General features: G+C 34.9%; 12 protein-coding genes across 20 annotated transcripts in view; 6 read left to right on the top strand and 6 right to left on the bottom strand.

Moving 5' to 3' along the window:
* The window catches only part of LOC100261059 (pentatricopeptide repeat-containing protein At1g77405), a 4107-nt gene extending 1350 nt beyond the window's left edge, over positions 1 to 2757 (bottom strand). Inside the window, exons 1-2 of one of the 3 annotated variants that reach the window (XM_002279132.4) lie at positions 1230 to 2757; positions 32 to 156 (exon numbers count right to left, since the gene is read on the bottom strand). In XM_002279132.4, the coding sequence (XP_002279168.1) occupies positions 1386 to 2684 (1299 nt within the window). In that variant the 5' untranslated portion in view covers positions 2685 to 2757 and the 3' untranslated portion in view covers positions 32 to 156; positions 1230 to 1385. Of the gene's footprint in view, positions 1 to 31 lie in introns of all 3 variants that reach the window. The other 2 variants (XM_010665412.3, XM_010665411.3) reach the window with 2 other exon arrangements.
* A 6661-nt stretch (positions 2758 to 9418) lies between these two features.
* On the top strand, positions 9419 to 52765 carry LOC100259538 (probable serine/threonine protein kinase IREH1). Of its 6 annotated transcripts, none has more exons than XM_010665409.3 (18): positions 9419 to 10439; positions 13724 to 13794; positions 13897 to 14079; positions 14195 to 15577; positions 27196 to 27368; positions 27614 to 27863; positions 28513 to 28605; positions 28688 to 28828; positions 28912 to 29004; positions 33367 to 33571; positions 35045 to 35130; positions 37152 to 37240; positions 51117 to 51168; positions 51275 to 51331; positions 51423 to 51590; positions 51714 to 51791; positions 52261 to 52452; positions 52543 to 52765. In XM_010665409.3, the coding sequence occupies exons 1-17, from the start codon at positions 9725 to 9727 to the stop codon at positions 52342 to 52344; spliced, it is 3921 nt and encodes a 1306-aa protein (XP_010663711.1). In that variant the 5' UTR covers positions 9419 to 9724; the 3' UTR covers positions 52345 to 52452; positions 52543 to 52765. The 6 variants fall into 6 exon arrangements, with proteins under 6 accessions (XP_010663711.1, XP_019082073.1, XP_019082072.1 ...); XM_003634163.4 differs by having other exon boundaries at positions 9435 to 10439; positions 13724 to 13788; XM_010665410.3 differs by having other exon boundaries at positions 9435 to 10418.
* A 3303-nt stretch (positions 52766 to 56068) lies between these two features.
* On the bottom strand, positions 56069 to 59213 carry LOC100243943 (probable inactive receptor kinase At1g48480). The gene is made up of 2 exons (XM_002279091.5): positions 57635 to 59213; positions 56069 to 57025 (listed from the first exon to the last, which is right to left on the bottom strand). The coding sequence occupies exons 1-2, from the start codon at positions 59022 to 59024 to the stop codon at positions 56397 to 56399; spliced, it is 2019 nt and encodes a 672-aa protein (XP_002279127.2). The 5' UTR covers positions 59025 to 59213; the 3' UTR covers positions 56069 to 56396.
* A 9122-nt stretch (positions 59214 to 68335) lies between these two features.
* Positions 68336 to 69190, top strand: LOC100264712 (uncharacterized). The gene has a single exon (XM_002282936.4). It carries the CDS (start codon positions 68576 to 68578, stop codon positions 68969 to 68971), a length of 396 nt encoding a protein of 131 aa, XP_002282972.1. The 5' UTR covers positions 68336 to 68575; the 3' UTR covers positions 68972 to 69190.
* Positions 69191 to 69845: 655 nt separating this feature from the next.
* Positions 69846 to 82154, bottom strand: LOC100249102 (uncharacterized). Its single transcript, XM_010665408.3, has 11 exons — positions 81870 to 82154; positions 79700 to 79768; positions 79452 to 79547; positions 79145 to 79269; positions 78357 to 78552; positions 77515 to 77690; positions 76679 to 76808; positions 75576 to 75736; positions 73421 to 73497; positions 73163 to 73250; positions 69846 to 70414 (listed from the first exon to the last, which is right to left on the bottom strand). The coding sequence occupies exons 1-11, from the start codon at positions 82071 to 82073 to the stop codon at positions 70183 to 70185; spliced, it is 1554 nt and encodes a 517-aa protein (XP_010663710.1). The 5' UTR covers positions 82074 to 82154; the 3' UTR covers positions 69846 to 70182.
* A 2483-nt stretch (positions 82155 to 84637) lies between these two features.
* LOC100254209 (uncharacterized) lies at positions 84638 to 89255 on the bottom strand. Its single transcript, XM_002279042.5, has 8 exons — positions 88883 to 89255; positions 88531 to 88774; positions 88102 to 88282; positions 85573 to 85643; positions 85410 to 85487; positions 85163 to 85250; positions 84992 to 85047; positions 84638 to 84880 (listed from the first exon to the last, which is right to left on the bottom strand). The coding sequence occupies exons 1-8, from the start codon at positions 88946 to 88948 to the stop codon at positions 84804 to 84806; spliced, it is 861 nt and encodes a 286-aa protein (XP_002279078.1). The 5' UTR covers positions 88949 to 89255; the 3' UTR covers positions 84638 to 84803.
* A 2254-nt stretch (positions 89256 to 91509) lies between these two features.
* LOC100242429 (nudix hydrolase 18, mitochondrial) lies at positions 91510 to 93368 on the bottom strand. Its single transcript, XM_002282905.5, has 5 exons — positions 93075 to 93368; positions 92538 to 92649; positions 92363 to 92446; positions 92043 to 92171; positions 91510 to 91931 (listed from the first exon to the last, which is right to left on the bottom strand). The coding sequence occupies exons 1-5, from the start codon at positions 93263 to 93265 to the stop codon at positions 91806 to 91808; spliced, it is 642 nt and encodes a 213-aa protein (XP_002282941.1). The 5' UTR covers positions 93266 to 93368; the 3' UTR covers positions 91510 to 91805.
* Positions 93369 to 105015: 11647 nt separating this feature from the next.
* LOC100247561 (deoxyhypusine synthase) lies at positions 105016 to 111039 on the top strand. The gene is made up of 7 exons (XM_002282885.5): positions 105016 to 105315; positions 105447 to 105614; positions 106919 to 107137; positions 107804 to 107890; positions 109944 to 110049; positions 110136 to 110371; positions 110545 to 111039. Exons 1-7 carry the CDS (start codon positions 105121 to 105123, stop codon positions 110620 to 110622), a joined length of 1089 nt encoding a protein of 362 aa, XP_002282921.1. The 5' UTR covers positions 105016 to 105120; the 3' UTR covers positions 110623 to 111039.
* Positions 111040 to 127926: 16887 nt separating this feature from the next.
* Positions 127927 to 131459, top strand: LOC100252663 (wall-associated receptor kinase 2). The gene is made up of 3 exons (XM_010665406.3): positions 127927 to 129082; positions 129174 to 129353; positions 130149 to 131459. Exons 1-3 carry the CDS (start codon positions 128239 to 128241, stop codon positions 131342 to 131344), a joined length of 2220 nt encoding a protein of 739 aa, XP_010663708.1. The 5' UTR covers positions 127927 to 128238; the 3' UTR covers positions 131345 to 131459.
* Positions 131460 to 132966: 1507 nt separating this feature from the next.
* On the top strand, positions 132967 to 135434 carry LOC100252465 (wall-associated receptor kinase 2). Of its 2 annotated transcripts, XR_002032254.2 has the most exons (3): positions 132967 to 134072; positions 134164 to 134348; positions 134876 to 135434. XR_002032254.2 is itself a non-coding variant. In XM_019226344.1 (2 exons), exon 1 carries the CDS (start codon positions 133229 to 133231, stop codon positions 133658 to 133660), a length of 432 nt encoding a protein of 143 aa, XP_019081889.1. In that variant the 5' UTR covers positions 132967 to 133228; the 3' UTR covers positions 133661 to 134072; positions 134164 to 134750. The 2 variants fall into 2 exon arrangements, 1 of the variants encoding a protein (XP_019081889.1); XM_019226344.1 differs by lacking the exon at positions 134876 to 135434 and having other exon boundaries at positions 134164 to 134750.
* Positions 135435 to 139173: 3739 nt separating this feature from the next.
* LOC100257591 (uncharacterized) lies at positions 139174 to 140354 on the top strand. Its single transcript, XM_010665405.3, has one exon. The coding sequence runs from the start codon at positions 139616 to 139618 to the stop codon at positions 140117 to 140119; it is 504 nt and encodes a 167-aa protein (XP_010663707.1). The 5' UTR covers positions 139174 to 139615; the 3' UTR covers positions 140120 to 140354.
* A 2086-nt stretch (positions 140355 to 142440) lies between these two features.
* On the bottom strand, positions 142441 to 143456 carry LOC100257806 (uncharacterized protein At3g17950). Its single transcript, XM_002282812.4, has 2 exons — positions 143199 to 143456; positions 142441 to 143039 (listed from the first exon to the last, which is right to left on the bottom strand). Exons 1-2 carry the CDS (start codon positions 143277 to 143279, stop codon positions 142557 to 142559), a joined length of 564 nt encoding a protein of 187 aa, XP_002282848.1. The 5' UTR covers positions 143280 to 143456; the 3' UTR covers positions 142441 to 142556.
* Between the last annotated feature and the right edge of the window lie 209 nt (positions 143457 to 143665).

The following is a 143665-nucleotide window of genomic DNA, read 5'->3' on the forward strand; positions in this document are numbered from 1 at the left end:
GTTGAAAGAGAAATAGCTGAGAACTACATACCATTGCCGAGCAGTCATGAACTGCCTTCAAGATGGTAAGACATTCTAAGCAACTCACAAGCTGAGCCTATCTCCTCACCCAAAATATAATGATATGAGAGATGTAAGGTGTGGTATTGCCCTCATCTTAGATGTCAAAAAGAGAAGGAGAAAAATAAAAAAAAGGTATCAGGAAACCACAAACGGAAAACTGAAAATCAGGAAATGATATAATTTCTAATATTTATATATTTATCAATAATGCCAAGAATTTGAGCAGAGGCCCCTGATGATAAATAAAATACTGGTGCTATTTACATAAGGAAGTGAGAAAAAAATCATATGTTGATAATTAATCCAATTTGTTAGTAACAATACGCAAATGGATATTACATCAGCCGTAACATCAATCTATTCTGAGTTAGCAACAAAGATTCACGCTTAATTCAATACATTTCATTTCCGCAGCATAGATATAGTTACATGTGAATCTTGTGAAAATAAAATTTGTTTACCAGGACAGAAAGGGATCCAAAGCTCCCAATGAACATTGTAAGTACAGAGTTTGAGAGGTAAGGCATAGATCTAATTCTCCCCAGCATAAGAAATATCGTGTTCATGAAAGCAGAGAACCAGAAACATGTTAAAGTAAATGAAAGAGCAATTACGAGTAGGCAAGGAGTAGGCCTATTAGGATCACCAATATCAATACATCTGAATTAAAATTCACGACTTCGTCAAACAATGAAAAACCAGGAAAACAGCACGATTTTGAAACTTCATAAAGTTCAAGCTTTCCCAAAATGCAAGAAAACAAAAGAAGAAATAATAGAGAAAGAGGGACTCGGAGACACTATGATCAGTTTGCAATATGGGGCTGCAAGTGCATATGACTAGAATAAGCAGCATAACTAGTGAAGAGAGATATTTACCTTCTAGTAAAAAAATGATCTACTTCCTTGTCTATTTTATTAGGGAAAGAGAGTAGATGATGATATTTTTATTTCCTTTCTTCAAGTAAGGACAAATTATTAACACAATTTATGGCATGTAAGAAGAAAAAAACACTACATACACACAGACAGATCAATAAAATGCATAAAAAAAAGAACCAAGAAAAAGTATTAAACAGAAAACATTCTCCTGCAGTAGAAATAAATATGCAATAATTTCACTTCAAAGAACCAAAAGAAAGGTATAATCCATGTCTTAATTCTCACCGCAGAACCAAAAGTACACTGAAAGGCTTTTCATCATGTAAAGTTCTTTGAATGGTTGAGTATCATAAATTCCCCCAGAAAACCCACCACCCTACAATGAAATTCTGTGCATCATGATGGTTGAGTATCATAAATTCCCACAGAAATCCCTCCACGCTATAAGGAAATTCTGTGTGTCATAATTAGTTTCACCTTCATTACTTGCTTGTATCTATTCTCTATGCCATTTTCAATTCTTCCACGCAACTCATCGCCTAGCATGTTAGCCTCTCCTGCTGATCTCAGAGAATCACAAACTACTTTATAAGTGTACTCCCTGGGAACTGAGCCCCCATCAACCAACTCAATAAGAAAATCCCTGGCCTCTAGTATCCTTCCTGTTTCACAAAGAGCATGGATAATTGGAGTATAAGAGCTTGTAGTGGGTATCCCATGATTCATCTCTTTCATCTTGCACAACATATCAACAGCTTTATCAATCTCGTTAACTGCACTATAGTACCTGATAAAAGAATTGTAAGTCACCCGATTCGGGACACAGCCCCTTTTATTCATATCATCAAACAGCTCCAATGCCCTCTCAATTCGATAAGTTTTGCAACAACCATCAATCAAACAGTTATAAGTCACAACATCAGGAACAAAACCCTTAAACAGCATAATACGAAATAAATGATTTGCCTCCCACAACCTCCTCCTAACTGCCTTCCTGCACCCAGTTTGCAGACTATACTTACAATAAGAACCAATCAAGATAGTGTAGGTGAACGAATCGGGCGGGCATCTAAAGCCCGGTAGCTCCATTTGCTCTAACAAAAACCTTGCCTTCCTAAAGTTTCCAACTCTACAAAGCGCATAAATAATCGTATTATATGCATAGACATCCGGTTTACAGTGGAACTGTTTCATCCTATAGAATGCAGCCAATGCCTGATTAGCCAGCCCCTCTTCTCCCAGAACTTTCATCAAACAGGTAATGGTTGCAGTAGTCACAACCCCATTTCCCCCTTTTCTTGCCATTTCATGGAGAAACTCCCAAAGCACCTTCAATCTATTCCCTCTAGCCAAAACACAACCCATCTCTCTACATGTCATCTCATTGTGGGAAAACCCGAACTGGGTCTCGACCCAACTGTAGAACTCCATTGCCTTCTCCACTCCTAATTTCACCTTGTGGGGGTCCCTATATCTGTGAAATTTATTGGGTTCTTGATAAAGGTTTCTTTGCTTGAGAGGTGAGCGATGGCGGAAGCCTTTTTGGCGGCCAATGGATCGGGGTGACTGGAAGAAGAGTCTGGGTATGGATCGGAGTACCTCGGAAACAGAGTCAGTTGTCCATGGCTGGTTGCAACTCTTGTTGGGTGAGGCATCCAATGGGCAGTTCTGGACCATTGCAGCTAGTACTTGCTTTACAAGAGATGAGCGGTGATGATATCTAGGCTTTGATGCTATCATCTTCTACCTCAAGCACCCAGTATTAGAATTAGGTATTCATAGTTTCTGGTGTGTATATATATATAATGCAATATTTTTTTTTTAAGAAAAGGTGTGACATGTCGACTCATAAATTTCATACTATAAAACGACTAATAACAAAAATAAAAAAAAATGATACAAAATTATTTATTTTTCATTAAAACTCTATTTTCATCGCTGACATCGTTTTATTTCTCCACAAATTTCACTATATTAATAAAAGTTTTATGCTATAGAAATTGCCTCTCTTTGAGTGCTCTCTCTCCTTTTGTTTCTTTGTCTGTTCTTCATCCTTAACCCTTTTCCCTCCCATCACATCACTCTTCATCTTTTACTTATTATATTAATTTCTGTTCTAATTCATTCTCTTTTCCTTCTGCATCTTTACCTATTTTATTATTTCCTGTCTAAGTTTTACCCTTTTTCCCTTTTTCTGCTTTTTCCTTTGTTCTCCTATTTTTTGCATGCATGGCATCCTCGTCCAATAACAACACAAATGTGGAGAACATCACAAATAAGGTGGCGACAGTGGCGTTGGATGACGAAGAAATCGAAGTGGAAGATACGGATTTTCACGAGGAACAGTCAGTGACGAAGTACGACCTACGATTCGCTTTGGTTGGGCGTTTCCTTATAGAGCGTTTTATCAGGTTAAATGAAATGAGCCAGTCATGGCTGCTAACTGGAGGCCAGGTATGGGTATTTCAATACAGGAGATCTATCCGCAGCGTTTTCTTTTTCAATTCAGCCATGAAGCAGACATCCGGAGAATTCAAGAGAGTGGTCCATGGGCTTATGACAACTACCCACTTATCTTTGAGCGTGTAGCGCAGGGGGATAATTTGGATAAGGTTGATCTTAATGAACTGGCTATGTGGATTCAATTGCATGATTTACCTGCAGGGTGGTGGTCGGATTCTATTGCGCAAAATATTGGAAGCTGCTTGGGTGAGTTTCTGGAGTCAGACCCAAATAACTACTTGGGTGCCAAAAAGGATTATATGCGGATCCGTATCAAGTTTGATGTACTGAAACCCCTCAAGAAGATGATAAACCTGAAGAAACCAAAGGGAGAGGGTATGATACAGGTGACAATTCGGTATGAAAGGCTCCCCACATATTGTTTTCAATGCGGTATGTTAGGCCATGGAGAAAAATTCTGCCGTCTGAATTATGCCACGGAAAAGGGTGTTAGTGTTCGTAACTATGGTCCTGAATTGCGGGCTCTTCCGCGACGTGCAGCTCAGTTACGGATTGGGGAGAAATGGCTTAAGGCAGCTCCGGTGATGCTTACGATTGAAGATGGAAAGGCAAAGATTTCGCCACCTTCTGGGGATGACATGGATTGCGGCGGGAATAAAGAGAATTCAAATGTGGGTAGTGATGGAGAACAGAAAGGGGCAATTACCATACGTGGACCACATGAGGATGGTAATGGCAAGAAAGTGGAGCCACCATCTGCGCCTCAAACCACGAAGTTTACAGCTGGCCAGATTGTGAATAAATTACCTGAATCAGTATTTTTTGAAGAGGTGGATGTGACAGGGGTTGAACCAAAGCACAAGAGAGTGGGCCTTACCCAAGAAGCCCATTCAACTAATGATCCAATGGAGGGAGATTTTTCTACTACTGATGATCATCATCCAAAAAACTTGGAATTGGCGGGCTCTACTGGTCAGGCCCGCCGAAAGCAATGAGTTGCCTTAGTTGGAACTGTCGTGGGCTAGGCGGCCCAGAGACGGTTCGGTTGTTAATGGACTTGGTCCGTGAAAAAAAGCCCGAAGTTATTTTCTTAATTGAAACTTTTTGTACTTCTGCTAGAATTTCTGAAATTGCCAATAAATTGAATTACGAAGGTTCTTATGGTGTGAACTGTCGGGGTCATAGTGCTGGGTTGGGCCTGATTTGGAGATGTAAAGATAAAGTTACTATTCTGGGCTCTCATGACCGATACATTGATGCTACTGTTACTCTTGAAAACCAGCGCATGTTTAGACTAACAGGCTTCTATGGTCTGGCAAATAGATCGTAGCGCTCTTCCTCCTGGGAAATTCTCCGAAATCTCCATGCTGCTCATTCTCTTCCTTGGTGTGTTATAGGTGATTTCAACGAGTTGATGCATCGGTCTAAAAAACGTGGAAATCATCCTCACCCTGGTTCTTTGATTGAAGCTTTTCGCCAAGCAGTTACGGATTGTGGTCTTTCTGATTTGGGGTATGTGGGTTATGCGTATACTTGGGAAAGAGGTAGGGGAACTACTCGGTGGGTGGAGGAGAGGTTGGATAGGGCTTTAGTCTCTGCGGATTGGAAACACTTGTTTAACCAGTCACGTCTTATTCATCTCTCTGTTTCTACATTCGACCATCTCCCTGTTCTTTTGGAATTAAGGAAGTTTGTGCCTCGTCAAAGCTTGAGATGTTTTAAGTATGAAAATTCTTGGTCCCTGGAGCCGCATTGTGCTGAGGTTGTTAGGCAGTCTTGGGGCTCTAATGGAGATTCGGATGTGATGTCCAAATTGGTTCGGTGTAGCAAGGATTTAGAAGATTGGGGTAAGAGACTACGATTGAAGTGGAAATCCAGGATTAAGGAGTTGAAAAATCAGATTGAGGTTCTCAAATGGGCAGGGGCTTCTGGGGATGTCGCACTGCTTAACCATGATGAATATGAATTAAATATAGTTCTTCGGCAAGAAGAGGAATATTGGAAACAAAGGGCCAAATTGTTTTGGTTGAAGCCTGGGGATTCCAATAGTAGAGCCTTCCATTTAGCCGCATCAAAACGTCGAAGTCGGAATGCTATTGCAAATTTAAGAGGCGAGGATAGTCAGATGTATGGTATGGATAATAGTGCTAAACAGATTGTGGTTGATTATTTCGAGCAGCTTTTTAGAAGTGGGGGTTGTGATATATCTGATGTTCAATCTCTTATTACTCCTGTTATTTCTGTGGAACAAAATGAGTCTTTGACTAGGCCTTTTGCTGTTGAGGAAGTGAAGGATGCTCTTTTCACCATGCATTCGGATAAGTCTCCGGGTGATGATGGATTTAGTCCGGGTTTTTACCAACGACACTGGGAGATTGTAGGCGAGAATGTCGTGAATGCTTGTATCGAGTGGCTGAATGATGGTATGTTCCCAGATTCTCTAAACCGTACTAATATCGTTCTTATACCTAAAAAATCAGAGGTTATTAGTATGACTGATCTTCGGCCTATATCATTGTGTAACGTGGTTTTTAAGATTGCTTCTAAGCTTCTGGCAAACAGATTGAAGAAAGTTTTAGATGGCGTTGTCTCGGAGGCACAAAACGCCTTTGTTCCTGGGCGTTCGATTACAGACAGTATCCTTATTGCTCATGAAGTTTTGCATTTCTTGAAGCGTAAACGGGAAGGGCGAATTGGATATGCTGCTCTTAAAATCGATATATCCAAGGCGTATGACAAACTGGAATGGAATTATTTGTTTGCTGTTTTGGAAGCGATGGGGTTTAGTTTGAAATGGCTGGAATGGATGAGAATGTGTGTATGTACTGTTTCTTACAAAGTTGTTTTTGGTGGTGAATTACTGGGTCCTATCTACCCAACGAGAGGATTACGCCAAGGAGACCCTTTGTCTCCATATCTTTTTATTTTGGCGGCTGAAGGGTTGTCGCTCTTTTGAAACAAGGTGAGCGTTGTGGTGTTCTTCATGGTTGTAGTGTGGCGAGAGGAGCCTCAACGGTTTCACATTTATTTTTCGCCGACGATTCGTACCTGTTTTTTAAAGCAACCGAAAGTGAAAGTTGGAGCTTGAAGCAGATTTTGTTGCGATATCAGAATTTATCAGGTCAAGAGATTAATCTGAATAAGTCTGCCCTTACTTTTAGTCGCAACACTGATGATGTTGTTAAACGTGGTATCTGTTCGATACTGCAAGTTGAGGAACAAGCTGATCCCGGTATTTATTTGGGTATGCCAACTGTGGTGGGGAAAAATAAGCGGCAGCTTTTTGAATTTGTAAGGCGTAAAGTGTGGAACAGAATACAGAATTGGAATGGCAGCCGTTTGTCGAGAGCTGGAAAGGAAATTTGCTTGAAAACGGTAGCTCAATCTATTCCGACTTATGTTATCCAATTGCTTTTACTTCCTAAAGACCTCTGTCGGGATATTGAGTCTGATGAATGGCTTCTTTTGGGATTCTAATCCTCAGCGTAGAAGTATCAGATGGATGTCCTGGGGTAAGATGTGTAAGCAGAAAAAAGATGGGGGTTTGGGTTTTCGCAAGTTAGAGGATTTTAACCTTGCTCTACTTGCCAAACAAGGTTGGCGTTTCTTACGAAATCCGGATAGTCTTGTTACCAGAATTTTTCAAGCCCGATATTTTAGAAATTCGAGCTTTCTTAATGCCGAGCTGGGTAGTAATCCCTCATACATGTGGTGGTGCAGTATCTTAGCAGCTCAAGATTTACTCAAAATGGGCTGTTACTGGTCTATTGCATCAGGGACAAAGGTGCAGGTCTAGGGCGATTCTTGGTTGCCTGACAGTTCAAATCGGCATATCATTACTCCTCCTGTTGCTGGTTTCGACTGAATTAAAGTGGACGAGTTAATTACTGAAGGGTTGTGGCGTGAGGATTTCATAAGGGACAAGTTTATGGCTAGAGATGCCGACCTCATATTGTCTATTCCACTTCCTATGTCAAGTCGTGAAGATCAAATCTCCTGGAGTTTTGATGCTAGAGGTGAATATACTGCCAGAAGCGGCTATGGTGCTTTGAGATGTTTTAGACAATCTGCAGCTCTTGTGGCTAGTGATGTCGATTCTAATTTTGTTTGGGCTCAGTTATGGAAGGTTACAACACCTCCCAAATTTCTAAATTTTGCTTGGAGGGCGGCAAGGAATTGCTTACCTACAAGATTTGCTTTGACTATTCGCCATGTTGACACTCCAATGTGTTGTCCCATCTGCAGATCAGAACCAGAAACTACCCTTCACGCTCTTATAGAATGTGTAGCTGCTCGTGATGTTTGGGATGAATCTGGTCTTGCTATGCTACAAGGTAATTTTGGAAGTTTTGTGGATTGGTTAGCTACGATGTTTGCATATTGTGACTCTGTTGTATTTGCTAAATATCTTGCTGTTTGTTGGGGATTATGGTGGCGTAGAAATGATATTGTTTGGAATGGTAAAATTCGGCATTCGCAGCAGGTTGTTAATGGTTGTTTCACAATGTTGGAAAGTTGGTTTCATGCAAATGAGACGTTGGCTACTGCAGTGATTGTTCCTTCATATAGTTCCAAATGGCAGAAACCAGATTATGGCTGGATTAAGATTAATGTGGATGGGGCTGTATTTCCGGATAAAGGCGCAATAGGTGCTATCTTCCGAGATCATCAGGGACGCTTTATGGGTGATTTTGCCAAGCCTTTTCCACATCAAACCCTTCCTGAAGTTGTAGAGGCTTTGGGTGTTCACGAAGTTTTAAGTTGGATTCATGAGCGATCAAGAAGCAAGATTGTAGTGGAGACCGATTGTCTGCGTGTTGTTCAAGCTATTCAACACAAATCTTGCCCAAATACGAGCTTTGGTTTCATTATTGCAGACTGTTTAGATGTGTTACAACACTTGGTTGATGTCCAAGTTGTTTATGCCCGTAGATCAGCGAATTCTGCTGCCCATTGCTTAGCCAAGGGTGTAGGTTCTTTTACTAGTCTACACATTTGGGGTTATACACCCCCGCAATGTATTCTTTCTTGCCTTCATTATGATGTTTAATGAAATTTCCGTATGTTTACTTAAAAAAAAATAAAAATAAAAAATAAAAGTTTTATTGTTTTATATTTTTAAGGTTGTAAAATCGTTGAAATTTTTGATTTTGAGCTAATAACATACTTCGTCGATTTTCAATGCCTTATTCATAGTTATTTTTATGGTTTCTTTCTTTATTTTCAATTTTTTCTTTTAAAAGTGTCATTAAACAACACAAATATAATCAAATTTGATCATTACTTGGATCATTACATTCAAATCATTTAAATAAACAAAATCGATATTTTTGGGAATGACGGATTCTACCGTTATGCAATTAAAAATATTGTTTTTTTTTTCTTTTTTTGAATCTTGACCATGAGTAAATATAAAACCTAATAAATACATAAATTTTAGTAGATAAATGCTTAAAACAATTTAGTCAACAAAATTAATTAATCTAACTCATAACATTTAAAAGCACACCCAAATAAAGATGATCACATCATTAAAAAAGTTCTATTAATTTATACCTTACATATGATTTCATTTATTCCTACCTAAATTCAATTTATTTCTATATTAATTTTAACTTTAATTTTTTTACCCTTATTTAGTAATTAAATTTAATTATATAATTGAGTTACAATCCATTTAGCAATGATAATAGAAAACACTTTTTTTATTTAAAAAGTAATTTTGAAAAAAATAATAAATATTTTGATAAAATTTAAAAAACGTTTTTAAAATTTTGAATATTATTGGTAGAAATGTATAATTGGTTGACTATTCTAAAAACATTTTTAAATAAATATATTTTAATTAAAATTATTTTGGATGAAAATACTATCAAATGTAGCGTGGGATAGCGAATGGGAGATATTCTAGAGTCGAAGTAAGGGGAGGAGATTTTACTAGTACCAAGTATAATATCATAATTCGGTGCATAAGAATTAAGAGAGTGGTTTTTCAACTTTTTTGGTTTTTAAAAATGATTTAGTATTACAAAGTTGTCATTAAAGGCGGTATGTCCACGTTTCCACTGCAGTCAGATTCTCTTCTCCGTTGCTTCAACCCTCATCGCGCCCTCTCTTCTCTCTCTCTTCCCTGTCAACATTTCCCTCTCTTGGGTCCAAACTTTGAACGCACGCCCTGCTTGTATTGCTAACTCAGTCTGATCACTGCAGAAAACTAAGACTACTTTTTTATGCCAATGGCACAGTCTGCCGCCCTGCATATCTGGTAGGGGCGGCGGTAGCACCAACCATTTGGAAACCCTAGTCCTTGTAAAATAATGGTGTTCAAGGGTAGATTCTTCTCTTCCAAGAAGTCCGATTCTTCAAGTCCTGACGGATCGAATAGTCCTCGATCGTTCGGCTCCAACTCTCCAAGCAGATCCGAGAAGAAGAAGGTCAAATCGCCCAAAGACGGCAACCAGATCGGTACCTCCGGGTTCGCCACGCCGTGCGGTAAAACTCAGGTGAAGGAGAGTGGGAAGCAGCAGAAGAAGGATGTGAAGGGGAAGGAGACTCAGGCTCCGGCACCGGCGAAGCCCAACACTTCGAGTTCCAAGTTGCGGGCGGCACCGGATGTGAAGGAGGCGGCGCCTTCGTCCTCGGCGGCGGCGGTGTCGCCGATTCTGGCGTCGTCGCTGGGGTTGCATCGGATTAAGACTACGAGATCGGGGCCATTGCCGCAGGAGAGTTTTTTCGGGTTTCGGGGAGATAAGGGTTCGGCTCTTGGTGCTAGTAATCTTTCGAGGCCCAGTGGTGGCGTTGGTGGTGATGGCTGCTTGAGTTCAGGTTCGGGGTCGAAGAGCAGTGTGAAAAAGAAGGAAGGGGTTAATCAGAGTAGGATAGGTTCTCAGGAGCAGGTTTTGTTAGGGAATTGGGCTGATACTGGAAATAATTCGGATGGCATGTCGAGTGAGAGTGCTCCATCTAGAGACCAGAGTCCTCATGTGCAAGTGCGGTCGCGGCTGCCAAACGGTGAATCCTCCTCTGAAGTGGGTATGACCTACTTACAGTCATTTCTCCCCCCTATAATTGCCTATTATGTGCATGTGATTTGGATATGTTTCTAATTGAAGTAGTTGTCGATGCAAATGGATGTCAAAAGCTTTGGAGGACGTTGTTTATAATTATTATGTCATTGCCATTGTTGTTTTGTAATTCATTTGTTGTTTGTAAGTTTTCTCTATGCTAATAGTGCAATTTAACACTTGAGAGCAGGTATAATCTGTGTGTTACCTTTAACCAAGACAAAATAGTTTGCTTTCTTATTAAACTTTCTCTATTGACATCCTACACATAATCAAAACATACTCTGTAGGAGGTATTGGACAAGGTTCATGATGGGCTGCTCTCTTGGCACCATCTCTTCCTGCATTTGGAATCAATTCATAGGGTTGACATCAAGTTGATTTCAACCTTGTTGGTTCATGTATCGATCCATATCGATGCCTGAATGGTTGGATGGGCCTTGTTCTGGTTTAGAAACCCATCCCTCTTATTTTCTTTCCAGGTTAATTGAGAAAAGATTTTGATTTCCATTGTCCAGTCCAACAGCACAACATTTATTGTAAAATAATCACATAAATAATCAAAGAGATATTGAACATTTGAAAGATAAAGAACCTTGCGATCAAACCCACCTTATTTCAAAAGAAGTATTTATAGGACTTTCTAGTAATGAGATTTAATCTTATATGTTGAGATGAATTAAAACAATATTGACAATTAAAGTCCTTATAGACCCTTAATAACAAAAATAAAGGATAAGATTGAAATTTTATAGAGGTTGGGGGTGCAACTTGGGTAGCCTGGTTGAAATTGGGTTTTGACTTAGGTTGGAGAAGAATGTATGTGTTGGACTCGGGTTGGTCAAGTGGACTAGATTGCACCCAAAAAAAAAAAAAGTGTGTAACATATTAGCATGTCAAAAAATTTGTAAATAAATAAAAGTGTATGGAAATAGTCAACAAAAGATACATTTTTTTTTTTTGAGATAAGAAACAAAGTGTATTAGAATTGGGTTAAGCAAGTACATAAGAAGGATGAGGAATACTCCCCATATTTACAAAAAATTGATTAAAAAAATGGAAGATTAAATCCTTTCCAAAAAAAAAAACTAAAAAGATCTATACATCCATATGGAACCATATGAGAATATACAAAATAAAACCTCGTCTCTTCATGTTTACACCTTTTGGTGACCGTTGTATACGTCTTGTGTATTTTGGTGCACCTGTTTCGGCGCTTTCTATAATCCTCTCTTTATTTACCTATAAAAAAACAAAATAACAAAAAAACCTCTCATCCCTTCATGAGTTTTAACACAACTTGAAATACAGATCAAATAAAAACAAAATCTCCTCACCTCTCTAAACTAACCTTTATGGCTTACAAACTAAATGCCAGTCATGCTAAACAACATTGAGAGGAATGCCCTTAAGTGCCATGGAACAAGAGGCCCAAAAGGATGAATAGAAATAAATCCTTGCATTTCTTTCCCTCCACACATTCCATATCATCGAGTGATTTTCCATAGGACTTTGCTTTTGAAGAAATGGAATAGCAGCAAAGTGGTTGCACCATTTTTCCTTGAGTCCTTAGTCAAAGGTTCAAGCCCTTTTCTTAAATGTTTTCAGATAAAAAAAAAAAAAAAAAGAGAGAGACTTTGGCTTTGATGGAGCTATCCAAACCTCTATATGAGGTGGACATCATATCACATATGCTTCTAACAGGAACTCAATTCAAGATGGCTAATCTGAATAGTGTGTGCGAAAGGCCTAAAATCAGCGGGCAATGTAGAAAAAGATCGTCAACTATTTCTCCACTTCTCATGCACAAAATGCACCAAGCAAGGCGAAGGGTTTTGTAAGTTGTTTACCCTCGTGTGAGTCACTAATCAAGCAAAGTCTTTGACCTCAGATGTGATTTTAGAACAAAAGATTTACTTTAGATAATGAAAAATAAAAAGTCTCCTGAATAAAGTGGGTATATATTCAAGGTCCACTTGATTCAGTGCATTCACAATGGATTGTTTTAGTTGAATTCCATTCCAAATTTGTTTTCTAGCAAAGTTCCTGCCCTACCCTGTCCCTATGGCATCTCCAGTGGATTCTAAGGCTCATCTAGTGAGGCCAGTTGGTGGTCAAAGAGACATACACGCTGAACCTTGGCTAGGGCCAGCTGGTGGGTGCCCCCTGCCCCCCCCCCCCCCCTATCTTTTTGGTTACAGTTTAAATTCATGGCCTGCATTTTTCCTCTTCCTCTTTCTTGGATTAATAATATTTCTAATTCATCAAAAGGTTAATATTAGTGTTCTGCAATGCTTGATGTTTCCATGTAATGTTCCTTGTTCCTGTACTTGCTTTTACAATCCTGTTTTTCCTCTCCTCTAATCTCACCCTAGTTGAGGTAAGAATAACTCAATCTCAAAGAATTCTACCTCTTGTATCTTCTTAAGCAGAAGTTAGGTGAAAAAAATGTTAAAAAAAGAAAAAAGAAACAGGAAAAATAAAGGAGTTCCACAGGTAATGCCATGGGAAAATTAGAAGACTGGATTGAAAAGCTCACTAAACAATCAAAAAGATTGAATCATCCACTATTGCATCTGTTGTCCTATACAACAAGCCAATGAAATGGTGTGATTCATTCTCTTCTAGAGCACATGATGTGTATTAACCTTTGTTTTCTCTTTAAATAATATCCAGAGCACAGGATAAGGCTTTAGCTCTAGGATTTTTTTGAGGCCAACCAAATGGGCATGATTAGAGGGTCATGTGGAGCCATTTGATTTTAAGGACGATATTCTAGAATATTTAAAGAAAATTTTCTTGGTGATCCTTATTCAGAATTTTAAGGTGGTTTATGATGTTCCTGAGTTTGTGATTATTAGTAGTGAGATGAAATTTGAGGTCCTTGACTACTCCATTGGACGAAAGAAGGTTCATTATGCCAATTATGCACTGAACTCACTCCACTAGAACTTAATGAAGCCTACCTTTTTGTTTTCTCTTACTGCAAGATTTTCTGAATGTTCCCGTCTTTTTATCCTCGTTTCTGTTTTCAAATGAAAATAGCAGTTTGAGAGTTTTTTGAAGCTTCTTTCTTACAATGGATTTAAGGTTTCAGCTTTCTAGTCAATTTCAACTTTGGGTACATGGGAGCAGATTCAGTTAGTGAAGTATTAAATCACTGTTGTGCATTGTTGTAATATTAATTTAATTGGAAAATCAGTTATTTTCCTTTTCCCATCTGCTTTTGATAACTTCAAATTACACTAACAGGGCGATACAATAAACAATGGGGCCATTCAGGAGGCTTGAGAAGTTCAGATGTTTGTACTCCAGAGGTGCAGGTAAAAGGGTTTTCTTTGATGCTATCCATTCACTAACCAACTTTTTTCTAATTCGCTGCACTCACATATGGTAGTTGAAAACATGAATGTTTACTTTTCTAGACTTCATATGATTGTGAAACCCCGAAGGAGTCTGAATCTCCTCGTTTTCAAGCTATACTCCGGGTGACAAGTGGAACTAGAAAGAGGCTTCCTGCTGACATCAAAAGTTTCTCTCATGAATTAAATTCTAAAGGTGTACGACCTTTCCCATTTTGGAAGCCGCGAGGCTTAAATAACTTAGAGGTATTCTAATTCTCCTTCTCGTTATGTTTCTTTGCTCTTGCTGACTTGTTGCTGTAGAAGTCTTGCTAATTTCTAATTTCCATGCTCTCTCTTTCTTTCCTTTTTCTCCATACAGGAGGTTTTGGCTGTCATACGAGTAAAGTTTGACAAAGCAAAGGAAGAAGTGAACTCTGATCTGGCAATTTTTGCAGCAGATTTGGTGGGAATTCTTGAAAAAAATGCAGAAAGTCATCCTGAATGGCAAGAAACTATTGAAGACTTGCTGGTTTTGGCTCGGCGCTGTGCTGTGACATCTTCGGGACAGTTTTGGCTTCAGTGTGAAGGTATAGTTCAAGAACTTGATGATAGGCGTCAGGAACTCCCCATGGGTATGCTGAAGCAGCTTCACACCCGAATGCTTTTCATTCTCACGAGGTGTACCAGATTGTTGCAGTTCCACAAGGAAAGTGGTTTGGCTGAGGATGAACATGTTCTTCAGCTTCGTCAATCTAGAATCCTACATTCTGCCGATAAACGAGTTCCATCAGGTGTGGGAAGGGATGGGAAAAGTTCTAGTGCTGCAAAAGCCTCGAGGGCAGCTACGAGGAAATCTTATAGCCAGGAGCAGCATGGCTTGGACTGGAAGAGCGATCATGCTATACAACCTGGAAACTTTCTCTCTCCTACTTCTGAAACAACAAAGACTTTGGACTCTCCTGTGGGTAGGGATCGTATGGCTTCTTGGAAGAAACTACCATCTCCAGCAGGGAAAACTGTAAAAGAATCTGTTCCAATGAAGGAACAGACTGATATTAAGGTGGAGTCTTCAAAGATGTTAAACAACCAGGCTATTCCTGATGTTGATTTGACAACTGCTAAGCCTCCTGACATTCCTCCGGCTAAAGATTTTCATGGACATTCTTCTATTTCGTCCAAGCACCAGCACAAAGCTTCTTGGGGTTATTGGGGAGATCAGCCGAATATTTCTGAGGATAGTTCAATAATTTGTCGCATTTGTGAGGAGGAGGTTCCAACTTCCCATGTGGAAGACCATTCAAGAATTTGTGCAATTGCTGACCGATGCGATCAGAAGGGTATAAGTGTCAATGAACGGCTCATTAGAATTGCTGAAACTCTTGAGAAGATGATGGAATCCCTTTCACAGAAGGATTTTCAACATGTGGGAAGCCCAGATGTTGTTGCAAAAGTATCAAACTCGAGCGTTACTGAAGAATCTGATGTGCTCTCACCAAAACTTAGTGATTGCTCTCGCAGAGGCTCAGAAGACATGCTTGATTGTTTCCCTGAAGCTGATAACTATGTTTTTGTGGATGACTTAAAGGGCTTTCCATCCATGTCATGTAAGACTCGTTTTGGACCAAAGTCTGATCAAGGAATGACAACTTCATCTGCTGGTAGCATGACTCCTAGGTCTCCATTATTGACACCGAGGACCAGCCAGATAGACCTGCTATTGGCTGGAAAGGGTGCCTACTCTGAACATGATGATCTTCCACAGGTATTTCCTTGCTCTGTTGCATTAGATTCTTATCATTATAATTGGTAGTATCTGTGATGAATCGGTGTATTTAAGCTGCAACTTCCATTTTGAACTTTTTATATTTTTTTAGATTTTACTTTCAAATATCAGTTGTTATGGCTACTTTATAATTTTTTTGGGGGCTAGAATAAGATAACAACATATGACAGTTCAAGAGCATCTTACTGAGAAAACCTTTTCCCACTTTTCTTTGGGTAGGAAGGACAAAAAAAGAAACAAAATTATAATCAAAGCAAAGATGAGAGATCCTTCAAAAAAACAACAAAAGAAAGATATTGGTTTCTCATGTGATGATGGGGTCGCATCTCTTATCCTCCTATCAGTTATGACATATGGAGACTAGGGAGGAGATGGCTATATGTGTCATTGACGCATGTTTCCATGTAACAATGTGGCTTATACAGATGGTAGAGACATGACTGGAATCTGGGAGTTTTTTTTGATAGGTAAAAGTGTATTAAATTGAAAAGCCAAAAAAGGCAACCCAACACCAAGCAGAAACAAGAAAACTCCCCTTATGGGCAGCCTAACCAATTGATGAAATCAATCATAGACAAGGAATCAACCCTTAGACCCCCTTTGGTCCAATTTAAAAAATTACACAAAAAAGAGAACTTTAACTCTTGTTCTGAAAGCTCAACGTTTTCAAAAGCCTTTATATTTCTATCTTTCCAAACAGTCCAAAACAGGCAGAGAGGAGCGACATTCCAGGCTTTCTTTCACTTCTTTCCAACAAAACGACCATGCCAACCTAGGAGCATTTCTTTGAGTGAGGAATGTACTACCCAAACCACTCCAAACAAGGAGAATACCAATGTGGCTTATACAGTTATAAGCTCAAAGCTGATAGGAAATGGAATAGTTGCTAAAGAGGATAAGACATGTAGATATAATTTCTCAGTTTGTCACTTATCAAAAAAAAAAATAAAAAATAAAATCTCAGTTTGTCTCTACATGTGGGCTCTCTGCAAGTTTTTTCTTTTACATAAAATTTGCAGATTGGTGAAGAAAATAGGGATGATTTTTAGTGCCTTTTTAGCAGTGTCCCAAATTTAGGCTGCAAAGTTAGTTCCATATGAAGGATTTTATTTATTTATTTATTATTATTATTACTACTTTTCATATAGACAAACTTATGCTATTCTCGAATCTTCTTTAGTAGAAATGGAGGGGTGCGGTTCACATAAGTGGAAGTTTTCTTCCAAAGGACTTCCTCTTTTTAATCTACACTATCATGGGTTGCAAAAGTATGTCTGATACCTCTACTGCGTTATGTTTCTTGTGACCCTGCAAAAGAAGCCGAGATGGTCCGTTCTGTGTTGTCTCCTCTCTCTCTCTCTCTCAATTTCAAAATGAAGCCACATGTGTGACATGTGGTTCTGTTAATAACTTTGTTCTAAAACTGCAAGTGCCACATTTAGCTTTTTTGCAGGTTTTGTTTGACAAATTTTAGTAGTAAAACCATACTCTTTAGTCATAGGCATTTCTCTCAATGTTATTCAACTCAATTGGCATTTAATGGGTAATAAAGTCATGGTTAAAGAGGCTTGGGTGAGAGTGGTGGGCCTTCCCCTTCATCTATGGAGTCGAGAGGTATTTAAATTGATTGGGGATGGCTGTGGTGGTCTGATTAATGTGGATGAAGAAACGTTTTCTATGGCTAATCTTCAATGGGCTAGATTGTTGGTGAGGGTGAAAGGAAGGGATTTCCCTTCCTCAGTTCAGCTGGTGGAGGGATCAGGATGTTATTCAATCCAGCTGTGGTGGGAAGTCCAGCCCTGGTATTCTCAGGTGATGCCGGCGGGAAGCGGGTGCCGGAAAGGTGATACAGAGACTGAAGATGAGGAAGGGAGTGGGTTAGGTGACGTATGCAGAGGAAACGTGTTGGAGAAGGAGGCGCAGCTGGTGGAGCAGATGGGAATTCAGAGTGAGCCGCCCTGTGGAAGCTCCTCGAAAGGAGCTACAGTCTTCTCTATGGAGCCAGCTGCAAGGGGGCCTGGTGTGGAGGAGACGTATGGAGAGGATAGGCTAGTGAATAGGGGTCAGGGAGCAGGTAAAGGGGTCATAAGGGGTGGTGTTGGGTTGGGGCCTGCCGCCATTAAGGTTGGGCCTGATAATGGGGAGGCCCAGTTTAGAAGCTGGCATGGGGTAATGAAGTGCAGTCCAGAACGTGAGGAAGCCCAGTTGTTTGGGCCGGAGGAAGCAAAGCCCATTATATTAAAAGGATGGCAGATGGGCTGTGAGGAGAAGCCTTTTTATATCAAGGGTTCCTTAGTGGGCTGGGCAAGTTTGGCTGAGATGGGCTGTGGGCCCGCGAAAGAGGGGTTAAAAGGTATTAGGGCTTTCTCTCTCACTGACGAAGTGGAAATGGGAGCTAGGGCTACAGAGGAGGATTCGCGGGCTGGTGTTAGAGACGACGAGGGGGTCGCCTGTTGTCACGGAGGGGATCAGAGGGCTTCTGAGGATTCTTCAATGGTGTCGAGGGCACGGTTAACCGACGACGCTTTAGCAGCCGAGGCATCCAGGTATGAGTCAAATATTGAGGAGGTTGGGGGGGTTCGGGATTTCATTTCTTCTTCTTCTTCTTCTGGGTGCGAGAGGGCTTTGGTGGTGAGGGGCACTTCGGGATTAGACGAGAATGTTGTTGGTGGTGTTGGGTATCAAACTCCGTTGTGTGCAGTGATGAAAGATGGCAGCCCGTGGATGATGGACCCGGGGAAAGAAAAGTCTAAGGGCATTAATATGTCAGATGTTGTTGAGGTGATGCAAGAAAGAATGGATCTCGGGAATAAGTGGGATGAATGTAGTTTGGTGAAATTCAGTAAGGCATTGGGGTTCTCGACTGAAGGAGTTGAGGGGGAAATCCTACAGTTACTGCTAAAACTGAAATCCAGAAGAGACCAAGGCAAGAAAAAGGGAACTCTAGGATTGACTAGGTTTGATCGGGAGGTAAAAAAGCTAGAATGTTCAATTAATTATGATGGTGAGAGCAGAAAGAAAGGGTCGGTCAGAAGAGGAGGGGACAGAGCTTTGTGTATTAAATGAAATTAAAAATTCTATCATGGAATGTTCGTGGGGTGAATGACAGAAATAAGAGGAAACTAATTAAAGCCTTAATTAGATCCCAAAATGTGGATTTAGTCTGCCTTCAGGAGACTAAAATGACTGAGATGTCATTAGGGGTGGTTCGGAGCCTAGGGGTGGGGAGATTTCTGGAGTGGGGAGCTTTGGATGCTAGGGGAGCAGCTGGAGGGGTGGTAGTATTCTGGGATAACAGGGTGCTAGAGCTAATGGGACTGGAAGTGGGACTCTTTTCCATTTCCTGTCGTTTTAAGAATGTGGAAGATGGTTTCAGATGGACTTTCTCAGGTGTGTATGGCCCTACGCTGAAAAGATACAGAGAAGAATTTTGGGAAGAATTAGGGGCCATCCGTGGGCTATGGAATGACCCATGGTGTATTGGAGGTGACTTTAATATGATCAGGTTTCCGAATGAGAGAAGAAGAGGAGGCAGAGTGTCTTCTTCAATGAGAAGATTCTCGGAGGTGATTGATGAGCTGGAGTTGAGGGACCTCCCCCTTCAGGGGGGGCCGTTTACATGGAGTGGAGGTTTGAACAGCCAAACTATGTCAAGAATTGATCGCTTTCTGGTGACAGAGGACTGGGAGAGCTACTTTAACGGGGTGGTGCAGAGTACACTGTCCAGGCCAGTGTCGGATCATTTTCCCATCCTCTTGGACGGGGGAGGGGTGAGGAGGGGGCCTGTCCCCTTTAGGTTTGAAAATATGTGGCTTCAGGAGGAGGGATTTAAGGATTTGCTTGGCGGGTGGTGGCAAGGTTTAAGATTCAGTGGTTCCTTCAGTTTCATCCTTGCTGAGAAATTGAAGGCACTGAAAGTCATCCTAAAATCTTGGAACAAAGAGGTTTTTGGAAAGGTGGGAGTGAATAAGAAGTTGGCTTTGGATAAAGTGGATTTCTGGGATATTCAGGAGAAGGGCCGTGTTTTATCCATGGAGGAGCTGGAGGCTAGAAAGGAGGCAAAAGAGAACTTTGAAAAATGGGTTCTCTTGGAGGAAATTTCTTGGAGGCAAAAATCAAGAGAGGTGTGGTTGAAGGAGGGAGACAAAAATACTGGTTTTTTTCATAAGATGGCCAATTCTCATAGAAGGAAAAATTGCTTGTCTAAGATTAAGGTGAATGGAACTTGGTTAACAGAGGAGCAGGAAATTAAGGGAGGGGTGGTTGGAGCATTTAAGAATCTTTTGACTGATCCTGGTGAATGGCACCCATCTATGGATGGTTTGGCTTTTAATAGGATTGATGGTGAGGAGGCAGCCAGGTTGGAGGAGGTGTTTACAGAGGACGAGGTCTTTTCTGCTTTATCAGATATGAATGGAGACAAGGCTCCTGGCCCAGACGGCTTCTCTCTCAGCTTTTGGCAATTTAGTTGGGAGTTTGTGAAAGTAGAGGTTATGGGCTTCTTTAAGGAATTCCATGAGCGTGGCAGATTCGTAAGGAGCCTTAATTCAACTTTTCTGGTCCTTATCCCTAAAAAGGCGGGTGCGGAGGATCTAAGGGATTTTAGACCAATAAGTTTGGTAGGGGGGTTGTATAAACTGTTGGCGAAAGTGTTAGCTAACAGACTCAAAAAGGTCATGGGAAAGGTGGTGTCTTCAACTCAAAATGCATTCGTTGAAGGTAGACAAATTCTTGATGCAGCCCTAATTGCCAATGAGGCAATTGACTCAATGCTGAAAAATAAGGAGAGCGGGGTGTTGTGTAAGTTGGATATAGAAAAGGCTTACGACCATCTAAACTGGAATTTCTTGTTGTCGGTTTTGCAAAGAATGGGATTTGGGGAGAGGTGGACTGGTTGGATATCTTGGTGTATTTCCACAGCAACTTTTTCGGTGTTAATCAATGGTACCCCAGAGGGTTTCTTCAATAGTTCAAGGGGTTTGCGTCAGGGAGATCCTCTTTCTCCTTATCTTTTTGTGATTGGGATGGAGGCTTTTAGTAGGCTTATTCATAGGGCTGTGAGAGGGGGTTTCCTTTCAGGATGCAGGATAAAAGGAAGAAGAGGCGATGGGGCGTTGGTTTCTCATTTGCTGTTCGCCGACGATACTCTAGTTTTTTGTGATTCATCCCAAGATGAGATGGCTTATTTGAGCTGGCTGTTGATGTGGTTTGAAGCCTTATCAGGATTGAGAATCAATTTGGATAAGAGCGAAATCTTGCCGGTTGGGAGAGTGGAGAATCTGGAGTTGTTGGCTCTTGAGGTTGGTTGTAAAGTGGGTAGGCTGCCAACTTCTTACTTGGGGATCCCTTTGGGGGCGAATCATAAGTCCGTGGCCGTTTGGGATGGAGTGGAAGAAAGGTTCCGGAAAAGGCTTGCCGTGTGGAAAAGGCAATTTATCTCTAAAGGCGGGAGTATGACCCTTATCCGAAGTACCTTGTCAAGTATGCCTATATATTTGATGTCGTTACTTCGAATTCCTAGAGCGGTTAGTTTAAGATTGGAAAGAATTCAAAGGGATTTTTTATGGGGAGGAGGAGCTTTGAAGAATAAGCCTCATCTAGTAAAATGGGATACAGTGTGTTTGGATAAGAGTAAGGGTGGTTTGGGAGTTAGACGTTTGTCTATTCTCAATAGGGCCCTTCTTTGTAAATGGAATTGGCGCTTTGCGAATGAAAGGGATAATCTATGGAGGCGTGTCATTAGTAGGAAGTTCGGGGAGGAAGATGGGGGGTGGTACTCTAAAGAGGTCAGGGAGGGCTTTGGAGTTGGTTTTTGGAAGGATATAAGGAAGGAAGGTGCTCTTTTGCAAAACAGGGTGGGTTTCTCTGTGGGGAATGGTAGAAGGGTGAAATTTTGGAAAGATAATTGGTGTGGGAACTCCACTCTCTGTAATTCATTCCCTTCTTTGTATGCCTTTGCATCTTATAAAGAGGCTTGGATAGAGGAGATGTGGGACCATTCTGGAGGTGAAGGGGTTTGGAGTCCAAGATTCTCTAGGCCCTTTAATGATTGGGAGGTGGAGGAGGTGGAGAGATTACTTGTGATAATTCGGGGGAGGAGGCTTAATCCTCTTGCGGAAGATTGTTGGTTGTGGAAAGAGACAAAGGATGGGATTTTCTCAGTTAAATCTCTTTATAGCATTTTAGATTCAAGAAGAGGTGTTCAATTCCCTATCAATATTATATGGAATCCCTGTGTGCCTACTAAGGTGGGTTTCTTTGCTTGGGAAGCTTTTTGGGGTAAGGTGTTAACTTTGGATCAACTCAAAAAGAGGGGTCGGTGTTTAGCCAACAGATGCTTTCTTTGCTGTGAGGAAGAAGAATCTATTGATCATATTCTTATTCAGTGCTCCAAGGCTAGAGTGTTATGGGAATTATTATTTACTCTTTTTGGTGTTTCTTGGGTCCTGCCTTATTCGGTTAGAGATACCCTTAGTGGGTGGAGTGGATTTAATATGGGCAAGAAGCGCATAAAGGTGTGGAAGGCTGCCCCTTCGTGTATCTTTTGGGCGGTGTGGAAGGAAAGAAATAGGATTGCCTTTGACAATGAGGAGCTATCGTTGAATAGGTTGAAAAATACTTTTGTTTGTAATCTTTGGGTGTGGTCTAAACCAGTTGTAAATGAAGGTTCTCTCTCTTTACTCGGTTTTTTTGATTGGCTAGGTGCTAGGTGAGGGCTGGTATTGTATTTCTGCTTCTTTTTGTGCCCTCGGGCGCCTCTTGTATACTCCCTGTATGCTTTTGGGCCTGTTTTTGGGGCTCCTTGCTAATTTATGCTTCTTTGTGTGTTTGCCAATCAAAAAAAAAAAGAGGGCTTGGACAGCTATAAGAGAAGCCTTGTGCAGGTTCGAGGAGATGTAAATTTTGGTTTTCTTATATGAACTAAACCATGTTGGGACTGGCCATGAGACATGCATTTCTTTTATTATCTTTTCTTCTTTACCTATCAAAAGAAAATGTTGTATAGGCATGCTTGTATAGTGGAGGAGTTTAGTCCTACTTGTTAGGGGTTTTGTAATTGTGGGAGGATTCCTCATCCTTCCCTTATACTTCTTATTAGCAATTAATACATCTTTGTAGTTTTAATCTAAAATTAATTTTTACCATGAAATTTCAAGCTCTCATTAGCAAATACTTTCATCTTCCCTAATCCCTATAGTCTTAGAATCAATCACCTCATGAATTGTACGTTGAAAGATTTAAAATGATAAGCAAAGTTTTAAGTCGAGATTAAATTTAAAAATGATGAAATTAATGCGCCCAAAGATCCCTAAATAATTCAATTCTAATTTATAATTTTTTTTTGAAAAAGTGATATATTTCTTGGCTAACAAACTTTATTTATATTGTTTATTTTCCAATAGGCACTCCCATAAGAGTAATACTTGTACTAATTCACGTATTTTGCACTAAAACCTTTAGTGAGAAATATGGTTCCAGTGATATTCTTTTGTAATGTGGTTGTTTGGACAGTATTTTCGAAATAGGATTATATATTTGATTCTTTTAATATGTTTTCATATCTCCTTAAAATTTTGGGATTTGGTGGTTGGATAAAAGATGACAAGAAAGGTGAAAGTGTTTGCTGTTCAAAGAAAAATTTTGGAGTAAAAATAAAAATTGTTGGCAAGGGCTGTGGTTTTACTGCAAATGTTTTAAACAACTTTGCAATAGGATGGAATGCAACATTTGCAGTTTTAATTAGCAAAGATTATAAGTGAACCATTTGTGACCCATAGCATTTTATTTCGAAGAAATGGGGGGAAAAAGAGAGAAGCTAACATGGAACATGCCAATTTTGCTTCGTTTGCCAAATTGTTAAGAAACAAAGGTAGGAGGCATCTTTACAAACTATCCTATTTTGTGGATTAAAAGGGCAGTCTTTTGGAAGAGAACTTTGAAGGTAGGGTACATTCTTCTATTATATAAGCATAGCTCTTCTAATGTACACTTGAGCCATGTTTGGTGGCGAGATTAGAATAGTCTAATATATATATATATATTAAAAATTTTGTACACAATAATATTATATGATTAAAGTGTTTGGGTAGATATTTGGATTTAAACTTTATCTTGACAAGAGTACCCTCTTTGACCCCGTTCCCTTTTTTGATAAGTAAGTGCAAATTGTATAAAAACGCCAAAAGGGGTGTGCCAAAGTACACATGGTGCAAACTCCCTACTAATTTTGTTTGGAAATCTCAAATCCCTCTTAAGGTTAAGTCCTTTGCTTGGTTAGTGGCACATAAGAAGGTGAAGACCAATGACATGCTACAGTTGAGGAGATTATACAAAGCCTTTGGTCTTGATGTTTGTGTGTTGTGTATGGAGCATGGAGAATTAGTAGATCATCTTTATTTACATTGCCCTTTGACTATGGGGTTGTGGCACAAATTATTTAGATTGGCTAAGTTGGACTGGATTCCTCCTAGGAGTTTTTGTGATATGATGACCATGACATATAGGGGATTGAGAAACTCCAGTAGAGGATTAGTATTGTGGAAAAATGCTTGTTTGGCTTTGATTTGGGTTGTGTGGTGGGAAAGAAATGCTAGAATTTTTTAGGATAAGGCGAGGACTTCAGAGGCTCTTTGGGATACCATTCATTTTCTTGCTTCCTTTTGGCATCTTGCACCTCAACTTTCAAGAGCATTCCTCTTAATGTGATTCAACTTAATTGGCTGTTGGTGTATAGGTCCAAAGGTGTGGGTTAGTAAGAAGAGGTTGTTTTGTATACTTGCCCTACGGTGTATAGGTTTATTTAGTATTTTGGAGGTGCCATTTGTTTAGTTCTTTGTTTTTGGGGGGATTTCTCATCCTTCTTTTGTACCTTGTATCCTTATTTAACATATTACTATAGTATGGTGATAACTTTGGTGCATATTATATATGGGGAATGGAAATATGACTGACCATCTCTTTCTACACTATCTAATAACTTTGAAGCTATGACAAATCTATTTAGATAGGCTAGGATGGATTGAGTTTAACCTAGGATTTTATGTGACGTGATGATCATTTCATATATGGGTTGGGAAGCTCCATTAGAGGTAAGACTCTTTGGAAAATTGTTTGTCTCACTTTGCTTTGGATCGTGTGACAAGAGAGAAATGCTCAAATCTTTACCAATAAATGGTGTTAGAGGACGCCATAGATGTTGGGGGATCTACTTCATTTCTATTCTTTTTTTATTTTTTATTTTTTATTTATCAGAAACAAGAGATGTATTAATTATGTATATGGGTTTATGAGAGGGATGAATAATCCTTCCCACAAAAAATACAAACCTATTCTAAACATTAAAAGCCTCCGCTATACAAGGAGATTTGTACAAAAAGATAGATCATAAAAAAATGTACAAGGGAAACCTCTCTTGAAAAAAAACGGCTAGGCTTCTCTCATTAGTGGCCCAACCCTAGTGGTGTACATACTGAATAAGTTGAATGACGTTTAAAGGAATGCCTTTAAAATCGTCAGTACAAGAGGCACACAAAGAAGTAAAGAAATAAAATAAATCTCATAATGTCTTAAACATCCTCCATTTATCCTCAAAGATCCTAGCATTTCTCTCTTGCCACATCATCCAAATCAAAGTGAGACAAGCAATCCTCCAAAGTGTCTTGCCTTTGGTGGAATTCCCAAAAGCCATATAAAATATAGTCAACATATCATAACAACTCCTAGGCTGAACCCACATCATCCTTGCTTGTATAAAAAGCCTGTACCATAACCCCAAAGTGAACGGACAATGTAGAAATAGATGGTCACTCGTCTCTCCACTCCCCCTACATAGCATACACCAATCTAGACTAAGAGCTTTGGAAGGTCTTTTCAATTGAAGCATGTCATTGGTATTTACCTTATTGTGTGCCACTAACCAAACAAAGGCCTTGACCTTAGATGAGACTTTTGACTTCCAAATAAATTTGGTTGGATGAAGATGAATTGAATCTAATAATTTGGACAAATTGAGGAAGAAGGATTGTACAGAGAATAAGCCTAAAGAGGATAGTACCCATGTCACGCATCTAGGACAAATGTGGATAAGTGTACACGGGTAAGAGAAGTCATTAGTTCTTTGAGATCCTTAATCTCCAAATTAGTTAGGTTGTGACAAAAAATTAGAACTTCTATTCTTCTTTATAGGCCTCTGGTATCAACACTTTTACATGCATTCATCTCAATGTCATTCAACTCAATTGGTATTTGATATGTAGACCAAAAGGGTTGGATTGACAATGAGAGGAGCTTAGCTCGAGTTTGAGGAGATGATATCTTCATACATTCTTTTGTGGTCTATCCCATTTTGTATTGATCTCCGTGTATGGTGGAGTTCAATTATGTTTTGATTAGTTTCGTGTATTTGTTGGGAGGATTCTTCATCCTTCTCGTGAATTCTTTATCCATAATTAATACATCTCTTATTTTTTATTTAAAAAAATTATATTATTGATAATCATCCTTGAGGCCTAACTCAAGTGGTAAATGGTTGAGGGAGGTTCTAGATTCAAGTCTTAATGGAGACAAAAATTTAACCATATAAAAAAAATTATATAATACGATAATTATATTATACAAAATTTTAAAATTTTAACTATTAATATTATTCATGAAGAAATACAAAGGCATTCAATAAAAGCTAAGTTGCATAGTGATCTCCAAATGATGTCCAACAAAGGAGAGGCTTCATGCTTTCCTCTAAATACAAAATGCCAGACAGAACATATGTTTTATTTTTTAAAATATCAAATACTGAGTATAGGATATGTTTTGCATTCCAATATTAACCAAATATTAGCATGAGATATTGTATCCCATGAGAGATAGTATCCCAAAATACATGTATTCTAAACTATCTTATCCCATATACAAATCACTTATATGGCTTACAAACAAGATCTTATGTATTAAGAAAATCCCCATTAATTGTTTTAAAAACTAAAGGTTTAACCTATTTATTCCTAATAAACATTGGGCATGGCTGCCAAAACAAATGAAAAATGGAGATTAAAATAAATGAGAGGGATACTTATCAAAAAAAAAAATTAAAATAAATGAGAGGGATAGAGGGGTTGAATCCCAATAACTATAGAATATGTCACTATGGAGGGAATAAGGATAATGAAGAACTCCCTCTTTTCCTCAAAGCTTTGTTGATGGGAGGAATGATGATGGCTGCATGGGAGGTGAATTGCAAATGTGTGGCTGCCAAAACTTAAATGTATCTCATACAACCTGGCATTGATTTGTTTTAGTAACAGGCTACCACATTATAAATATTTAATGGTTAGAATTCACTAGTTATGGGTATAGTCAATATGTTATGCCAAAAGAACTGGATAGGCCTGCATTTGGAGAATTCATTTCTTTCAGTAGCAAATCAAACTGGATGGGCTAAAAGAATTCATTTGGAGAATTCTTCTTAAAATGCCTGGTACATGTTATATATTTCTTTCAGTAGCAATCTTGTTGGTGCAGTGCTTGCTCATTCACATCCATTCATTTGTAAGTTTCATGTTAGTGGGCATTGAGTTAGAGTTCATTTTTGGATGATGCAGATGAATGAGCTTGCTGATATTTCAAGATGTGCGGCAAATGCATCTTTGCATGATGATCACTCTATGTCAATTTTGCTTGGATGCCTTGAAGACCTGAGGGTTGTTATTGACCGTAGGAAGTTGGATGCACTTACAGTGGAGACATTTGGGACACGCATTGAAAAGCTGATTCGGTGTGTTCCTTGCCGCTATATTGCTTGTACTTTTAACACCAAATCCTCCTAATAAAATTACAGAACGCATGCACTCTTGTGTTTCTATTGTCCACTGAGTGTATGCAACACTCCAGAAAGATGAATGTTCAGCTTTTCACCAGAAAGTTCCATGGACATTTTTCATAATTCTGACAGTCGTCTTGAAGGTGTTTATTAGAGATTTCTATGCTTTTCTTAAAATTTAATGGGTTGTGTGCCTGTAGGGAGAAGTATTTGCAGCTTTGTGAGCTTGTGGATGATGAGAAGGTTGATATCACAAGTACTGTAATTGATGAAGATGCACCTTTAGAAGATGATGTGGTTCGTAGCTTGAGAACTAGCCCAATACATTCTACTTCTAAAGACCGCACTTCAATAGATGATTTTGAGATAATAAAACCAATAAGTCGTGGGGCATTTGGCCGGGTTTTCTTGGCAAAAAAGAGAACAACAGGGGATCTTTTTGCAATTAAGGTACCTACTATATTTAATGTTTCTGCTTTGATATCTTATTAAATTTTATTTTTATTTTTATTTTCCTTGATTTATTTACAATTTGCTTCTTTTTGAGATTAATTTCATTATATGGCGATTATGAACTTGATGCTTTAACATGTGTATGTGCCACCACCATATTTTCAATGTGGTCAATTCAACCATTACTTTGGTGCTGAAATGGAGTAACCTTCAGTTATTTTCTGTGCTTGTAACTTGATTCCCATTAACTTTAGACTATGTCATGTAAATAGGGGTAGGATTATTTTGTCAAAATCTAATTTGAAGTTCCAAACATTTTTCCCCCTCAATTCTGCAATTTTGTTGAATAACTGTTCAGCTGTGATATTCTCAAAAGAAAAGGTTCCCAGGTCATTAATAAATAAAATACTTCATGGATTTGCATAAATTCCGAAAGATTATTGTATCCAACGCCACCTTAGTGCACCACTTCTGTTTCATTGTGGATCTCTTTTCTTTCTTTTTTTTATTTTTTATTTTTAACATTTGTTTTAAATTTATTTTGCACCTTATGAAGTTTTATTCTTCATTCTCCACCTGTTAACATTTTTCTAAGTGGAGGGAATTTGATATTAATTACATGGTTTATTTGCATCATTTGCTACAGGTTCTTAAAAAGGCAGATATGATCCGTAAGAATGCTGTTGAGAGTATTTTGGCAGAACGTGATATTTTAATCTCAGTTCGCAATCCTTTTGTGGTGAGCAGGCCCATCCAGCCAAACATTTTATTTTGCCTCAAGAAAAGTTATCTGATTCTAACTTGAATTTGAACTATATCAGGTTCGCTTTTTTTATTCATTTACATGTCGTGAGAACTTGTATCTTGTGATGGAATACTTGAATGGAGGAGATCTGTATTCATTATTGAGGAGTTTAGGCTGCTTAGATGAAGATGTTGCTCGTGTATATATAGCAGAAGTGGTGAGTTATAATGTATCATTTAGGAACAATTTTACTGTCTACGATCATGGTGAATTTTTAAATCAAGCTTAATTTACCTTCAGGTGCTTGCTTTGGAATATTTACATTCTCTGCGTGTGGTTCATCGTGATCTGAAGCCTGATAATTTGTTGATTGCACATGATGGTCATATAAAGGTAATTTTTGCTCTCTATTCACCAGGGAAAAGAAAGTTTAGCCTCATATGTTTCTTTCCAACTTGTTGGTTGCAGAGACTACCAATGTTATTTGGTTTGGGTTCTCAAAGAGTAGTGCTTGACATTAAAGATGAGTTTTCATTGTTGGGGTATCTTGATTGATGTAGAGCTAGCCATGCTTCTGCAAGACATATAGGGTCCCGTAACAGCTCATGAAGTAGAGAGTAATTTAGAATTCCTCCATACTTGGTTGAGTCTGCAGCAATCCTGCTGATTGACCAAAATTAGTCTCAGAAGAAGTTACCGCCCTCCTCCCATCACAGGATGCCTATATGTGTGTGCGCTCTTTTCTTTTCAGTTTTTTAGTTCATTTACTGGTATGATTAATATCCTATACACATATAAAAGCATGATTAATCTGCTATACTACCAAATTAGTTATAGTTGCAGGTCCTTAGTAGTTACTCCTCTTTGCTAAAAATTAAAAAAAAAAAAAAGGAAGTTATCAAAAAAGAAATACTAAATGGTATGAGTATAACTCTAAACCATTTTAGCTAACAACAACATTGAAGAGGGAGCTTTATTTATCAAAAAAACATTGAAAAGAGAGAGTGCTTAGAAAATGAAAGAACCATTTTGGGCAACAAAGATGCTTCCAAAAGGTACTTGGAAAAGTCTTGGAGATGAATCTTGAAGATGTATTTAAGAAAAGGAAGAAAAATAAGAGTTCAGAAATTTTAGAATTTGGGAAGTTTCTAATTCCCCTTTAAAAGAAGTTTCTGTCGAGCTGTAAATAGGTTGTAATTGAGCTGTAAATAGAATAGGAGAATTATTTTCCTATTATGTTAGTTTCCTATTTCTGTAAATAGATAGTTTTATGATTTAGGAATAAGTTAGTTTCCTATTATGTCTCTTGTTTCCTATTTTTTCTCTTGTAATCTCCTATATAAACTGTGTGTATAGTCAATCTAAAAAAATAGAACTTATTATTTTTCATCCCATACCGTGTTAGTTTCTATACTTCTTATTTTCTATTTTTTTAAATTTTTCTAAAAAGTTTCTACATAAGTCCCTTTTTTTTAAAAAATAAATAAATTTATAGGTAAAAGATCAAGTAAATTAACAACACCTAACAAGAGGACAAATAAAAGCACACATGGTGTGTACAAAGGTGCTAGAAGGCTAAATATGGCGGAGGGGAAACAAAAACCATTCCATCATCTTCTTTAGAGTTTAGCCAATCAATAAAGCTTATCATGGACAAATAGTAATCTCCAATGCACACTCTACTTTAAAAATTTATACATAAAAGATTGTTTGATTGCTTGATTCATTTTTCTGGTACGTTCAAATACTCTCCTTCCATATTGTTCAAAATAAGCACAATGGAGCTAATCTCCAAGTTTTCTTCCTCTTCTTCCAACAAAAGATCCATGCTGCCCACTGTACTCCAAACACAACATAAATCAGCTACCACAATAAGATTGCTTTTGAAATGAAGGAGAATGTGATAAGTCTTTTCTTTTTCTCCTTAGCATAGATAACATCCATTGTACATCCTCCAATCTCTCTTTTTGAGCTGATCCTATGTTAATATTCTTCTCCAGATAGCTTCCTAAGTGAAAAAGTGGAACACCATCAGAACCCACGAATTCCAAACAATGCAAAAGGAAGAAATCCTTCCATTCTCCCATTGAACAAAGAGGAATTTATAGATTTAATTGTGAATTTGCCAAACTTTAAATATAACCCAATCATTTTATCCTCTATATCCTTACTAATCTTCTATGCTGACAATTTTCTAAAAACGGCCTTCACCTTGTCTAATTCCCAGTGTGAAGCTAGTGTTCCGACTACCTTTTACTCCATGTTCTCACATCTCGACTATCCATGTATCTTTGGCGGTGACTATTAAGAACAATGTAGGAAAGGCCTTTGTCAAAGGTCTGTAACTACACCATCTATCCTTCCAAATTTCACCTTCTAACCATTCTTCACCCTAAATCTAGTTTTACTATTAAAAACCTCTCACTTGCTTTTGATTGCTTTCCACACCCCTATCCCATACCTTTCCTTCACTACTCTAGAGGACCATCCCCCCTCCTCCTCCTTATACTTCCTCTAATAACTTGCTTACAAAGGGCTCGTTCTCATTTGTGAATCTCCAACTCTATTTGTGGAGAAGAGCCTTATTAAGAATGGGGAAACTTCTAATACTCAAGTACCCACTACTCTTATCCATGTTTTTTTTATAGGTTCCCACTACTCTTATCCATGCAAACTGCTGACCAATTCATCAGATGCAACTTTACCTTCTAGCTCCTTCCCCCTTCACCCCCTTTTCAACCTTAAACTTTACTCGGTATGACAAATAATGACATTTACTAAATTGGTAAGCTAGATAAGGTGCTTTTTATCAAACTTAGTCTTCCTCCTATTAGGAACAATGTTAGCCCTTGAATGGTCACCTAGACTGACTAATCATTTCAATCTTTGACATCAGTTGAATTCAGTATTTGAAGCTGTGAAGGCAGTCGTGATGCTAGGATGTTGAACTACAACTGTGACTTTATAAGGTTATCCCTAGTGATATACCATCTATATTGACATTAAGCAATTAAAGGCTGCCTAGAATGGGTCTTTTTTCCCTATACAACAAAATAAAAAGGAAAAAAACTGCCAATTTACTGCCCTTCATTTCCAATGGTTTCTCTAATCAACTTGCCATGTCCTTGCTGACAACATACAATATGGGCTTTTTCGCTAGGACAGCAGTAATGAAGGTCCTGGAAGAAGTTAAAGGTTTTGGCGCTCAAAAGTATACACGATGTATATAAGGCACAAAGGTGAAAAAAGGAGGGGTACACAAAAAAGTACACCCTCACCTCACTTGCAACTTGGCCACTCAACAAAATCAAATAAAGACAGCGAGCTAACACCTAAATGCACCCTGACCCATTCCAAGAACATGTACATAGAGGACCGTAAAATAGCTTGGTCCATCAAATCAGAAGTTAAAGGAAACTTAGTTAATGCCATTGGAAAATGGGAATCTAGAGATTATGCTCTTTTTGCTGTGCCCAATTATCTTGTAGTTACTCATTGTTCCTTCTGTTGTTAATTTAAGTCCAGATTTCTGTTTCCAAGTGGCTTCATCTAAAGCCAAAAAATCTTTCAAGTAAACTTTGAGGTTTGCCCTCTCTGTTACATGGCTCTCCTTAAATGCACATTCTAGACCAGGCTTGTCCAACCTAAAAATATTTTCAATGAGATTGATTTTCTTTTCTTAAGTATGGTTAATAGGTATTATATGTTATCACTTTAAAAGCTATTGGTGCATCATCTACATATTTATTTGTTGCGTCATTGTTTCTGATTATTTGTTGTGTCTGGGAAGTGGGCTAAACTATTTGTTGAAGAAAAGAATGGAATAGAGTTATCTGTCCTTTAAAGGCATAGAATATCAAATGGAATCCACTAGCCTAAGATTTTCTGATTTATGCATAAATTAACAGATGCGGAGAACATTCTTTTTTATGAAGATCTTATTCATTGTGCACTGGGTTTGCTTACTTAGGAATTAGCACTAGAAGCTTGCTCCAATCATCTGTGGTCTCGATTAGTTACAGTTGAATGTCCACTTGGAGGATGGTGCTGCTTCACCTAGTTCTCTAATGCGGTACCTCTGATATACTGTTGGAGGTGGGTTGAATTATCTGTTGAAGAAAATAATGTTATTTATCCTCCTTAGAGGCATGGAATGTAAGATGGCATATGCTAATATAGGGTTTCTGATTTATACATAAATAATAGATTGGAGAACATTCTTCTATGTGAAAATCATATCAATTTGCATAGGGTTTGTTTTGTGGGCAATTAGCACTTGAAGATGCTCCTAGTGCCTGTGGTCAGCTGCTTGCTTTGGCACAGTTGAGTGTGCTCTTGACTGGTGCTGCTTTGCCTAAATCTCCAAGGCAGCACCCCTGATATATTACACATTTGGGCTCTTTTCTTACCCCTTATAATGTTTATTGTCTTGTTATTTGGTAACGTGTTATCAGGTGTTTTGCATTCAGAAGTGTTAAATGCTTCTTCTCCACAAATCATTTGCTTCTGTGCTGATTTTTCTTTTCCTTTAATGGTTACCAGACATCACTGTATGTCATAAATTGCTTTATTCAGAATATTAGAAGTTGAGGAGAAGCATAATTAGTTCTCCTCTTACTTGTTTTTAAGCCTATCTGTTTTTCCCTATTTCATGGGCATGTGTCTTTAAGCCTGCCTAATCAGCACCAATTTGTGCTGAAGGTTTTTGTTCTGTCAAACTAATGGAGTTTTTTTCCCATTCTATCTGACAAGCAGTTGACAGACTTTGGATTATCAAAGGTTGGTCTCATCAACAGCACTGATGATTTGTCTGGTCCAGCAGTTAGTGGGACGTCCCTACTTGAACAAGATGAACCTCAGTTGTCTACGTCTGAGCAACATCGAGAAAGGCGGAAGAAACGCTCTGCTGTGGGAACGCCTGATTATTTGGCACCAGAGATACTTTTGGGAACAGGACATGGTATATATAGCCCTTTTCTTACATTGGTGATATAGTTATTTTGATTTTTTCTTGGGAAATAAGAAATTCTGTTAATAAAAGGAACAATAAGAACAAAGATGGGTGAGATATCCTTAAAAGAAAGCGTAAATACAAACACCCATGGTGTATTTGGAAAGAGTGTGACTGAAGGACTTTTGAATATGAAGAGCTCTCAGATCAAAGATTGAAGGAGTTCTTCATTAAATAACTTTTAGAGTGGTTTCATGATTCTTTGGAAATGGAAAACCCCTTTATTTTGGATTTTTAGTTGCTCTTTCTTGTGGTTAGCTGGCCTTATTTTTTTAGGCTAACCTTGTTTTTGTTTGGTGCCTGTTTTGGGTTGTTTTGTGTATTCCGCTTGTGTGCATAGTGTGTACCCCCTCTTTTTGGCATTTCTTAATACGTGCTTTTGTTGTCTCTCAAAAAAAAAAAAAAAAAAAAAAAAAAAACTAGGAGAGACACTGAGAAATGTCTTTCTGAGGGCAAGAATGAGAAAGACATTTTGGAGTAGGTAAATGGGAGGTTCCAGGTTCAATTCTGAACAAGTGAAAAACAAGTTACATATAAAAGAAAAAAAAAGAATACATACACACACAACACTTAACATCCCAGCCATTGTCTAGAAAGTGATATTTACAATTAATGACAAAGTGCCAAAAAAGAGTTCTAATACTTTGGAAGTGTCCAAAGCCATTTACCAGTTTAACCCTTGTTCCACAAAGCGATCCTCTTGGACGTAATCCTCCCCTGAGCTTGAATTTGGTTGTGGTCTCCCAACTTACTAAAATCCTGAAATAGAGGTGAAATGGATGGGAATGGGATGGGTTCAAGGCAATCTCCCTCCTAGAGATGATGATAAATTCTTTCCCTCCTTTGTTTAGCCAGTGAGGTCTTCAGAGACGGGTGCAACATCATCTTCCAAAAAGCCCAAAGCTCTAGGGTCTCCCAAAGGAAGGTGAAGGTACAACGAGGCCACTCAATAATCTGGTTGCCATGTTAGCTATTCTCATGGAGTGCTCCTAATGACAAGTGGCTTTGTGCAGAACCCTATTGTGGATGTTAAACTGAGACCTGAATCTAACTGTAGGACTCCAAGCATAAGCTTAAGGCTAGATAATTTCTCTTCTACTAGGTAAGACAATAAAATAGTGTCATGCACAAAAATGGAGTTCTGCAACTGTAACCATGTGTCCATTGACACCAAAGGCACTGGGGATAACAGTGAGGTTTTATAATATGTCCAATGCTGGGGAAGTGTGGGGGGGGGGGGGGGGGAATCATTTTTTTGTTGAACATTGGTCACCTTGGAAGTGGATTTTGTGCCTGGTTACTATGTTCAGTGCACAACAAGGCTCTGTGATGTTTAATCTAACTAGCTTATGGTTTTCAACTTCTGTTGATCACTCTTAAGGCTATAGAATTCATAATTTTGCATTCTGCCTTTTTCCTCAGGCACAACTGCTGATTGGTGGTCTGTTGGAGTTATCCTGTTTGAACTGATTGTTGGTATTCCACCATTCAATGCAGAGCATCCTCAGGTTACTCTCCTGGTTTTGACCATGCTTTTCTAGTACTTTATCAATAGTGATTATTTCATTTTTGTCCTTTGGTGGACATGCATTTTTTCTTTGCTTATTCTGTTTTTTTTGTGCTTTTTTTCATTTATATTTTCTTTTTTCTTTTATTTTGTTTCAGTTTTTTTTTTTTCTATGCAAGTTTTTTTTTTTTTTTGGTAGATGGTAGTAGATTTTGTCTGATGGAAAAGATTTTGCACCTTTTAATATAAGTTACTTTATCACCCTCCCTTTTCAAACCAATTTACTGCCTTAGAATCCTATGTCAGAATGCTAGTTGTCACCAGAACTATATTTAATTGCTGTTGTTTCATTATGAATATTATAATATGGAAATCTCGGACTACGAGTGCTTGTGATGCTGAATGACACATTCAAAAGATGCTTCAAAAGGCATCAGCTCCCTTCTTATTGACAATAGAAAAATATGCCCTTGAGGGGAAAAAAAATCTCCATCATTCTTGATTGCTCTCCGCAAGCTTCTTTGCCCTCTCAACAACACTAACCTCCTCTTTAGGTCTCCATACACTCCCACAATCACCTTCCTCTAAACTATTATGCTTTATCACAGATCCCCATGGCCACTTTCTGAGTAAAGCCTTGTTGAGAGGTCAAGGCTCCTAATTCCAAATCCCCAAATGTGTTTTCTGAAAAAGCTTTCAACCATCTTACTAAAATAGTCCAAATTCCTTTGACTTCTTTCCATTCTGCTCCTTATCTTCCTAGGAACCACAAAGACAGACAAAAATTAATGGCAACTAGGAGGAGTGCTCTTCAGAGGAGTGCTCTTCAGAAGAGCAGTCTACCATCTCTGGAAAATATTGCCTTGCCCAAGAGGCCAGCCTACTTTTGAACCTTACTGAGATCCATGCCAAGAAGGAAACACACAGTGGCAGCTCGTAGTACTTGGTGACAAAGCTGCTCACCCTGTACTCCCGATGATGGGCCAACAGCTCAACACCACCCATTCTCCCTACCAGAATAAGTTTAGTTTTCTTCAAATTGATTTTCGAGCATAAAACCGCCTTAAAACACCGGATGGCCTCAAAACACAGAATGGCCTCCTGACACATAATACTTGCTCCTTTAGGAGTAGAATATGACTAATGAAACAATATCCTTCTCCTTTTCCCTTTTCTTGCCCTTAATTATTTATACATTGGATCCTAGCCTCCAAAGGTCTTTCTATTAGATTCTTATGTTTTTTATTTTTTTGTGTACTAGCTTAACATAGGGGAAGAAAAAAGAAAAGACTTTTTGGAATGCCAGGCATGGATAGATCAGTCTTGATTACACATTTGCTATGATCCTAGTGTATGAACCTTGCTATTTAGCACATTATTGGAAAATCGGTGGCATAATTTACCTATGGATTGTGCTTAACCTCCTTTTATGCTTAGCTGATTGATCATGTAGGTTGATAACTGTAACGAAGTGGCTAACATGGTAAGCTTTCTGTAATATCATGTCGAATCTCAAATACTCACATGTGCTACAAAGCATTTGGATCAATCTTGATTGCATATTCTATGATCCTAGTGTATGAACCTTGCCACTAAGCACATTATTGGAAAATAGGTGGCATATTTTACCTATGGATTGTGTTTAACCGCTTTTTGTGCTTGGGTGATTGATTGTGTAGGTTGATCGCTGTAACAAAACGACTAACAATAATTTACCTTTTGATACGGCTTTCTGTAATATCATGTCAAATCTCAAATACTCACATGTGCTACAAAGCATTTGGATCTTTCTATAACTACTGCCTATCAATCATCATATGGTATATGACCTCTGAAGCCTGTTCTTATTATCAATCAATATAGATGTTCAAATCACTTATGGAGTTGATGGTATTTTACATATTTATAAGTGTTTGTTTTCAAAGAGTTTGGATGTTTATAACTTGTGTTTAAGTTTGACAGCATCTGTTTTGCTATGGCTGCATTCTGATTTTCTGTTCCCTTTTTTTGTGCTGCTTCTAGATGATATTTGACAATATTCTCAACCGTAACATACCATGGCCCCGGGTACCAGAAGAAATGAGCCCTGAAGCACAAGATCTAATCCATCGGTAAGAAAAGCATTGTGTTAATTACTGTACTTGAGTATTTTTCTTTGAAGTTATTTTATTTATTCCTAAGAGTACCAATCCAAAGAGCACTGGTTTATGGGTCAAAAAGGTTGATGAAGCATAGATGGTAGCTTTTTTGCAGAAGAAAACTGCTTCAATTTCTCTTGGACAAAGAAAAATATGATTTTGCATAAAACTTGAACAAAGTTTTGAAAATATCATAAAAAATTCTGTAGACAAGGGCACTACAGACTGTGCCGGAGACTCCGTGGGATCTGACTGAAAGAGGGAGTAGTTTTTGTGTTCTCTCACTTCTTGGCAAAGCCTTTTGGTATCCATGGTTTACATCCTGTGTGTACCTTGGTATATAGTTTCTTTGCCGCAATCTATAAGTTCATTTTGCTCACTTATATATATATATATATATTTATGTGTATATATACATGTATGTATGTATGTATGTATGTATATATGCATGTATGTATGTATGAAAAAGATTGTAAGAAAATTTTCAAAAATCATGAGATGAGAGGGGGAAAGTGTTGGTTTGCGATAGAGTCGAAGACGTTTGAAGTTTCATTAGAGGAAGTTAGAGGGAAGCTAAGAGGTACCATTGTGGAGAGGGGTAGAGGGTTCTCCTCCTGGATCAAATTTGGGGTGACAAGTTTGAGAAAGTTTATGGAAGGGCTTGAAGAATGTTGTAGAGAGGAAAAGAAAAGAAGATTAGTAAAAGCGTGGGAGGAAGAGGGTAGAAAGTTCAAAGTGGAAAGACGTGAAAATGGGGCGGGGAGATACATCCTTTGTTCTGTTGTTGATGTAGAGACTAAGAGATTTTGCTTAGTTGTCCCCGAAAGTAAGGGTTTTCTAGGAGGTTGGGCCATTTTCGCTGAGAAACTTCAGGATTTAGGGGTAGTTACACAAGAGGAAGTAAAGTTTGAAGAAGCTCTATGAGTTAATTCAAAGTCGAAAGGGGTGATAGTAGAAGGTAAAGATGAAAGGTGCATCGGAAAGATGGAGGGTGAGAAGAAGTCCTTTGTGGATGTGGCTAAGGAGCCGGCTGGAAGGCAAGGTGATGAGGGTTGGGAAGGTGCCTTGTTGGAAGATGGGATGATAGGTCAGTGGTGGAGACAGAGTTGCTTTCGGTTAGAAAATGGGGGGAGCGCAGCTGGAATATAAAAAATGGAATGAAAGTGTTGAGCATGGGAGGACCTTTCATGTTGCTGGAGTTCGAAGATGAAGAGGAGGCAGAGAGAGTACTAAAGAGGGGGACGCGACGAGAAATGTCTGCTAAGAGAGGAGGCAGATGTTGGTTTGCAGTAGAATCAAAGTCTTATGAAATTACGGCGGAGGTGGCTGGGGAGAGACTTAAGGGTATCATTGTGGAAAGAAGCAGGGGATTTACCTCATGGATTAGATTTGGTTGTCTCAGTTTGTGTTGTTTATTGGAAGGAGTGGAGGCTTGTTGCAGGGGTGTGTTTATGCAAGGCTTTGTTAAAAGTTGGGAAGATGGAGGAAGAAGGTATACGTTGGAGATCCGTGCAAACGAGGTTGGTAGGTATATTTTATGCTCTGTGGTTGACTCGGAATCAAAGAGATTTTGTTTAGTGTTTCCAGAAGGAAAAGGTGTTTTGGGAGGTTGGGTCTTGTTGGCTGAAAAACTTCGCTTTCTTGGAGTTGTGTCTCGGGAGGAGTCCAAGGGAACTGCTGCATTTTATGGGACAGGGTGTTCAGATGGGGAATCTGTGAGGAAAGCCAAAAAATCCTATGTTGATGCGGTGAAAACAAGAGGGAAAAAGTTAAGGGAGGCAGTGTGGTTACAACTAGGGGAGGAAGAAGTGTCAAATGAAAGGAAATTCTTGGGACGGTGTCTGGTGGGAAGATGGGGACAATCCTCAGTGTTGGACCCAGATATGCAAGCTTTCGAAAGTTGGGGGAGATCTGTGTGGAATACTAAAGGAGGGGTGAAGTTTTCGAGGTTGGGAGGCCCTCTGTTGTTAATCGAATTTGAGACTAAAGAAGAGGCAGATAAGGTGTTGTTAAGAGGACACCGGTGGTTTAAGGAATTATTCCTGAACTTGGAAAGGTGGGACCCAAAGGTGGGGTGTTCTCAAAATGGCGAGAGGGATAAGAGTGTTTGGGTGAGAGTTGTGGGAATGCCGTTGCACTTTTGGAGCCAGGAGATACTCAGAAAAATCGGTGATTGTTGCGTGGGGTTCCTCGTAGTGGATGAAGACACTGCAAAATTTAAGGAATTAAAATGGGCCAGACTATTAGTGAGATCAGAAGGCTTAGAGTGGCCGAGCTCACTGCAAGTGGCAGTTGGGTTTGTCTGTTATTCAATACAGCTATGGTGGGAGGTGAAACCAGGGTTGACGGCAGTGGTTCCGGTGACCAGAAACGAGATGGGTAAAGAGCGGGAGGTTAAGGATGAAGGAGAAGGAGACTCACGCGTTGGATTCAAAATGGCGAATGTACGGATGCATGGAGAACTTGCAAAAGTGGACGTGCCATGTGAAAATGGTGAAGGGGGATGCAGAAAGGCAGCTGCGTTCTCTGAAGCGATGTCGAAAAAAGTAGCAGATGGTGACGGGTCCACAGTTAGCCAGCAAATAGCGTGGGGGAAGAAACCTATTTGCGGGCCTGGGAAATTCTTCTCGTTGGGCCGACAAATGGAGGTGGACTTGGGGCGAAGGCCCGCGGAGGAGGGCCAAGTGACTGAAGGCCACAAAGAATTAATGGAAATGGGCCGGCCCAAGTCTTTACCTTATAAAGGCCCTGAGGTGGTGATGGAACGATCCATTGAGGCTAGGGCTCCCGACAGGGGACTGGGCGTTAGTGGAGAGCTTGAGGGGGAAATGATAGGCTCTCAGATGGGGTCGCGTTCACCGGTCGTCAATCTCACAGTGTTCACCAACGAAGCCTTGCTGGAAGAGGCGTCCAGGTATTCAGATCAATCTTCTCGTTCTTTGTTTTCTTTGGGGAAGCGGGAAATATCTCTTTCTTCTACTCCTTCTGGTCGAGATGGGGAAAGTGTTGCCATGGCTGGGGTCTTTAATCAAAGCAGTAGCTCGGATGAAGTTGGGGGAGCAGTTATGGGTCCTTTAAGGATGATATGGGCGGATGGGAGGGAGGCCGAGGTATTGGAAATGGCGGGTAGGGAAGCAGGGGTTTTCAGAGAGAAATCAGAGGGGGTTATGGATAGGATCCTCCATGAGGATATGGAGGAGAGGGAAGAAGAGGGGGAACCTTGTTGGCAATCTAGTAGTTTGGCTAAGTTTAGCCGCTATATTGGAATGCCGACGGAGGGCTTCGAAGGGGAAATTTTGTTATTACTGAAAAGAATGAAAGAAAGGAAGATTCAGAAAGGAAAATTGGACGGCAGAAAAAGGAAAAAATTGGAGTTGTCAAAATTTGAAAGAGAATTGAGGAAATTGGAATGGACAGTGAACTATATTGGAGAAGGAGGAGGAGGAGGAGAAGAAGGGGTAAGCACGTGCAGGTCTAAATGAAATTCCGTATGCTCACTTGGAATGTAAGAGGGGCCAACAATTGTGACAAGAGGAAGGTTATAAAAGCTTTGATAATGAAGCATAAGGTGGATCTGGTTTGCCTTCAGGAAACTAAGATCCAAGACATGTCAAAGGGTATTATTCTCAGCCTAGGGGTGGAAAGATATCTTGACTGGGGGGCAGTGGATTCAAGAGGGGCAGCTGGTGGTATAGTGGTGTTTTGGGACAACAGAGTGTTGGACTTGGTTGATATTCAAAAAGGTTTGTTCTCCATTTCCTGTATTTTTAAGAACTGCGAGGATGACTTCATGTGGATGTTTACAGGGGTATATGGCCCAATATTGAGGAGAGAAAGAGAGAGTTTTTGGGAGGAGTTGGGGGCCATTAAGGGGCTCTGGAATGGGCCATGGTGTGCTGCAGGGGATTTTAATGCCATCCTAAGTTCTGAAGAGCGCAACAGAGGGGGGAGCCTGAATTCAAACATGAGAAGGTTCTTAGAAATTATAGAAGACTTAGAGTTAAAGGATGTGCCCTTAGTCGGGGGCCCTTTTACTTGGAATGGAGGGGTGAATAATCAGACCTTCTCAAGGCTGGATAGGTTCTTGATTAATGAGGGTTGGGACAACCACTTTGGTGACGTGAGGCAGTGTGTCCTTCCAAGGCCAGTCTCCGATCACTTCCCGATTCTGCTGGATGTAGGGGGTGTGAGAAGAGGTCCTTCCCCTTTTAGATTTGAAAACATGTGGTTGAAAGTGGAAGATGTTAAGGAGCTTATGAAGTCTTGGTGGGAGGGGGTTAGATTCAATGGATCAGCAAGTTTTATTTTGGCTGAAAAAATAAAAGTTCTGAAGGCTAAGCTGAAGGAGTGGAATAGAGACTCATTTGGTAGGATTGAGTTCAGAAAAAATGCGGCGTTGGAGCAAGTGCAGTTTTGGGATGCAAAGGAGAAAATTAGCAGACTGAATTTGGAAGAGCTAGAAGCTAGGAAAGAAGCGAGGGAAGATTATAAAAAATGAGTCTTACTTGAAGAAATCAATTGGAGGCAAAAATCTAGGGAAGTGTGGCTGAAAGAGGGGGACAGAAATACGGGTTATTTCCACAAGATGGCCAACGCTCACAGGAGGAGGAATAATGTGGACAGAATCAAGATTAATGGAGCTTGGTGCATAGAGGAGAATGGAATTAGGGAAGGGATTGTCAATGCTTTTAAGTTACTGCTGTCCAGTTCGGGGGATTGGCGTCCTTCTATATCCGGGCTGCAGTTAGAGACTTTGGACCAATTGGATGCTAGTACTTTGGAGAGCCCGTTCACGGAAGAGGAGGTGTTCAATGCCTTGTTGAGTTGCAATGGGGATAAAGCTCCGGGGCCAGATGGATTCTCTATGGCTTTCTGGAAATTTGCTTGGGATTTCGTGAAGGCGGATGTGTTGTGTTTTTTCAAGGAGTTCTATGAAAATGAAAAATTTGTTAAAAACCTAAATGCAACTTTTGGTCTTAATTCCAAAAAAAGTGGGAGCTGAAGACTTGGGGGATTTTAGGCCTATAAGCTTGGTGGGAAGCTTGTATAAGTGGTTGGCCAAGGTCTTAGCCAATAGGCTAAAAAAGGTGGTTGGAAAGGTGATCTCCAAGGCTCAAGGGGCGTTTGTGGAAGGAAGACAAATCCTAGATGTAGTGTTGATAGCCAATGAAGCCATTGATTCGACTCTGAAAAATAATGAGAGTGCCATCTTGTGCAAATTGGATATAGAGAAGGCCTATGATAATGTGGACTGGACTTTTATTCTCACAGTTATACAGAAAATGGGTTTTGGGGAGAAATGGATCAGGTGGATTAAATGGTGCATCTCCACTGCAAGTTTTTCTGTGTTGATCAATGGAACCCCTACAGGTTTTTTCCAAAGCTCAAAGGGATTGAGGCAGGGTGATCCCCTTTCCCCTTATCTCTTTGTTATAGCAATGAAGGTTTTTAGCGCTTTTCTCAAAAGGGCTGTAGAGGGAGGCTATTTATCGGGGTGTAGGGTCAAGGGGAGGAGTGAAGAAGTGGTCTTTATATCCCATTTGTTGTTCGCCGATGATACTCTGGTGTTTTGTAATCCGTCTCAAGACCACTTGACTTATCTTAGTTGGTTACTTATGTGGTTCGAGGCCGCTTCGGGATTGAGAATAAATTTGGAAAAAAGTGAACTCATTCCTGTAGGAAGGGGAGAGAATATGGATGACCTTGCTTGGGAGTTTGGTTGCAAAGTGGGTAGCTTGTCGTCCACATATTTGGGGATGCCCTTGGGGGCTTCTTTCAAATCAACATCAGTTTGGGATGGAGTGGAAGAACGTTTCCGTAAAAGGCTAGGTATGTGGAAGAGACAATACTTATCCAAGGGAGAGATGATGACTTTAATTCGAAGCACGTTATCGAATTTACCAATCTATCTTATGTCTTTGTTGTGCTTACCGAGTGTAGTCAGACGGAGATTAGAAAAGATTCAAAGGGACTTCCTTTGGGGTGGGGGTAATTTGGAGCGAAAGCCTCATCTAGTAAGATGGGAGGTGGTGTGCTTAAGTAAGAAGAAAGGGGGCTTAGGGGTAAAAAACCTTTCTATTCTCAACAAGGCTCTTCTTGCTAAATGGAATTGGCGTTTTGCTAATGAGAGAGAGGCTTTATGGAATCAAGTGATTAGAGGGAAATATGGAGAAGAGAGAGAGGGTTGGTCCTCTCGGGAAGTGAGAGAGGCTCATGGCTTGGGGTTGTGGAAAGGGATAAGGATGAATTGGGAATTAGTGAGCAATAGGTTGGTCTTCATTGTTGGTAATGGGAGGAGGGTGAGTTTTTGGAGGGATAAGTGGTGTGGGGATTCTCCTTTGTGTTCGTCCTTCCCGTCTCTATTTGCTTTGACTGTTGATAAGGAAGCAAGTGTGGCAGATGTTTGGGACTCCTTGGCGGAGGGGGGATGGGGGGGTTGGAATCCATGCTTTTTAAGAGCTTTCAATGATTGGGAGGTAGAGGAAGCGACAAGTTTTATGGAGCGGTTACATCGTAACAGAGTTATTGAGGATGTGGAGGACATGGTATCCTGGAATGAAACTAAGAGTGGTAAATTCTCGGTTAAATCTCTATACTTGGCCCTTGAAGCGGGGTGTTCGACTCGGTTTCCTTCAAGCCTTATTTGGAATGAGAATGTGCAGCCCAAGATTAGTTTTTTTGCATGAGAGGCTACGTGGGGCAAAGCACTAACCTTGGACATGGTGCAGAAAAGAGGATGGGCTTTGGCAAATAGATGTTTTTTGTGTATTGAGAATGAGGAGACCATAGACCATCTCCTCCTTCATTGTTCAAGAACAAAGGTTTTATGGGATCTTCTTTTTACTTTATTTGGGGTATCTTGGGTGTTGCCTTCTTCTGTTAAAGAAACCCTTCTAAGCTGGCATGGTTCTTTTGTGGGCAAAAAGCGTAAGAAGGTGTGGAGAGCGGCTCCTCTGCACATTTTTTGGACGGTTTGGAAGGCGAGGAATTGTTTGGCTTTCAAGGATGATATGTTGTCAATTCAAAGATTGAAATACTCTTTTATTCTTTCTTTTTGGGCTGAAACAAAATTGTTCATAGTTGATTGCCCTCTAACTATAGCTAGTTTTATCGATTGGATGAGCTCTAATTAGGGTTGTATTTTGGGGCTTTTTGTTTTATTTAGCGTTTTCTTGAAGGTGGGTGTATAGGTTTGTGTAACTTGAGCCGCCTTTTTGGCGTCTCTTTTTTTTTTTTTAATAGAATCTCTTTTACCTATTAAAAAAAAAAAGAAAAAAAAAAGGGGGACAAGATGATTTAAAGACAAAGTGTTGCAATTAGAGAGATGGAGCGAGGAGGCAGGTTGCTTGAAGGTAGGAAACCAAGCAAAAAAAGTTTGGGTAAGAGTGGTGGGACTCCCACTTCATTGTTGGAGTGTGGAAATGTTTAAGAGAATTGGAGACTGTTGTGGAGGCCATGTTCAGGTGGATGGAGTAACAAAGAATTGTTCTTAGTTCCAGTGGGCTAGAATTTTGGTGAAGAACAGGGGGAATTTTTTTCCGGGAACTTTGCATTTAGTGGTTGATGCTTATTGCTATGAATTACAGCTGTGGTGGGAGAGGCTGCCATGGATATCTGAAGTGGTGCTGATGAAGAAGCTGAAAGGGGGTGAGGGGGAAAAGGCTAGGGAAGAATGGGATGTGGACTCACACGCGGGGAGTAGCAGTAGCAAAGGAAAGGAGAGGTGGCGTGCAGCAAAGGCTGTTGGGGCAGATTCAATCAGAAAGGATGGAGGGAAAGAAAAGCATGATGGAGACGACACGTTTGGTGCAGTTGAAGCTTTTTCAGCTTTTGGGAAGAAGGCTGGAGGTAAAGGGAGTGGAGAGGTGGGCTTGAGTGGGGGGGATGATAGGCTTGATCGTGGCAAGCTCGCTCATCAAGGTTCTCAAGCCCATCTGGATTGGGCCTTAAAAGAAAGGGGGACTTTCAGTGGGCCAAGGGACTGCTGGGAAGAGGGGCAGTCCAGTAGAGGGTTGGGGCGGGCCTATTGCGATGGCCCTTCAAGCCCTCTTTGGGTCGGGCCGGATGGTGTAGATTGCAGGCCCAGTTTGGGTTTGAAAGAAGGAAAGTCCACTGCAGAAGCTTCATGGGCTTTCTCTCCTTTTAGGCCCACAAAGGACAAACCTTTAAAAGAAGCTAGGGTTTCTTTCGGTCGGTCGCGAGCAGAGAGGTGGTTTGAAGAAGAGCTCTTGGCCGGCGGGATGGTCTCAGTAGCGGAGAGAGGGGAGAAAGAAAGGGTTTCCATTGTGGACGCGTGGCTTTTGGAGAAAGATGCCAGGTATTCCACCTTTGAGCCTTCTGGTTTTTGGGAGGGGACGAGTCTCTTCTTCTTCTCTTTTTTCTGGGGTGGAGGGGGCTATGATTGAGGTGGAGGAGAGTTGCAGTTTTGATGCCTTGGTGAAGGAAAGTGGAGGGAAGTTAAATATTAGTCCTTCAAGAGTGTGTCCGGCGGAAGGAAGGGTCGATCAGAAGGGAGCGGGCGATTTTTTTTTTGTTGGAAGAGGGGAGGGACAACAGGGCTGGGAAAGAGGGAGATGACGAGGGGTCTTGGAGGTATAGTTGTTTGACAAGATTCTGTCAGTGTTTGGGAATGCCATCGGAGGACTTTGAAAGTGAGATATTGAAACTCCTTAACAGAATAAGAGAAAGAAGGGACTGTTCTGTGAGGGTCACCGGAAAAAGGAGGAAAGGTCAGAGACCTTCGAGATTTGATCGTGAGTTGAAGAAACTTGAGTGGTCGGTGAATTATGGTGGAATAGAAAGGGATCAGGGCCATCAAGAGTCTGTTAGATGAAGCTTAGAATTATGTCGTGGAATGTAAGGGTGGCAAATGACAGAGATGAGAAGATTGATAAAGGATGTAATAAAATCACAGAAGGTGGATTTAGTGTGCCTCCGGGAAACAAAAATTCAAGAGATGTCTAATGGAATGGTAAGTAGCCTCGGGGTTGGAAGATGCTTGGAGTGGGGGGCTTTAAATTCCCCGGGGGTGGGGGGGTGTTTTGGGATAATAGGGTGTTGCAATTAGTGGAGATGGAGGTGGGTAAATTAGAGGCTTATAAAATGAGCCATGGTGTGTAACAGGAGATTTCAACTTAATAAGATTCCCTTCAGAGCGGAGTAGAGGAGGCCGTATGTCCCTGGCGATGAGGAGATTCTTAGAGGTGGTTGAGGAGTTAGAACTAAGGGATTTGCCTCTTCGGGGGGGTTTGTTCATGTGGTGTGGAGGTCTCAATAATCGGTCAAAGTCAAGAATTGATCGGTTCCTTATTTCTGAGGGTTGGGAAGCTCATTTTCAGGGGACCATTCAAAGTGTATTGGCTAGGTCGGTTTCTGATCACTCTTCGATTCTTCTTGATGGGGGAGGAATGAGGAGAGGGCCCACGCCTTTTAGATTTGAGAATATGTGGCTGAAAGAGGAGGGCTTTAAAGAGGTGCTGAGACAGTGGTGGAAGGGGATTCATGTGAGCGGATCAGCTAGCTTCATTTTGATTGAGAAATTGAAGGCTTTAAAACCAATTTTGAGAAGTTGGAATTAAGAGGTTTTTGGACAAATTGATTCCAAGAAGCAGAATGCGTGGAATTTAATAGATTACTGGGATAAGGAAGAGAGGGTTCACTCTCTATCAGTGGAAGAAGAAGAGGTTAGGAAGGAGGCAAGGGAGTTGTATAAGAAGTGGGCCTTATTAGAAGAAGTGTCTTGGAGGCAGAAGTCTAGGGAAATTTGGTTGAAAGAGGGGGATAGAAACACCAAGTTTTTTCATCAGATGGCTAATGCTCCAGAAGGAGGAATCAACTGAATAGAATAAAGGTGAATAGGAGGTGGTTTACTGAGGAAAGCGAAATCAAAGAGGAGGTGAGCAGAAATTTCCAAGGCCTGTTGGCAGATCCTGGTGACTGGAAGCCTGGTATAGATGGCTTAAATTTTGAGAGACTGGAAGAGGTGGATGTGGAGGGGTTGGAGAAGCTATTCTCAGAGGAGGAGGTTTTTGAAGCGCTGGCAAGCTGTTGCGGAGAGAAAGCGCCAGGCCTAGACGGTTTCTCAATGGCCTTCTGGCAGTTTTCTTGGGATTTTGTGAAGGAGGAGGTTATGAATTTTTTCAGACACTCCCATGAAACTGGGAGATTTGTCAGAAGTCTGAATGCAACCTTCTTAGTGTTGATTCCTAAGAGAAAGGGGGGGGGGGGGGGGGGTTGCTGAGGACCTGAAGGACTTTAGGCCAATAAGCTTGGTGGGAGGGCTATACAAATGGTTAGCTAGGTGATGGCTAACAGATTAAAAGAAGTGTTAGTCAAGGTGATATCAATGTCTCAAAATGCTTTTGTGGAAGAGCGGCAGATTATGGACGCAGTGCTGATCGCAAATGAGGCAATAGATTCCATTTTGAAAAGTAATAGAGGGACAATTCTTTGCAAATTAGACATTGAGAAAACCTATGATCATGTGGACTAGTCGTTTCTGTTAACGGTGTTGGGGAAAATGGGTTTTGGGGGAAGGTGGTGTAGTTGGATAAAATGGTGTTTATCCACTGTTAGATTTTTAGTCTTGGTAAATGGCAGCCCAACGGGTTTTTTCCAAAGCTCAAGGAGTTTAAGGTAAGGAGATCCCCTCTCGCCTTATTTATTCGTAGTAGTGATGAAGGCTTTTAGCTGCTTGCTGAAAAGAGCAGTTGCTGGAGGTTTTTTGACACCTTGTATGGTTCGGGGAAGAAGGGGTCTAGATCTCACATTTACTGTTTGCTGATGACACATTGATTTTCTGTGAGGCTAAAGAGGATCAGTTGACACATTTGTGCTGGTTGTTAATGTGGTTTGAGGCTTTGTCAGGGTTAAAAGCGAATCTGAAAAAAAGGAACTGATCCCAGTTGGTAGAGTTAAAAATGTGGAAGAGTTGACTGATGAATTCGGTTATGGGAAATTTTCCCTCCACCTATCTAGGAATGCCTTTGGGTACTCCTTTTAAATCTGTTGGTGTATGGGATGAAATAAAGGAAAGATTCCGAAAGAGATTGGCTATGTGGAAGCGGCAGTACATCTCAAAAGGGGGGAGGATTACCTTAATCCGGAGTACTTTGTCCAATCTACCGATGTATTTCATGTCCATCTTCCAATTACCTAGGGCGGTTAGGATGAGACTGGAAAAGATACAAAAGGATTTTCTGTGAGGAGGTGGGGCTCTTGAGCAAAAACCACATTTAGTAAGGTGGTCGATTGTGTGTGAAGACAAAAGTAAAGGTGGTTTGGGGGTTAAGAGCCTTGGTTCTTTCAATAAGGCTCTCTTTGGCAAGTGGGCATGCAAACGAAAAAAAGACCCTTTGGAACCAAGTGATTAGAAGGAAATACGGGGAGGAAAGAGGAGGGTGGAGATCTTGTGAGACTAGGGAGATTATGGAGTTGGTTTGTGGAAAGCTATAAATAAGGTGGGACAGCTTGTAAGCCCTTATTGGCTTTGAGGTGGGGGATGGTAAGAATGTGAGCTTTTGGAAAGATAAGTGGTGTGGAACCAGCCCTTTATGTGAGGCTTTCCCTTCTTTATTTGCTATAGCAACGACAAAAGAGGCTTGGGTAAATGAAGTTTGGAAAGCCGAGGGGGAAAGGAGAGGAAGTTGGACTCCTAGTTTCAATAGGCCGTTTAATGATTGGGAGATGGAAGAAGTGGGAAGATTACTTTGTTGTTGGATGGGAAGATGGTGAGGGTGGATGAGGAGGATAGGGTGAGATGGGTGGAATCAAAGGATGGAGTTTTTTCGGTAAAATCCTTGTATAGGGCGTTGCAGCCTGTGTCTGTTGCTTCTTTCCCTTCAAAGATTATTTGGATGTCCTGTGCACAACCCAAGATTAGCTTCTTTGTGTGGGAGGCTTCGTGGGGTAGAGTTTTAACATTAGACTGATTGCAAAAGAGGGGTTGGGCTTTGGCAAATAGGTGTTTTCTGTGCCAAAAGTGTGGGGAGTCGATTGACCACCTCCTCCTTCATTGTGAAAGAACAAGGGGGGTGTGGACGTTACTACTCTTTTTTTTTGGAGTTTCTTGGGTTTTTCCGCATTCGGTAAAGGAAACTCTCATAGGCTAGAGAGGCTCTTTTGTGGGAAGAAGAGGAAGGTGGCGTGGCAAATGGGACCGTTATGCTTGTTTTGGGTTATTTGGAAGGTTAGGAATTCTATTGCTTTTGAGGATGGTGTGCTGTCCATTCAAAAGCTGAAAATTTCTTTTGTGTATTTACTTTGGTCGGAAACCAAATTGTGGATAAAAGATGGTCCTTCAACCTTAATAGATTTTATAGAATGGGTGTGTATGCGTTAAGGGAGAGGGTTTTTTGTTCTTTTCTAGTGTTTTGGGTCGTTTTGTAAGGGGGTGAGTTGATTTATACTGTATCTCTGTGAGTCGCTTCTTTAGCGCCTCTTTGCTATACGTATATTGCTTATTGATAAAAAAAAAATGTATGAAAAAGATTGTCCGAGAGACCCTGTTCAGTTCAGATGTGGATCTCAAAATCTGTATGGATGATGAGGACTAGTTTGACTCCACTGCCCGCTTCATTTTGATTTTTGCTACCCATTGTATTCGTCTTGTGTACCTTCGCATATAGTTTCTTCTCAATGGTTTTAATGGACTAATTTTGCATCCTCCAAATTTTCTCTATGCTGCTTCTTTTGATGTGTTTTGCTTATAACTGAAGCATCATGGTTCCAAAAACATGGAAATAATGAAAATAATAAGAATGACATGGATATCATTTGAAGAATGGTAGAACTCAATGATAAATGTGGAAATTGTCAATAATATTTGAGAAGTGCTAATAGGGACACTAGGGCATCATTTAGAGTTGCTGTTTCGAACAAGATGCATATGTAACGAATATTGGCATCTAAGTCACAAAAAACTGATTGTGCTTGAGCATACGAAGGACATCAATTTATGTAATACAATTATGTGTTGATGGGAATATCTAGGTGTTTGATCATGTTCTAATACAGGTACAAATTCCATTTGATGTTCAAATATTTATAGTCCATTACCCTTCATACCCATCCTGAAAGGATTCATTTTCAACCATAAAAAACAATTTTTAGATTGTCTAAGTAAATATGAAACTGTGGTGTTATTTACATGAAATTGAGAAGAAATAATGAAGATATTTTACAAGGAATTAAATGTATTATATCAAAGTTATTTCACATTATCTCCCATAAATTTATTTTTCTGGGATAGCTTATTATTTACACTAAAGAAAGCCAACAAAAGCTTATTACATTTAATTTTATGACTGCTTTTATCATCCTGAATATCTGGATTTTGATTTATTTTAGTAACTAATGTTTAAAAGACATCCACCTTAACCTTTCTCTCTTACATTTTTCAGTGGGATTGGCCAACGCATGGATCTGTCTAATTAATTTAAAAGTATACAACAACTGTATTTATAAATTTACTTTTATATGTGATCTCAAAGCTCTCCTCCTGTTCCCAACTAGGTCAGTAAAAAATTAGTAAAAAAATGAAGATATACATCCTCCAATCTTTATGAATGTCCCAATGTAAAATCTTCCTCAGGTTTGGAGATTTTGTGTAAAAAATTTCTGGATGGCAGCTGGCTACAAAGAAAGCATACTTCACCTAGATACAGCATCTCTGGAGATTGATTGTTTCATGCTTTCAAGTTGCTAGGTGTCTGTTAGATGTTATTTCCCTCATCCTCTCATTTGACTTAATGCAATATATTACTTAGTAATCATGACAAAATATACCCATTCTGGAGAATCAATTATGTTTGTTAAAGTAACTTCAGACCTACTTGTACATTCTTTGCAGATTATTGACAGAAGATCCTTATCAGAGACTTGGAGCTGGAGGAGCATCAGAGGTTATCTTGTTTCTTTATATAGAATTTGGTGTTGAAACTTATTACTGTTTAAGCACCTTATCCCTTTTAGATCTGGAAATAATTTGAACCAAAATTATTGATCCAGGTGAAGCAGCATGCATTTTTCAGAGATATCAATTGGGACACACTTGCTAGACAGAAGGTTTGATTCTCCTCTTTGTCATTCACAATATAGTTGCCAATCCCATCTACTTTTACTGACATGACAATACCAAATGTTGTCCCATTGGCAGGCTGCATTTGTTCCCTCCTCAGAGAGTGCACTTGATACTAGTTACTTCACAAGTCGGTACTCATGGAACCCCTCAGATAACCAGGTTCTGGCCAGTGAAGAGGATTCCAGTGATGACGGCAGTATGAGTGGTAGCAGTAGCTGCCTGAGTAATCGCCAAGATGAACTGGTACCATGATGTTTTTTCACAAAAGCTACTCAAAATATACAAAATGAAATGATGAGTGTTTTTTTAATTTATCGTTGGTAATTATATTTTGTGAAGTTGACCTGCTTTTGGCAATGATGACAGGGAGATGAATGTGGAGGTCTTGCTGAGTTTGACTCGGGCTCATCTGTTAATTACTCCTTCAGTAATTTCTCATTCAAGGTATCCCTTTATCTAATTAGGCAGGATTGTTGTCTAGATTACTGCTTTAGTGGCCACTGAAGTTGCTTTAAATGATGTGTCATAAGGTATGTAGGTAAACATCTTCTTTTCTCTATTGCTGTCATGTTCTAAAGTACCATTGAGACACTTTCTTTCTTTTCATTTTTTGTTCTGATGAAAACCTTGTGCTTGGAACCTATTCAAAATTTTCCATGGGGTATGAATTTCTCAGGTTTTCTTGTTTAAAGAAAAAGTTTGGACAGAAGAATTGATGGTATTTTAACAAAGTCAAATAGCAACTTCTTGATAGAATATGCAAAATCATTTTAGGTTGTAATGAAGCTTTTGAGAATGATAGCTTTGGGTTAAGCTAATCTATGTCGCCCTGCTTCATCCTTCTACCTACCTAGTCTCTTTGGTTTTTTTTTTTTTTCTTGCCTTTTTCTGACGTTTCTGTTGTGGACTTCAGAATCTCTCACAGCTTGCTTCAATCAACTATGATTTGCTTACTAAAGGTTGGAAGGAGGATCCCCCAACAAATCATAACGCATAACTTATCTTCTGTGCCAAATTGGGATTCAAATTTTTTTACAATGGATCGATCTTTTGGGCATCCTTGGGGGCTCAAATCACCTCAGTGTTGTTTGTACACTCTGTAAATGTACGTCTTTCGAACCTTGAATTGCATTTCATTTTTTGTTTATTTTGATGCAACTGTCTAAACGGATGATTTGATATTTTGCGGTTGCAGAGATAGAAGAAAAAACTTTTGAGAATGAAATTGTCTCGGAATGTGCTCTCATTCGTCAAATAGAAAAGCCCCACACTCTGGCATTCCAATTTTAGGATTGAGTTTGTTTTGTAACAGTTGAGGTTGCTGTTGTAATTTGGACCTTAGTTTACATGCCTCAGTGTTTGTACTCTTGATTTCTCCTGCATGGTAATGAGAACACATTCCCTTTTGTCCAATTTCAGATGGAACTGTGCCATTAAATGCTCTTCTCCTGGAATAATAATAGAAATAATAGTATTAATATTGATGCTGATGATAGGGTGGCAGATTATTTACTGCCTAAGCATTTAACCAATAGTTTGATTTGACTGTTTTTTTAGCCATTTCCACTGAAGGTTTGTAAAGACCACCCTACCTTGGTTTTTTTTTTTTTCTTTTGAATAATGCAAATATGAAGATGTTCAAGATTTAATACAAATCAAATTAAAGGGGAATAAAGCAAAATAAAATATCAATTAAAAACTAATGTGTTGAGTCACTGTCACACCAGAGAAGAATAATGGTTTGGATTGAAGAAAAAAATGCCTAGATTTTGAAAATTTAAATGATTATCAATTAAGTAATTTTTTAATCATTGGAAAAACATAATTATCAAATAATTATAATTATTCTTAAATATCATGGACTAATAGTGGATAAGTGTTTTCAATCCATATAAATAAAATAAAGCGCCTTTTCTTAAGCTTTGAAATGAGACTTTCAAGCTTGGAAGGTACGGGGAAATCCTTACTCAAAGCTTCAATGACTCTTCAAACGCCTTTTTTTAACCTCTTCAGGCTCAAATTTAAAAGTAAAAAATTTCAAAAAACATGTTTTAAAAGAGAATAAGAATTCGTTTAGTAGTGATTTTAGGAAGTATTTTATCATTTTTAACACTTACATTTTTTTTTTTTTTAAATATTTGAAAAACTAAAAAAACTTTTAAAAATCATTATCAAACACACTCTAAATTGAATTCAAGATGACAAAATGATTTGAAGGAAAGAAAAACATGTTTTGGAGTTCTCTACCAACAAAGAGTGTCTCAACTAAAATTAGAACTCATCCATTGCATCTATCTTTGAATCTACAATGTCATTGCAAATTGTTACAAATATCTCCGATAGCATTAACAATTTATCGTATATCTTCTATTTACGGTTTAAAATGTATTTTATCTATAAATTGTCAAAAGGGAAGATTACAAGTGTACTGTTATCGTATACCAATTTTTTGTTGGCATATTTGAAATCAAGATATTCTTTGAAAGTTTGTAGAGCTATGAGGGCCTAGTATTAGATTTAGGGAGTCATCTCAAGTTTATTGAAGAATTTAGGAGGCTTACACTACTACTTGGAAGCTCAAAATAAAGAAACATCACAGATTCATATATATACGATTAATCACAATATCAAGTGAGATCACATCGAGTAAATACACTCAAAGAAATATGTTGTGTATGATCAAACACATCGAGTAAACTCACTCAAACATGTTGCAAATGCATTTAAACGCTCCCTCAATAAGATTAAATGCTGTCAAAGGGAATTGAGTTTCAACTACTAAGAAGACCCTAAATGCATCTAAACACCCGACTTCTATAATTTGCTGATGGTGTACAAAAGTGATAAAGCTTCTTTAGAAAGGAGTGAGCTTTTGAAGAGAACTTTTGGAAGAGAGAGGGATGGTGGGTGAGTTGAAATGAAGTTAAGGCCTTTGTATTTTTAAATTTTGGGAGGGAGAGAGATTCTTAATTCATCTTCTTCATGCACTTAGAAGGTTGATCCAAATCATACATAGGGATCATAAGGCTGAGGACAATAAATGGAATCAGATACTCAATCTTAATATTGTTGCTGAAGATTGAAAAAACAGAGTTATTATTGTTTTAGGTGAAAGGACCTTCCCTTTGCAAATAATAATGCAATTATGCAAGACAATTATATGCATAAGAGAACGGTCATCCTAAAGACAAACCTAACAAAATCATCAAAGGGACTAGACTTTGTTTGGCAGAAAAAGGAAAAAGGGAAGGTTCTGAAGACATAGCAAAGCATTCTAAAACCTGACTCCAACACTAACAGTTTAAGCTTTTGGTCAAATTAGTAATCTAGCTTAGGCAACTCTATATGCTCATTTTGCAAATCAGTAATCTAGGATTTTAGACAACACATTATATTCTTTATTATTTGGAAATTCCAACTCCAAGATGAAACAATTGTATTGACCATAAGGGTACACTCCCAATGCTGAAAATAGTACAGTCAATGACATGTTTCTCTCTAATATTTTTGACAAAACCCAAAGACATAAAGCTAAAAAAATTGAAAAAATAAAATAAAATAAACCCACGCCCGGCCATTCACTCACCTTTCACATGGCATGGGCCCATGGCTTAACTCTAGCGTGACTCAAATGACCAACATAGATCAAGAAAAAGTTTTCTTTTTCAGTATAGCACTTTTTGTTTCCATTTTTTAAAAGGGAAAATGTGCCTTGGGGGAAGGCCCATTAGTCCACTGTGCATGAGAAGTGTCCAATATTTGTATTATGTGGCTGAGTCTTGTGTTTATTCTAAGAAAATGGTCCTATATAAAGATAAGAGAAGAGGACAGCACATTCAAGAGACAAACAAATCCAATATTGGATGATGGAAGGTATATCTTTGTCCTTTTCCTTCATTTTCTTCCATCCATTATAAAAAACATATTTGAGTAAGATTTTCAAATTTCTAAGGGCTTTGGATACCAGAAAATTTTAACCCTAACAAAGGACCACAGGTCCACAACATCATACTGCCTACTCACTTTCTTTTTGGACCTGGCCCCTCCATTTGCCTGCAGTGGTTTGGAGCCTTTGGACCACCACCAACCTCTTTTTGGCTAACTTTAAGGGATCCCATCATCTACTAAAGAAAAATTATTGAAAACCCTTCAACCACCACTGCCCTAGTCTCCAAACATTTTATTTCTCTTTAAATTAATAGTTCCCATCATATAAATCCTTTCCCACCCTCAAAAACAAATCAAAGAGCCAATAGCAATTATGCCTTGTGTGTCTAAGATTTAGCATTACTCAATTCACTCTATTGGAAGAAGAAATCAAGAAAACCAAAGAAACTGTTTGAAGTAAAGCATCAATAAAAGATGAAAATTATTATAATGTATTTGCCACCAAAATTGTGATTAGCAAGTGTCCAAAATTCATTTAAAAAAAAAGAACAAAACAAAACATATAGTAAGTCATGATGAACTCGTTTATAGCAATTAATCGAGAAACTCCATGACAAACTCTCTTTCATGTCATTAACCAAATTCCAAGGAAGAGAAAGTAAATAATCAAATCAAGTTTGGCTTCTGTAAAAGTAATAAAAGGATAAAAACATCTTTACCAAGGTGGGATTCACATCAGATGAGCAGAGGACTGATTCACATGAGGAAAAGATTAGCTTGAAAGCAACTAAAAACATATCAATCTCAACAGATTAAAAGTTGAATCCAAAGCAAAAGCAAAAGCGAAGGTAATAATTACATCAACCATCATCCACCCAACAACAACAAATGGAGCAGAGATTCGCCCCCAAAGTATTGAAGATAAATAACAAAAGAGAAACAGAAAAAAAAAAAAAAAGGAAAAAAGGAAGGGCTACTAAATAGAGAATAATGGGGGAAAAGGAAAAAGGGGAGATAGGACATGAACAGTTGTATGTTAATAAAGATGAGGCCCAGAGTAAACAAACAACAAAAACACCAGATTTCACATGCTGGGATGGGCACAATAAAATGAGAATGGTCCTTTAATTGATGAGGAGAAAGACTGTGTCGGTGACCAGCTCACCGAGAAGACAAATCATCCACATCATTGACTGGGTCGGGTTGTGGGTCTTGATATTCTCGCAGACTAGAGCGACAAAGCTCCTCAATCCGCTTTGTTACTTCAGATATTGGCGGGCGCTTGTCAGGGTACTGAGCAGTGCAGTCTATGGCAAGTTGTAAGAGCTGAACCATCTCCTCCTCAACATTCTGGTACCTGAGGAGCTCGAGATCAAAGACCTCTGAAGTCCACTCCTCACGGACTATGGACTGCACCCATCTTGGGAGGTCAACCCCTTCCTCATTCAAGATGGCATGGGTGGGGGCCTTACCTGTCAGAAGCTCCAAGATCAACACACCAAAGCTATAAACATCAGCCTTTTGAGAGACCTTGCGAGGGTCGGTGACCTCTGGGGCACGGTAGCCAGCAACCCTGTTAGGTGTGGAGGAGGGCCCAACAAGATGAGCCAGGCCAAAATCAGAGACCCGGGCATCATAAGACTTGGTGAGGAGGATATTTGATGATTTAATGTTTCCATGAGAGACACTAGGACCTTGAGAGTGTAGGTATTCAATACCACGAGCAGCTCCAAGAGCAATCCCTGATCTGATTTCCCAATTCAATGGAGTCCTACCTGCTCCTTTGTTTCCTATAACAAGATTCAAGAGAGATGGTAATGTAATAAGGAAAATGCTAATCAAGTGTTTCTAGGGTTCCAGAATCCAACTTGCTAATACCAAATTCTTAGTAACCAAAAAAAAATTCAATGGATAAATTGGCTTAAAATCAAGTGAAATGGAGCCATAACAGGTAAAACAAAAACATATCTACACAATTTGGCAACACAGAGAATGAAATGCAGCAAATGCAGAACTCTTCCCTGCATTTATACAGAAATATATACACCAAAGGTAAGAACAATAGGAGAATTCAGGCAGGAAGAAACAGGAATAAAATGATTTAAATTGTTAAAACCCATTCTTCGGGACATATAATAATCCCTGAAAATGATGCAAAGAAAGCAAAAGTTATCAAGACACTATAGTGTTTCTATCAAGTTTGAGGAAGTTTTAAGTAATCAAAGATACAAAATTGGGTGAGAACTCCAACGATGATGTTAAAGAAATCATGGGCTATAGGCATCATAACGATTCATCATCAAACATACTTGAAGAAGTAAAATTATGACCACTCAACAGCAAAGAAATATACTTGATTGTATGGAGAGAAAGCAGAGTAGAATAAAAGAATTGCTCACCATGGAGTAGTGCAGACAAGCTTCCCATGGGCATGTAATCGTACACAAGAAGCTTCTCATCCCTGCTATAATAGTAAGCCCGAAGGGGGACCAAATGTTCATGATCCATGGCTCCAACCCCTTCAATCTTCTCCCTGAATTCATTCTCTGAAATTGTCACGTCCTTGAGCCTCTTCACAGCCACCACTGTCCCCATCTCCAAAATGGCTTTGTATGCCGTCCCAAATGTCCCCTTCCCCAACACCTCTGCCGATGCTCTCAACAAATCCTCCAAATCAAACACCCTCGCTGCATTCCCGAAAAACACCAGTCTTTTAGCCCCGCCATTGCTCATATCTCCCTTTGCATTTCCATTTCCGGTCATTGCCGCCGCGGCAGCCGCAGCTACCGAATACCCATTTCCGTTTTCTACCTCTCCGATTGGTTTCTCGCCCTGAATCTCAACTTCCGAATGCTTCACTGCCGCCACATCCACCGCACTCGTCTTCTTTCCCCTCTTCTTTCCGCACAAAACAAACAAAATTATCAAAATTAAAACAAAACCCACCACCGATCCGATCACAATTCCGGCAATGGCACCACCGGATAACTTATGCTTCTTGTCATTCTTAGGGACGATAATGTCATTGCCGCCGGAGCAAGATTTTAGCGGCGTACCGCACATAGAGTTTCCTAAAAATGCCGATGCCGGCATTGAACGCAGAGCCGCCGGAACCTCACCCTTTAATAGATTGAAGGACACATTGAACTGATCAAGCTTTAGGGTCAAATCGGGGATTGAGCCACTGAGGATATTCTCCTGCAGATACAGCGTCTTCAACCGAGTGAGCTTGTTAAAGTCCGTCGAGATCTCGCCGGATAAGTTGTTCGCGGCCAGGTTCAGGCGAACAATTTTGGTAAGACCGAACAAAGACGCCGGGATCTCGCCGGAAAATGCATTCCCAAACAAGTAAAGATTCCGAAGATCGGCACAGGAGCCAAGATCCGACGGCAGAGGTCCCTCCAAGGCGTTCATCCGGAGACTGAGAACGCGGAGTTCAGTCAGGTTCCCGATAATCCCAGCTGGAATTTTCCCCGTCAGGGAGCAGCCTGGGAGACGGAGGCCCACCACCCTGTTTTTCTCGCACTTAACTCCTGCCCATAGGCAGGGGCTATCCTGACTCACATTCCACAGCAAAGTCCGGCCACTCACCACCTTCCGCAACCCAAGAAGCGCCGTCCTGTCGGCCGCCAGATCTGATTTTCCGGCAGGCAACATTTCGACAATAACCAAGAAAACAACTAGCAACACTAGTCGGCGGTGCTCCATCCCACAAAACCACCACCGCCGCCGTTTTAATGGTGGCTGAACATTAACATTATCATGAAATTCAGGCAATGGGGATTCCATTTCTAAGGTTTAAAACGAGAGAGAAAGAGAGAGAGAGAGAAAGATAGAGTGAGTGTGGACTACGCTCCACTTTCATGAATCCGCATTGCTGGTAGAGAGTCTGTCTTCTCTTTAGAGAGAGAAGGAAGAGAGAGAACGCAGATAGTCAGTGTGTCCAGGCTGTTTGCTACTAAGACAAATATCAAAAAAAGGAAACCCTAGCTGTGTGTTCTGTTTGGTGAGTAGTAGTGTGCCAGTCAACTTTATTATTTATTTATTTATTTATTTTTAATTTTTCTTTTTGTCTTTTGTTTTTTAACTCTTTTTTTTTTTGAATTTTTTTTAAATAATACAAATGAAATATTATTTACATATTAAAAAATCTGAAACAAATTACAAAAAAATACCAAATTTTGTGTCTAAATATATATATTTTTTAGCATTGTGAAAGAAAATTATTTAAAGATATAATAGGCAATCTAAATATAAATTCTTTTAATTAAAAAAATTATTGTGTAAGTTATTTTAAGGACCTAAAATCAAATCCCAAACGGGGCATTAGCCACGTAGATCTTAAGATGTCAGATAAAAATTATCAAGCCTAAATGATGTGTAACTTTAAATGTTTATCTATGTGAAATCTTCCATTTATTTTTGACAAAAAATAAAAAAATAAAACAAATTAAGAATAATTTAGGGTATAATGCTTGAAAAAATAAATTATTTCATCATTTAAAAGGGTTTTTATTAAATGTTTGGTAAATCATAAGTTACTAAAGACATTTTTAATCGTATGTGTTAAAATTTTCATTTTTATGTCCTTTTAATTTATTAATATGCATCCAAAGATAGTTAATTGCTTAGCAAATAGCCATTAATTGCTTCCTTTATTTTATTTCTAATAAAAATAATTAATTTGGCCTTTGGTTCATAACTTTGGTCTAGGTAACATAAAGTGGTTTTCCAAATTATTGCCATTGTTCTTTAATTTTTTTTCCTTTTAATTTATTATTCATTAGTAAAAATAAATTATAACTATTTTATTATTTTTATTGATATAATCTCCTATCACATGTGACAAAATATCTACCACATCATATGATAAGGTAACAAAGTACAAAAATTATTTCCTACCTCTAGGTTTTGAGTCATCTTGTTTTTATTCATATCTTGATCGCGCATCAAATCACAATATATTGGATAAGAGAAAAACTCTTAATGCTATATATGTCAATTGAACTTAAAACGGATAATATTTACACGGTTATGAGTGAATTACCACAAATGGTATCACAGTGATCTTAATCCCGATGTAAACCTTTGTTTATTCAACCCTACATGGGATATTTATCTAATTGATTCTATATTTTTTTGTTTATGTCATGAGAATTCCTTAGACCTAAAGTAGATAATATTTATAAAATCAAGAGTAATTGGTTACAAATTTTACTTAGAATCTAAATGACACGAGTACTATGGTGTAAAAAATCACGTGTTGTTGATATATGAATATGTTAAAGTTATTGAGAGGGAGGTTTCTTTGTTTCAACCTTTATTAATGTTCTTGGGTCATTGTCGCAAAGGGAGTGTCTTCTTAGCATGATATACTTTTTTGGTCACCATGCTTTTCCACCGCTAGTGATTGATAATGCCTTGAGGCCTAGATGTGGTTCTTCAAACTTGAATGGAGAAAAAATGTATCCCCAGGTGGCCAACATGTCTTTCCACCACCAGTGATTGATAATGCATGGCTTGATTCTTGGTAGTACTTTTTCAACGTTGAAGAAGAAAAATGTATCCCATTCGAAGATGACACATGTGGCCAAATTCAAGTATGTTATTCAACTAAAACACTTCTATCTTCTTATGAGAATGTGAAACTTTTTTACTATAAAAAAAAAAATTAATAATAATAATTTTCTCATATTTGATTTATCATAAAAAAAATGAAAAAAAGTAATATAATTATAATTAGTAAAAAAAACTCACATATTTATAAATTATTTAATCTTTATATAAATAATAAAAAATTATAAAATAAAATAAGTTTGAAAAACATATAAAAATAAATCTATAACATATGCCTTAACACAATTATGTCAACCTGCATTAGATTACCTATCACAACCATTGACATGGTCTTGACATGATTGAAATGGTTTTAGCATTCATAAACGATGATGGGTAATTCGTAACATGACGTATCTCTATAGTTTGAGATGTCTTATTTTCCTTCGGTTTCAACTACTCATCAAATCATAATCTATAATATTTAACTTATGTTTTATGATTACCACCCTATTTAGAGTCTAAATTCCACAAGTGCTATGCTCCTAATATATATATACACGAAGTAATCGAAGTTATTAAAAATGAGTTTTTTTTTTTGTTTCCACCTTCTATTGTTTTTGTGCAAAATAAATCTATAACATATGCCTTAACACAATTATGTCAACCTGCATTAGATTACCTATCACAACCATTGACATGGTCTTGACATGATTGAAATGGTTTTAGCATTCATAAACGATGATGGGTAATTCGTAACATGACGTATCTCTATAGTTTGAGATGTCTTATTTTCCTTCGGTTTCAACTACTCATCAAATCATAATCTATAATATTTAACTTATGTTTTATGATTACCACCCTATTTAGAGTCTAAATTCCACAAGTGCTATGCTCCTAATATATATATACACGAAGTAATCGAGGTTATTAAAAATGAGTTTTTTTTTTTGTTTCCACCTTCTATTGTTTTTGTGCAAAATAAATCTATAACATATGCCTTAACACAATTATGTCAACCTGCATTAGATTACCTATCACAACCATTGACATGGTCTTGACATGATTGAAATGGTTTTAGCATTCATAAACGATGATGGGTAATTCGTAACATGACGTATCTCTATAGTTTGAGATGTCTTATTTTCCTTCGGTTTCAACTACTCATCAAATCATAATCTATAATATTTAACTTATGTTTTATGATTACCACCCTATTTAGAGTCTAAATTCCACAAGTGCTATGCTCCTAATATATATATACACGAAGTAATCGAGGTTATTAAAAATGAGTTTTTTTTTTTGTTTCCACCTTCTATTGTTTTTGTGCTTAGTCACAAAGGGGGTGTCTTCATGGTATGAATCCCTTTTTCCCATCATCATTTCCTCATTTGGTCAACATCAACTTTCACCACTATTGCTTGATAATCCCTTGAGGCCTAGTTGTTGTTCTTCAACCTTGAAGGGGAAAAATGTATCCCCATATGTTGTCAACATGTGTTTTCACTATTAATGATTGATAATGCCTGAAGGCCTAGTTGTAGTTATTCAACATTGAAGGAGAAAAATGTATGCCCATGAAAAGATGACCTCTCATCAAGATATCCTAGTGTTGCTCAATTTAAAGTATGACATTTAACTAGAGCAACTTTCCCTTAAAATACCATTTGACCTATGCTAATGTATGTTTTGCTCTTTTTAAGTTTCATGTCTTGTGAACCTAAAAACTTCCATAAAGCCAATATCCACCTAATTTAGATAACAACCATGAAGAAGATCTAATAGGCATTTAAATGAAATCATGCCTACAATATTTACTAAAAAGGGAAAATAAGATAAAGATTTATGTATAAAATCAGACATCATAGTAATAGAATTATTGATAAATACGTGTTCAGATTATTGATGACAAACAATTGATGGAGTTAAAAAATACGTTAATGGGGTAAGAATAATAATTTATTTTCAAGAGAGGAAAAGGAATAAAAATTAGTTAATTAATTATGTGGTAAACAACTTTTTCTTATAAACCAATCATCATAAAAGAAGATTTTTTTTTTTTTCAAATTTTACCCCCCACTCCCAACCCTTCGAAGCCTTAATTGGCTTTGTCATGATGACAAAGGGATTCATACAAGCTTATAAGATTTAGTACAAATAAATGTTTGCTCCTATTTATAAAACATTTCTTATTAAATTTTAATAAAAATTTGAACAAAATTACCTATTTAACAAGTAGACATAGTTTAGTGATATTTTTTTTTAAAAAGGAAAAGTTAGATTAAGATGATGAACTAACAATTAAGAGGGACAATAGGATGAGTATTTTGGAAGACTTGTCTCACTTTGATCCATTAAGTTTATGAAAAACATAAATAGGTTTGAGGTAGATTTGAATTTCTTTTTCTTTTTTTTTAAACTCAAGTTGGATTCAAGGCATGTTTGGATATCCTATGATTAAAATTTCATTGTTATCGCATATTCTTTTAAAATTAATATTCTATCCTATCTTTCCAATTACCATGAAGCAACTTTGGGGACAGAGCAACTATGGAGACAATGGTTTCCTTCCATAGGACACCTGCATCTGGGCACTCAAGGCCACATTTTGAGGACCCTTTGGCCTCAAACTGAGACCTGGTCAATGACATGCCCTAATCCAAAACCAGTCCAGCAAACAATTGGTACCAATCATGAAAACTGAAGGGAATTCCTGATTTTTCTGCGCTTGAAACAGGGACAAACGGTAGGTGATGTTGAGAGTTGGCACCATGGTATTAAATTTAAAGGGCTTGTCTCAAGGCTCCCAACTGTTAATTGCAGAACCAAGATCTTACCAACTGCCATCCAAAAATTTTAAAGCATAATAATTTGGGAGGTTTGGGCTGTTGCAATCATGTTATTAGAGTACTGAAAGTAGGACCAATCCACCTAACTTTTGTGGGTGCAAATCAATAAGGTGACACATGTGATCATGAGGGAAAGTTGTGGGTTTTCTAGGGTAGGCTCTGGACTAGCTGTTCAAGAAGGACCTTAGGAATTAGGATCCAATCCAATTTCATTTTTGATACATATTTATTTGGGAATTTTGTGGTTGTTTTGTTGTAATTTTATTTTATTTTTAATTTTTCTACAATTAAAATTTTAGAAAAGGCTTTAATTTTATTTTTTATTTTTAAATTGATGGCAAATTTTTTTAAAAAAAATTCTTTTAGATAAACTTAAGAATGAGAAAACTTGAACTCGCCTACGTATTATTATGATCTTAATAATATTGATATCAGACTTATAAGTATAGAATATATATTAAATAACAATCATCATATAAATTTTATCACAAATATAAAATACTTATAAAATAAAAATACAAGAGTGAATGATATTAGTTATATGATATATCATCTCGAGATAGTACTAAATTATTATCCATTGAAAAGTATGATGAATCATAACATATAATGTGAAAGTATCATATACTTAATTTAATTACTTTATAACTTAATTTATATTTCATTACCTTATACTTTATTTTATTTTTCTTTAATTCTATTTATTTGTATCTTGATATCATATATTTATAAACCTTCATCTAAGGACTTAAATTTTGTCATATGTCTTTAATAGTCGAGATTATAAGCTTAATAGGTACAAAATTGACACCCTAATATTTTCCCTTATACTATTCAAATAAATAAATAAAATGTCTTAAAAATGAAAAGAACCACTTTCCTTTAAAATGGTCATGTGCCCTTGAAAGAGGAAGGGGAGGGTAGGCAGCATTAATGTACCAAGCAAATTAAAGGATGTTAATTGAGGAGTATAATGAAAAGGAAGATTTTAGGTGAGAATGTGAAAAGACTTTTTTTCCCTAATTTTGGGGTTAATGACATGGAAGAATAAGTCTGCCAACCACACCTCTACCATTTAAAAATCTTGAAATTAGCTGCCTCTGGTTGGAAATTAAGGCCTGTCCCCCTTTGCTGCTTCTCCACCACCATCACCCCCCATGTGGACTCCCAGCCTTTTCAACTCCCAACTGATTTTCACATTTTTGAATATCTCATTTCTCTGCTCATATCTTCTTCCCTTTCCTCTTTCCCTTGTGGGTCTCATAAATTTTAAGGGTCCCATTCTCTGGACTTGTGGATTCTCTTCATGTGGGTTCTGCATCAATCATTAGTCAGTGTCAATGGCCATTATTTCATAATTGTTTATATCTAAATTTATGGGTGTTGTTGCAGGCCATTTATCCCTTAGAATTGGTTAAGCAAACTTGTATAAGGTATCAAAGTTGGTGGCTTGATTTGATGATTTTTTTTATATCTTTATTGAATTATTTATATTTATTTTCATTACCTAATAATCATATTATTTATATCTAATTTTTTTATATATCAATTATTATTATTTGCAATTAGTTTTTATACCATATTTATATTTTAAAAATATAACACTAAAATATGTTTTAGAAACGGTTTTTAAAAACAATTTTTTATTTTTTAAAATACAAAACAGAGTTGTGTTTTAAATGTTTTTTAAGGTATCTTAGAAAGAATTAAAAAAATGAAGAATAAGCGAGAACTTTTTATTATAATACCTTGATAAAAAGAATAAATTGAGAAAATTATTTTTTATTTTTGTTATTCATAAATAAAATTTTATTTCTAAAGATCATTAACAACTATTTTTAAAAATGACTTTTCCAAAAAAGAAAAAATTTTGAAAACTTATCCAACAAGTCCAATCAACTTTCTTTACCATTCAAGATTGTGGTTGCACCTTCATTTACTTCCATTGCTCTTTCAATGAAAAAAGTGGGTAGAATAAATCTTGGTAAGAATATGGAAAAGGTAGTTGTGATTTGGTAAAATATTGAGGGATACAAGAAAATTGGTAAACGTAACAAGAAAAGTAAAGGCCAAGGAATGGTGTGTGTTGGATTTTATTATTTTAACCTTATTTAGTAAGTTTTCGATGTTTTCTTGGATTTTAGGCAACTCTAGTAGTTTGCCTAAAATTTTAACCTTATCTAGTAGTTTGCCTAAAATTTGATTTTGGGTTTACCTTAATAAATTTAAGGTTAACTCTTCAATGTTCAAATATAATTAAAATTGGTAAAAAAATATTTATTTTAAAATTATTTAATACGAGGGATATTAAATAAATTAAGTCTGAAGATGAATATAAAAATAATTTATTAATTTTTATTTTTAATCTAATTTTGTTTTTTTTGTTTTTTTTCATTAGAATTATACCTATTGGGTCGAGTTTAGGCGACCCTCAACACAAGCTAGTCCTAGTGTGGTGGTTGAACACAATGAGCATAGAGTAGAGGCACATATTTATAAAGAACCATTATTTTTGAAAGATTGAAATATTATTCATTAATGTGTCTAAATTATTTTTTAGAATGAGAATAAAAATAAAAATTTAGGGTTTTGGGTTCCTCTTTAGTTGCATTGTAGGGACAACGAAGCTTGAAGAAGGTGCGCCATTTTCCAATCTTCTTTTCTTGTGGGAAAAACCAACCTTGATGTCTCAACATTGAAATTTCAGGTTTCTTTTGTGCTACTTCATTGACTATGAGTTTCCATGGCTGAAGTTGATTCTTATCCCACTTTCCATGTCTCTTCTTTTCTTCTTCTTTTTTATTTCTCAACATCTTTTACCTAAAGTTATGTTTACTTCCTCACGGCAAAGTTTGAGAGAAAATATAAAAAAGTAAAAAATAAATAAATAAATAGAGAGAAAAAAAAATTAAAATTAATAAATTATTTTTATCTCATATTTCAAACTATTTTATTTATTGAACTTTTCTTTATAGAGATTAATTAATTCAAAAATATATATAAATTTCTTATTAATTTTAATTATAATTGATAAAGATTGAATATGCAAAAATTAGTTTTTTAACATTTTTTTTTCTTTCGTACTTTCCAAAAAAATCAAACCTAGCAAAGCAATGATTAATTTAATTTTGACATAAAATTTGGCAAACTAAGTTCGCAGATGGGCCCAAAAATCTTGATATGGGTGCGCACGTACAAGGCCTAGACCAACTTTATGGCCCACACGCATGTACAGGACCCAACTATGGCTCCCATGTTGAGGCCCAAGTAGAGCCCAACGCATAAAATTTTGCATTTTTCCAATTATATTGGTTTATATAATGTAATTTTAGGTTCTAAATTCTAATTGAATTGATTAAAACTTGATTTGATAAATTATCATGGAGATAATTTTCTTTCATATCGCAAATCTATTGAAGTTTGCACGTGGTAGTACATTTTTGTTAGAGCCATGGGAGTCATTTTTTTTCCACCAAGTTCCTTTATTAACTTCTAGGGTTCCATTAGGTGGCTCTTAAACCCTTCTTCCATTTTATCTAAATCTACTTCTTGACCCTTTTCTTTCAAGGAATTAATTTATTGAGCTTTTCTATAATATATTTGTAATTTGGCTACTTAATCTGCTACTTTATTTACAAATTCTTCCTCTTCTAAGGAGGTTGGAACATAGCCTTTTCCTTTCCTTTAGGGATGGGATAAGAAGAAATTAATTCCTTCATAACCAATAAATTTTCTATCCTAGTCTACTTCCGAAGGATTTTAAGTAGAAGTTAGTATAATTATTTTGTTGGATAACCACTAATTGGTTTTTTTTTTTTTTTCAAAATAACCGTGGGTGTCCAAATCAGTTTACGTACACCTTGATTAATCCAGTGGGGCCCTAAAGTTAACGATTGGACAAACCACCAGTGACGCTGAGGACCTCGACTATACTTTACCTTTTTAACTCCCTCATTACTCCTCAACTTATGTTTAGATATTGAAATACGATAAGATATGTATATTTTAAGTTATTATATTCTATTTAATAAAAAATATAAATCTTAAGATATTATTCTCAATGATTATGATGTCATTAGATATTATATTTAATAAACATAAAATTTAATTTATATAATATTATATATTATGTTATACTTATATTTAATTTATAAAATAAATAAAAATAAAATATATATTATTTTTCAATGTCTAATGTTTATTTAAAATAAAAATTATATTACATTTCACTCTTTACCATTAAAAAATATAAAATCTCTTTTTCATTTGACAATATTCGTGATTAAAATAATAAATTTATAAATATTTTTTTATATTATGTTATTCAATATATAAAAATAATTCTTATATATACATATATTATAATCATTTTATAATATATGTTTGAAATATTTATTAGTTTTTTTAAACCATAAAATTAATATTTTAATCAAAAAAAATTATTTTGTAAAATAAGCAACATAAAAAAAAAAAATTAATGTTGTATATTTGAAAGGTATTTCTCTGTCACATTAATAGTACTATTTTCATATTATTTCATTTGGCATTTTTTTGTAAACCCATGAGAAAATAATAAAATATCTTCCATATGGCACACAATTTGATGGATTCTAATTCAAAACAATGAAACCAAAAAATCTAGGTGACAAGATTTGGCTCTTCCACGTGTACGGTACGTGGCCCTCTTATTAATGATAATTATTTTCGATTTTGCGACGAAGTTTCATGACATCCAAACGGTATGTGAATTTGACATTTAATTAAATAGACCAACTACGAAGTCCACACTGCATTCTTCCTCATTCCTTCATCCCTAAGCAAGCAAGGAACCCTCTTTTTAAGCTCTTCGTTTTCATTCCCTTTCTCGCTCTCAATCCTTTCATTCCTCCGAACCCCGAAACTTTCCAACCTTCCTAACAACCCCATCCCACCAAAATGGCCCTAGAATGGGTGGTGCTCGGGTACGCCGCCGGCGCCGAGGCCATAATGCTCCTCCTGCTAACCCTCCCACAACCCATAAACCCTCTGCGGAAAGGTCTGATATCAGTGACCAAAGCCCTCCTAAAACCCTTCCTCTCAGTGGTTCCATTTTGCCTGTTCCTGCTGATGGACATCTACTGGAAGTACGAGACTCGACCCACTTGCTCTTCCCACCACTGCTCTCCTTCCGACCACCTCCGCCACCAGAAATCCATGATGAAGAGCCAGCGCAACGCCACCTTGATTGCCGCTGCTTTGCTCTTCTACTGGTTGCTTTATTCTGTCACCAAGCTCGTGGACCGAATCGACGAGCTCGACCGACGGGTTCAGAAACTGAAGGATGAGGATTAAGCCTATGTTTTTGTAGTAGATTGACATCTATATGTTGATGTCTCCCTGATGTTTTTGTAGGTTTATGCCATTGAATTTCCTCTTTTAGCTTCTTCCTTCACTCTGTTTGTCTCCCCCCCATGGATCTAATCGTTCTAGATTAGATATTATGATTATTCTCTTAAGATTCCAAGATCTGGTTGGGCAATAGTTGAAGCAAGATCTCATGCCTTTACCCCACATCCTAGCATTTGTACTAACAATTCAAAAAATATTTAAAATACATTTTATTCATGAAAAAAATAATAAGATAAGGAAATAAAGTTTTCAAAAAGCAATATTCTTAAGTTAAGAGTACCTTGAAAAAAGGTAAAACAAGGAAATGCTAAAAAAAACCTTGAGTGTTAAAAGATTTTTCTCCTCATTTTCTTTAAAAAATGTGAGAAAAGTTTGGACTTGAACATCCTCACTTTTCTTTCCTCACATTTTTCCTCCCGATTTTATTTTCCCTGAATTTTCTGAAAACCAAACAGCAGATAATGAGCTCAAATCTAGGATCCAAAATCATATATATGATATCATCATTTCTACATCCAAAAGAACATGAAGATGCAGACCCAGTTCTGCTCTATTTATATACCATCTAAATGTTAGGCTTAAATCTATTAAGTCAACTATTAAGTGAAGTAGCATTTTTCCATGAGGATCTGACAAATAATTTCAGAATTCATACCTTTTCAACCATGGAAGTTATTCCCCTTGCTGTTTGCTGCGCCTCTCTGGATATGCGGCCTTTTATCACCTTAATGGTAAGCAGACAAATCGTCCTGCTTCCCAGTTCCTTCGTGGCCATAAGCTTACACATGATATCTCCCAGATCAATGCTATAATAATATAGTTTGAAGGTTCAAATCCAGGGCTTAAATCACATACATTTCTAATTTGTAGCTGTTTGAATATACAATCATGACAGAAGAAAAAGAGATTTGAATAATGCAATTAGGCAACCAACACTCTTGCCTATGGCAGCAACCTCAGATTGACAAATCAATCATTCATCTATTGTTGTAAAGGCCCTGAAGCTCTACAAAGGCAGAAGGAACTATAATGTAAAAGTAAAACAGCCTTCAAAGAGACAGATTTTGCTAACAAGAAAAAAACTGATATGAAAATCCAGTTCCTGAGTCTAATACAGTTATAAGACTACCAAGGAATATACTGGGGGGTGTTCCCTAGTGCTTTTCTTTTATTGTTCTATGGTAACGAGGAGAATAGTCTCTTTCCTTTTCTCTTTTCAGGCAATAATTTGCAGTATTACTCTTACCCATCAGGGTAAATATACATGTTATGATGAAAACCGTCAATAAAGAGATCATGAGTGAGGAATCTGGCCTGCTACATCTCTGCAATAATGTTGAAGTATCCACACTAACTGAAGCAAAACTTGTTCTGGACGGGTTCCTCCTGTGAATTAAGCAATGGTTATTCTGAAAATCTTATTCCTCTTAGTTATATGCTTTACTATCTTCTTATATGGCATCAGAACAATCACAGACTCTCATACAGAGTTGAAGTAATCATAGACTAACCATCCCAACACACCAGATTTGACATTTGATGCATAACTGTATGATGTTAATAACAAATAAATAACCACATACCTCAATCTTTTAGAGAGTTCTATACATTGTTTTAATGCATGGAGAGTTATATCCATCCATTCTATTCTGGATGTTCAAACCACAGAACTATTTAACTAATGAAGTAAAGTGGTCCAGATGTACAATAGCTTCAGTTATTTTAACAAAGTGGCTTAACAATTACTAGAGATCTTACCTGCCCATGATCCCATATGGAGTTAAGAGGTTTGTTGATCAGGTTGCCCCTAATTTCAAAATATGACCTCATTTTCTATGTTTTGCCATCTTGAAAGGTAGTTTTAGTCAAAAACTACTAAGGAAACTAAAAAATAGCACCTATAAAATCACCATAGCAAAGGGTCTATTTGGATGCATAAATAGAATCAGAACCCAACCTATCTGGCTTTAACTTTGAAGCCAAAAAACTCTGTAGAAAATGTGTAGGCTAATCTGTAGTAAAACATATGTAATAAAGTGTCAATTTCAAATAGCATGCATACCCAAGTAGAATAGTAAAAATTTAGAAGGCTTATTTGTGGACTGTGTGCATCAACATGAATTTTACCAGCAATCTAGGTATGGTAAGTAAATGAAGAGTTTTTGGGAATATTTTAAATTATTAATTGAAAGTAATGGTGTATTGAGTTGAAACAAAGGAGGACACCTTCAATCAATCAATCAATCGAGCATAACAGTGGACAATGCTAGATCAAGCCTATGAGCAATTGGTATAACCTATATCATCTATTACTCTACCAATCTGATTGATTTAAGTTCTTGCCAGGGTCTTCTTCATTTATAATTCTCTATAGATAGGGAACTTGAGTGAGAGAATGAGAACAAGGATCTGGAAACATATAGGGAATCACACAAGATCTTGGGGTTTATTGAAATCAAGAGAGATTTTATGAGCCACCAAAAACCTTTTTTGTACTTCTTGTGAGATTAGAAAATCATTCAATAAAACTAGAAACCCAAGCATCATGTATTGCTCATGGATTCAGGTGATTTGGTGGAGTGCAAATAGTTTAGAGCTTGCATTGGCAGAATATGAATTCAGTTTTTGATAACATGTTCGTGTGAGTGGTAATTAAAGAATCGTGGAAAACAACCAACTTGAGATTCATGGACTTGCATTATCAAATAGGTGTGCACATTCTCAGTACTTCTTTTACTTGTTTTTCTTATAATACCTTTAGTGGACTACATCCCAAAAATTTTTGCCTAAACATTATTGTACTTACCAATGTAACATTTTATGTATAAACAAAGAAATTAAATTAAAAGTTGCATTAACTTTTTTTAATGAGGTATTAAATCAAATTGCACCAAAATGAGATGCCACCCATGTACACATGGGACTTCCTCAGTTCAATTTCATAGCATTTGATTTTTTGAGAAATAGATTAAACAAATTGGGGAAAGTTGTATCTTTGATATTTTGGATCTACATCAGTTAATCTATTCTGGAATCTTCATTGCAATTTGATTTAATTGTTGTACTTTTTTTTTCTTTGATAACGAGGCAAACCCCACACCAATCCTTATCAGGTCCAAGGACTAAGGATAAACCCCAGGTACATGCAATCACCTACAAAACATGTGTATAGGGTAAAACTGCAATGCTTATTGTTTGTTTAAGCAATGCATTTTTCAACAGAGCAGACTGGTGGCTGAACAAACCTTAGGTGCAGAAATTAAAAATGCCCTTCTTCAAACAAACAAGGATAAGACTAGAACTGAAATGGTTTTACTGTAGCATTTTTAAAGATTCTTAGGAGTCATCAAAAAGGATGTGATCAAGATGTTTTGGGAATTTTGCACAAAGGGTATCATCAGACGGAGAACTATTCCACTTTTATTACTTTGATACCTAAAAGGAGAAATCCAATATCTCTTCTAAAGATAAGGCATAGTCAAGCAGACTTCGAAAAAAAACCTAGAGTCATCTAGACTAGGCTTTCTTGGATCATGCAACACTCATGAAAGACTTTGGGTCTAGAATCAAGATGGTGCAAGTGGACAATGGTTTGTCTTTACTTGGTTGATATGTTGTGCTGATTAATAGGAAGCTAGGGTTTGGAATGCCATTTTAGGAAATCTTAGACAAAGGACTCCTCTATTCCCATTCTTATTCACACTGATTGTGGATGGAAACTTCTATAGTACAAAAGCCTAGGGATCCATTTTCAGCATAGAACAGACTAGAGTTACCCATCTTCAGTTCCAAAATGCTCTTCGTTTCCTAGTGGAAGACAAATCATCTTTGGTTTCATATTGCTCTCCAAATTAACATCCTTAAAAGAACTTAGTCTAGGGTTAATCTTCACAAAGAACTTAGCCCTGAGGTTAGCTAACATGTCCAGTTGTAAAATTGGCAAGGGACATTGAAGTACCTTGACCTTTCTTTGTGAGGCAACCACAAGAAATTTAGGTATAAACATTTTTTTTTCTTCCCAACAAAGGGATACGCGATTATTAAATTTTGAAAATAACAAGAAAGGGAAAGAAGAAAGAAAGAGGAAAAGAAAAAGTAGAGCATAAAACAAAGAACCATAGGTCTTGAATATACCACAAGAAGTTCTTGATTGATTTCCACATAGATGGAGCATGTTCACTCCTTTTAGGTGAAGCATGATGTTTTTGGTCCTTAGCTGGACCTGGAAAAATACAAATAAGAGAAAAGATATTAAACCTGAATAATCTATCAAACAAGTAAAGTAACCTTCAAACAAATCTTCACTCATTATCAACTGTTGTCCACTAGTGTTATTGAAAAGAAAGGAAATCTGGTGTTTTCCAGTAGTGTTCTTGAAAAGAAATTCAGTACCCTCGGAAGAAACTGGCTGGTCATTGCAGGTTGTCCTCATTGAAGCCAACTTCTCAACAAGTATGCGTTCTGTGTCACTGTCATTGCCCATATTAGGTTGAAATAGCAAATGAGTTATAAGATAATTTATCAAATCATGTCCATCAATGATCAAGCTATCAAGATCTAGATAAACAACCTGCTAATAGTCTCAGTAGGCATGACAAATGTGATAAATGCTCCAAAAACTAGAAACTTCAAAACTTTTTTTTTTTAATTTTGAGTCAAATCTAGTTACTAACTGGCTAGTCTTGTATTAGAAGCCTTTACTTCCTATAAAGTTTTCTAAGCCTACGAATAAGGTCCAGTTTACCAATTATGGAATGAATAAAGGAAAGTTACATTTTGAGTTACTTGCCTTGGAAATTTAAGGTTTGCCTAGGTAGGCTTTCACTTGCCCCAACACACCTTCTATAGCTCACTGTCCCATTCCTGCAACTTTCCCCAATAAGGTACCAGGTCACTAAAGCTTCCCAACCTACCCAACAATCACCTTTACCAGAAGTTTTCTTTGGCCACAGAAGAATCTAAATCAATGACAATATCCAAGGTGAACCCCTTCTTCCCAGTCCCACCTTGGTCTCCCCAGCAGTCCAGTGCCTCCACAAATTTCTAAACCCCTTCTCTCATTTTTGTGCTAACCATAAGACACCTTGTATCTTACCTTTCAAGCCAAAATAGATCATTAATGTTCATTAATATTCATGAATAGCCAACACAAATCTCTTCCCAAGCATTGGTAAATACTGCCTCAAACTCCTGGCCTGTCCCATTCAAGACACTCCGGCATCTAGGTAGGTCCCTCAACCTTAAGCACTCACTTAACCCACCATGAGAAACCATTGTACACCAGAGTCCTTATTGAGCAATAAATGCAATCAATTTCCCCATAGAGTGCAATAGATTTTAAATAAACCTAAATAATCTATCTCAAGCAAGCAGAGATGTATAGAATTAATAAAGTTTGGGTAGTGTTTGGAGCTCATCAGTTTTATTGTCTGTTTCTTGTTCTCCTCTCAAGCAATCTCTGTTTTTCTTTGTAAACCTGTCTTAGCTACATATGTCTCAACCTTTACAAGACAACACTTAGGTGGTTTTTTTTTTTCAATTAAATCTAAATACAACTTAATTTAAATTAACTCTAAATAAAACTTAATAGTATTAAGTATTAAGTTGTTTGTTTTTTTATTACTTTATTTCTGTTAAGTATTAAGTATTAATAGGATGAGGATCATGTTGAATTGTCTTTTGGTAGTTTCAGAAAGTTATTTTTAGCATTCAACAAAAGGCCAAATAGTTTGGTTTTTTCTATTCAGTCAAAAAATTTTAAAAATAAGTAATAAGTGACAAAAAAAGTTAAAAATAAATCATCTAAAGTTTGAAAGTAAATTACATTCAACATTAAGTTAACAAAGCAAACACAACCTTAGCTTCTAGGCTGAAAAGGATATGTTACATTAGTGAGGGCCATGATTAGAATGCATCATTCTCTAATCTCTATACATATGTAATAGCTTTGGGGAGAGGTCTTTCAGATGTGAGAGCTTCACTTCTTTATATTTCTCCTTAGATTCACAAACAGCTCATTTATCTTCTCTTCCATTCTCTCCACTTTCTATCATAAGCAAACAGAGGACATTTGTTCAAGTTTGCTCTTCTTAACATTCCTTTCTCTTCTCTTCTCAAGTGGTGAACCAAACAGTTTGAATTGGACAACACAATAGCAATCCCTTGTACAGGGATCTCCACCAAGGGCACTTCTAATATTCCACAGGCTTTCCCTTTCTTTTTCCTTAAATTTAACCAGATACTTCTAAATCTGATAGTTTAGAAATTAAATATGCTTCAGTTCATATATTATGTTTTCTGATATTACAGCTGTAACAGTTATGTGGATACTAATTGAAACTGACAAACATTTTGAGCTTTGCATCTTGAACAAAGCTTTTGCATATTCAACAGATTCATGACCATGAATGGTAATTAAAGAAAATATCAAAAGAAAGGTTACATGTTAACAGTTGAATAAAAAAACATTCATATGAAAAGCTGTATGATAAATGATACTACTTTATTAAAAATTTTGATAAAATGTTAAATCTAAAAGGACTTTTACCTGATATCTTTTGGGATCAGAACATTCACAACAAAGTTATGGTCACCTCGTCTGGAGGGCCTATTGATGTCCGGGACCCCCATGTATGACAATTTTACTGAATCTCCAGGCTGAGTTCCAGAAGGAATTTGAAGATCTCTCAAACCCTCCACGGTTTCCACCTGAAGTTTAAAATTTCCAAGTCAACCATCTTAAGTAACTCCAAACCACACAAAAGCTACTAGTCATGCCTCTTAGAAAAATATTAGGATATTTGAGGATCCCTACCCCAACCCAGTGCAAAACATGAGGAAAGGCAGAATAGTAAACATAATATAAAATCCTGCTGAAGCAACAAAGCATTCAAGCAGCTGAAATATGAGTAAAGGAAAAGAAGGAAGGAATTATTGTTAAAATGTATAACCAAGTTTAATTTTCAGCAACACAATTAGAAAAGGACTTTCAGAATTATTCCCTCTCAACTTGAAAAATAGTATAAGTTGATTGGGCAGATATTATGTAATATATGAAAGAAACTTCTGATGGTGAAGGTAAACAAGGATGAAGCTTAATCTTGTATGAGTTTAAATGCCTATAGGAAAGGATAATGTCTTCAATTTACAAAACCCATACATTAATGTACCAGCACTATAGTGCATGTCATTTTGAACATTTATTTTCTGTTATTTCCATATTTCTTACTCTTTTGATATTCTTTATGCATTCATTTTGTGTATCATAACACACAGAATGATGCCAAGTTCTAAAGGAGCCTGCTGATAGCATGACATAGACTGGTATTCAAGTTTTCACCACATGAACCACCCAGTTGAGGAAATAATCAATTAAGCATGCAGAAGTCAACAATCAAATGGTTTTGTTAAGATACCAACTTTCCTAAAAACTTTTGTTAGGAGTTGGGCCTACAAGGTACTTCAAACTAACAGTTTTAACTAGTGATAAATGCAGAATCAGAAAAGGTAGATACAGGACAAAACATTGTATAGGTGGAACCTAATAATACCAGATGTTACTGATGATGGCTATCAGGAAAAAAAAAATCTAGATAGAAGTGCACTAGACGCTTGTTGCATGCCCAATGTAAAGCTAAGAACCATTATTACCTTTTTAACAGTCCCTAATATTGCCTCAGTATAATCAACATTAACCTTTGAGTAAAGATTGAGACCATCCCTCCAAATTCCATGTTTTTCATTTACATGGAGTACTAAATATAGATCACCGGCCATGCCCCTGCATTTAATAGATAATGAATAAGAAAGAAAGAAAAGGCCAGTGTAACAAGCTTGCTCTGGGACAATCTTATTAGATTTAGGTCTTTGTTACTGTTAAGTTAAGACAAAAGTGGAATGCCAAATAAATAAACAAGGAAACCACCAAAAAAAAGAGCAATATAATCTTTTAAAAAGATACATGAATAACAGGGTTCCATTTTGGGCAATTTGCACAGGATCCAGAGAGGCTTAAGAAGCATAAGAGATGTTAGAATGTGAATGACAATAAGAACTAAACACATAAAACTTAAGTAGACACATAATCTGGTTGGGCCTCAAAAAAATGGAAGCGTCTTCAATATTTGGTTCCTTAAACAAAAGGGTTTTGCCAACATACTTGTCTAAAATCGAGAACCACAACTTTGGTTGAAAATATAACAAGATCATTCTTTTTTCCCCTTTCTGGAAGCCATAAACCTAAATTTTCAACTTATAGCTTGATATGCATGTCATTCTGTTCTATTTCTCCTATTTTGCTTTCATTAGATTACTGTCTGCACATTTCTCAAACTGATATACAACAATACAGAGCCAATTTAAAAGGAGTGTAGGTGTGACCAAGCAACACCAACTCTGGAGCCATCTGGCAGAGCTTTAAACATCTGAAGGCATCTACAATTAAAAACAAAATTTAATGTGAGCAAAATCTTCATTGGAATACACACCTTTTCTTATCAAAGTTTCCCTTTCCTCGAACTTGCATTGTGGCTCCATCACTAACACCAGGTGGGATGATCACTTCAATACTTTGCTTTGACTGTACTTTACCATGGCCACCACAACTTTGGCAGTGACTTGTGATTATTTTACCATCTCCACCACATTTTGAGCAAGTAGATACCTAGAAATAATGCAATATCATCTATACAGCAAAGTCAAAAGCAGGAAGTCAAATATAAGAAGAACGAATGGTAGGAAATAGTAATAAGTACCATTATCATTTTATTAAGCTATTCATGGTGACCATACTTCAAATTTTGGCAGAGATAAAACTAGAGTTATCATAGAAGCTGTAGTGATTGATTGAAGGATAAAGCCAGAACATCAAATGGAAGTATACAAACTTTTAAACTTTGAATCATTAGAAAAGTTTGATTTATCTAAGAGTGACATTAATTCATGGAGTACATGGAAATTTACAACAACGTTCATTTGCCAAGAAATAGCAATAAAGTTGCAAAATACATCAATTCAATTACTTAACTAGCATAAACATGACAACTCTAATAACAAACCATCTAGATATGACCTAAAATCACTTAACCCGTTTCCCTGCTTACATTCAATAGAATGTTAGATAAATTCTATGAAGTCTCAACATGTTGCATTGTCATGAAAAAGAATATATATTACATAATAATCAATATTCCTTACCATCCAAGGTAGAACACTTGAATTACCAATATCCCTTATAACCTATACTAGAACATTTGAATTAGGACAAAGATAGTTCAAAGCCAATTATTGAATCACTAATTCTCCTTAAAGTTAAATTATGTCAAATTACCTGAGACATTATTCCAAATGGCGTCTTCTGAGTCTTCATCACCCCTCCTTTACCTCCACAGTTGGTACATGTTTTTATGCAACTGCTAGATTTGGCACCTGTTCCACCACAATTGTCGCATACCTCAAAACAGGAAACTTCAATCTCCTCCTGTTTACCGAAAATTGATTCTTCAAAGCTCAAAAATAGGTCATACCTATAAAGAAAAAATAACATAGGTAATGTAAGCTTTATGCTTAAGCAGATGAAAGTTTAAATAGATAAGCATACAAATGAGACAAATCTGTAGACTATTTGTCGGATAAACTATAGATAACCAAAAATGATGATTATGGACAGACTGACATTTTCTAGTTTCTTGATAATAATACTTTCAGCTACTAGGCAAAAAAGAAGCTTATGAAACTTAAACATAAATACACTCTCTTCTTCTCTTCCTCTTGTGACAAAGGCTTTAAGTGGATAGATTGAGTGATTCAACAAAGAAAACTGATTGAGCATTCTCAACCCCTAGAAGAGAAGAGCAATGAGCTTCACTTGCTAATGTATGAAAAACTTATTTATTATGTGAAATGGAACTCTTTTCCAAATTCCTGTCTTTATAATCATGTATCATTCGAAACTCATTTGATCACTAAAATAATATCAAATTCCAGGATGATTGGAGTCAGTAAGGTTGGGAATAAAAAAAAAGTATATTGGTTTTCTTAAATGCATCTCAGGATCCAGTTATCAACTTTTGTAAGCCTCCTTGGAAACTAATAGTACTTGTGAACGTAAATAATTACCGAACATCAAGCCCCTGGTTGCCCTTGCTTCTCGAATTGAAGTTCATGCCTCCTGGTTCACCCCATCTTCCAAAAGGCCCATTTGACTCATCAAAAAATGCATCAAAGAAATCAAAAGGGTCCACCTGAAAGAATGAGATGATCTCATAAAACAAGCAACAAAGTAATAATACATCAACAACTACGTGACATGACTTGGAGGTAAGGCGGCAGCCACAAGTTGCCATAGAACATAGAGACAGAAACTTTCTTAACATGAGCAAAAAGACTTATGCTAATATTGATGCTTCTGAAAGCACAATCTTACCCCCTTTGAACCACCATTTGACCTATCATATTCTCCCTCTAAACCTGCCTCACCAAAGCGATCATATAAAGACCTTTTTTCATCATCAGATAGGACCTACACAGATGCTTTGTTAAAAGTCAATAAGGAAGAGTAGAACAATAAAGCAAATGCAGCAGAATTATCAGATTTTACTAGTGAACTTTTAGGATAAGGTAAAAGGGTAGCAGACTAAGCAGTGAAAAAAGCACTTTTTGGGGGAAGGTCACCTCATATGCAGCACTTATCTCTTTAAACTTTTCCTCAGCTCCAGGGCTCTTGTTCAAATCTGGATGGTACTGTTGCAGAACAGGAGTTTATGGTTTAGGTTTTATAGTAATTCTTCACAAAAAAATCACATATATGACTCAAGAATCAACATATACAAATGTGTATATGGCTAAGTGCAAAATATGAGAACTAGTGATTTCCTTTTTCTTTTCTTTTGCCTTTTTTCTTTTTTCTTTTAAATGATAAACACACGACATATATTAATAAAAAGTGCATAGATGAAAGAGCACTTAAGTACACAAAAAGTATCCAAAGAATGCCAAAGAAAAAAAGAACAAAAGATGTGAGAAACAAACGCTCTCTCTTCTACTCAGCAGAGTCAGCACCCAATCAATCAACAGAATCCACTACAGACAATGATGCCTCCTTTATACAATGCCTAACACACTCCATGACAGATAAGAAAAGTTCTCTCCCAAGCCCACCAAACTATTTCTTGCAAAGAAGAACAGATTTTGAAGGGAAAATTTCTAAGACAAGCCAGTTACAATATTTAAGCACAAGCTACAAGTACTTTTCAATATCAGAGTACTTTCCTGCTTATTTTTCCTTCCAAATTTTTGTTGCAAAAACAAACTGAAAAAATAAAGAAACATTTTCTTCTCTTATCTTCGATTTCTTCCTACTTTCTTCTCTTAACAATAAACCAAGCAATGTTAGATTTCGTACAGCTAACAGCTCAAAGAATTAACATCAACTCAATAAACACAATGCATGTGTTCATAATTTGAGTGTATTATAGTCAAGAGCACAATTGTGACAAAGCTTTCACAGGCTCATCAAATTTAATAAGTACAATATGATTAATTACGGGAGTACTACTTAAAACTGTGGCTTTATGCGCGATATCCCTTTTATTAGAACTTTCTCCAACCTCTCTATTAATTTAAGGGGTTTTCTTGGTCTGAAGTCCCACTCTAAAGTATTTCAAAATCATATTTGTTCCAGCAAAGGTAGCATAAGATTAAGATGTCACATGGCTAACAGAACACCACCACCCTCACACCACACCAACTCACCAGTGCAGCAAATTTTTCAGCTCTCAATGAAATTGTTCCTAGTCAGTGTTTGGTTATACACTTATAAAGAAAAAAATGCCAAGGTAAAAACAAGAAAAAAAGAAAACAAAATCAATCTTCTGAGATTTGTCCTCTTAGGTGTTTGCCCTCAAAAGGTTAAAATGAAACAAAAGGAAGGGAAAAATAGAGGGAAAACTCACTTCAGGAATGCTAGTTAGCTGCATTAGTCTTAGTTTCTCAGAAACCAAACCAGCAGTTTCCCCTGTTTGGTTTCCAAACAAACCAAGGAATATAAAAATAAAATAAAATAATAGTCGAAGCTTATGCCTTATATATTACTTCATTTTCAGGAAACCCCCCCAAAAAAAATCCATCTAAACTACACCGGCAATAAGCCCAGATGAGTGGGAGTCTTGGTGAACTGTTCCATTTTTCTTCGTTACCTAGCTTTCCTCAGGAACAAAATAGGAGGATGAAAATAAATAATAAAAATTTGAATCTTATGCCTTCTATTGTTTCGTTTGGCCAAAACAAAAAATTCAGCCCGACTCCGCCAGATAGCTGCAACAAGCCCAATTGAGTATTGAGTACATCTTCCACTAAACTTTTCTTTCGTTTTCCACATTTTTTCAGCAACAAAAAAGGCACTACCGTCTGTTTGGTCTCGAAGAAAATCAAAGAAACAAGAAGAAATTAAGCAGACCAGGAAGCTCGGTTTTTCTTAAAATTCCATTTCCTTCTGCAACAATTAAAGATCAATCAGTGGTGCACCACCTTCTGTTTGGTGTCCGTGAAAGCCAAGCAAAAGAAAAAAGCAAATTTAAAAAAAAAAAATATTGAATATCATCCTTTCTTCGGCTCAATCTCCCAGTAAGTAAACAAATAAATAAACCTAAACCCAAATCTTCCTGATAAAAGCAAGTTTAGTGGAGAGAGGTTGGAGGTTGTCATAAAAAAATTTCTTTTCGATCACCACATTTTCTCAACGGCCGAACACACATAAGCCAATAAAAACGAACCAACCAGCAAATTATTTTCGTTCACCACATTTTTCCCAGCAACAAAACAAAAAAACAGAATAAAAACAAACCTTACGAGCAAGTTTCCTGTAAGAGCTCTTAATCTCCTTCAAAGTCGAGTTCCTGCTGACATTCAGGGTGGAATAGTAATCAGATCGAGCAGCTCTAATTACACCCCAGCGACGCCATTTGGGAGGTCTCAAGCGGAATGTATTGAAGGGAAGCGCAGAATTTGAAATTAACGGAGACTTAGAAATGGGTAGAAATGCTAGCATTGCCGAAGGGGTTTTTGAGAATTCAGAGCAGAGGGTTTTTGAAGTTTTAAAGAAGACTCTGGATTCTCTACGGTGAAGTTAGGTACAGTGAAGTTGCAGTGATCGTATTAATAAATAAAATTTCTTTTTATTTTTTTATTTTCTTGGAATATAAAAAACCTTAGGGTCTATTTAGTTGATATTTTTTAAATTTTGAGAACAACTTTTTTCTGTTCAGAAAAAAAAAATATTTTTGGGAATTGAATTATAGAAAACAGTTTTTGTTCTCGAAAACATATTTAGTTGAATTAATAAAAAAAAAATTAAATAAGTAAACAAAAAATATATTTGAAAGTTTTTTTTTAATTAATAAAATGTTTTCTTTCATTAACTTTATAATATAAATGTATGAATAATTTTCATATACACAATTTATTTAAATTAAAAAATATTTTATTTTGAAATTTTTACATCAGTTATAATTTTCTTAAACAAATGATGACTTTATCACTATGTGTAAGTATATTAATTTCAATAATTTAAGGAAGAATAAATGGTTTGCGGGTGAGATTGTGATGATTGAGTGGAGTTCACCTTATAGAAACATAAAAAATAGATAAGAAAACATGAAAGATAATCTATTATTTGAACAATGAAAACATCTTTTTATTATTCTAAAAAAACGGTTTTTTAAAATACATGAAACACAAAAAACAAAAACACACTCCCTTTCCCAAACTAGTTTTTTGTTTTCAAGAATAGAAAACAATTCTTGAAAACATGAAACAAACCGCCCTTACCTTTTTTATTTTTTTATTTTTTGTTCTATTTCTTTCTTTCTTTATTTTTTTTCAAAGAAAGTAAAAAAACAATGCGAAGCAGAACTTCTACCTCAGGCAAAATTGGAGAAATAGAAAAGTGGAAACTTGTACCTCCAGAGATGCCTGCATGTTGTTTCCTATATTATTTTCTGTGAAAGAAATAATACCTTTTCCAGGGTTTGAAGATACGTGAATTCCATTTTTATTGATCAAGACTCTATAGAATAATAAAAAAAATTATAATTTTAAAAATATATTTTTAATAAATTGCTCATGGAAAATATATTTAAAATTTTGTTTTATAGATAAATTATTTTAAAAAACAAATTAATATATTTTTAGTTTTTTTTAAAAAAATATTTTGAATAGATAATATTTTAAGACTTTTGTATTATGTGTAAATAGAAATAAATTTATAAAACTATTTTCATATTTGAATTCTTAAATAAAATTTTAATCCTAAAACCCATTGAAAGGTGTTTTCAATTTATAGTAAAACAAATTTTAGATATTCTTATATTGGACATCCCCTTTATCTTCTTTTTTTTCTTTTTAAAGTTTTTGCTTTTCAAGCTAAAAAATTATTTTTTTAATCAAAAAAATATTTTTCTTTGCAAAAAATGAGTAGTATAAAAAAAAATTGAGAAAGGGAATGGATGAAATAAATGAATTTATAATTCATAGCATATGTAGATCATATATATTAATTTAGAATTATTAGTGTATTTTAACTTAAGATTATTATATTTTATATAGAGGCAATTAAAAGACAAGGTTATGTTTGGTATGTACCAAGAAAAAAATAAATAAATAAAATGATTTTTTTTTCTATATTTGGTTGTACTATAGAAAAATATAAAAAGTAATTAAAATTAATTAGAAATATATACATTTTTTAATAATTTAATCTTTTATATAGAAGCGTTAAAATAAGTTAAATGTTGTTAAAATAACACATAAAAATAATTTATTGATTTAAATATATATTTTTATATTTTTTATTTTCCTTTTAATTTACCCCCTCCATCAAATTTTTCAACAATCAAACATAATTTGTCTTATACTTGGGATACGGGATAAAACTTAAACAAGTTCTCCTATCACTTATCCTATATTAGTTCTTGTTAAACATTATCGAATTAATAGCCAAACCCTTGTTAAATCTAACAAACCAAACATGACTTAAAAAAATATATAGCAATGGATGGAAAGATTGAATTAAAGAGCACAATGTCACAACCTGTTCAAATGACCCTCCCTTAAACTTATACAAAGGAGTACAAAAGTTTCTGAACCTCTTCGAGTCATCTACACTTAGCTACTAGTGGAGGAACGTGAAAGCTTTTAAAGGAGCCTAGAGATGTCCACACATCTCTACATGAGGATGGGAGGCAACCAAAGAGCGTGGGGCATTTTATTATTTTAAAGTGTTCCAAAGTCATCTTGTACATACTACAAGATAGAGTGAAACATTTACGAGTTATAAAGAGTTTCACAACTGCTTAGAAATAGGAGGTGGTCTCATCTAGCTAAGTCACCTAGTATGTTGAGAGTTTCTAGCCTTGTAAAGTATTCCTTATGCAATATAAAGCTTTCTTTTTGAAAGTGTTGCCTTCATTGGCCTAACTAGTTAAGTGGATGGAAAAGACAGACTTAGCAATATCAAGCACCTTAACTTGTTGTCTACATGAGCTTAGAAAAGGCCTAAGCCCATGGCAATAAGCTACCAAGATAAGAGCCAGTTTAAACAAAAGCATCAAAAACTTACAATGAAGCATCAATCAATTCTACTAACCTTCAAATTTTGTACACAAGGCATCACCATTACCAATTAATTCTACATGGGATTGGAGTTAGAAGTTAGAACCACTTAGTTTAGCATCATTACATTGACTTCCAAAGTACATCTACATTTTCAGCATGAATCCCCTCATCTTCTTCTGTTCTGTGTCTGTTGGAGCTCATCCATGATGAGATGTGCCACTGATTTATATCCCATTTCCCGAGCTTTGAATCCAATGACATATAAACAGTATTGGTTAACAATGAAAATGGATTCGAATCATGTACACAGCAAAAACAAACACTAGCATTTAGACAAATAGAGTTGAGACAAACCTCTGAATATTGCTATCCCAGTTGGAGCCATCCTTCTCTTCTTTAGGCAGAATGAACTATCAATAAAAAAGGAAGAAAAAGAATGAGATCTTCCAATTAGTTCTGAAAAAGAAACTGCATCCAGCCATTTTTTTTTGATAGGTCAGCATCCAGCCATTCCATCCACAATACCTGTTACATATCCACTTCGGGTTTATTCCTTTTTCTTCTATGCAATGTGGGCACATCCAGTTTTTGTTTGCTCTCACCTCATCCATTTCTACAAGGGAATCATATTAAAAAGCTTCAGAATGGCTCCGTCTTTATTATTTTGTAAATGAAAGTGATTCTTCTGAAAAAAAAAATGACACATTTTTTCGCCCCAAAACATATTCATTGAAACTAAAAGATGTTGGTCATGAGTATACTTGAAACTTACCTTCACCATATCTAACTTTGAGACAGGCACGGCAAAGAACACCATTGCTAGAATGACAAACTGAACAATCCGTCTTTCCTGCTTGGTAAATGTTCAATTAAAAAAAAATGTTAAAACATTGAAGTAAATTCAGGATGCACAAAGGATTATCATAGAAACTAACCTATACATGGCTCATCTATGTCAAGATTACCGCATCTCTTGCAACCTTCTTCACCGCATAACTTCTTTTGCCTGCATTTTGTGTTCCCCCAAAAAAATAAAAAATAAAAAATAAATCCTTTCATATTTGAAAGACTACACTTTAAATCTTACAGATGCTGTGCTGAGCCTTAAATGGATGTAACAATATGTGCAGACCACAAAAGTTTAAGCCTTGCAACTAACATTCATTCTAGTTTTTTTAAGAAAAAATGCACAAAAATACAGACACAGAATTCTCAAAGCTTAGCTTAACCATCCAAAAACTGACCCAAAAATTTAACCAGCCAAAAGCTGACCCAAAAACCTTAATGCTTAAATGAATTTCTTGTGGATAAAGAACATTTTTAGCAATGAGTTTTGTGCAAGACAGGAATTACATGCGAACAACAAATGGGTTATCAAGTAAGTATTATTGGAAGAGAGAAAGCAATGCTACACCATCCTGCTTGGCCTCTTCCATGACTCCTGGTATATCCGTGCAACTGAAGCTTTCTAGTCAATATCTGCATGATGTAATATGCTGAAACAGTTCAATGCTCTTTTGGAAACTGGTGCTTGGTCCACATTACCTGCTCACCCAACATGAATGTAATTGGGTGCAAATGGGTATAGTAGGGTAACAAAAGATGTTGCAACTTTAGTGAGGCGTCTTGTCTTCTAAATTCCCCCGTCTCTTGATTATGCTTTCTCATGATGGTATGATTTATACAACCGTTACCTATCTGAAGAAGCCTATTGACAACAGGTAGTTTTATTCATCCAGATAAGTATATCCATGTTATTGGGCTACACAAGGTCCTATTTAGGTTCAAACAGTCTGCGAGCATGGTATGCCAGTTCAAATCATTCTTCCTGCATTACCAGCAGTGATACTGATACTTCTTCCAGCAACTAACACTCCTCATTAGGGAGTTCAAACTTATAAATATTTTGGAAATACCTTCTACCGAAAAAGAAATCAACTAGGCACTGATCAGCTTGTTCTCTCTCTATCTTCTCAGTTTGTTGTTAAAGATCCTGCAGCTTTAGACTTCTTTTTGGGCATCAAATTAACCCGCAAATCCAACACAATCATGCTCAGTCAAAAATATGCTTTATATCTAAGTGAGCATAACATTATGATCAAAGTAAAGCCTCTTAAAACCCAACATCTACTGAATCCAAACTCTCTCACCATGGTAGTAAACTGCTTGTGCATGCAACACATTATCCTAGTGTCTTGTCTGGATCTCTGCTATACTGTCAATCAGGTTTGTTTTTGAATGAAAACATATACTCTCCCTGAAGCTGTCAACAGAATCTTAAGATGTGTAAAAGGCAGTATGAATTATGTTATCAGATTTTGAACGATTCTTCTTTGTTTGCACACCCAGATGCAGATAGGGTTAGGTCTTGTGATTATTAGAGATCCTCAATTTGTAGTTGCATCTTTTTGGGGTTCAGACATAACTAATGGTACTAAAAAACAGCCCACAGTTCATCAAACCACTATGGAAGCCAAATATGCTGCCATTAAAATTATCACTACTGGTCCAAATTATCTTTGTCATTAGCCTCTTCTATTATGTGACCATATCAGTGCCATTATAATCCAGTTATGGCCCCTGTGGCCTGTCTCAGGCGGAAATGGGTCAGGATGGGGAGGCGTGTTCTAGACCCTATCCCAAATAGGCTTCAAAGTTCAAAAACAAAATCATATAATTAAGTTGAGCATTTGGACATGGAACATAATAAAGGTAAAGGCCTTAGACATTAGAATGAGGATAAACAATCTTACGTTGCCTTGAGTAAGAACTGTAAGACAAAAACAGAAGTGTAAAGCATACAATGAAAGGAGCATAAGCTATCACCCCATTAGGCTATTTAAAGAGATATTTTGGCTTAAGTAAATATGGTCATAGGATTGGAATAGCTCATAGTATAGATAGGTTGGCCCTTACTTCATTCCTTAGTCAGGAATGGCGGGCAGGGTAATAAATTACAATCACAATAGTTGAAGGGAAAACATTATAAGATGAGAGGGGTAAGACTCATTCTACCCAAGTATTTATGACCTAGTGTATCTGATTCATGTCTCAGATTTGAAGGGGACAGTTTTTCTCATTGAAGATACAAGAAATTGGATGTATAGGGCCTGCTGTGACTGCTTGGCCCATCTCCCACATTGTGCCCAATGAAAAGATACAAGAAATTAGATGATCAGTGAATTTGGTTTTGGACCATGTCCCTCATTATGCTCATGATTGGATGGAGGACCATGTGATGTATAGTGAATTCTTTGAAGGATTATCTTTAATCTCTTTTTTACTTTCATTCTTTTTTCATCAATGATCAAATGTCTTATCCATCCATTTATACAACCCTAGCTAGAAAAATCAAATTATATATTATGTGAAAATCCTACATATGCATCAGATTTAGATCACTTCCTACATTTAGATCACTCATTCAGAAATCAAAAAACAAAGTGTTAGAAGTATAACAAAACCTGCAGAAGTGGCAGCAGATTCCGAAAACAGGGCTATAAACACTTCCCCTGTTCTTGCTATTGCAACGCTGGATCATAATGTCAGGCGACAACTGAGCCTGCAAAGCCGTAACTTTCACCAAAGGCATATTTGCAGGTCTGGTCTCTTCCTCTCTATTCTTCTTTGAAACACCCACTTTCCCTAATTGCATTCAGGGAAAGAAAATCGTCACTAGGGAAGATTTAAGGCAACAAAAAGGAAAAAGTAATTGGAAATCAACAACCCTCCTTTTTGGTTGCCAAGAAAAACAATGAAAGGAAAAGAAAGTTATGTTTCTTGCTTTCCAAGTGATAGAAAGCCCAATAACAAATTGACGGCAACAGTTTTCGCTTTCCTTTCCCACATTTTCTCATCAACCAAATGCACAAAGAGAAACACGAAAGCAAAACCTTGTGGCAACGATATCGGGTCCCGGGGTATTCCTCTCAACCGATTGGACCGGCGCAAGGAGTCGTGGCCGGAAGGAGACTCAGTGGTTGAAGCCTTCGTTAATCGACTGGACCGACGCAAAGGCATGCCACTGTAGTAAATTTTGGGTGCTTTTCTCACATGGGATTTGACAGATTTCGCGGATGAAGCAACAGCTCGGAGATCAGCGAGGGTTTTGTTCAATCCCAGGGAGGCCAATTTCGCCTAATTCATCAGAAACAATACAAATATGAAAGAGAGATTCATAGAAACCTTCAACTTGTTCAAGTGAATCTCAACCAAATGAAAGAGAGAATTTGAGAAAAAATCTACCTGGTTCTCCAAGATTCGAGCAATCCTGATTTCTTCATAATCGATTTTTGCGCTGAGCCTTCCCATTTTTTCTCAGCTTCCACCACTGTCGTCAGAAGTTTTTGTGGGGTTTTTCTTCGTCCTGTGTGATGAACAAGGACAGACCACGGTTTTGACTAATCGCGTTTTCCACTAAACTCTGCATTCTTATTGGTCTGTCATGAAACAGCAAATAGAAAAGGCGGCTACCTTTTGAATCTTTCTAACGGTCGGTTGGGGTTTTCTAGCGTCACATGTTCCATTACCTATTTATGATAACAGTAAAGCATTTTGGATGAAGAGAAAAGGTATTCAAAGATTTGATTAGACTGTCTTCCCTCTGAATCACAGTCAATATAAGGACCTGATTGGATGAGTTCTAGATTTGTTCAGATAAGAAAGAAAAGATCTAGATTCTTTAATAAGAGGACTCCACACACATGGATGATGAGATGTGCTGATTCGCGAGTGGGGTACAATGGATGAATTAAGAGGTAGGAGGGTTGGAGAAAAAAAAAATTATAAAAAGAGAAAATAGTAGATAATATTTTATGAGAAATAAAAAATTCTTTTCTTCTCTTCCTTCTTCCAAATGATAACTATGTAGGGTTTTTTATAAACATGAATTGAATCATAACTAACTAAATCGATTTAGTATGACCAATGAAATGATACAATGTGTGTCAACTGATAACATCTTGTCATATGAGACAATTGTACAAAACAATCTTAGAAGGGATCATGAAATCCAATAAGTGGAGATAAGGAAGAGACATATCACCATCCATTCCAACATGTTGGGAACAAGTGTCCTTTCATCAAATCTAAATCTAAGTAGGACTCACAAATCATGTATGATTATAACAATGGTTTAATTTACTTATACTTTATTTAAATTTTATTTATTTGTATTTAAGTATAATTTTTTAATATTTTTACCTTTATTTCTCTGTATCATTATTTAACCATTCAAGTCATAATATGCATGTCAACGACTTACATTAAAAATTTGGTACATATAAATTCAATAACTCAAGATCTGATTGGTAACAATTTAAAAATAATTTTCTATTTTTCATAAATGTTTTCTAAAAAACAATTTGTCAAAAATATATTAAAATGATTGTTTTTTTAAATCAAAATTAAACCGTTTTCAATTTGTTTTTTCAAAACATTTTACATAGCAATTAAAAAGAGGAAAAATATTTTGAAAATTTTCACATCAACATATAAACAAACATTACCTTCACGAGAGTCAATTAAGAAAGTGTTTTGAAAATTTAATTGAGGATTGCTTTTAAAAACTATTCTCAAATACAATTTTTTTAAGAATTGGTTGCTTTATCAAGGGTGATTCTTTGCATGTGGTTAGGCATGATAGCATGACCCTCTTGAGGCCATGTTATGGTGTAAATTGGTTTAGAATCTTGTCTGCAGTTCCACCAACAAAACCCCCATCTCACCTGCAGTGTCTCCCTCCCCTCTTGATTTGGGGCATGTCCTTTTCCAAGATCCTGCTTTTTCCTTCACAACTTTACTTAACGGATTTCCCACAGGGAGAATAGGAGAAGGGAAAGAAAAAGGAATAGCCCTTTTTATTTATTTTTAAATGTAATGCAAATTTAAAAAGTTAATATATATTTTATTATTTATTATTATTATTATTATTATTATTTTATATTAAGAGGAATAACATTGGAGAAATTTTGATGATCACACTAAGAAGAATGGTCTTGATTCAAATGTAGTTAAATTTTTTCTTAATGAGTTATAAATTCAACAATAGATGTGGAAAGCCAATAAAAGGAATTGCAAAAATTAAATAGCTATTAATTTAAAATAGTCCAATAATTGTAATTTCTACATTTTAAAAATGATTTATTTTCTTGTGTACTTATCTCCATTCCTAATTCTTATTTCTTTAACTTTTATTAATCATATCTCATATTCTAGATGTGAAAATTTTAATATTATGTTTGGTTCCAAAAAATTTAAGGAAAAATATAAGAGAAAGAAAATAAAAAAGAAAAGCAAAAAAAAAAAAATTGAATAAAAATAAAAAATAAATTTAAAGTTAATAAATTATTTTTATATGTAACTTTAAATTTATTTTATTTATTTTAATTTTTTGATATAAAAATTAAATAATTATATAAATTTTCAATTAATTTTAATTATATTTATTATTTTAAACTATTTTAATGAAAATAAATATGAGAAAATTATTTTCTTTAATACTTTTTTCTCTAATACTTTCCAAAACCAGACATAACCTAATATTTTTTCAAGAATCAAATTACTTTCTATTTTTCAAAACAAATTAAATAAAAATAATAGCAAGCTTTCAATTAATGATCCTATACTCCTTGCTCTCTAGTGAATAGTATTGAATTAGTAATTTTTCTAAAAGCTTAACCTTGAGAAATAGGGGAAATATTATCCTAAATCAAGTTTTGATGCCATATTTGAACTACCAAAGATTTGGACTCGATATATATATATATATATATATATATATATATATATATATATATATATGCTCCTTAGTAAATAGACAATTATCTCACAACTTCACCCAAAGAAATCAAGGGACAACACATGTACCCCAATTGATTGAATGAAAGAATTAAATTGAATTATAATTAATTGAATGAACAAATGAAAAAATGAAAGAAATTCTAACATCTACATCTTCTGCATCTATCTAGCCTTTGAATCACTGAATTGGGGTCCTCACGCCCAAATTTTCATTCAGGCTTCCCCACACTGGTGGATGCAACAATGCAAGCTCTCTTCCACTTCAAGTGTTTCTTGCCTCTGAGCCATCATCATTTTCTTGGCAAACAAATACTCTTGCCATGCTTCATTTCTCCATGTCTGAGTCAAGAAGGCTGTGAATAATGTTCTATGGGCTTGGAGTTTCATCTTCAACCCCCTTTTCTTGACCATTCATGAGTCTCTGAATTAGTATATCCAGGGCTTCCTTCATCCACCAATGCTGGCACACTTCTCTGGCTTCTGATGCAGCCATCTACATGAATCATTTCAAAGCAAAACTTTAGATTTTCAAATACCCAAAAATTCTACAACAAATCTGAATCAACCCACTACTGCAAGCTATTATACATAAATTTATGCATACCCATCTTCTTTGCCTAACATTTTTCTCAGGCCAGAAGTCTAGTTGCTCCTTCACAAGCAAAGGAAACATGTATCCTTCATCAAATGTGCCCCGGCTCTTGCTCTTGAAGCTCCATTTTCCCAATTTACACTGAAAATTATACAACAAACACCCAAGTTTAGATCAAGAAATATCAAATTTAAAGTAAAATACTAAAATCTCAATGAAATGAAGGCTCATTTCTCTGATTTGATTGCATTTAGTCTTCAATCAACTATATCCATTTTTCACTTGATGTTCTATTTACTGTTCAATTGATGTTTGAGTTTTCAGATGCTCACCCCCACATTTCCAAGCACACCGGCTTCTTCTAGGGTCTCTCTTGTTGCAGCCTCTTCTATTGATTCATCAATTTCCCAACCTCCCTGCATTTGAGGGGAAGTTTACATATCAATTGTTGGTGGAAAGGAGATGAGATACAACAAAATTTGGTGATTTATAGGGGTTGGAAAGTACCTTTGGGAATAGCATCCCTTTGCCCTTTTGTGAACTGACCACAAGGACTTCTAATTCTTCAATGGGGGCTCCATCTGATTCTTTGTCTGTTTTGTATCTGTATGGAATGCATCTGCAAAAATTCAACATAGAAAAAGAGGGGGAATCAGAATCAAAAGTCAAACTCAAAAGAAAGAATAAAATTATGGGGAAGAAAAAAGGGAAAATAGATGGGGAAACAAAACCCATATGCAAATCCTCCATTGTTTTTAATGAAAAAAGGGAAGAAGAAAGGGTTTTAAACTTTCTTTTATTCTCCTTCACTTTCTAGAGGAAAATTTCTCCATAAATGAAAAAAGAAAATCCCATCAAAATCACCAAAAATGACCCAACTGAAAAAAGATTTCAAAATAAAAAATATCAATCCATTTAACAAAAACCCATCTCGAAGTGTCCAAATCAAAACCACAATTCCCCAAAAAGGAGAAGAGGAAAAAGAAAAAGAAAAATCCCAAAAAGCAAAAAGAGAGAAAGAAAAGGGAGAAAGTTGAAACCCACCCTACGACTTGGCGGCAACCTTGATTGTAACGCTGGAACTGCCTTCCAGTCCGGGAAACAATAGAAACCATCTTTTGGTTTTTCAATTTCCCAGGAGTATTTGGAAGGAAAATGGGTGAGAAAATGAAGGAAAGTTTTGAGATGAGAATTGTAATAAGACAGTTATCCCAAAACCTGAAAAAGATTTTCATCCCAAATCCTATATTTGGATTGTGATCGAAGACACAGCGCAAGTGCCTTGTGATAAAGATCAGTTTCTCCTCTGCTGGCCTATAAATAGAGAAGGATTTTGGATTTTCAGAACTGCAACGCGGAAAAGGAACTTTATTTTATCCTCTCTCACATCACCGCCTTTTTACCATCCACGCGCAATTAATAAATATTTATTTTGTGAATTATACAATTAATAAAAATAATAATAATTATTATTTTATGATTTAATTCATATTAAATAATATAATATGGAAGCCCTTATAATTTAGACATAAATTATAAACATTTAAAGTAATTTACACAAAATTAGCTCTTAAAAAACCATAAGAAATGAAAATAATTTTAAAAATTAACTTTTTTTTTCAATGCTTTATATTTTTAAAATAAAAAATAAAAAAGTTTTATATTTTTAAAAATAAAAAATAATTTTCGAAAGTAAAAAATATTTTAAAAATAACCCATTTTTAAAAATATATATTTTTTAAAAAATTATTTGACATTAAAATGATGTGAGACAAATTTTTTAAACAGCCTTAATTTTGTTTTGCTCTAGATGGTGGAGGGAGGAAACAGATGGGAAGATGATGATTGGAGGTAAAGACCGAAGGCAGTGTACGTGACGGGGACGCGTGGGGTGTACTCGGTTTGTGTGAAACATGACTGGACACGACACGGTTTCAACCCTAACGACCACCATCCCTTTTTAACTCTCATTTGGAAATTGGAATTTCTCTGGCACCACCCTCGCTCTCTTTGAATTTTTTTGACTGAGTTTTCTATCTACCCAAGTCTTCAATTTAATATTACATCTTTTTTTCTTCGTTTCTTCTTGGACCAAAAAAGAAAAAACTATCTCATTGTAAATGAGCTGGTTGACAACTCGACATGAGATCAGCCAAGTTGATTTTTTATTTTTTTTTATAATTTATGATGAAAAAAAATTTAAATTAAATTATTCTTATTTAATTATATATATAACAAAGGCAAGGTGAGTTGGTCGGGTTGAAAAAGAAAATTTCTAAACCCATCTACAAGTCATATTCCTTAACCCTATACTTTATAACATGATTTATTCGTATTTTGAAGAAATACAAAAAATTATGACTTTATTTGAAAAGTGTTTTTTAAAAACGATTTTAAAAAATGATTTTAGAGAATAATTTCTAAAAGTTGATCCATGATGTTTAATATAACAAAAATCTATTTAAAATTTGAAATGTTGTTAACATATTTTTAATGTTTTTAAATATATTTTAAAAATAATTTTTATTTGTAATACCTTATTTTTAATTCTTCTTCATATTTATATAATTATTTTTTAAAATAAATCTTGAAAAAAATGAAAATAATTAAAACATTTTTTTTTAAAATAAAAAACTAATTAAATTAGGTTTATGGCTTTACCTAAAAATAATAAAATCACATAAAAGTAGATTTTATTTAAATAAAATATCATATTATCATTGTTATTATTTAAAAAAAAAATCACTTTCCAACTAAATCCTTCATTATTTTTCACATTTTGTTTCCATTATTTTCAAAAAGGAAAATGAAGGATTACATGATGAGTAAGATAAAATTAGGTCACTAAATGAACAATGAACATTTGGGTGGGGGGCTATCTCCATCAAACAACAACCCATGAAGGGCCAATGGCTTTTAGAGGCATAGGATTTGATACATATATATGAATCAATAAAGTTAAAAAACATGTAGCCCACTTGCATGGAACTTTTTATGGATGATGTTTGCAAACCACATCACCAAGGCTGAATTGACAATTCAACAAGTCCAATTTCATATTGGGGAGACCAAAGGGGAGTAACAATAACTCCATTACTAGTCATGTCAACATGGGTCAAGTCGCCAACTCCAAACCAAATATGCTAAAACGCGCATGTTAGGTGTCATATGAGACAAGGATTTAAGCCATTCCCGGCTTAAGACCTCTTCAAACCCCTAAATTCATTCACTTATTTTAATTATTTATTTCTTTTTTTAATAAAATATCATAATATAAAATAATTAAGGTGGGGCTTTTAGACTCCAAGTTCTAACCCTTGCCTTCCCTTTCAATTTACAATTGGTTTGAAAGGAGGAAGAAGACAAGAAAGAGGAAGGTATAAATGAAAAGAGATACATTTAGGGATCGAGTCAAGAAAGAATGGATAAATTTAAGATTTGTATTTGGGTTTTGCTATATTATTGAATCGATATCTATCGAAAAGTAGGATTAATCATAATATATTAAATCATTATTTATTAAAAAATGGAACCGAACAAATTTAACTATTCTAATTTTTTCTTAAAGGGTTGAGGAGGTATTTATTGAAAAATGGAACCAATCAAATTTAATAATTCTAATTCTTTCTCGAAGGGTTGAAAAGTTCCAAGATATATGTAAGGAAATATGTCATGTTTATACCATCTACATGGTCACTTTATCATACTCATATTTTATTTGTTTGTATTTTTATATTTTGATTCTACTTGTTTATAATTAGATACTTTATCATACTCATTTTTTATTTGTTTGTACTTTTATATTTTGATTCTACTTGTTTATATTTTTATCCAATTGACTTAAATTTTATGGAACACATTTCATAGTCAAGATAGAAAGTTTGATATATATACATATTATGTCTGTATCTTAGGTCACACGACTTTGTACCCACATATCATTTGTTTATATTTTTATACTTTAGTTTCATTTGTTTATATTTTTATTTAATGGTCTAAATTTTATCATATATATTTAACGGTTTGATATGAAAAGTTCTAAATAGGTACTAATTCAATATCTTACCATTTTTCACACATACACACACATATATATATATATATGAACCGTAGAAACTAAAATCATTTTTTATCATATTAGTCATAATATAGTAAATCACCGATTAACAAAAAATGGAATTGGTCAACTTTAATTATTCTCTCTTAAAGGGCTAAGGAGTTCTATGATATATGTGAGGAAATGTGTCATGTTTACACCTTAGTGTGTCATGACTTTATACTCGTATTTTATTTGTTTATGCTTTTGCATATTGATTCCACTTGTTTATTTTTATCCAATTTACCTAAATTTTATGGAACACTATGGACCCCATATTTTGCACGATGTGTTCCCACTTGATAGCGAAACTCGCTTTTTTTATTTATTGAAAATTTGATTTTTTTGAAAAAAAAAAAACTTGGAGTGTTATTTTTGTTTTATTTTTTTAAGGGAAAAAAAATAAAAAGGAAAAACCTCTAAGTGACTCCTGAAAAATAGGTCTATGAAAAATCGAGTCTAGGTCCGAAAATCAGGTTACTTATTGGGAAGGTACGATTGTGAGCCGTAACACCCTTCTAAGCCCGTGTTTGTACAACCTCTACTAAACGAATTAAAGGAATTGTAGCAATTAATTAATTAATTATGGATATTAAGAAAAATAATTAATGTATAAATCATGATGAAAATCAATATAAATAAAAATAATGATGAAATCTAATTACAAAAATACACGAAATGAATGACAAAAGAATTATGCAAAATGATTTATTGAACTAAATATATATATATATATATATATATATATATATATATATATTTAAAAAAATAGTTTTCAATAAATTTCAAAGGATTTTATTAAAAATGATTTTGAATTAATGATTTCAATTTAGTTACTTACAAAAAAAAGAATCAATTTATTTTCTCAATTTCATTTGTATTCAATTTAAAAAAAAAAAAAACTATTTACACTTATTGTATCAAAAGAATTTATTACAAAATTTCAATTTGGGTACAAAAATTATTTTTACTTACTTTTACTATAAAGTAATGAATTTTTACAATTTTATTTACAAAATTATTTTTGATTCATTTTCATTAAAAAAAAAAAAAAGTGATTTATGTAAATTATTTAAAAAGTCATAACTTTATTTGTAAAAGAAATTTTAATTAAAAAAAATAAAAAATAAAATCCTCTATTTATAAAAAAGTACTTTTAATCCCATTTTAATTAAGCAAAAAAATTCATTAAAAAAACATTTTTTGGACAAACTATTGCTCGTGTTAAAAGCAAAGAGCATCATAAATGAAGATTGAGAGTGTATTGTATCATGTTTGTTAGGCAATAATTCCCATTGAATCAGTCAACCACCCAATTCACCACCTAACTAGCCATTAGTGTTATATACATCAAACAGATGCATGTTTCAGGCTAAACAACCTGACTAGTTGATCATCTAATCGATTGCTTGATCAACTGATCATGCTATGATGCGAATTTTTTTAGGTTGTAGTCTTGTAGAAAATGGGCAACATGCCGACCACTTGGTTGGCTGGCCTAAGTTGCTGCAACCAAAGCCTCATACTCTTAAAAAGGCCTAAGCTAATTACATTCCTACACTTCTATGTTTAAGTCATTTTTTTTAAATCCCTTAAGTCCAAAAATCTTTCAAGAATGTCATGGTTTTAAAAAAAATGGAATAAAAAAATAGGCCACTTATTCACTTAAACTATCATCAAAATTCAATTGATTATCTTAAAAAAAAAAATCGTGGAATAACAAAAAAGGCCACTTATTCCAATTTAATTATGACATCTCTCTCTCTCTCTCTCTCTCTCTCTATATATATATATATATATATATATATATATAATGTGAAAAATCTATTATTTTGTAAATTATGTTGGAAATTTTTAGAAGTTGATAAAAAGTTATGAAATTGATGTATTTACCCTCATTAGTTATCATTAATATTTATTATCATTGATTTTAATTAATATTTGTTTTTATTAAATTTATATAGTAAACATCCAAAATGGTAGATATATAAGGTAACCTTAAAATATTTATTATAGAAAATGAGTGCTAAATATGATATCATTATAAGATGTAGATAAATAAGACAAAAAATATTTGAAATTCATAATAAGCTAACTATTTTGATTTAATATTTAAAGTTATTTTTAATTTTAGGTTGTGATATTAAGTTATTTTACCAAATATGTTTAATATACTTAATAACTTAAATTAAGTTACTAAGTTACTTTAAGACATTAACTTAGGGATTATATGGTAAAATTTAATACTTATTGGTTAAATTATACTTAAGTTGTTGAGTTAAAATTTACTACTTAATTTTTACTTTTAAATATTAAGGTTGTTTGATAAAATTAATTTAAAGTTTATTTTAAATCATCAAATTGATATATTTATCCTCATAAATTATAATTAAGGTAAAAGAGGTTGAATAACAATATCGTGGAGTAATAAAAGAAATTGTTGAGGTAATTAGGGTAAATAAGGATAAAAACGTAAAATAAATATATGAATTTAAGAATAAATTAATTGTTTTTAAGTTTTACTATTAAATTATTTTACTAAATTTATTTAATAACTTAAATTATGTTATTAAATCACTTTAAGTAAGCTCGTTTACCAAACATTCACTTAATTTACCCAAGTTGATTATTTAACTTTCAATGCGTGTTGGAGTATTGTTATGAAAATTGAGAACACATAATCTAGGGCTATCACCTTTTAAGTATCTTATCTATGCTATTTTGAATAAGCCCTTTAGTTGATTTGACTATGTGCGGTAGTGACTAGCTAGCATTATTATTTTGTGTTCCGTTCTTGAATTTAATTTTTTATATTATCCCAATTTCATCATATCATATCTTACAAGATGTGCTCCAAGTCATTTTGTTGAAACTTGACTATATGGTGTTAGGGTGATGAAAAATAGTTGCCCACTAGGCCACTCATGATCATGGACTCTTCATCCATCAATCTAATTTTAAACATGTTTCACATTTTTCACAATTTTGTTTCATTAGAAAAAAAAAAATAGCTTGTGGAAATTATGGAAATATATATGTTGATATGTGAGCCATGATGTAATAATTTAGTTTTTTATATATAAAAATTAAATAATTTAAAAATACATAAAATTAATTATATATATATATATTTCATAATAAAAATAAATAAGAGAAATTGTTTTTTAATGTTTTTTATTTCCTTCATTTGAGGGTAAAATGTGCTTCATCTAAAATGAGAAATGGTATTAAAATGGATAAGCCACAAAATGTTCTTCAATTATTATTATTTAATTACTTTTAAACAATTCTCTCCAACTAATCCAAATTTTCTTATTAATTTTTTTTTTCTTTTATTGAAATTTAAATCTAAAGAACTTGTGGGTTTTTGTAATGATAAAATAAAAAATAAAAAACCGATTAATGTTGTAAAATAAAATAATAAGGAGAAGAAAAGACGAGACAATAAACAAAGTATTCAAAGAAAAGTATAATAGAATATAAGAAGAGAATTATATGAATTTTCATTAGAGGTATCTCCCTTGGATGATCATCCACAAGTTCCCATAATTCGATAAATTCTCATATTTTATGACACTCCCCCTTGGATAATTATAAGAATATGCCTCATTAAAACCTTATAATGAAAAAACCTATAGAAAAAACCTTAGTGAAGGAAAAAGAGTACAATGTTCTTTTTCATTACTACAACTGCCTCGTTAAAAACCTTACCAGTAAAACCCAATAGGATAAAACTTGGACGAAGGAAAAAATAGTGCAATGTAGTGATATTCTAATCAATTAGCTCCCCTTCGTGTTGACATAATTATATTTTCTCTAATAGCACAACATAGAGATCTTTGAATCGGTGTATTCCAATGAGTTTCTTGAGTATTGCAATTGACAATGCCTTTATGAATAGATTTACTAATTGTTACTTGATTTTATTTGTTGAATAACAATTTTATCACTCTTCTAGAATTAATGAAAGTATAAGACTTAGACAATATATGCTTAATTCTATCACATTTAATGTATCATTCTTTAATTTGTGAAATGCATGCAACATTATTAACTTGATAGCATTACATTTGATGGAGGGTAGTCCGCATGTTTCCATTACTTGCTTGATTGATCTCTACGATATTGTCATACCACCATATATAAATACATACCTTATTTGAGGTTGAGCTTTGTGGGGGTCTGAAAGATAGTCAACATCTACATATTCAAGCAATTAAAATTTTGATTATTCAAAATAACATAGACCCATGTTATTGTAGTCAATTATGAAAATATCGGTAATCACGGATATATCGGTACTTCGATTTTACGGATATATAGGAGATATATCGACGGATATTTTGGAAAAAAATATTGGTAAGCTTAAAATTATTAAAAACTCATGAAAATGTAAGGAAAACCTCATAATAATATAATTAGAAGTATAATAGACATTTTAAAGTTATTTTATTGAAAATTTTGATATATGTATAACATGATTTATCATATTTGATAATAATATTGTATGCATCGATAAAAATATGAATTTTATAAGTATATATTTATTATTAAATTACACCTAATATTATGATATTTGATTATAATATGTCTAATTTTAAAATATATATTAATATTAAAATATGATCCATTTAATTCAATTGTATTAAACAATATAAAATAAATTATGATATATATATATAATTTTTTTAATATTTAATTAATTATTAATGATATTAAAAACATTATAAAGAAAATTATATAATTTTTATATTTTTGGTAATTAATTAAAATATTTTGCATTTAATTATAAAATAATTATAATTAATTTGCTCTTTAAAATATTCTTTTAATATTTTCTTTATATAATGAGTTTAAGTATATATAAATTTAGTGCACATTATATATCAGATGGCAAGTTAGCCTAGATGGCAAGAGGGTGAACCCAAATCCCCTTAGAAGCAAAATGGGGGCACACTAGCATCACTGTAGCGCGTTTGACTTTTGTTGACCCGTGTCCATGAAATATTGTGTATCGCGACATTGTAGTACATGATTGGTACACCACTAACACTGTAATATGGTACTTTTGGACCAGTAGTTTTTCATTATTTTTTTTAGGACAGAAAATGTCGTTTTTCACTTCAAGTGAATGAACTATCATCAGAGAACTTAATGGATGTGATTTATCCATATGAAAGTGTTTCAAGACTTTCTTTGTACATGTTGACTAATAAACTAATATTTCATTTGAAAAATACTCAATCTGTAGGCCAAGGAAAAAAAATTTGTTTTCCAGGATCTTTCATTTCAAATTTACTTTTCAAATAGTCAACTATTTTTTTAAGTTCTTCAAGAGTTCCGACAAAATTCATTGTTCCACATATACTATAATAATTACAAATATTCAACATAATGAATATGCATAGACAAATAAGGTAATACATACAAACTTCTCACTTAAAATATTCATTGAAGTGATTGTACGACATGTATTTGGATTGCTTGATATAAGGATCTTTGTAACTTAATTGAGTATATGCTACAACGTTTTGAATTAGTTGCTTCAGGCATTTGAAATCCTTCAGGGATTTTCATATATATATGTCATTATCTAAATATCCATGTAAATATGCAGTAACGGCATCCATGAAACGCAAATCCAGTCCTTGTAAGATTGTTAAAAAATTTAGATATCTAAATATGATTGCATCCATCATGGGAAAACATGTTTCCTTGTAGTCAATACTAAGGGTCTCCAAAAAGCCCGTGGCCCGCGGCCCGCTTTAGGCCCGGCCCAAGCCTGGCCTTAGGCCCGCGGCCCGGCCCAGCCCGTAGGCCCGCCCCTTTAATTTTTTTTTAAAAAATAATATACTTTATTTTATATATATATAACTAACTCAATTAATAAGTATAAAAGGAATGTAGTTCAGTTGGTTAGAACCTTAAAATTTAAGCATGAGGGGAGGGGTTCGAAGCCCCCCCTCTCCCTTCCTTTTTTTGAAAGCCATTAAGGCTTATTTCAAAAAGCCCGCGGCCCGGCTCGCCCCCCAGCCCACCAGCCCGCTAGCCCGCGGGCTCATAGGCCGGGCCGTGGGCCTAGCATTTTAGCATGGCCCGGCCCGCCCGTTGGAGACCCCTAGTCAATACTAGGTTTCTGCGGGAAACTTTGAGCTATGAGTCACGTTTTATATCTCGTGATTTCATTTTTCTCATTGCATTTTCTTATAAATAATAATTTATATCCAACAAGTTTGACAACTTTAGGCGTTTAGACTACAAGTCCAAATACTTTTCATTTTTCTAATGATCTAATTTTTTCGGGATATATTCTTTCCATTTTAGCAAATTTTTTCTATGTTGACATTCATTCATAGTTTCTACTTTGGGATCCTCATCATTTTTTATGATGTCAATAGCTATTTGGAAACAAAATATATTGTCAATGACAAGAGTATTTCAATCCTATTTTTCTCCATATATAAGTAAATAATTGAAGTCTCATCAATATTAAGTACTTGTACATTTTAAAGAGCTAATTGTAAAATATATGCCTCTCATAGGGCTACTTGTTTAAATTGTACCTCTTCAGGTGTTACTTGAGACTGATCAGTCATTTTAATAACTCACTTTATATGCAACTTCTTCAAGAATGCCACATTTCATATATATTTCCTTGTGTTTTCCTCTTCTAGGGAATGTGTTTGCCTTTTCAGGGTCTACCATGTTTCAAGCATGCCTTAGACTCATTATTTAATTGTCATTTAGGGACATCAACTCATTATTTAACTGTCATTCAGGGACATCAACTCATTATTTAATCGTCTTTTAGGGACATCAACGCATTATTTAATTGTCCTTCAGGGACATCAATTCATATTGGAATATTCTAGGTTAATGAAAATGATTTTTGTCACTTTCTTTGCATCAATGAAAACATTTGGTAGTTGATTTGCAAGTTATTGCAAATAAATAATCTTTTAAACTTCTAGTTCACATTGATTAGTATGAGGATCAAGATAAGTCAAAGTCAATGCATTCCAAATAATTTCACGTTGTTATTCTAGAATTGGCTCTTCTCCCCCTAACGGCGAGAAAATTGTCTCATTAAAATGATAATCTGCACAACATGTCATTCTACCTTTTAAGCGTATAGGTAGACTAGTCACTAAATAAAAACTTCTGGTTTTATAATGTACATCCATATGACCTTTCACCCTAGGGGACCAAGTTGGTTTTACAAGATTCTTCTGGATCTAACATCGTATAAAATGTCATTCACATGAAATCAAATACTATTAGTGATGTAGTATAGGCTTTTCTGAAGTCTTTAATCAGATTTCTATCACCTGGTATGGTATTAATATTGTCTATCATCAATGTTGTGTAATTAATGAGACAAGAGTTTTATCAACAAGTTATAAAACATTGTCATAAAGACCTAACCTTTAGAAAGTTGAATAAATATTATCATAGAGAAATAGTTAAAATTAATTGAAAAATATTAGTCATTGATGATGATTTAACTTAATAAGTTGTGTAAAAATAATGAAAGTAACAAATATGAAGTTTTGCAAGGTTTGACATTATCTGAAAACTATGTATATAGAATAATATTAATAAAAAAATATTTCAATTATTATAATAAACTATTAATAAAATGCTTTAACAATATTTCAAGTAAATAATATCTAAAAATATAATAACCTAAAATTTATCAATTATAAATATGGTAAAAATGTATAAATATAAAATAGGAATTAAAATCTAATATATATTTCCTTTTCATATCTTTGGGCTATGATTATTTTATCATAGCAAAAATGTGCAAATTAATACATAACTTCAGACTATGAATTATTTTATGTAAATTTGTACATAGTTTCGGGCTATGAACTTTCATTATGTAGATTTGTACATAGCTTCAAGTTACAAACATTTATTTATTTATTTTATAGTTTCTGATTATATAATATTGTTTAGTATAACTTCTAATTATATCGTATAATTAAAAATAAATAATTAGAGATTATATACATAACTTTTGGTCATGTATTTGTAATTTTATAATATTCCCTATAACTTTTGGTTATAGGGATTACACATTTTTCATAACTTTTAGTTATGAATTTACCTTATAATTTATAATTTATCTCATGACTTCTGGTTATAGAAATTGTACATATTTATGTATTCAAATAAAATAAGTGAAAATAGAGAGTCAAAGATAATAAAGTAGAAAATCATGATATAAGTTTATCACAATCTTTTTTATGAGAAAGAAGAGAGAAGAGTCTTTCTATTTTTCTGAAAAGAAGAGTCTTTCAGAGAAAATAACGTCTTTTTATTTATTTGAATAGAGAAAAATATTTATATTTCTTTTGTAGAGACTATTAATGTTGATAATGTGTTATAAAATAAAAAAATAAGGAGAGACGAGAGAATAACAAAAAGATTCAAAGAAAAATAGAATAGAATGTAGGAAGAAAACGACATGAATTTTCATTAAAAGTATTTTCCTGAGTTACAAAAAGATATACATCAATATGGATGATCATCCATAAATTCATAATTTGATAAATTCTCATATTTTATAACAATTAAAAATATAATTAAAAGTTCAAATTTTAAAAATGATTAAAAATATAATCAAAACTTAAGATATAAAAATAAAAAATAATAATTAAAAATATAACTAAAGCTTAAAATATAAAAATAAAATATTGATTTTAACAAAAAAATTAATCTCAAAGATGAAAACTCTATCACTCAAAATATTTCAATTGTTTTCTTATTTGAAAACTAAAATTTAAATATATAAGATTTTAGTAAACTGCATCCTTTCTTCACTTTTTTTTTAATTAATTAATTAATTTATAAACTTAGCATCTTAATTTTGTATATCATGTGGTTTTTAATATCCCTCCAAAATCTCTTAAACCCTAACTTCACTCCTTCTGTCTTTTAGCTGCTGCTCGTGCGTTGGATCTTGGGTAGCAGCTGAAGACGAAAGCAATGGAAGAGAATTTCCTATCATCTGTACGATCGGTAGTCTTCAAAGAATCAAATTCCCTGGAAGGGGTACGCACTAAGATCGAGGGCTATGATTTCAATGCAGGCGTTGATTATTCTCAGCTTCTCAAATCCATGGTCTCCACCGGCTTCCAAGCCTCCAATCTCGGCGACGCCATCCAAGTCGTTAATCAAATGGTTAGTTTTTCACTTAAAACACTTAAAACTACTCAACTAATTGGGGGTTGGATTGATTTTATTTGATTTTTCTTCTATGGTCTGTATTTTTTTTTTTTTTTTTTGTTAATTTTTTTGTTAATGGGGTGAAGCTAGACTGGAGGCTTTCTGATGAGAGTCCGGCGGAGGATTGCAGCGAGGAGGAGAGGGATGAAAAGTATAGAAAATCGGTGAAGTGCAAAGTGTTTCTGGGTTTCACTTCCAATCTGATTTCGTCGGGTGTGAGAGATACAGTGCGATATCTTACTGAGCATCATATGGTGAGTTTTGCTTTGGAGATGGCTTTCCAGAAAGGATGTGATTTTTGTGACTTTCTATGTTTGATTCTAGAACATTTATCAAAAGATAAAGACTTCATCTTTTGTGTATATATACTGTAAATAATGTAGAGGCGAAAATGGGCATTAGTTTTAATAGTTTATATGAATGAATTGTGCTCAAATAATTGGCATCTCAAATAAGTTTTGCTTCTTATGGGCTTGCAGTATCATATTTTTCCAGTGAAAGAGGCACCTTGGCTTTGATTTATGGTTTGCAATCTTTTTAGGTTAATCTCAAATGTTTTAAGGTGCTAATTTTGAATGTTTTTCATAATACTGGGGCACGAGCTCACACAAGATAATGGGATGTTAGGGAACCTCTATCCTGTACTAAAGACTAAGTCGACTCACTGATGAGCTCTATATAAGAATGGGCTATTAGGCTATGTTTGGTCCCAGAAAATTTGAGGGAAAATACGAGGGAAAGAAAATAGAGATGAAAAGTAGAAAAAGTGAAAGAAAATAAAAAATAGATAGAAAGTCAATAAATTATTTTAGGTACCTCTTCAAACTTATTTCACTTATTTTCCTCCATTGTATAAAGATTACATAATTTCAAAATGCATAAATTTCTAATTAATTATAAATATATTTGGCTTTCTTTCGTATTTGTCATGGTGAAACCAAACACGAGAAAACAATTTTTCTTAGCATTTTTTTCTTTCCTTGGTACTTTCCGACAACCAAACATAGCTTTAAGGAACTTTGAGTCAGTAAAAGAACACAGAGCAAAGACCAAGCCAATGCACCGATCACAAAGTTGTCTTGGTTTACGGTTGTGAGTTGGAGAACACCCAGGACACCTTAAAGTAAGAGGTTAAAAATAAGGCTTTCCTACGTCAATTCCTTTGGAAGAAATTGGATAAGGCTTTTACTCGCTTTGACATTATTTAATCTAAATTTAATTCTTAGTATTGCAACTCTTCATCAATATGGCTTCTAGGTCATGACGCATGAAAGGTTTTTGGCAGTTTGCTGTCATATTATTACATTTTTGCTTTGTTTTCAACTCCATTACTTGAACTTCAGGATTGTTACTTTTAATATAACTGCAGGTTAATTGTTCGTTGTTAATGTTGGACTTTGTGGATTGATTATCTATGTAGACCGTGGTTGCTGTTTTTTCTGCCTCCATGCCGTTCGTTTGGCCTTTTGGCTTCTTCATATACATCATGTGTACCTTCATGCTTTTCTTTTGTTGATAGTACAACCTTTACTTATATATTAAAAAAAAAACATTTCAGGTTGATGTGGTGGTTACAACAGCTGGTGGCATAGAAGAGGATCTTATTAAATGCCTTGCACCCACATACAAAGGTGATTTTTATCTATCCGGTACTCATTTACGCTCAAAAGGATTGAACCGCATTGGTAACTTGTTGGTTCCCAATGACAACTACTGCAAATTTGAGGATTGGATTATTCCGATCTTTGACCAGATGTTGAAGGAGCAAACTTCGGAGGTATTTCAATTTTCCTTTTATCATGATTCTATGAATACTTAGTGGTTGTTGTCTTGTCATAAATACTCTTCTTGTTAGAATTGGTTTTCCATCTAGTCAGCTTGTTGTTACATGGTTTTAGTACATCCCTGATATGTACCCTTGAACTTTAATTGTCATATCTTTAACCATGCTTTGAAAGAAGTCATAGGATACCTATCATGTTATATTAGATGTTAATATACTATGTTTTATAAAAGGAATATGATGACTTATCAAAAAAATAAATAAAAATAAAAGGAATATGATGACTCATGATGTTTTCTTCTTGATGTATACAAGTTCTGTTGAACCGTATCATTTTAGCTTTACATTATCTTACTTGAGTTTGCTTGAGGTTACTTGCGCTCATATTAGTAGCATATTTAAGCATTGCTCGGCTGCACATGAATCTTGAATATTTAACCTTGAGTTTGCTTGAGTCTCTCATTCTCTCTTTCATTGTTTTTAATGTTCACTTTATTTGTGACTGGAGCCAGTTGATCAACCTGTTTGTTAGTAACTGGTTCACTCTGCTGGTCTTGTCCAAGTTTGACAACATTGCAATGAAGAGATCCCCCTGAGTCATGCAGTGCTCTAGAACATTGCCCTGTCTTCCATCTTACATTTTTTCTGTTTGTTTTACAGAATGTATTGTGGACACCTTCTAAGGTAATTGCTCGCTTGGGAAAAGAAATCAATAATGAGAGTTCATACCTTTATTGGGCATACAAGGTAAATGTTTACCAGGTTGAGCTTAATTTTATGCACACAAGTCGAATTTATTTTTTTATTCTATTGATAGACAAACAAAAAATAGGTATTGATAAAAAGTCTAGCAAAAAGTGTACCCCAAGTATAGCATTTGCAATGGACGTTGAACAACAAAGAAACAAGAAGAGAGAAATGACAAAAACAACTCCCTCCCCCTACTTATAGTCCAACCAATCAACCAAAACTGCAATACACAAGCCAGAATTTACCCTCCATGGTATATAAAGTGATCCATACCTTCAATGTGAATTTAAGACAAGTGTTTAAACATGTCAAGCTTAATTTTTATAGACAAGCATAAATTTTTCTTACAATATGGATTAGTTACATTGCTATGGTGCAGTCATGATTATCTTGTTCTCAATTTTTTTTTTCTTTTTTTTTTATTAGTATTATTAATGAAAGTTTTTTAGTGATATACATTTCTTCTGCATGCTATGGTAATGTTACATATAATGATGGTTTTGTACTTAGTGGATGGGAACTGCGATATTAGGTGATTTTTGTTCCCTAGGTGGAATTGTGGATCCAATTCCTAGCTAGAAATTCAGAATGTTGTAAGACCAATGGCATTCTTATGTCAAATTCTTACTTTCATCATGATATAACTTTGAATTAATCGGAAAGAAAGCAAAGTTCTCAAGCACCTCAAAATTTTCATTTGAAACTTGGCTCATAATATGGGAAAGGAAAGGAAAAGAAAGGTGTTTAAATAGTGGAGTTTACTGGTATGATCTCACATGGAGGAAAAGTTCCTGACAGTATATATGTAGTGGGCTTCTCTCTACTGTATTTACCTGTTTTAAAGTCCTGAGGATATCAATCCATAATGCATAATATCTATATGAGAGGGAAGGATCAGCAAGCTTAAAACCACATGCATTTGCCAAACTGTTATATAAAACCTCACTTGGAATCTCAGAGACCCCATTTACAGCATGCAAGCTACCAACCGGTAAAGGGATGACGTCCACTATATCTTTTGCAGGAGCCTTATGGGGAAATGTTGAACTTTCTTCTAGAAATTTGACATAATTGTGAGATGTTGGCTGGCCATGAATCCACTGAGACAAATACAGAGCATTCGGAGGGTTCTCATTCTTTCCAGACCCCCCGGTAAAGTGATGGCTAGGATCATCTTTTGGTACATAAGATGCATCATTAATACTCCCACCAAAAGAAAATGACATCAACTGCAGAGGATTCTCATGCCCACTTTGTTCTTCCATATTACCCATGGCAAAAGCATCTCATGCCCACTTTGAAGATTCTGAATTAGCGGATCAAGCTATTTTACGGTCTTTTTTGTACATGTTCTCAGATTGGGTTAGGGTGCATGTAAATTGTGCTTCATGGTCCATTTTCGATTTCATTGATTGGTTGGGTTGTAAGTAAGGGTTTTTTTTGTTTTTTCTCTCCCTTTGGCCCAGTTGTCTTGTATACTCCGTGTATACTGTCAGGTGTACTTTAGGCTTTCTAATACAATTGCTTTTACTTATCAAAAAAAAAAAAAAAAATCTATATGAGAGGGAGTAGATTATTAGAAACACTATGAGAGTTGAACCTTGAACTCAGTATGGGATGTGGAGTGACTGTTCTGATTAGCACGACAATCTCATCAGAACACAATGTGGACTTTGTGCCTGTGTTGGGGGCAAGTTATTTCAATATCACAGATAAGTTCCTGATATATAGTAAGATTCTTTTAACTATGTGGACTTTTTCTAAAAATCAAGCTTTCCTTGACCCAACACGGACAATATCAATATCTACATGGGAAATTAATGTGTTTGAATTGTTCTATCAAAAAATATCTACACAGGAGGGATTGAGCCATTACATTACCAGAAAAAAGTTCTAAAGAGCTACATTCAGACGGTTTTATAGAAATATACCTCCTCAATAGTTATGTATCCTGTTGTCTCTTTTCAGAATGCTATTCCTTTCTAACTTTAACTTGATAAACACCTAGTTTACGCCATATTTATGATATTCTTTTGGTTACACTTTTCAGAACAATATTCCAGTCTTCTGCCCGGGTTTAACCGATGGCTCATTAGGGGACATGTTATACTTCCATTCCTTCCGCAATCCTGGTCTGATCATTGACATAGTGCAAGGTAACCGTTTCCTCTGTCTATGTCCTTGCTGACCAATATATAACTGCTTTGGCACATGAAACTACAATTGGTCACTCTTTGAACAGATATTAGGGCCATGAATGGTGAAGCTGTCCATGCAAATCCTAGAAAGACTGGAATGATAATTCTTGGAGGGGGCATGCCCAAGCATCACATTTGTAATGCCAATATGATGCGTAATGGTGCTGATTATGCTGTCTTCATCAACACAGCACAAGAGTTTGATGGAAGTGATTCTGGAGCTCGCCCTGATGAGGCTGTGTCATGGGGGAAAATACGGGGTTCTGCCATGACTGTTAAGGTTTAAACTCATTTATCCCTTGTTTTTGCTTTATCAAATAACCTTCTGTTTCCTTGCATTTACCAGTTGTATTGTTCTGGTCTCAGATAATTCCTCATATACTCTTTAATCAGACATAAGAGGAAAAACTATGGTTCTGATTCTTTTTCCTGTTTTTGGATGGTTTCAACCAGGTACATTGTGATGCAACTATTGCTTTTCCCCTTCTGGTTGCAGAAACATTTGCTGCAAAGATAAGCAAGCCTCTCTGAAATGAAACCCAATACGGATTTTTGCTGGAGTATAGATTCAGTTTAACATAACAGCAAGCTATCACTAAACACGCCAAAGCAGTTAAAACTGGTTGGTGCTGTAACTTGCATCACAATTGTCATGATTTATTGTGTGGAACTCTTTCTAATCTTCTTCCAGATTAGCCTCTTCTGGATTTTCTCCAGGTGAAGGCAATCTTTCAGGAGTCATTTTTATCATAATTACTCTCAGAAGAAGCCTTAGCATTCATTGAATCAGCATATTATTGTGTGTATTAATAGAATATAAGAAGATTAGTGTCTAACAGTTAGGTTCTGTTTGGGGGCATAGATTCATTTTCCCCACTTCATTATATCATCCATCCTTTGCAGTATGGGATCCAACCCATGGCTGAAAGCACCACTTTCACTTTTCAATTATGCAAGTGTTGATATAATCCCTGCATTTTTCTTTTTGGTTTACCTATCTAATTTCAATTTTATATCCTAATATAAAATCCTAAGTCGAGATATGTGATTATGGATCATGATTATATGAAGGTAAAAATCAACCTCTTGATGAAAGGGACAATGGAAGTGGACAATGCCCACCCCATTTTAATATTTTAATAAATGAAACAAATTAATGTTGTTAGATGTCGAGATCAAGATTTATAGTAATAATGTTTGTTAGGTTAGATTGATAACTCAAACTTTATAGCCAATCTTTACCTAGTCAAAGTGACATTTACACGACCCTTACCTAACTAGTGCTTGTGTCAAAACAAAGGGGCGTTTATATATTATGTTTGGATACAAATTAGTTGTTAGACAACAATTTTCATTGAATGAAGCTATTGTCCAACCCTTCAGCATAGAAACATTTTCTGGGTTTTTTTTTTTTTTTTTCAATTTAATCAAAATATCCCCATTATACCCCGAACAAATATTCCCCTCATGATCTCCTAAACGAAAATTTAAGACTAAAAAATATTTCTTTGTTTTTAATTGTCCAGAAAAAAAAAAATCAAAGGAAAGAAAATTACATTTTTTGGTACCAAAAAATTGTTTTTGAATTTAGTGCAATAGGAGAAATATTTGTTTAATTAATCTTTTGAAATATCCATATGAACCACATGTTAAAACTAAAATATTTATATATTATATTTGTTTGTTTTTTTTTTTTTGAAGCAAATCATTGATTTGTGCTTTGGAAAGTTAAGAAATAGACATTCTTTGTTTTCTGTGAGCATATATTTTGTGTTAATTCATGCAAATTGGTGATATATCACATCCTTTAAGGACATTCATAATATTGGCATGAACTTCAGTTTCTTATATCTGTGTTTTGTATATGAAAAGTTGATTGTAGTATAATTTGACTGGTTATGCCTGTAGAAAATTTTATGCTTAGAATGTTGGAGGAAACCAAAGAGAGAATCAACTAACATATTTCCATTTGTTGTATAATGTGGGTTGAGCCGAAAAGTTTATTGTAAGTTATTACTCCTTTTCAAGTTATTACTACTTTTCAGTTGGATGTAACTCCTTTTATTTTTATTTATTTTTGGGTTTTAACTAACTTAAAATTCAGTAATTCCATATTTTGGTTTTTTAGCTTCACTTGAAATCCATTAATTCCATATTTTTATATTTTACCTTGAAATTGGTGTATTAATAAGTTGCTTATGTAAAGCTTGTTCTCATACCCTTTCTTTTTAACTTTAAAAGCAAGTTATTAAATTTTTTATAATGAAAAATGTAATTTTAAATAATTATTTTATTGTAGATCATACTTCACCTTATTAAGTTTTTGGTAATGAAAATATGAGATTATTTTTATTATTTTTATTTTTTTTCTTGATTTTTTTTTTAACTATATATGATACATAATCCTCACAATTTCTCTAGATTATTTTTTGTTTTATTACTTATGACAAAATAACGCTCAACTTCAAATGAGTAATTCGACTTTTCTCATTAAAATATTTTTTTATCTCTTTTATTGAAATTAAAACCAAATAAAGAATTTGTTAGTTTTTACCATGATAAAATAGAAAATGAAAAATGATTAAAAAAATTAATTATAACTTAAAAAATAAAAACAAAATATTGATTCCAACAGCAAATTAGTCTCTTTCTCAAAATCTATCTTTCTTTTTTTTTTCTTTTTTTCTTTTTTTATTCCTATGTATATTTTTTTTCTTCTAAATATTAAAAAAAATTTGAAACAAAATCTAATTCTATAAGTGAAAGTATTTCAATTATATCTAGATATTAGTTCTTTAGAAAACTAAAATTAAAAATTAAATTTAAATATCTAATATCTTAGTAAAAATGTATCATTTCTTTGTACTTGTCTTCTTTGCTCTCTCATACCTTTGTTTACTTTTTTATTTATTTATTTATCATGAATTGATTATCTTATTTTTATTTATCTAAATAAATTTTAATACTTAATTTTCTCTTTTTTATTTTTCATAAATTTATTATCTTAATTGGTATATTATTTAGCTTTTACTTTTCAAAAGAGTCATAAAGTTTTCAATTGCAACTCTATGAAAGATCTTATTTACAACTTTAAAAAATCAACAATCATGAAAAAAGTATTGAAGATGAAGAAGATAAAATAAAATATAAGTATCAATGGAATGATGAACTTTCACTTTTATTTTATATTTTTAATTTTATATTCATAATAAGAAACCAATATTCTTTTTAGATTATTAGTTTTTATTTTTATATTTTGTTTTAATTATATTTATTTTATTATTGATAGTAAAGAGAAAAATAGATGAGGTATCTGAATAAAAACCACATTGAATTAATGACATGTTGTGTTCAACTATTAACCCATCGTTTTTACCCTCATAATTACCTTTTTTATAACCAATCACCAAACTTTATTTAGGTGAGATTGGAAAGTGGAATGTGTTTATTTAATTAAGAGGATGCGAATATGTGTCAATCATTTTTTCCTCTAACCAAGATAATAATAATAATTATAAATTATGAAATACAAAATATATCTTTTGATATTTCTTTTGCACTATTTAAAGAAATTTTAAATATAATATTGCAAATGATAATCCCAAATAATATATTTGAAAATAGTAATTTTTTTCATAATATTCCTTTATTTTGACGGATTGGAGACACACTACTATTTGCACACTACTATTTGCTTTGGGAAACTCAATTATTTAACACACTACTATTTGCTTTTGGAAACTCAGTTATTTAACACACTACTATTTGCTTTTGGAAACTCAATTATTTTTTATTTGTTTTGATCTCTAGTATCAATTGTATGCAACCTTCTACAGGTTTCAAAATAGATGGGTGTTTTAATGCAAGATGGTCATCATCTTCGTACATGCACTACAACAAAGATTCTCACAACTCTCAGCACTCAATGGTGACTGATACTGTATGCAACCTTCTACATGCTTTGAAATAGACGGGTGCTTTAATGCAAAATGGTCATCACCTTCGTACATGCACTACCTCACATCCCCAGAAGTTTCCTATAACGAAGATTCTCATAACTCTCAGCACTCACTAAGTGTATATAGTGAGTTATATAGATGCATTCAAAAAAACTTATGAATCTAAAACAGAAAAAGAAACTGAAAGTTTCCTACAATGAAGATTCTCACAACTCTCAGCACTCAATGGTGACTAAGTGTATATGGTGAGTTATATATGTGCATTCAAAAAAACTTATGAATCTAAAACAAAAAAAAAATACATCGATCATATAACTATCCATAAAATCTAACTTTGAGCTATAAAGTTTAAAGATTATACTCCAATCAACATCAATATATTGACTTTCTCCAAAATATTGTCAATATAAATATAAACCCTACTCCGAATCACTAGTTGGATAGAAGAGTAAGTACAAAGTAACAAGTTTCATATGGAATATGATTCAATTGAAACTAGAAAGTTGGAGGTAAGGGAATAAATATATGCCCCACATAGACAAGCAACATGCAATTATGCAGGAAAAGGGTAACAAATAAGAGAATCGGTCATATTAATTATCATGTAAAGATCATAAATGAGTATATGCATCATAAATAATCATGATATCAAAAAGTTCTCCATTGAAAGGCTTTCCAAAAAATTTCAAATTTTCAACAAATCATGTTTATTAAAATGTTATTTCGACTACTTTTGAGGGTTAGTAGGTAAAATTTTTTGTGATGTATCAAAAAATAAAGGCATTCTTTAAGATAGTTTAATCGGTATTAAACAAAATATACCATATGAAATTAATGAATTACATCATTTGTTTAATGAAGTAGATTATGATTGTATATTGGAATTGAAAGTAAAAATGAATATTTTATTTTTATTTCTATTTCTGCAAGAGTGAATTAGGTGATTCTAATATAATGTTTGAATAATTATTTATTTCCATTTTAATGTATTGATAGCAAAGACAATGAAAAAAGAAATAAGTTGATAATAATACCTTTACATACAATTTTAAATAAAAATGAACCATAAAAGTCATAAAACCTAAAAAATCAACCATAAAAGTTAATAGTACCTAAAAGAAATGTACGAGTAAAATAGTAAAATAGCTAATGGAGATCAATTGAAATCCTAAAAAACCAGAATCATTTTTTATTTTATTCTTATTATCATTTAAATTAACTAATAGGTAATATTTCCAAAACCACACTATCTTTTAAAAATTCACACGGTCTAAAGTGCTTATATAGATACATTTACTTTTATATTATATCTTTTAAAATCATTTTTAAAAATTGAGATAGTTAAAAAAGTTTAATACCTCGTTTTTTTTTAAAACCGTTTTTAAAAGTCATTATCTTTTCAAGGTAAAATCCAAAGATTTCTTGTATTGAACATGAAATTCCTGTATCCCAATGAGCACTAAGAAAAACATTTTTTTAGTTGGTTAATATACAAAATAAAAAAAAAAAAATATAATTAAAATTAGTTAAAAACTTTTACATTTTATAATTATTTAACCTTTATACATAAGAGGGAAATAAATAAAAATAAGTTGAAAAAATCATATAAGTTTGATAATACCAAATAATAAAAATATTTTAAAATTATTATTATTATTATTTTAATATCACCCTATCTTGATATTTCATGAAAAGGACATTTAGAATTGTTTCTTGGAAACTCCCTTCCATGCTTCCTTATAGAAGGTCCCCTAACATTGGGAATCTTTCAACTTTTGAAAAAAATCGACTTATTGGAAGACTCTTGGACCAACGTGCCACCTCTACACTCTAATTAATTGGCGTTAATAAGGCAAAGAAGACTTTATTGTGTTCATATTCTCATGAAAATAAATAATTAAATAATAAGTCAAATTATAGAATCCTCCAACCAACAAAGTCTGGTGTTTTGGTAAAAACTTGAAAATGGAGCAAAAGATGTTTGAATCTTTTACTTGGAAGATATCAGAGTTCACACCTAAATTGGAAATCAACCCCACTAAGGTGTTTATACTTTATACCATATAGTATTAGCACCTAAGCAAACCATCCTTAGTAATAATTAGTCTATTTTAAAAATATTTTTATTAAAAATAAAAATAATTATATAATTTTTTAAAATTTTAATTAACTAAAAACCTATCTTATACGATTACAAAAAATATGAAGGAAAAAAAAAATGAAAAGCCACGGCTGTGGATTATCCACTAAGGACAAAACAACCCACACCGAGAGATCGGATGACTCGACCAAATCCGACGGCTCGTAACAACGAATTACACAACAGAAAAGGGAGGGTGCGCCACAGAGAATCCACAAGTGCCACACGTAAAGCAACCCTTCCAAAGCGCTCAAGTGGAGCGTGGATTACACTTTCCAACACCCCTACGCGGTCTAGAAGAATCGTGTCAAACACTGAAACCAGCCGCCTCCAAGTCTCCACCCCGCGCCTCTCTATATATGTCGTTCAGATAATTACAACAAAGTCACTTCCCATCTCGCTGTTTTCATTCATTGATTCAGTCGAAACTCTGAATGAAGATGGAGCAGATGAAGAAGAACGGAAATGGAAAGGAAGAGAAGGAAGAAATCGAATTTCCTGTGCACAGCCAAGTCAGGAAAATCAAGCAAGAGTCCGAGAATTGGTCTCCGGAACTACCAGAGGTGAGGCCTGTCATCACCCGGCAGCTCTCTCGATCGCCGTTGGGACGTGCCGGCCTACTCATCTCCGTCGGCCACACCTAGAGGATGGATATTCACACAGTGATGATATATGACTCTGCTTCTTAGGTTTTGCTTTGTAAATACTGTATGTGAATATATAATCTTCAATCTTGGATTGGGGTGAATGGGTTTTTCCCATGATTTCTGAGTTTTCAGTTATCGGCTTCCCGAGCTTTCTCCGGAAATTTTGATTTTTTTCTCTCTCTCATCATCACAGTCGAAAATTTGAGTTTTACAGGTGTTGCTAGTAAATTTTCTTGCATATATTTTCATCAGAATTAAAAATTTATAACATAAGAAATATAATTTTTTTTTTTTAAAGATAATTTCTAAATCTGGAATTGAAGCTTAAATGCCATGGCTTTTTTTTTTTTTTTTCCTTTTTTCTTTTTTTTTTTTAAGTTAAAAAATATTACTTTTTGAAAATTGTTGAAATTTAACATTTTAATTCAGCCAATTTTCTCCATATATTCCCATCTATTATTAGATGGGTTGTGGAATTATTAAATAGGTAAAAAAAAAAAAAATCTAATGTTTTCCATATATTATGTGGAAGCTCAAACCTTGACAATATATAAGAAGCTTCTATGTAGGTGGGAATCCGCCCCCTAAAGCGAAGTTTAGGAGTGAAATGATTTAAATCTCAAAAAAAAAAAAGTTTCTTAATCCTAGATGGAAGTTAGGTTTGACTAAATTTGAAGATTTGGAGTGTAGTTGTGATCGTTGTTATTGATTAAAATATAAAAATATATTTAATAAGGAGATAAATTAAAAACAAAAATAATAAAAAAGTAAACAAAAAGATCTCTATGTTATCATTAGGGATAATAATGGATTAGTTTTTTCCAGGGTGACAAAGGGAAAAAAGATATAAAATTTTATTTTATTTTTTCGTACATACAAAAGTAGAAAAAAAATAAAATTTTAATTAGTGATGCAATTTGGACCGTGGGCTCACCATATCTGACTTGTACAATTAATTGAAAATTTGGGCAAGATCAAGATTCAAGCGATTTGTAATTTAATATTTTTATGAAATTATAATTTTCTTACCTTCTATAACAATACTTATTTTATTATATTTTTAAAAATTTTAAAGAAAAAAAAGTTTAATTGTAATTGAATCATGTATTATTTAATTTTGATAGAAAGATAGATAAATTTATTTTTTATTATTTTTTTATTATTATCTTAAAATATTATATAATTTTTTAAAAAATTTGAATAGGTTAAAATTTAATCTAACATCCCCAACATGATTTGAATCATACAACTACGCCAAGTGAAGTCTAACCTAATCTTAATTCAAATTTAAAAAAATGAGTTTGAATTGATCTTGGTTTTAGTGCCTTGATGGAAAGTATGACTGAGTTAGATTTGGATTGAATATTTTTTAAGTCGGGTTTAACTTCCACAAACATAAGTCTATCACCCACCTCGTTATTCATGAAAATACATAACAAAAATTATTTTGCTTGATTTTTTATATAAAAATAAAATAAAATCAATACTTGAAAATAAAATTTGTGATGCTCATTGCCTATTAAATATTTGCTATATGACCACATTTTTATACTAAAAGGATTTTAAACCTATATAAAAAAATCAAATAAAATCATGAACACCCAATTTTCTAGCAAAAAGCACACTATTATTTCTTCATAAATAATTTTCATATCAAAAGATTCAACATTGCAGTGATTAGTTCATATGGAAATGGGCTCAAATGGGCAAAAACCAAATGGCAGAGCTAACAACCCGCCTGTTGAGTTAGCAGTGACTTCATGAACCCTGATGCGTAAGGATGGGCAAAGAGAATAAGATTGATAATGGGAATGTTAGGACTACTTGAAAACAATTTTTAATTAAAACATACAAAGTGCGTATTTGGTTCCTGTTTTCAATAACCGTTTTTTGTTCTTGAAAACAAAAAATATAAAAAACTTGTTTGGGGAATGGGGTGTGTTTTTATTTTTTGTGTTTTCTGTGTTATCAAAAATCACTTTTTTTATAACAATAAAAAGATGTTTTCATTGTTTTTTCACTGTTTAAAAAATAAATTGTTTTTCGTGTTTTCTCTCATTCTTTTTGTATTTTCTTTCTTTTTGCGTTTTCTTAGCTTTTTTTTTTTGTTTCCATAAAGATGAGCTCCACCCAACCACCACACCCCACCCATAAACCATTTCTTCTTCCTTAAATTATTGAAATTAATATACTTACACATTGTGACAAAGTCATCATTTGTTTAAGAAAATTATAACTAGTATAAAAATTTCAAAATTGAATAATATTTTTTTTATAATTTAAATAAATTGTGCATATAAAAATTATTTATATATTTATAATATCAAGTTAATGGAAAAAAATACTTTATTAATTAAAAAAAAAACTTTCAAACATGTTTTTTGTTTTACTTATTCTAAAAAACTTTTTTATTAACTCAACCAAACATGTCTTTTTTTGTTTTTAAGAACAAAAATTATTTTCCATAATTCAATTCCCAAATATAATTTTTTTTCTTCTGAAAACACGAAAAACTGTTCTCAAAAACAGTTTTCCATAATAGTTTTTAAAAAGAGAAACCAAACAGGGAATACCTTCTTATTAACATCATGATCTTTTTTGGTTACTTTTAATATTTGATACTTATTCTTGTTTTATGTCGTTGACATGTTATGTGATCAGATCCAAACAAATTTGATATGAACTCATGACCTCACCAGGTGCAGGCCACCATATAATTATTTGGTTGTGGAGGTCATTTCAAATAAAACCCCATGGATAATGGTGTAATAAATAAAATGAAACTTTAAACTTAATGCTTTATAAATTCCAAGATCTTGACTATCATGATTTTCACAAACATAAATAACATACCTGAATCCATAGCAATCTCTTTCTTTTAATTCTTGATCTAAAAAAATGTAGAATTCTCCAGGATATCGGTTTCTCTCTCTTAGCCTTTTTTCTTAAAAATGAAAATTACATACCACACACGAAAAGATGGAAACTGTGTAATGCTACTTAAATGGGTAGAGAGAGGACCCATTTCCTTTTTGATAATTGTCAACAATTTAGTAACCGCTACTCCACTTCCCATCAAAGTCAGGAGTAAAAAAAATAGGAAACTACTTCTTTAATTGTATAACCAAAATTTTAGAGATTAGATTATATAACTCCATTTAAATAAAAGACTAAAGCCATACAGGTGTCATGTGGGACATTAGAAGAAAAATATCTAACATTCTCCCACTTGTCCCATATGACTAACTTTATTTTAGCCCCAATGAAGTCAACATTATGTGCATAAAAAACTAATCCATTTCTAACTCAAATTGGTCATCATAAATACTATGGTCAAATGAATCACTAGTATGAGTCATGGCGGTTGTACATCAATAAGGCGACATAGTCCCTTCCATGTACTACAACACTAGCAATCCAATCAACCATGGTTCATAAATGAGAAGTATCCAAAATTGGTCCAACAAATAATGTCTTTGTAAAAGACTTCCTGTTATCATTTATCCAATCTCATAGATGTACGTACAAAATGGAAAACAGGAAAAATCATAAACATGATTAATGAGATCTCAAAATGTCTAATAACATAAACAAACATTTGCAATCCAAACATAATAAGCATCAAGGGTTACAATCAAGACCCATTCTTTTAACATGTTCTTTAAATGTCTTTGGTGGAAACCCTTTAGTTAGTGGATCTGCAACCATGAGCTCAGTATTAATATGTTCAATAGACACCTGTTGTCTCTGAACTTCCTCCTTAACGGCAAAATACTTTAACTCCATGTGTTTAGCACCATTAGAGTATTTGTCGTTCTTGGAGAAAAATACAGCTGCATAATTATCATAATAAATCTTCAACGGCTTCTCAATAGTGTCGACAATAGCAAGCCCTGAGATAAAATTTTGCAGCCATAAACCATGAACCGTGGCCTCAAAGCATGCCACAAATTCAGCTTCCATTGTGGATGTAGCAGTAATAGTTTGTTTAACACTTTTCCATGAAATTGCTGCCCCAGCCAATAGATATATGATCGCTCGGATTTTGTCGTTTATTGGATCAAAACAAAATTTATAACCTAATTCACTATTCTATAGCAATTTGTACCCGATCAAAAAGTGGTTTTAGTACAAACTACTGTAGTATAGTGGTTTTTAGGTATCGTCCACAAGGATGGATTATTCTTGGTAATTAAGGCTTGAATGAGATGATAAGAAATGATTGTGATCAAGTGAAATTGACTTGAAATTGCATGATAAAATTCCAAAATAACAATGTATTCAAATTGAGAGGAAAATGAAGTGTAAAAGAGAAGAAAATTAATAAGATGTGAGATTCTCGGAGTTAGGTTTTTCTAGAGAGCAATTTCCATGGTGAATAGGTGTTGAGATCTAATTTTCATCAAGTTAGATTGAAAACCTAAATTTTCATCTAAACCGATTTTTGATTTAGCTTTAGGTTTAGATCTAATTTCTCTTCAAATTAGGTAATCTAATCCAAGAGATCAATTCGAATCATATATTCAATTCATCTTAAATTATCTTTCGATGATTCACACAATGCAACTATTCAATCTCATCAAATCTAACATTAAGAATTTGATGAATCTACCTAGCTTGCATTGTAGTAATCATCCAAGACAATTTGAAGAGAAAAATTCCCAAATTCCAATTATTCAATCAATTGGATCAAATTACCTTTGCAATTCAAGCTCAATTCTCTAATTCACCATAGATTTTGCCTCTAGATCTTCCCTCCTCCGAGAAAAATGAGATTTAGCCACTCATGTTTGGAGATTTGATCTCACAAGACATGTTTGGCTACCGAGAAAATAAGAGAAACTGAAGGAAAGTAGAGAATTATATAAAGAGAAGAAGTATGAAAAGTTCTACAATCAGAAAATGTATCAAAAGTCCTTAAATGAGTCAATCACGTTTCTATTTATAGGCCAAGATTAAAAGGACACTTAGCAACATTTTAGAGGTCTTCCGGAGGCTTCTTCATCAAGGAATCTAGAGAAAATGCATTTTCGCACGAGCCTCTAGCAATCTCGCATGATGGTGCGAAGTGGAAAGTTCATCAGCTTCATTTTCATTTTTTTGGAGCGTTTCGCATGACTGTGCGAAAATTTCGCATGGTCATGCGAAATTGCTTTTCAGCCAACACTCATTCTGTTTCATTTCGCATGACTGTGCGAAAATTTCGCATGGTCATGCGAAATCAAAAAACAAGCTTTTTCGAATCCTCTTTGCAATTTCTCTCATTTCTTTCTCTTGATTCCACTTCAACTACCTCCAAATCAACTCCAAATCCCGATCCAAATTGATTGCATTGTTTTTTTCATTATGCATTTGGATCATCATCAACTTTATTTGTTTTCTTCAATTTGATTCATTTCTTTTGTCACAAATTTATCAAAAACATACCTTGAAATGACTCCAAGACTTCATAAAACTTATTAGTAACTCTTGTAAGGGCAAAAACATGTTAATTGAGTGTTTTAGGCATAATTACTACTCAAAAGATGTGAAACTCATAAGAATTATTATCTAAAATATGCTCTTTTTGAGTAGTAATCAATATACATAACCAAAAGTTGATTTTCTACTATCAACACATCCAGCAAAGTCTGAATTTGTGTAGCCAATCACCTCCAAATTACCAGACCTCTTAAAAGTAAGCATATAATCTTTTGTTCCCCTCAAGTACCTCATCACTCTCTTCATAGCTTTCCAATGATCCATTCTAGGATTACTTTGGTATTTGCCCAACCTACCAACTACAAAACTGATGTCTGGCCTGGTGCAAGTTTGTGCATACATCAAACTTCCTACAACAGAAGCATAAGGAATTCTTTCCATTTGTTTATGTTCCCATTCATTTTGTGGACATTGCATGAGACTAAATTTATCCCCTTTCTGAATTGGGGCTACACTATTTGAACAGTTCTCCATACCAAATCTCTCTAAGATTGTTTCAATATATTGGTTTTGAGACAACCCCAACAAACCACGTGAGCGATCACGGAATATTTCTATTCCAATCACATAAATTGCCTCACTATTGGCAAGCAAAATATCATCAACATATAAAATCAGAAATATAAACTTGTTCCCACTAACCTTCAGGTATATACATCGATCAACGGTGTTTTCCTTAAATTCGAAGAAAGTAATAGTATCATTGAATTTAAGATACCATTGTCTAGAAGCTTGTTTAAGTCCATATATTGACTTATTTAATTTGCAAACCATCTGTTCTTTTTCCTTTATGGAGAAACCTTCAGGTTGATCCATATAAACCTTTTCTTCTAAACTCCCAATAAGAAAAGCAGTTTTCACATCCATTTGGTGTAGTTCTAAATCAAAATGAGCAACTAAAGCCATAATGATTCTAAGTGAGTCTTTCTTGGATACAGGAGAGAAGGTCTCCTTATAATCAATACCCCCTTTCTGAGTGAAACCTTTGGCCACAAGTCCGGCTTTATGTCGTTCGATATTGCCTTTTGAGTCGTGTTTGGTCTTAAAGACCCATTTACAACCAACTGCTTTATATCCTTCAAGCAATTCGACAAGTTCCCAAACTTTGTTTTGATCCATTGATTTCAACTCATCATTCATGGCATCAATCCATTTATCAGAATCACTATAGCTAATGGTTTGTGAAAATGAAACCGGGTCTTTACTTGTCCCAATATCATAATCAGATTCTTGTAAATAAACCACATAATCATTAGAAATAGCAGGTCTACGTTCTCTTTGAGACCTTCTTAATGTTGATTGTTGTGGTCCTTCCATAATTGGTTCATTAGTGATAATCTCATTGGAGAGTGACTGATCATTAATTTGTTGTTCAACATGCCAAATGATTCTACAATTGTAGGAACAACAATTTCTTTAGAAGTAATGGGTAGTGGGACTTGCACCCTAACTTCTTGAATATTTGTTTTTTGTAATTGATCACTCCCACGGATTTCATCATTCTCAATGAATCTAGCATTACTCGTTTCAACAATTTTTTTACTATGATTAGGACAATAAAACCTATACCTTTTGGATTTCATTGGAAAGCCAATAAAGTAACCACTAATGGTTTTGAAATCCAATTTCTTTTCATGTGGATTATAAATCCTAGCCTCCGCTGGGCAACCCCAAACGTGCAAGTGACTTAAACTTGGTTTCCTTCCTGTCCACAGTTCAAAAGGAGTCATTAGAACTGTTTTAGTAGGAACCCTATTCAATAAATAAACAACGGTCTTAAGGGCTTCCATCCATAATGAAATGGGTAAAGAGGAATTACTTAACATACTCCTAACCATAACCATCAATGTACAATTACGCCTTTTAGCCACTCCATTCTGCTGAGGCGTACTTGGCATAGTGTATTCTGCACATATACCATGCTTTTCTAGGAGTTTAGCAAATGGGCCAGGGCATTGACCCAATCCATCATTTCTACCATAATATTCACCACCTCTATCTGATCTAGTAATTTTCACTTTTTTATCTAATTGTCTTTCAACCTCAACAATGTACACCTCTAAGGCATCCACTGCTTGAGATTTTTCATGCAATAAATAGATATAACAATAACGTGAAAAATCATCAATGAAAGTGATAAAATATTTTTCTTTACCAAAAGATGACGAGTCAAACGGCCGACAAATGTCCATATGGACGATTTCAAGAAGTTCTCCACTTATTGTAGCACCTTTCTTTGTATGTTTGGTTTGTTTTCCCTTAATACAATCCACAAACACATCGAGATCAGTAAAATCTCGGTTATGCAAAATCCCATCTTTCACTAATCTCTTCATTCTTTCTTTGGATATATGACCCAAACGTTTGTGCCACAAGTAAGAAGAACTTTCATTGATCAGGTTACGTTTAGTTCCAACATTATGATGCAGGGTTAGAAGGCTTTCAGCAAAATGATTATTAAGATTCAGTTTATACAAACCATCACATAAACTTCCGGAACCAACAAAAGAAGAATTTTTAAACAAACTGAATCTTCTATTACGAAATGAAAATGAATAACCTTCAAGGTCAAGTTTAGACATAGAAACCAAATTACGAGAAATAGAAGGAACATAAAGAGTCTGAAACAAATCTAGATATCAATCAGTGTCTAGAAATAAACGAAATGTCCCGATAGTAACCACTGGAACTTTGACTCCATTTCCCACAACTATGGAACTTTCATTTTGGTTTAAAGTCTGGATTGTAAGGAAGCCCTGCATCGAATTAGAAACATGAATAGTGGAACCTGAGTCAATCCACCAAGTATTAGAAGGAACTTCAGTAAGATTTGATTCGAAACATACGTAAGCTAAAGGCTTACCTTTCTTCTCAAACCATGCCTTACGTTTGTGGCAATCTCTCTGAACATGCCCAAACTTCTTACAAAAACGGCACTCGATACTGTTTTGTCCCCTTTCATGAACCTCTATTCTTTGAGTTGGCCCATTGATCTTAGGTGGTTTTGTCCTTTTGCCCTTCTTAGGTTTCTTCCACTTCTTACTAGTTCCTTTACTTATAAGGTGAATTGAATAATGTCTTTGTTGCTTAAGTCTTGTCTCTTCTTGAACAAGCATACTGGCCAATTCATTTACATTCCACTTGTCCTTAATAGTGTTGTAATGAATTTGAAATGGCCCATACTGAAGAGGCAAGGAGTTCAAAATAAATTGAACAAGAAAAGACTCATCCACATTCATCCCAAGAGCCTTCAGTTTAACAACTAGATTTGACATCTCAAGGATGTGCTCATGCATCCCACGAGTACCATCAAACTTCATGGTGGTAAGTTCAGCCATTAATGTCCCAGCAAGAGACTTGTTAGCTGAATGAAAACGTTCTTCCACAGTCTTAAAAAATTCCTTAGCAGTGTCACGTTCAGGAAGTGTTGACTTAATGTTGTTTGCTATACTCATTCGCATAAACATAATGTTCAATCTGTTCGATCTTTCCCAAGAATGACTTAAAGTTTTTTCTTCCGCACTACTTTCCTCAGTAATAGCAGGCGGTTTCTCAGTCCGAAGTGCCAAATCAAGATCCAATGCACCTAGGTGAAACTGGACTTGCTCAGACCAGTCTGAGAAATTTGTTCCATTAAGGATCAGAACAGATGAAGCGTGCGAATGAAGCGAAACAGGAACTGAAACTGCAATTAAATATATGCTCACACATTAATTCTTTGAGTTAAATAATAAATAATAAATAGTACTATTGTAACACATCTTTGGATGAAAATTACAACATACAAAATTAAACTTTTGACTATTATGGTGATTCCTTTCACCTATCAAAAATAATTAATAATGTATCCATAATCCGATAGGCCCGTTACCTTTGGGTATCCGATTCCAACTCTCAATTAAGGGTACATATTAATTATTTTACCTCAGTATATTAATCACAAGAAAAGTGGTGCACTTTTGGGCCAAGCCAAAATATTCTCATGATCAAAGATACATATAAATATCTATTCAAAAATTTGCAAAGCTATTTTCTTAATACTTGGGATATTAGTATTAAGATCCAAAATACAACTTAAAACCTATGACTTTCTAGTTGGTTCACTTTGGTGATCACCAAACTATTTCATAAAATAGGATTTCGAGTTGAAATAATCACTTTGCAAAACAATTTATCATCAATCACATCACATTATCATCTAAACAGTTTCATATAAGTGACAATTTCATGTTCATATAAACTATAGGAAATAATTATAACATATCAATACAAGAAATGTCACTTATAAAATCTAGACATGAATCAGATTTGTAAATGATACACATTCTGTGCACTGTGTTCTATACTGTAGAACAAATTATGGGCAATATTATCAATTTACTAAAAGATAGGCATGTAGCATGTAGCATCACGCGGAAAAAAAAAATTGCACGAAAAATATGTGATTTGTTCAATAAATTAAAGTAGCCAACAATATCACTAGAAATTCTCATGGAAATAGCATCATATATGAATTACCCAGCAAAATAAAATCCCACTTATCTAGGAATTAGTTAGTCACTGGATAATATGTAATAAATAATGTAAATAAAATAAATAAATAAAAATTTAATTTGTCTTATATTTTGCAGGTATTTTTCTGCCACTCCTTTAATGTGATTTGCAGATCTTTATTCGACATCATGAAGAAGAGCCACAAATTTTCTAAATCCTAGTAGTTTCTGTCTCTGGCTTTATTTTGGCTTAATTTTTTGTGTCTACTAGAAGATGGTTGTTGCATAACTTCATCTATATGTCTGCTATTATTTTAGGATATGAAGAGATTTGAAACTAATTCTCAAATGGACCCAAGTGAGTGCATCCCGTGTGAATCCGCTTTCTCCATGTTGTCCAAATATCCTAATGGTGACCAGCTTTTCACTACTGCTGCTGCTGCTCGTCATTGTGAAATACAGGTGCATCCATTCAAGGATGCCAAAATGGCCCATTTGAGGGAAATTTAGGTGGTTTCTATTTTGCTGTGTTTGGTTACCGAAAATATTAAGAAAAAAACTTTCCCAAATAATTGATTCCAGCAAATAGATCATAATGGAAAAGCATGAAAGTCTTAACCTCTGATACCACATGTAATAAATAAAATGAAACTTTAAACTTAATGTTTTATAAATTCTAAGATCTTGACTATCATGATTTTCACAAACATAAATAACATACCTGGATTCATAGCAATCTCTTTCTTTTAATTCTTGATCTGAAAAAATGTAGAATTCTCCAGGATATCGGTTTCTCTCTCTTAGCCCTTTTTCTTAAAAATGAAAATTACATACCACACACGAAAAGATGGAAATTGTGTAATGCTACTTAAATTGGTAGAGAGGACTCATTTCCTTTTTGATAACTGCCAACAATTTAGTAACTGCTATTCCACTTCCCATCAAAGTCAGGAGTAAAACAAATAGGAAACTACTTCTCTAATTGTATAACCAAAATTTTAGAGATTAGATTATATAACTCCATTTAAATAAAAGACTAAAGTCATACACGTATCATGTGGGACATTAGAAGAAAAATATCTAACAAATGGCAGTCAAAATACACCATTTGCTTTTCTCTGTGGAAGGTGAAGGGTGCACAAGCCTTGACCAGTCTTTTTCTGAATATCTTTCCAGAAGAGATTGGGGGATTCTGCCCTTGGAACCCTTCCACTACCAGTGATTTCATATCTTGATTATTTCGCACAGTTCGTCGGTCCATGATCTAAGCGTGTTAATATCATCCCAACATCAGCATGATCAAATTTTAATACAACTTGGCAGTTCAATCCTATAAAAAGATGGATCCAAAGGGTTAATCAGACACTTCTCCATAGAAGCATCTGAGAAAAAGAAGAAGACGAAGAAGAAGGAAAGGGGCCCGAGCCATGGCTTTGCGTTTGATCCTCCTCCTGCAACTTGCAGTACTGGTATGGGAGTTAGAAGTTGCCGCTGAACTAGCTCTGCCGGGCTGTGCCAGCCACTGCGGCAATATCAGCATCCCATATCCATTTGGGACTACCCCAGAATGCTACCTAAACCAAGATTTCTTCATCAATTGCAACTCCACCCATCAAGCTTTTCTGACGGACAGTAACATAGATGTTCTATCGATTTCGGTTTCGGGTCAATTGCGAGTTCTTTCGTATGTGGCTCGAGACTGTTACAACAAATCCGGGCAAAGAGTCGCCAACAACGATCCATGGATGACACTGGCGAAGTTCCCCATCTCCCATACTCGGAACAAGTTCATGACAGTGGGCTGCGACACCTACGCTTTCATTAAAGGCTCAAGTGGGAAAAAATACAAGACTGGCTGCTTATCACTGTGTGAGAGCAAAGATAGTGTTATCAACGGGTCTTGCTCGGGGATCGGCTGTTGCCAGACCACAATCCCTGTAAATGTAACGAGCATTGATATCAGTGTGGACAGCTACGACAGCTACACAGGTGTGTGGGAATTTAATCCATGCGGCTTCGCTTTTGTGGCTGAAGATGGCTATTTCAACTTCTCTTCCGCAGACCTCCTTGATTTACAGAACAAAACCAAGGTTCCTACAGTGCTTGATTGGACAATAGGAGATGAGAAATGCGACCAAGCAAAGGAGAATGGAACAAGTTACGCCTGCAAGGACAATAGCTACTGTTATGATCCAGACAATGGTCCTGGGTATAGGTGCAATTGCTCAGAGGGATATGAAGGAAACCCCTATCTCTTAAATGGTTGCAAGGGTACTATATCTTAATCCTTCATCACTTGTTTCTTCCATTTGATCTGATAATTGGATATTGATCATAGGAATCTTTTGTTTTTTGTCTTCAGATATCGATGAGTGTGAGGTTGATAACCCCTGCAATGTAACACATACATGCCGGAATTTACCAGGGAGTTTTAGTTGTTTTTGCCCGGCTGGGTACGAAGGTGATGGATTTAAAATTGGCACAGGCTGCAGTCCCATGCCTAGCTCAGAGTCGAAGTTTCCTTTGGTTAATGTTGCCTTAGGTAAGTATCTTGTTTAATTACAGATTCTGCAGCTTAAACTTCTTGAAAATTGATAATTTGACATGATGTCATGCCCAAAACTATGGTTTGTATGAAGGCTTCAATGCATTTATTTTGTTTGTGGGTGAGGGCTTCGATTATTTACTTTTGGGGTTTGGTTGTTTGTGTGGAGGATTTAGGGTTAGAAAATTTTGGTATTTCGATTCTTGATATTCCACCTTAGAACTTGTCAATCTTATTCATATTCACCTTTGACTTTTCTCTTTCCATAGTCTTAAAAAATAAAAAATAAAAAATAAAAAAAGTCTGATTTTTCTCCATCCAAAGTCTTGGAAAAAAAAAAAGGTCTTCACTTGCGCAAATGAAACTAAAATTTGACTAATTCCACTTAAAACCAAGTCATTAAATAGACCTTTTCCCTTCTTTATTTTATTTTTAATTAATGTATAACATGGACATGTATGGACATATTTGTAATTTATTTAGACTTAGCTGGTGTCTATTTTTTTTTATTACTTAATTCTAAATAGAACTTAAAATTAAATAGTATTTAATATTATTAAGTATTAGGTTATTTAATTTTTAATATTTATTTCTATTAACAAATTACTTTTAGCATTTAGAAAAAAAATACTAAATCAATAAAAAGTGAAAAACAAACGAAGTAAAATTGAAAATAAGTTACTTTCAGTACAAAGTTAAAAAAACAAATAACACCTTAATGTATTTACTTCACACAAGTCCATTAAAAAGATCATGTGCTAATGTTACAATTTTATTTTATTTTATTTGCAGGTATCAGCATAAGTCTTTTAGTTTTACTTTTGGTGAGTTCTTGGTTGTATTGGGGATTTAGGAAACGAAAGCTTATCAAATTGAAAGAGAAATTCTTTGAGCAAAATGGTGGTATCATGCTGCAACAACTACTCTCTAAGCACGAAGGATTTGCTGAAGCAACTAAAATATTTACTACAGAAGACCTCAAGAAAGCAACAAACAACTATGATGAAAGAAGAGTTTTAGGTCGTGGAGGTCAAGGAACAGTTTATAAAGGAATATTGGCAGATAATAGAGTTGTTGCAGTTAAAAAGTCCAAAATAATGGACCAAAGCCAAGTTGAGCAGTTCATTAATGAAGTGATTATCCTCTCCCAAGTCAATCATAGAAATGTGGTAAAGCTATTAGGATGTTGTTTAGAGACGGAAGTTCCTTTATTAGTCTATGAATTTGTGATTAATGGAACCCTTTATGATCATCTACACAACCAAGATCAAACATACTCTATTTCATGGGAAACTCGCTTACGAATAGCAACTGAAACGGCTGGAGCCCTTTGGTATTTACACTCTGCTGCTTCAACTCCGATTATCCATAGAGATGTGAAGTCTACTAACATCCTTTTAGACAACAATTATACTGCCAAGGTATCCGATTTTGGAGCTTCAAGATTAATACCTCTAGATCAAGCTCAATTGACGACACTGGTACAAGGGACTCTTGGATACTTAGATCCTGAGTACTTTCACTCGAGTCAATTAACCGAAAAGAGTGATGTTTATAGTTTTGGGGTTGTTCTTGTGGAATTACTAACAGGTAAAAAGGCACTTTCCTTTGATAGACTTGAAGAAGAGAGAAATTTAGCAATGTTCTTTGTTTCTTCAATGAAAGACGATCGCTTGTTTGAAATTCTTGATGATAGAGTTTTGAATGAGGGAAACACTAAGCATTTGAAGGAAGTTGCTATCTTAGCAAAGAGGTGTTTGATGGTAAAAGGAGAGGAAAGGCCTACTATGAAGGAAGTTGCGATGGAACTAGAGGGATTAAGAATATTAGAAACACATCCTTGGGTGAACAATAATTCAAATCCAGAAGAAACTGAATACTTGATTGGTCAATCACAAGATGCTTATAAAGGTGATAACAGTAGCAACATAATAGGATATGATAGCATAAGAGATCAAGTCATGGTGGACTTTAATGGTGGGCGGTGATTGTTTAATTTGTGTACGCATGAGTAATTATTTTGTAATAGCAATATTTTTTTTGTAACAAATATATGAATTATTAAGCATTAAATAAAACAAATTCTTAGGTGGTGTTTGTTTTTTTGGCTTTTTGCTAAAAGTAATTTAGTTTTAAAATTTAGGTTATTTGTTTTTCTACTTTTTATAAACTTTTTACTAAATAGAAAAAGCTAAAATATGTAGCTTTTTCTAAATAGAAAAAATAACATATTAATTTTTTTTACTTTTTAATACTTAATAGAAATAAAATACTACAAAAACAAACAACCTAATATTTAACACTATTAAGCATTAAAGTTCTATTTAGAATTAAGTAAAAAAACAAACACCACCTTAATATGTTGATTAGTAGTTTTGTATAAACTTAATGAACATTTTACTCCAAAACTACTGATGTTTTATTTTAAATAACACATAAGTTTATTAAATTCTAATTATCAAGACAAGTGAAAATTTGTAAAAATAGGTTTGATTAAGAAAAGTGAAAACTTTTGTTAAAAAATAAAATTTGTAAAATCTTGTTTGATTTTAAGATTCCACGTACCTAACAAAAAAATTGTGAAAAGAATATAATAATTTTTTTTTATAATATACACATACAAGTAATGTGAGGTGCTGCAATTGCTAGGACACTAAAATTGTCTGCTTCAACTAACCACACGGCTTCCAATCTCCCAAACACACGAACATACCATACAAATGTATTCTATTAATTATGTAGACATATAAGAGTTACAACCTAGATCATCATTCTCCTAATTAAAAAGAAATATGAAATGGCAGACAGTAGTTTTCCAGTTAAAATTATAGAAGTCATGTTTGGTAACATGGGAAAGCATATTTTGATTTCATTGTTATTTCTTTTTTAACATGAATGAATTGAATTTGGGCTAAATTTTTCAATGAAAATTTAAGTTGATATCAAAATTGAAGGTAATTAAAGATGATTTAATATTTTTTAAAGCATATGTAATATCTTTTTTTTTTAATTATAAAAAAAACACTGTGGATAGATACCAAGTGTTTAAAAATATTTTTTAAAATTGTTTTCAAAAGCATTTTTAAACATATGGGATTACCTTATAATTAATTATTATTCCCTTTGGGTATTTTTAATATTGGATTATTTGATTAAAAGAGTTTTTAAAAATGCAATTTTTTAAATTTGATCTCCTACTTTTTTTTATCTCATTTGGATAAAAATACTTTCATTATTTTCTTGTAAAAGTAACCCTCTCTTTTAAAACTTTCATATAAATACTTAAAATGATTAAAGGGTATTTATGCCAAAAATTGGTTATATACTTTTTAAGATAAAACATGGGAATAATTAGATTCATAATTCAGAAATTATTTCATCCTATTAACTGATTTTTTTTTTAATATTTAATACTTATGATCTTGTTTTACGTTGTTAAGAGGTTATGTAACCACATACAAACAAGTTTGATAAGGACTCGTGGCCTCATCAAGTGCCGGCCACCACAGAATTTGGTTGTGTAGGTCATTTCTAGTATAGAATTAGTGTAATTTTCAAATAAAACCCCAAGAATAATGGCCAAAGACCCCATTTGCTTTTGTCTCAAGAAGCCGACAGGTGAACAAGCCTTGACTGGGTATTGTACTGAATATCTTTAATTCTAGATGAGATAATTGACAGATTATATACTTGGAACCCTTCCATTGGCAGTGATTTTACTTTATATCTTGATTCCATAACATCATCCCAATGTCGCCATGACAAAATTTCAATACAACTTGCAGTTCATTCCTATAAAAGATCCAAAGTGTTAATCAGACACTTCTCCACAGAAAAATCTGAGAAGAAGAAGAAGGAAAGGGGCCGGAGCCATGGCTCTGCGTTTGATCCTCCTCCTGCAAATTGCAGTACTGGTATGGGCGATGGAAGCTGCCGCTGAACTAGCCCTTCCGGGCTGTGCCAGCCACTGCGGCAATATCAGCATCCCATATCCATCTGGGACTACCCCAGAATGCTATCTAAACCAAGATTTCTTCATCAATTGCAGCTCCACCCATCAAGCTTTTTCGACGGACAGTGACATAGATGCTCTATCGATTTCAGTTTCGGGTCAATTGCGAGTCCTTTCGTATGTGGCTCGAGACTGTTACAACAAATCCGGGCAAAGAGCCGCCAACAACGATCCATGGATGACACTGGCGAAGTTCCCCATCTCCCATACTCGGAACAAGTTCATGACAATGGGCTGCGACACCTACGCCTTCATTGAAGGCTCAAGCGGGCAAAGGTACAAGATTGGCTGACTGTCACTGTGCGAGAGAATTGATAATGTTATCAACAGGTCCTGCTCGGGGATCGGCTGTTGCCAGACCACAATCCCAGCAAATGTAAGGAGCTATGAGATCAGTGTGGAAAGCTACAACAACCATAGAGAAGTATGGGCTTTTAATCCATCCAGCTTCGTCTTTGTGGCTGAAGATGGCGCTTTCAGCTTCTCCTCCACTGACCTCCTTGATTTACAGAAGAAAACCAGGGTTCCTACAGTGCTTGATTGGACAATAAGAGATGAGAAATGCGACCAAGCAAAGGAGAATGAAACAAGTTACGCCTGCAAGGACAATAGCTACAGTTATAACCCAGACAATGGTCCTGGGTGTAGGTGCAGTTGCTCAGAGGGATATGAAGAAAACCCTTATCTTCCTCATGGTTGCAAGGGTACAATATCTTAATCCTTCATCACTTGTTTCTTCCATTTGATCTGATAATTGGATATTGATTATTGGAATTTTTTGTTTTTTGTCTTCAGATATCGATGAGTGTGAGGTTGATCACCCCTGCAATGTAACACATACATGCCAGAATTTACCAGGAAGTTATAGTTGCTCTTGCTCATGCCAGCTGGGTATGAAGGTGATAGCAAAAAAGATGGCACAGGCTGCAGTCCCATACCTAGCTCAGAGTTCAAATTTCCTTCGATTAATGTTGTCTTAGGTAAGTATCTATTTTAATTACTCACAATGAAGCTTAAACTTCAGGAAAATTGATAGCTAATTTCATGCCCAAAACCATGGTTTGGACGATGACTAATTCAATGAATTTATTTTTGTTTGTGGGTGAGGGCTTCGTTTATTAATTACTTTTGGGGTTAATTTGGTCGTTTGGGTGGAAGATTTAGGGTTAGAAAATTTTGGTCTTTGGATCCATGATACTCTACCTTAGAACTTGTCGATCTTAATTAGCATTGACTTTTCTTTTTCCAAAGTCTTAAAAAAAGCTCTTAACTTGCAGAAATCAAACTAGAATTTGATTAAATCCACTTAAAACCAATTCACTATTTTGCAAATAGATCTTGTCTTTTCTTTATTTAATTTTTAATTAATATATTAAATAAACACCCACACACACATACATATATATATATATATATATATATATATATATATATATATATATATATATATATATAAACTCTATTAAAAAGATTATGTGCTAATATTACAATTTTATTTTATTTGCAGGTATTAGGGTAAGCCTTTTAGTTTTACTTTTGGTGAGTTCTTGGTTGTATTGGGGATTTAGGCAACAAAGCTTATCAAATTGAAAGAGAAATTCTTTGAGCAAATGGTGGTATCATGCTGCAACAACTACTCTCTAAGCACGAAGGATTTGCCGAAGCAACTAAAATATTTGCTACAAAAGACCTCAAGAAAGCAACAAACAACTATGATGAAAGAAGAGTTTTAGGTCGTGGAGGTCAAAGAACAGTTTATAAAGGAATATTGGCAGATAATAGAGTTGTTATCATTAAAAAGTCCAAAATAATGGACCAAAGCCAAGTTGAGCAATTCATTAATGAAGTGATTATTCTCTCCCAAATCAATCCTAGAAATGTGGTAAAGTTATTGGGATATTGTTTAGAGACTGAAGTTCCTTTATTAGTCTATGAATTTGTGACTAATGGGACCTTTTATAATCATCTACACAATCAAGATCAAGCATCCTCTATTTCATGGGAAACTCGCTTACAAATAGCAATTGAAACAACTAGAGCCCTTTAGTATTTACACTCTATAACTTCAATTTCGATTATTCATAGAGATGTGAAGTCTACTAACATGCTTTAAGATAACAATTATACTACTAAGGTATCTGATTTTGGAGCTTCAAGATTGATACCTTTAGATCAAGCCCAATTGACCACATTGGTGCAAGGGACTCTTGGATACTTAGATCCTGAGTACTTCCACTCAAGTCAACTAACCAAGAAAAGTGATGTTTACAGTTTTGGGGTTGTTCTTATGGAATTATTAACAGGAAAAAAAGGTACTTTCTGTTGTCACCTCGCGTACCCGATGGTCCACGTTGCTGCTATATGGACGGACACGTGATTCTCAACACACAAGGGGTTCTTGATTCAGTGGTTGCACCTGCAAAAGGCATCCGGACAGGGTGTCCGGACGCACCCTCCGATGGTTTTGTTAGCCATGGTGAGAAAGAGATATATAAATCAGTTGGCCTTTTCCTAGGTATCCAGAGATTACCAGGAGATCCCCTTTCTTCTTCGTGCGAAGGTATATATATCCAGCTTCAGGGGTACTGTTCCTCTCATTAATGGTGAGGAGATCTTTTCTGTTGTGATGATGACAATAGGTGTTAGTAGGAGCACTATCATCCTACGAATGGCTGTCAGAGACTATGGTAGGTGATGCGGCCGTCAGAGATCGTGGGAAGCGATTATGCAGAATGATCGTGGGAAGTGACTTGCTGTCACTTCCTCTTGTCTTCTCATTCTGCAGGTGATGGGATGTGGGCCATGGCTGCTTGTTGTGATTGCGTGTAAGACTCGCTTTACTTTAATTGACCATCCAGAAGATTTATATCCGGATGGCTCATGCTGATTATCCGGATGTGTTGTGGAGGCTATCCGGATGTGTACGCTCTGCCAGCGTCGTTTGCTCTTCCTTGGATAGGAGAAGATGAAACGTCGTTTGCCTTTCCTTGAAGCGGTCCGGATAGGATAACTGCACCATGCATATCCTTAAGGGAATCCGGATGATGATGGTCCGGCTGATAACACGTGCCACGCGTCACTATGAGCTGCGTGCCACGTGTTTCCCAAGGGGAGGGGTCCCTACACTTTCCTTTGATAGGTCCCAAAAAAAGAGAAATTTAACAATATACTTTGTTTCTTTAATGAAAAACAATTGTTTGTTTGAAATTCTTGATTATAAAGTTTTGAACGAGGGAAATGCTAAGCATTTAAAGGAAGTTGCTATCTTAGCTAAAAGGTGTTTGATGGTAAAAGGATATGAAAGGCCTACTATGAAGGAAGTTGCAATGGAACTAGAGGGATTAAGAATATTGGAGACACATCCTTGGGTGAAGGGTGATTCAAATCCGGAAGAAACGTAATGCTTAATTGGCCAACCACAAGATGCTTATGAAGGTGATAATAATAGTAACATAATAGGGTATGATAGCATAATGGATCAAGTCATAGTGGACTTTGATTGTGGGTGGTGATTGTTTAATTTATGTATGTGTATTTAATTATTTTGTAATAAAAATAATTTTTTGTTGTAACAAGTATATGAATTTATTCTAAAAGAATTAGACAACCTTTTCGAAATTTATTTTTGAGAACAATTTCAAAAATATTTGCAAACATACCCATATTCACTTTAAAAAAACAAGACAAATTAAAGCTAATTAAAGCCTTGGGATCTTAAATCTTAATCAAAGAATGTGAAATTATTAAAGAACTATTTTGGAACACAACCATCTTTTGGTGATGACTTATGAGCATTATAAAAAAAAATTTAAAATTTTAAAAAAGAAAAAGAAAAAGAAAAGAGAGTCATGTTTGTACGGATTTTTATGCATGGTTTGTCTGGTAATAGGTTGTTATATAATCAAATTGCCCTCAACACACTCACCATCCAGCTAATTATTCATAGTAAAATATTTGAATATTGAATGTAATATATGCTTTGATAGCATTAAGTATATTTAAGTAATAGAATTGTGGACCAATTCAACTTTTGGCATGAAAAAATAAATAAAATGAAATTTGGTGTAGGATATAAATGAATAAATAAATAAAAAGGCTACAAATAAGTAATGTTGGGTTTTTCAAATTTTTATTACTTAGAACCCTTAAACAAACTAAATATTTAATTTCATATTTATTATTTTTACAATGATGAATATGAAAATAATAGAATTAAGATGAAAGCTAAACAACTTAAATTTAGGAATTATTAAGAAAACTTTAATTTATTAAATGTTCTTTTTAACATATATATTATTTAATTATAAAATTTTGCTAATTTTTTTTCAAATACTTATAGGCTTATTGGAAGGTTGATATGATACATTTTAAGGAAGATTTCTACAATTTACCTTATAATAGTAATAATTCTTTTTTCTTTTTTCTTTTTTCAGTATTTAACTTCTTTTGAAAATATTCAAAATATGAGAATCATCTCATAAATGAAAGATATCAAAACGACAAAATGTTAAAAAACTTGATTGAGATTTTTTTTTTCCTTTTTTCTTTTAAATCAATATTCAAATCCCAAATCATGCAATTTTTGTCCTCATGCACCCCACAACCTAACCAATCAGTGGACTTCAATTGCTTTCCTACTCTAACTGCCTAAGCATCACCCATATAATTTAATACCAAACCCTAGGTTCCCGTCATCATTGAATTATCCCAACTAAGATTCTTCATAAACAAGTAATTTTCTTAATTCTAAACTAAACAATGTCTTTGTCTACCTAGCAACATTCTTACACATAATCTTCTCTCGTGTTATACACCCATGTAATATGTAAAAAGTTCTCTTAATCCTGGAAAATTAGTCAAAATAAAATAAAAATCGAGCATTTTTATAACATGTTTGATAAAAATTTAGTGAATGTGATAAACCCACCAACCCACCTCCCAATTGATGGATATGGTACTTGTATGTTACAATATATTGGTCGAAACCAAAATTCATTCGATCATAATCCGTTGACCAAGAACATTTAATGAACACTTTCTTTGAATAAGTTAAAAGGTTACATTTACTTTTGGAAAATTAAATAAACAACAAAAAGACAAAATGGAAGGAAAAAAAACATAAAAGTAAAAATAAAAAATGGTAATTTAAAGTTCCCAATCAATCAATAATGCACGTAACTCCACAGGATTGCTATAAAGGATCTTTAATTTGGTCTATTTTAACATTGAGTATATAAGCATGGAGCATATATTATGCAAGCTAGCATAGTATTTGAGAGTGACAACACACCTAGAATAGATATGAAAATGCCATACTGCCTTGCGAAAAATATACTGGTGGGGTCTGTCATATATGAGTTAGGTGTGGCCTGATAGAATAATATGTCGTATCATTGGGTTGGTGGTGTCCTTAAGTGAGCTATGTATGCTCCATTGCCTAACCATAACCTCCATGCCTAACACCATGTGCTCGTCTAAATAAACTAAGGGGGAGAAAGTAAAGAGGGTAGAGATGAGTGCATTCATCTTACATGAAATTTAAGGTATTAGTAGTACTTGTAAGTTGTAACAGGCTGGCCTGATTTAACCTATCTGGTATTGAAGTTTTCATGCTTCCATCTTTTTGGGATTCGTGGGGAGATATGGAAGTTTTATGTTTTTGGGGTTACTGAGCAACAATTGGCCAATGGCCATCTTGCTATTTTGCTCATCTGTCCTGCCTCCTTGAATTGAAAAAAGACAAAAAAAATACATGCCTTTTATTATTATTATAGGGGAGTATCTCTTTGGTTAAGTCTTAACTCTTAACTGACAAGTCTCATCCCCCCCACCCTCTCTCTCGCTCTTAAAATCATTCATGTTCACAGCCACACAAGCCCCAGGCCCCCAACCCATTTCCCTAGCCTCTCTCTCTCGATCTCTCTGCCCATTCTCCTCCTCCTCCTCCCCCTCTCTCTCTCTCTCGCTTTCTTTTAAATTCATTCATCTTCACAGCCACACAAGCTCCAACCCATTTCCCTACCCTCTCTCTGCCCTCTCCCTCTATCTCTCTCTCTCCCCCTCCCCCTCTCCCTCCCCATTCTCGTATAGCCAGCCTCTTCTCATGCACAAATTCTTTCATACTAAAATATCCCTTCACTCAATGGAAGTGAGTGGATACCCATTTCCCTAGCCTCTCTCATCATTCTCACCCTTTATCAACCCGCTCTCCCCCTTTCTCTCCCTCCGTCAAACACCACAAAGATCCATGGGGAATGCAACATCCTGTGCTCCTTCGATCTTATCCAATACTGGAGTAGTGAAAGTCTTGTCCTCTGATGGAAGACTGGAAGTATACACAAGGCCAGTCAAAGCAGCTGAGCTCATGCTGGACAAGCCAGGACACTTTGTCTGCAACTCCACCGACCTCAAAGTAGGCCAAAGGATACCGGGACTCTCAGCAGACGAAGAGCTAGAGCTGCGCCAACTCTATTTCCTTCTTCCCATGGAAATGCTCTACTCAGTGCTCACCCATGAAGAAATAAGCTCTCTCTCTTACAAGGCATCCAAAGTAGTAAAACATAGAAGCACTTCCAACAACTTTGGCAGAATTTTTCCACTGGGTCTAAGCGATTTTTGTATGTTCCCTTCAGAAACTAAGACACTGGCCTCCCCTACCACTGATCATCCTGAGCCAGTTCAGAGGTACTCAAGGCAGAGATCATGGAGCCCTGCTTTGGAGACCATCGTTGAAACTCCATCTAGGCTTTGAATATTATTGACTTCTTCCCTTTTTTTTGACGGTTATTTTTATGAAATTTGTGTTACAGCTTCTCCTGACTGCTTCTTGGTTGCTTCCGGTGGTGAATAGGACATTAATTTATGCAAAATTAGAAAAATAAATCCACACTGTCTACTCCAAGAAGCATTTTAGAAAGGTTATTATTGATCATAGTGAATAAGATGACTTTACTGTCATTTATTGAGTAATAAAATCATTTTATCTAGTCTGTTGTCATCTATTTATTATAATTTTGTATGTTTTTTGGTTCTTTTTTCTCATTAATTTATTTTATTCATCAAGAATTTAAGCTAAATAGGAACATATATAGAAATTGAATATTACACCCATAGCAAGGGTTTGTCTCTGGCGTTTCTCAAATTAATTTAATTGCTTCCATTGTCCTTTTAGTTTTGAAAATACAATTTGGTGGGGGCCTTAAGGACTCGCAAGTGGGCTATAGAGTGGGGCAAGAGATAGATTCTTAAACAAATAAAACAATTTACAAGGGATATGCACATGTGGAGCCGTATAACAGCACAGTGATGCAAATTTTTTCATTAAAATTAAATTTATGATTGGAATGATTTTAAAAAAACATTTTTAATTTTTTTAATATTTTAAAAATAAAAATTTTAAGGTATTAAAAAAAGTTAAAAACACTTTTTAAAATTATTATCAAATATATTTTAAATTTATCATATATATATATATATATATATATATAAGCTTCTGTTTATTTTTCATTTTTCAAAACATGTTTTTTTAAAACAATTCCGAATAATTAAAGTTGTTATATTTATTTGAAAAAGTAACAAAAATAAAGTCTTATTTGAAATAGTTATTTGTTTTTAGCTTTAGTTGAAAAGTAAAACTGATCATTTTAAAGGGTAATATAATAATTATAATATTTTTTATTAAATATAAAATAATTTTGCGCATAAGGAACAACAAAATTTTTCTTGAAATATTAGCATTATAAAAAATAGCAGTTTACATTGAAAGAATAATTCCCTTTTAGAAAACTGTTTAAAAAATTAGGGCATAAAAAAATTTATTAATAAATTTTAAAAGTTTTATAATAATTTTTAAAAATATAGGGTAAATCTATATTTTTTTTAATAAAATATTTTATTTTTTATAGATATTTTTATTATAAAAATAAAAATTAAAAATGCATAAAAATGAACACTAAATTATAATTTTCAACAAAAAATTATTTTAGGAGGGACAAAAATAAGAGATTTTATTTTGGAGGCAATGTCAAATAAAAAGCATATTTGGGTTTGTAAAAAAGGTGATGAACGTCCTCAATAATAATGAAAAAAAATCTCTGAGAAGTAATTTAGCTGATCCGACCTTGGGTTTGCTCCCCAATAGTCTAAGTTTGAATCCCCTTAGAGTTATTAGAGGTTTACCTAGTTCTTAACTTCGAGATCCTGTGGCATTAATCGAAGTATGTGTAAGTTGATCCAGACATCCCGGTTATCAAAAAATAAAAAATAGTAATTAAAAATGTAAAGTATCGGCTAAATGAACCTTTGCTTGGTCACCAATGTAAGAGGATAAGAAAGAACATTTCAATATGCTTATGATAAAGAAAAAAATATCTTCAATTGCTAGCCACATCAATAATTTAATGAATCCACCTCACATATATTTTCATGGCCCTCCTTCCCTCTTGGCCATCTAGAAAATGACAATCTCCAAAATCACCCTAAACTAATAGCTTTAAAAATCTTGAGGGTATATTTGAAAACTATGATTAAATAGCAGCTTTTTACATAACATTAGCAGTGAATTCTAAGACTTGAAACTTTTGAAGAAAAATATGGGAGAAATAAAATAAAATAAAATAATAATTTAAATTCAAGAAATTATTATATATTCATTTTACTTATTTTGATTCATTATATAATTTAAATTTCATAATTTTTCTTTTAATTTAGATTATATTTGATCATTTAAATTTTTTAATAAGGTCAACCACTTTTCTTTTTTTCGTCTTTTTAACATTTTTTAACTCAAACATAGCATAATGAAATAAAATAAATCAAATTAACAAATTCAAATTAACCTCTTAAAAAATATGAATGAAAAAAATTTGAGAAAAATAAAAACTAAATTCTCATATTTTAGCATGTATTTATAGTTTGACATTAGAGAATAATTTTTATATTCTCTCTCTTTTTCCATCTTTTGTATTCAATAATATACTTGTAACTTTCTTTTTCTTTTTTCATGCAAAAAGTCGATGCATAATCATCCATAATTTGAAATAAAAGAATATAAAAAAGGAAAAAGAAAACAAAAAAAAAAAAGAAGCAAACTAGGACCGCACGTTTTCCCATATAAATTAAAGTTTGAAGAATTTAAGCAGATTACAAAGAATTCCCCAAAAATAATTTTAAAAAAAATATCAGAAATTCTATCCTGTGCTGCTACTAAATATGCCAGTGAGTGACACCGGAAATCTACAAAGAGAACTTACCGTCGACGGGCTCTCCTCCGCCTGCGGCGGTGGCAGTACTCTTCCGTCGGCAAACAACACCCGACCGTTCTCCGGCTGAGCCACCACGCCTTCGAGCTCCGCCGCCGCGCCGAAAAACGCCACATCTCCGAACCGCCGCTCGACCTCCAGAAACTCACCCAGCGAGGCCGGCTTCGCTGCGTCGTCCCGGCACAGCCTCCACCACCGACGCCGGCGCTCCGCCACTAGCCCCAGCGCTTTCTTGACCTTCCTGCTCTTCCTCCCTCCACCGCCGCGGCCAGCCACGGCCACGCCACTCGCGGCGGGCACCGGCTGAGCCTCCCGGTGCTGCGACTGAGCCCTAAATGTAATGGCCGGGAAGCTCACGCCCATCAGAGTCCCCAAACTCGTACTTCTGTCATGGAAAAACGAGCCTGTGGACTGCATTACAGATCCAAAACCAAAACTCAGATTCCAACCAAAAAAAAAAAAAAAATTAAATCAACCTGGTCGTTCTCACCCTGGAACCGACCATTCTTCATCTGCTAAAAATTCAAAATTAGAACAAGAAAATGAAAAATTGAAAGAAACGTAATGTACCTCGGTGTCGAGATCAGAGGAGGAGACAGAGGAGATGGTGGGAGAAGAAGGAGGAATCAAATCATTCGCTGGATCCAACATTTGTGTGGGAGAGAGTGGAGATTGGGAGATGGGGGTGAAAGCTGAAAGAGGGATGGGGGGGTAGGGGGGGTTGGGCTTGTAATCATGACTGTTTTTGTTTTTTTGCTCTCTTTTATAACAAATGGTTTAAGGCTTTTAGGAATTAGGATATCACACTCGACACTCGAACCAGCCTTAATCTCGTGCTTTCCTTTGGTTTTGGTTTTTCTATTCATCTCACTATACTCCAGCCAAATTGCTGTCGGCTAACAGTCTACAAAGCTAAATTTCAAAAATTACAAAAATCGCTCCCTCCTTTGAAACTTAGAGCCCTCTCATTAGTGATTCTAAAGTGTTTTAAATATTAAATATATTATAAACGTTTTTTAAAATAAACTATTAATATC

This window comes from Vitis vinifera, chromosome 17, assembly GCF_030704535.1.
Source record: "Vitis vinifera cultivar Pinot Noir 40024 chromosome 17, ASM3070453v1".
NCBI classification, from domain to species: Eukaryota; Viridiplantae; Streptophyta; class Magnoliopsida; order Vitales; family Vitaceae; genus Vitis; species Vitis vinifera.

Bases quoted from the DNA above. Each gene is read 5' to 3' on its own strand.
- LOC100242429 (XM_002282905.5), bottom strand. From the start codon at position 93,265: ATGAAAATCTTTTTCAGGTTTTGGGATAACTGTCTTATTACAATTCTC. The intron at 92,650-93,074 runs GTGGGTTTCAAC...GAATTTTTGCAG, and splicing joins GGTTGCCGCCAAGTCGTAGG to ATGCATTCCATACAGATACA. The intron at 92,172-92,362 runs GTGAGCATCTGA...TATAATTTTCAG, and splicing joins GTGTGCTTGGAAATGTGGGG to TGTAAATTGGGAAAATGGAG.
- LOC100264712 (XM_002282936.4), top strand. From the start codon at position 68,576: ATGGCCCTAGAATGGGTGGTGCTCGGGTACGCCGCCGGCGCCGAGGCC.
- LOC100252465 (XM_019226344.1), top strand. From the start codon at position 133,229: ATGGCTCTGCGTTTGATCCTCCTCCTGCAAATTGCAGTACTGGTATGG.
- LOC100243943 (XM_002279091.5), bottom strand. From the start codon at position 59,024: ATGGAATCCCCATTGCCTGAATTTCATGATAATGTTAATGTTCAGCCA. The intron at 57,026-57,634 runs GTGAGCAATTCT...ATCTTGTTATAG, and splicing joins CTTGTCTGCACTACTCCATG to GAAACAAAGGAGCAGGTAGG.
- LOC100247561 (XM_002282885.5), top strand. From the start codon at position 105,121: ATGGAAGAGAATTTCCTATCATCTGTACGATCGGTAGTCTTCAAAGAA. The intron at 105,316-105,446 runs GTTAGTTTTTCA...AATGGGGTGAAG, and splicing joins TCCAAGTCGTTAATCAAATG to CTAGACTGGAGGCTTTCTGA. The intron at 107,138-107,803 runs GTATTTCAATTT...TTTGTTTTACAG, and splicing joins TGAAGGAGCAAACTTCGGAG to AATGTATTGTGGACACCTTC.
- LOC100259538 (XM_010665409.3), top strand. From the start codon at position 9,725: ATGGTGTTCAAGGGTAGATTCTTCTCTTCCAAGAAGTCCGATTCTTCA. The intron at 15,578-27,195 runs GTATTTCCTTGC...TGGATGATGCAG, and splicing joins AACATGATGATCTTCCACAG to ATGAATGAGCTTGCTGATAT. The intron at 28,829-28,911 runs GTGAGTTATAAT...ATTTACCTTCAG, and splicing joins GTGTATATATAGCAGAAGTG to GTGCTTGCTTTGGAATATTT.
- LOC100257806 (XM_002282812.4), bottom strand. From the start codon at position 143,279: ATGTTGGATCCAGCGAATGATTTGATTCCTCCTTCTTCTCCCACCATC. The intron at 143,040-143,198 runs GTACATTACGTT...TCTGTAATGCAG, and splicing joins CCTCTGATCTCGACACCGAG to TCCACAGGCTCGTTTTTCCA.
- LOC100249102 (XM_010665408.3), bottom strand. From the start codon at position 82,073: ATGCTAGCATTTCTACCCATTTCTAAGTCTCCGTTAATTTCAAATTCT. The intron at 79,769-81,869 runs GTTTGTTTTTAT...GTTCTGCAACAG, and splicing joins ACAGGAAACTTGCTCGTAAG to TACCATCCAGATTTGAACAA. The intron at 73,251-73,420 runs GTACTGAATTTC...GTATTTTTCCAG, and splicing joins CCAGCCAGTTTCTTCCGAGG to GTCCAGCTAAGGACCAAAAA.
- LOC100254209 (XM_002279042.5), bottom strand. From the start codon at position 88,948: ATGGGAAGGCTCAGCGCAAAAATCGATTATGAAGAAATCAGGATTGCT. The intron at 85,251-85,409 runs GTAAGTTTCAAG...ATTCCCTTGTAG, and splicing joins CAAAGTTAGATATGGTGAAG to AAATGGATGAGGTGAGAGCA. The intron at 84,881-84,991 runs GTTTGTCTCAAC...TTGGATTCAAAG, and splicing joins TGGGATAGCAATATTCAGAG to CTCGGGAAATGGGATATAAA.
- LOC100252663 (XM_010665406.3), top strand. From the start codon at position 128,239: ATGGCTTTGCGTTTGATCCTCCTCCTGCAACTTGCAGTACTGGTATGG. The intron at 129,083-129,173 runs GTACTATATCTT...TTTTGTCTTCAG, and splicing joins TCTCTTAAATGGTTGCAAGG to ATATCGATGAGTGTGAGGTT. The intron at 129,354-130,148 runs GTAAGTATCTTG...TTTTATTTGCAG, and splicing joins TTTGGTTAATGTTGCCTTAG to GTATCAGCATAAGTCTTTTA.
- LOC100257591 (XM_010665405.3), top strand. From the start codon at position 139,616: ATGGGGAATGCAACATCCTGTGCTCCTTCGATCTTATCCAATACTGGA.